Source organism: Triturus cristatus, chromosome 12 (genome assembly GCF_964204655.1).
Source record: "Triturus cristatus chromosome 12, aTriCri1.1, whole genome shotgun sequence".
NCBI classification, from domain to species: Eukaryota; Metazoa; Chordata; class Amphibia; order Caudata; family Salamandridae; genus Triturus; species Triturus cristatus.
The window spans coordinates 579,387,750-579,531,928 of record NC_140595.1 but is presented as its reverse complement, the minus strand read 5'-3'; the positions used below and the strand labels follow the sequence as shown (position 1 = coordinate 579,531,928).

General features: G+C 45.8%; 1 protein-coding gene across 1 annotated transcript; it reads right to left on the bottom strand.

Moving 5' to 3' along the window:
- Window positions 1-58,287: 58,287 nt before the first annotated feature.
- On the bottom strand, window positions 58,288-110,907 carry GABARAPL2 (GABA type A receptor associated protein like 2). Its single transcript, XM_085639723.1, has 4 exons — window positions 110,756-110,907; window positions 90,983-91,038; window positions 67,664-67,836; window positions 58,288-58,884 (listed from the first exon to the last, which is right to left on the bottom strand). The coding sequence occupies exons 1-4, from the start codon at window positions 110,787-110,789 to the stop codon at window positions 58,779-58,781; spliced, it is 369 nt and encodes a 122-aa protein (XP_085495849.1). The 5' UTR covers window positions 110,790-110,907; the 3' UTR covers window positions 58,288-58,778.
- Between the last annotated feature and the right edge of the window lie 33,272 nt (window positions 110,908-144,179).

Below are 144,179 nucleotides of genomic sequence, written 5' to 3'. Positions count from 1 at the left end.
GGACTACCACCCAGTTAAATCTTCAGAGAGCATCTGAGTGTCCAAAGATCGACAACAATAGAAAATGAATTCCAAGCTCAGTGTAAATTACAAGTTCTACAAAACAAATTACATTAAAGTGATTCTTTCTTTGTATATTAGAAAACCCTCTCGAGTGAATGAAATAGGTGTAATTTGTGTCTTTTCAAACTGAATCTTCTCCAGTTGTGGATATTATTAATGGATGTACACAGGATACAGAAAAGATGAAACGGAGATTAACCAGCAGGCCAGATGGGTGACCTACTTTTGGCTGGTCACAGGCCTTGCATACCTTGGCCGAGGGTCTTAGGTTTTTTAGAATCTTGCTCCATTCAATCAGCATTGTGTTACACTAGTAAAAGGTTGAATCAAATGGACACCCTGGAGTACAGTTCTGTATTTTATTGTTGAGGTGCTAGAAGGCTGTCCCATAGATGCATTTGTATGTGAGCCATTGAGTCCTGAACGCGACAGGAAGTCGGGGTAATACTTTAAAGATCAGAGACAGTGAGCCTCAGGGTTTCTTTCTCACTACGTGTCTTTCTGCCCCATTTTAGGCCACAGCCGGTGCAATATCAAGGCAAAACTAGCCAGCGGTCTACAACACCTTCTGCAAGGGGTGCCACATTGCCCCTAAAATCGTCGGGTTTTGTCCTATTCGCAGAACATATGTACGGCATGCCGTTTTATTCCGGGCATCAAAAATCATTTCACCAGCACTTTTCTGGATCAAGAGACATGGGGTTTGAAACCCAGGTTGGTGAACTCTTTAGATCCCATTCTGTTGGTAATTTACAGTAAAAAATTTGCTCAAAGTCTTCTTTTTCACCAACAGCTAAATGTAATAAGGCATACTAGTCATGTTGCTGGAATCTCAGAAACTTCGGCCACATGAGTCTTTGCTATTATTACTAGGATCTTGGAAAACGCATTTTCTCCAACATTTGTTTGTACAGAGGTGTTTTTTTCATTTTGCCTTTTCTCCATTTCTCCAAAATAGAGAACAGGGTTTTGCCAGCCTGAGGTTGTCAGGCTCGTGATCTTCATTTAGGATTTTCTCTGAAATGAAGGATAGCTGGAAGGCATGTGTGCTAGATTTGCCGAGTCCTGCTCTAAGGAGCTTAGTTTAGGAGCTGTAAATCTGTGCACCCAAAACCTGGGAATACCAAAGTCTTGGCGCTCACAGGGTCTATGATGAAAAGTCTTGTATTGATGTAGTCTTGGTTTCTCCAGGTCTTCATCACTCAGAGAGACTTTACAGGCTGTAATCCAGTATTTTCAGACATGCTTTATAGTCACCAGGATTGCAGAAAGACCTGAGATGCAAAGTTGAAGAACCTTTGATGTTACCAGAATTTGACAATAGGCAAAATCTGAAGCAGCAATCAGGCCAGGATGCATGCAGTGAATACTAGTGTTCACTTACTACTCATGGTATACTACAGCTAATGACAACTAACACATTTTGTGAAGAGCAGTCAACCTGCAAAGCTGCAGATTGTTCAAAAAGCTCTCTGATGTTTGTTTTCAGCATGAGTGTTTTATGCAGGCCTGCATCCTTTTTTCGAGATTCCTTGTCATGCTCATCAGTGGTTGGGATAGATGTTTTTCATCATGCGATGCATTTCACCACACAACATGACTACAGTTTTCAGGGTACATAGAAACCCCTGCATTTTCTGTTCTTTTTGGAATGATAAGGGATCAGTCACCGCAACAGGCCAACCTATCTTGGAAATGCCCTGTGACTTTACACTCATAACCCAAGATCAGATCCCGAGTACACCATAGTGGGAAACGCACATTACATATGGCACTCTTCCTCAATACTGTATTTAAGTGTGATATCTGTTTAGGATTGCGCTGACAGACCCTTTATTCAGTGTCAGGAATGCGAAGGCCAGATTCACTGAAAAGAACAGTAGGACACATCTTGGGAGAACACTGCTTATATGAAGAAAGGGGCAGGTCAGACTAGAGTTCCCAGAGGGGTATAATGTTAGATTAAAGTGGTGGAGAAATGGACCATGGAAGTTAGAAGCAAGGTCCAGCTCGCTAATCCGTTCAAGTACTTGTTTCTATGTTGAACGCACCTCTTGCAGGACAGTGTAGGTAGCTGGAGGATTTAAGCTCATAGTTAGCATGCAGAAGCTGCTTGGCAACTTTCTTTATTAGTTATTTGGCTTGCTAATTCGTTTAGTTTGTCAACATTATAGCCCCCAGCGTTTTTTGTTAACTTTCCTCGCTTCCCGGTTCCTTGTGTTTAGCGGGGTTAAGCAGGGTTACTGCAATTTGGTTGTTCTTGTTCCTTCTCTCTTACAGTTTCTGGCTCTCCTGGCATCCTGGGGTTCCTTGCCTGTATCCTGGTTGGTGCGGGGCTCATTGCATAGCATTCTGCCACTGAGTTCGGTAAGCAGCGCTCCAATTTTTTACCATGATTCCTTGTTTTTACTTGGCTATGATATTCATGTTTACACCTCCCACACTCTAAAAACATCTCAGTCCTGAGCCTGCTGCCCCTGTGCTTTATCCAAGAAGTAGACATTTGGCACGTGTGTCTCTTGCTCCCTTCCCCCTTTCACACACTCTGCTTGCTGTGCATATATTGTACCCATCAACAGGGAGAGGGCGGAAGGAGACTGGATTCTCATCGGGACCACAGCTCCTTGCTGAAGCTTGACATTAAATCTAACATGGTCCCTCCTTCTTTTAATAACACAGCTTGTTCTTACGACTGATGGATGTTGTTTGCTCCTTGAAAGTTTCTCTGGTTCAGGTAAAAGCCGTTTGGGGGCTGGGTGATTTGGGAGGCTGACAGACCATTGAATGGACTGCGGAAAAACAGTATTCCTATACATCTCTCAATATATCCTGTACTTACAATCTCAGACTCATCCCAAACCCCATTCTACTACTGTGATCCCCAAAATAATCCTTTCTAGACTCTTCCCTCCTTTACCCCTCCTTGCATCATCTCATACTGTTTTACTATTCAGGTCCCCCAATCAAGCCTTTTTAAACCCTTCCCTTGGACTCTTACTCCATCCACCTCCCCATTACTCATCCCAAACATCCTTCCACTCCTGTGAGCTCCAACAAAACACTTTCCAGATACTTCCCTCTTCTATCCCTCTACTATCCTTTTCAATCCAGCTAACAGACTCACATGTCCACTGCTCAAATTAATTTCATATTTCCCTATACTAATTCCCCACTAATCCTGTTTGGGTTCGAGAATAGCGTACCACCACCTGCCGAAAAGCGCTTCAACACCTCATCAGGGGTAGCAGGTGCTATATAATTGCAAAGCCTTCCCTCCTCTACCTGTCCACTATACTTTTTCAATCCAAATAAAAAACTCACATGTCCACCGCTCAAATTAATCTCACATCTCCCTATATTAATTCACCTCTAATCCTCTTTGGCTTCCGGAGTAGCGTGCTGTACCTTTTCGTTCATGCTTATATGTTTTGTTTTGGTTGCGTTTATCTTAACTTCCTTTCTATGCAATTGGTTTCAGAGCCCTTTACTGCATGATGCATTGACAGCTCTGTGAGAGAGAGGAGCATGGAATCATCTGCAAAGAGCTGTAGTGCAACTTTTCTCTGCCTCCACCTGCGGGGTTTCAAGCTTCATGTCTGATAACCTATGACATTGTTTATTTACAGGTTAAATAAAAGTGGGATTCTGAACACAACTTTGTCGGACACCAGAGTTGTCTTTAGTGAGTTCCTGTCAGGGCCATGGGGCAAGCAGAGGTTACTGGGCCCAACCGTGGTGGTTGTGGCCTTTTACTTCTGCTGTCCTGAGGCCCAACCTTGTATAAGTCCTGAACAGGTAAACCCAGCACTACCCCTTCAGCACTTGACTCTCAGTGGTAGCGCAAGTCAATCAGTTCAAGACTTCTTGGGTGTAGGTAGGTGTAAGATATACATAGCCACAAGACTCAAAGTACGAACAGTAACCCCCATACACTGAAAGTCCAGTCAAATACAGGCTTTTGTGATAAAAGCAGTATTTAAGCATAAAAGATATATGCACAGCACGCTAAATAATATCTACATCCTCCTAAAGTCAGCTCACTAGTGTCGTCCTGGGCAGTAAGATTGAGTCCTCCATTCTATTATAATAATATTTTTGATGATACCAGGGATCAGGCGGTTAGAGCACTATCAAGTGCACTGGATGACATCCTTAAGGATTCCAATGTAATCTTTGATTTGTTCATGGCAGGGGATTTTAACGCCACTACCTGTTACCTCTCAGATGTTAATGTATGTGGTTTGGTGGACTGTCATGGGGATGGAATCCTTCATTTCCAACATAACTACTACGGAGATGCCTTAAACAGTCTCCTTGCCTCACATAATATGTATATCATGGCTAATGAGAAAAACGAACAGGAGGAGATCTGCCCAACCTTTACAGGCCGGGGAGCGAATTCAGTTATTGATTTTATCTGTATCTCCTCGAGTCTAGAGGCTTGGACCACGGCACCTAAAGTTATAGATATCCAGCTTAGTGACCATAACTGCCTGACAGTAGAGGCTATGTTATGGGAAAACAACGGGACCCGTATTCCGGGCTGTATTGTTAACAGCATTGAGGCTGTGCGCCCTAATGGTACCAGACTCAGGTGGAAGGGGGATAAGGCTGAAATTATGTCTGACTCAATCATCACTAGTTGTCTAGCAGGTATTACAGCGATTTTAGAAGATAACCAAGGCACCACTGGCTCTATTGAGTATTTTATTGGTATTAATGCGGTCATCGACTCCAAGCTTACTAGTACATGCAAGTATAAGGAGGATCGTCCGCGGGGGTGGTTTAATTCAGCCTGCACTCTGGCCTTAAAGGAACAGAAATCAGCTTTATCAGTAACACCAAGAGATAAGGGTTTGGTTGTAGACCTAAGAGCCAGATATAAAGAAACCCTTAAACGTAGGAAATCGGAACTCCAGCAGGAGGCGTGGGATAACTTGACCCTGGCTGCTGAACTGAATGATTGTACCCTGTTCTGGAAAACTGTTAATTCCCCATTCCTCAAAGACGACAAAATCCCGGAATTAACTTCCAACGTTATGAAGGAAGAGTGGGTCTCTCATTTTTCTAAAATCTTTGATTCAGATAGTGCATCTAGGGATATAGGGGATAGGTGGCCGCATACGCCACTGAATATCACAGTCCAAGAGGTTTTAGATAGCATAAGGGTCAGCAAAGGGGGAAAAGCACAGGGTCCAGACGGGGTACCAATCGATGTTTATAAATTGGTCCCTGAAGTATGGGGGCCTTTGTTAACTAATATTTTCAACGCAGCTGTCCGTAATGAGGTGCCCCCTACCTGGGAAGAATCCATTCTAATTCCAATTTTTAAGAAAGGAAATCGCGGGGACGTTAAGAACTATCGTCCAATTTCTTTGTTGGATTCTTCCGTAAAAGTAATGAGTAGAGTGCTTTTAGTAAGGTTGGAAGAATGGGCGGAGGAAAATGGCATTCTAGCAGAGAGCCAGTTTGGGTTCAGTAAGGGTCGTGGTACGATCGAGCAGTGTCTTAACTTAGACCTGCTCATCAGTAAATATACCTTGGCAAAGACCGGCACTATTTATCTCTGCTTTGCGGATTTGAGTAGTGCCTTTGACCTGGTGGACCATGGCATTCTCTGGGCAAAGCTAATTGAAATGGGGGCTCCCGAGGGCATTGTGTTCTTTCTAGCACGTCTTTATATCAAATTATGAGCATGTGTCCGTTACGGTCTCAAAGGGGAATGCACAACCAAGTTTAAGATTGGGCGTGGAATTAGACAGGGATGTGTGTTGGCCCCACTGCTTTTTACACTTTTTATTAATGAGATTGATTCTTTTCTCAAATCTCTGGCAGTGGATGCTCCCAAAATTAATAAGGATTACGTCCCTGTGCTACTTTACGCGGATGACGCGGTTCTAATTTCACGCACCCCAAACGGCCTTCAACAGCTGATGGATGGCTTTTTGCAATTTATTAAAAGCAGAAAGTTAGTGTTAAATAAATCTAAAACTTATGTTATGGAATGCGGGCGCAGGAACAGAAAGAACCAGTTCTCATTTTTCATAGAGGGACAAAAGGTCCAGGCTGTTGACAACTTTTCGTACTTGGGGGTCACTTTTTCAAATAAAAACACTTGGGCCAATGAACAAAAGAATGTCCGGGCTCAGATAGCGAGGAGTGCTCACGGAATTTTTACAATGGCTACGAAACTGGGAGACAGGCGGGTCAACGACATGCTGAAAATTTTTCAGTCCCGTTGTGTTTCGATTGCCTTGTACGGAGCCGGCATCTGGGGCTATGCCCCGACAGGGTCTCTTCAGGTTGAGGAGAATGTATTCCTGAAAAGACTTCTGTGCCTGCCAAGCTCTGTTTCTAATGCCTTAGTGCACAACGAATTGGGTATTCACCATCTTGCCGATTTGATTCTCCTTAGGCCATTGATCCTATGGCGCTCCATCTGGATAAAAGAAGAGACCTCTTTGTGCAGAGCTATTATTTCTGATTGTCTCTCTTTGGACCATCATTTAAAGATCCCATGGTTAAAGTATATTGTGGATAATTTTCGGGAGATCTTTAACATTAACATCATTGCGGATCAATATGGGGCTACCGAGCTGTCTAAAATAGATCTTAAGCAGTGTTTTTTACAACAGCTTTCCACTAGAAGGCATCAAAATAGCTCTGATCTTTCATCTTATGTTTTTTATGATGATTTAAATGAATTTGTGGGTTTCCAACCGTATTTGTCAAAAGTGACCTGGAAGGCACATCGGTTTGTGTTGACTAGACTTAGAATGGGAGTAGTCCACAACCTTGTTGCTTTCCCCTCTCTGCACCTACATCCCGCTGGCCCCTGTCCATGTGACAACACTACCTCCCAAAGCACTGTGCACTTTCTTTTGCTTTGTCGGCTGTATAAACACCTGCGGACTGCATATTTGAAACCCCTGTTTGCTAAATTTGGAGTCAGGTCAATACGAGACTGCATGAGTTTGCTTTTTAATTTTCATCACCCTGATGTGTGTTTTTATACGGCTACCTTCCTCCTTAAATCAATTAATGCAAGGAAAAGTATGCTTTTTTAACTGTTTTAAATTGATGTATCTCCTGCTTCTGACTGATGTTTTATACTGTTGTCTTTTTAATGTTGTGCTTTTATGGACTTGTCTTTTGTTCGAATAAAGCCTTATGAAATGAAATGAAATGAGTCCTCCATTCAATGGAGTGGGTTATTTTCCCATTCAACAATGAGCCGACTTTCAGTTGCGGCATCCGCTAGCCAACACGCACCAAAGCACCAACAAGAGCTAAGTTCGTGCAAGTCTCAGGGAGGCCTTGTGACCTAGAAGAAGTCGTATGCGACAAACGGCAGCCAGCGAATTCAGGGAGGAACAGGGAGCCTTTACTCTTGCTTCAGCCTCTCAATGCTGGAGGGTCACTGTGTCTCTCGGTTTCTTCCAATTGACTTGTCGGTGCTGCTGCAGTCTCTGGACAGCCCACGGCGGTGCTGAACATCTCCACTACAGCTTCCTTGGCTTTCAGTAAGTGTTATGATGAGTGGTGATCTTTAGAGAAGGTCCTTACTTGGAGATCTTCAGTCAGCCATCCTCTTGGCACGATGTTCCCGGGCGACAGCCCTAACCTTCGTAGTGGCCCTCACCTGGCATACAGTGGACACCAGCTTACAGCACCAACTTCACAGTGGCACCCACTTGGCACAAGGGGGTCACCAACTTGATGACGAAAGGGACAGATTGATGATGAGAGAAGAGACAGACAGCCCACACTCTCACACAAGTCCTGATTGGAAAGGGCATCGCACATTTTGCTCACCATTATCCACTAAACAGGATTCCTGCTGGTCCTCACTCCCACCAGGCATTCTCCTCTGGCTTCTCCTCACAAAGTACAGTGGTTTTGGCAGGCAGGCAGAAGGCTGGTGCTTCAAGCTCCGGGCAAGTTGTCTTGACTTCGTGGGTGATGGACGCTCACCCAGTAGGAAGACTAGCAGACCTTGGACCCTAGTCCTGATTGCAGCATCTTGAGGTCTTGGTGATCTTCTTTCCACACTGATGAACAGCTTGTGGATTGCATGCTACAACTTTTAAAGTCCACATCCAGACACAGATGTTATTTAGCATCCTGTCCTTTGAAATCATGTTGTGGGTATCTGATAGAGACTTTTAGATGCAGATTCCTTACCTTAGAATTATCCCCAGGTGTCAGACGGGATCCGAAAATATTTTGTGAGCAGTACCCCTTTGCACCGGTAGGTGGTGCAGTTCGGCTCCGCTTGGCGTCGTCCACGCTTGAAGTGACATTCACTGTGCCTAAATAGGTGCTACCTAGGTGTGCTGACAGTTCTTTTCTTTCCGCTCTAGCCAGCGCAGATCCAGGAAGAGCTACTCCTTAGTCATTTTTTACTAGGTTTTTAAAAGTTTTGTTGAAGTCTTTTTTGAGGTCTGCCTCCTGCTGTGGTAGGGATGTCATCTAAGAAGGCCAGCTTCAAGCTCTGCGGCACCAGTCACTGACAGATGTCAGTGACAGACCTGCACCATGTATGCCTTTGGTGCCTCAAGCGGGATCATGACCCAAAGGCCTGCTCTGATTGCCGCACCATGCACTTGAAGGCCTTGAGGGAGCACTCTGCCAAGCTGGGATAGCGAGGGTAGGTTGATCGGCCATTGAGCCACTGCTCAACTGACATTACCTTGTAACGTTCCCTCTGCCAGCATTCGATGCAGCTGGTTAGCCACCACAGATAGGTCGGTATTACCATAATGTACCTTACTGTTAGGTTGTTAGAGTGCTTGGTTTACCCTTAATACTAATGAGGGCGCCAACCACTGTGTAGATAATTACTTGATTTATGGTCCCGATGAATTGCTAATTGATCACTGGTGTGACAAACTAAGCATGAAACATGTTGACCTTTGCTCTTTAGCTACCACTGAACATTATACTGGTGGTGTGCTAACTCAGTTTTTAGCCTTGACAAGTAGACTCACTGATTAAAATAAATTTTGAGTACTACTCCGTCTCCTTTTAACTTCTTTTACGCTTCCCTCACATCCTCTACACTCATCTACACTCCTTGGCCCTACACTCCCACCTCACCTTACGGCTTGGTAAAAAAGATCTCAGACAAAACGCCCCTCATAGGGTGCCCGTCAGGCATTGCAGCGCCGGCCTGACGAGAAGCATGCCCTATGATTAGGCTGTCCGGAATTCGGTTTAAACCGAATCTAACCGACAGTACACCACCGGATGAAAATCAGCTGACCCGGTTTAAACCGAGTGTCACTGATTTTCATAGTTGACGGGGGAGAGGAGCTGTTGTGGTCTGCCGTCTCTCTGACTGCGGCCGCACCCGAGTACTTCACAGGTCTTTAAAAAGACCATTTACATAATGAGGCTTTGTTCTTCTTTCGCCCCTTCTCAGAGCCCCTGGGGGCGAGGCTGCGTGCAGAAACAGTCTTTGAATGAAAACCTATCGTAATGATGTGCACGCGCTGGTGTCGTGATGCTGTGATGGCCCATATGGTGGACGCCACTCGGAGCGTGGGTAAAATGTCAGCAAGGGTCTGTGTGTTTCCTAGATGCACCCCGGCCGATATCGAGGGTCCTCGATGCAAAGACCCGGTTTATCAAGGGAGACTGGAGAAACATATGAAGAGACCATAACAACAAAGCTTTCTTTGATGAAAGTGGAAGATGTCAGGTCAGTAGTACTTCTGAGAGGTTGGGTGGACTCCTCCCCAGCCCAGCGTGCCTTTCAGACCACTGTGTGTCATGAAATCTCAGTTTTGCACGTATGCTAGTCCCCTAACAGGCCAGCCCTCCTCTGCCAATAGCAGAAAGCAGTTCCTGCAATCAAATGAACTTTCAGAAGCACTGATGTCATCGGATCCGCGCCAGCACTAAACACAAACACACGGACATTCTCAATCGGTACGGATCAGGAAAGTATCCCTCACTTGGTAGCGACAATCTCATTATTATCCTAAATTGTTCTCCAGCGGCCGTAGGTGTACTGGCAACTTTTCTCAAGGCACTGATTCTCTTAACTCCACTGCAGTTGCATCTTGGCCTCATCTGCAAACACACACACATGCGCACAGCCACTCCTGCCAACTGCGTGCCTCCTGGACTACCCAGAGCACCTCGGTATCACATCCTCAGTACTGCGGGCATTGTCAGTACTTGTCAGGTCGAGTGGACATTACTGATGCCATTGCGGGTCCAATGGTGCACCCCCGCCCTCCCACGAGAATGAGAAAAAGCAAAAACAGCAGGGAAAGTGGAAGGAATGGACGGGATAAAAGCATCACAGGGCACACGGGGTGGGCATTTAGGGGGGAAACAGAAAACGAGGAAGAAAGCACGAAAATAGATGCACTCTCACGGAGCATTGAAGGATAATGAGGACGTTCTCTGAACGTGAACAGCGGTAGTTCCTCTTTCATCCTTTACTTTTGCTTGCTCAGGACTACATTAGATTACACCTCTCCTGGACATGTTTTTTGTCAAATTCATCCCCAGCTACGGCCTCCGTGTCCTCACCACAGACAAGTGCACCAATCGCCACTTATAAGCGACTGAGTTACATCATTTGATTGTTCTCGCTATGCTTTGTGGGACCTGTAGTTTTGCACTGCCTTGTGCCAGTATTAGTTTTCAAACGCCATCATACTGTCTCTTGATGGCCAGGACTGGCTGCTTGTGTCACACATGGCCTGAGGTACGAATCACATATTATGTCAGCTGTGAAGCTAGCCTCCTTAGCACTTCCCAACGTCTGTTGATTTTGTTTTGCACCTAACTCAAAACTAGAGCCAAATTTCCGGGGGGGGGGGGGGGACTGCGTCTTTAAGCAATAGGCAGAGTGGAGCTTCAGGGGCTCTTAGAAGGGGTGAAACAGCGAGGCCTCATTAACATGCAAATGGTCTTTTAAAGACCGTGAAGTGCTCGGGTGCGGCGTGTCTGCGCCGGGAAGCTATCTCAGCCCGGGCTGACACACACGAAGTGGGGGGTGGGGGCAGAAGCCCTTTGAGTCCAATGGGTGTTGCGCGCCTGCTGTTTGCACATCAAAGGCCAAATGCGGAAAGTAAGCAGTGGCTGGCTGGTTCTTTAGTGAGAAAAGATTTTATCAAGGGCTGTAATGTTGTTTGAGTTGCCACACTGAATGGGTTTTAAGACTGCGAATTGCGGAAGATCACAAAATGTTAGGGTGACACTGAGTTTCAAATGTGTTTCTCTATTTGCAAATGTATCAGCTCTGTCTGTAATGCCACACACTGTTCGATGTTTGTTTCGTATCCATTGAATCGAAACTGTGCCCCACAATGCAGTTACACGCACTGCATTTTAAGAATGAAAAAGCCTGCTAGTAAAATTAACGAACTCCTGCCAGGGAGTGTTGTCAGGCACATGGGGGGGGGTAATCTCACTGACCCCTACTGCTCACACCCCCTCACGCACCAAAGGGCTCCTGACATTTGCGAATAAAGCCCACATTAAAGAGGCCAAGTAACAGTGACTCCCTCCCCTCGGTTGGGGAGCCCGTTTTGTAGCAGTGCAGCTGTTTTAAAAGCACTGCAGAGGTCCTTGTATTCAACAGTTTTCAGGCAACAATAAAAGTGCCAAGAATGGATAACTCTGGTAATTAACATACCTGCAGGAGAGAGACTGTCTGGTGGCAGTGTGGAGTCATCTAAGGTAGCGCGGAGGGTTACTATGTCTGCTGCAAAGACTATGTACTAGGCGGATCACAGAGCAGTATTTTATTTCTAATGCTCAGTGGGTACTGCTTGTGTCATAGAGGTCCGCTTGTGTAGGAATAAAACTTAGATGGTAAGCGCTCCAATATTGATTAATAATTTTATATACAGTCAAATTTATTTGAAGGTATTGCAGCAAGAATATGATTATTTGTGGCACTCCAGGATGTTGTTAGAGAATAAAAATCAACAGCTGAATATAAGTTGCCATGAAGACAATAAAAATTCTAAATTGAATAGATCCGTTGTAAGAATCAACCAAAAATGTAAAAAAAATATTATGGCAATTATTGATTCATTGGACTTTCGTATTTATTGAGCTGGAACTGTGCCCCACAATAGTCACACGGACTGCATATTAAGAATAAAAAAAACATACTGATATAATTAACGCGCTGTAAGATATGAAACAGTTAATTACAAAATAAACACACACACAAACGAAGTGGCACAAACTGCATTTGAAATCAACAGACCTGAAGTACATGATTTCCCATTTTCAAAGTTGGAATCTCTATACCATATCCTTGCAACAAAAGTCCACATAAACAAAAAAAATTATGGGGCGAAGAAACACAGCTACAAAAAAACATGCAGTAACAAGATGTGCCTGCTTCTAAAAATAAGCATTTGCAATGCAATAGGTCTCGCGTTTACGCGAGTTTGAGCTATTGACATTGCAAATAACAATGCCTTTTATTTTTTTATTTTTTTTAAAACATAAATAAAAGGCTTTGTCATTTACAATGTCAATAGCATCAATGTGAAACCATTTGCATTGCAAATGCTTGTTAAACCTGAGCTGCAGAATCAAAGGGCAATGGAAAGTATTTGATGACTGTATTAAGCTTCTGAAATGTAGAGCAGTATACAATTTCTGAAGAAAAATGGAAAAAGCAATAATAAAAACAAAGCGTTCCATAAACACCGGTAAAACACTGTTTCAGTTGGTTTTTATGGCGCGAAAATGAGTAACCACTGAAAAGCACTGTTTTTTTGAAGTATTGAAATCACTGGAAAACACTGAAAAAACACCACCAGAATTTACCAAAAATAGAAACTGAAAACAGGAAAGCCTACCTATGATGAAGCATGACACCCTGCCGGGTGTGTGAGGGCCCTAGTTCCAAAAGTGGGAGACTCCCACTCCTACTTTTGGATATTTATTTTATCGACCAATCCTCCACTCCTCCTTTTTGTCCCCTGTATATTTAAGGGACTACATACCTTTTTGAATTCATTTGAGGGAGTACCCCTCAAGCTTATTGCAGCTCTGTGGAAATGTGCCTTTTAGTGTGCATACCGTTGCAGGGGTCACCCTTCTCTGTCCATGGGTCCATAGACTAACAAAATAGGGATTGGCACTGAAGCTGGAATTCAAATAACAAGTTTATTAATCACTCATGAGTGGGACTACGTCCACACAGCACTCTCAAGTGCTGCCTGAGGTAGTAAATTGAAGTCACAGAACACAGGCCTTATATACAGCTTTTTCTGCACTAGTAAGCATGTGGATACAAATAGAAGGTACAGGCCTACACAGGAATAGTTACCGACAAACATGGGCAGATGGGAGATCACTTAGTCAGCAAAGTGGGAGGGGGAACAGAACTGTTTACAACAGTAGAAAATCATTGACAGTTGAGTCTGACACCAGGTGTTCTGGCAGCTACAAACACTTAGCATGCATATTGCTTTTAGCTGAGTCAGGAAGTCAACTAAAATAGACAGCACAGGCAGAGAAAAAGACGAGCAGCAGAGGATGGGAGAATTACAAAACCAAAAAAATGGATGCCACAACCAAGATGGCTTCAGCTTATGCTAACAGAAATTATTTCAGATTTCCGTAGACGCCCCTTTTAGCATATGCTGAAGACATTTTCTTATGCTTTTGAGGGAATACAAAAAATATTGTTTATATCGATCTGCATCATTTCATATACCCAGCAGTTGGTAACGTTCGTGGCATTGTGTGTATGGTGCAACATCTGAATGAAAGTGTTATTGAGGTAGGATATTCTATGTTTTTGCTCATGATAAGGAAGAGTAAAGTAATGATGTTCAATGGGGACAGGAGTAGTAGCAGTCGGTAGATTTCGGACAGGAGCTACTTCCTCTACAATCCATGTTATTATGGCAACAATAACAACAGTCAAAGTAAGTCCAGTAACAATCATTGTTCTTTTGCTACAAACTTTTACAATAGTCGGTTTCTTCTCCTTAGGCATATTCATTTAGTTGACAAACAACAAAACAGATGGTGCCCTAAGGTCCTGGGCAGGCATTGATTCCTTCACTAACATTGAGACGAATAGTCACTAAAAGGCTACCCCTCTTTGAAGTTCGTCTTTAACCACCCAGGACAGTGGCTCAAACCAGTGCTTAATTTGTAAAATATTAGGTCCAGATGCTCAAATCTTTGTAGGAGGCCACTCCCACTTTCCCCGGCTCCACCCACTTCCTCTATTGGCTCCACCCACATCCTCAACTGGCCCTGCTGAAAGCCAGATGTAATACCCAATCTGAATTTCAGCAAGGAAGCCTTCCTCAAATAAGGTTTTGATAGGAGGTTCCCCTACCCCATGACCATTTTGAAAAATATTAAAACAAACGTGCATTTAAAGCACAATTTTTGAACAAATTGGCTAAAGTGACAATGGCATCACTGAAGTGTTAGGATTGTGAAAAATCCAAGCATCACACAAAGGACAAGCATAGCAAATTAGCCTTGCTCATTCCGGCGGAGGTGGCGAGGGTGTGGTAATGTAAGCAGTGGAGCATTTTGGAAACCACTGTTGCAAACATATTACTAAAGCATTCTGTAGCAGTGCTCTGTCAATTACAGAAAAAGCTCAAAATGCAACCAATGCGATATTAAGTCAAAGCATTTGTTAATGGCAACGCAGTTGCTCCAATCAATTTCAGTACAATAGAAATTTATAGTACTCTTTGAGTGAGAGAGAAAGGGAGAAGTCAGGTAGGTGGTGGTGAATCAGTGAGTGAGGGACAGGGTAAAGGTATGGTGACATAAAAACATCATTGTAGTATAGGGTACAACCTTTACAGCCTCATGTAGGTCAATAGTTCCTAAATATATGCATAGCACAAGTGTACATATTGTTTATCAGAGTCAGTTCTTTGAGCTTGTATAGTGGTTGTATATTGTCGACGTTTCAACCCCTTGAGGTAAAGCGTTAATTTGTGTCCTCACGGTGGGGTCTTCATCAGGACTGAGAAGAGCACCTGTGAACAATCAGAAATGTGTGTAAGATGAGTGACGATGCTGAAACGTGGCTGAATGTTCAGGGAAATAAATTACTTAACCTACTTGTGTTGACACTGTTTAATCCAGGTCAAGAAGAACTCAGATGTAGCTTTGTCATTAACGGCAGCACACAAGGTTGAAGAATCTCTTGTGTGATGGAATCAATCGGTACCCACTCTAAAGGGGAGAGAGAGGGTTCTCAGGGTATGTACAGGGGACTTAGGAGAAGGGGCTTGTTGGAAGCCCACTAAACCAGTGGGGTATTGGGGCTCAGAAAGACCTTATCAGTTCCTGGTCGCGCTAGAGTCACATAATGTGGGTGGGAGGGAGAGAGAGAAGCCCATACGAACTTAAACGTGGGCCTTTGGGTGGCGGTTTGTGGCGAATTAATTCAAGGCCAAGTAATTAGCCAAAAACCGCCACCCAAAGGCCCGCGTTTAAGTATAATAGACTTTAGATGAATAGCGCTGCTATATAATCCACCGTGACTAGGTACTGATAAGGTCTTTCTGAGCCCCAATACCCCACCGGTATAGTGGGCTTCCAACAAACCCCTTCTCCTAAGTCCCCTGTACATAGCCTGACTAACTGTTTTCCCTTTAAGTAGTACCCTGACAACCCCCTCTCTCTCCTTTAGAGTGGGTACTGATTGATTCCATCCCACGAGAGATTCTTCAACCTCGTGTGTTGCCGTTAATGGCAAAGCTACATCTGAGCTCCTCTTGACCTGGATTACACAGTGTCAACACAAGTAGGTTAAGTAATTTATTCCCCTAAACATTCACCTACGTTTCAGCATAGTCACTCATCTTACACACATTCCTGATTGTTCACAGGTGCTCTTCAAATCCTGATGAAGACCCCACCGTGAGGACCCAAATTAACCCTTTACCTCAAGGGGTCGAAACGTCGACAACATACAACCACTATACAGGCTCAAAGGACTGACTCTGATAAACAATATGTACACTTGTGCTATGTATATATTTAGGAACTATTGACCTACATTAGGCTGTAAAGGTTGTACCCTATACTACACTAATTCACCACCACCTATCTGACTTCTCCCTTTCTCTCTCACTCAAAGAGCACTATACATTTCTATCGTACTGAAATTGATTGGAGCAACTGCGTTGCCATTAACAAATGCTGTGACTTAATATCGGATTTGATGTATTTCGAGCTTTTTCTGAATCAGTTTATTAAATATGGTTTAGTAATCACAAGAAGCAATGAGTGGTGAATGTTCTTGTGTAAATTTCGTTATTGATAACTCCTATCATGACCATTTCTTGATTGTACTGTACTAATGACCCAGGTCATAGCCGTTTTATGTGGGTTTCCCCGTTAAAACTCAACACTGTCAATTACAGACAGCACATTTCCATTGAAATTGCCAAAAAATGCCACTGACTTGCAGTTTTACTGATAAAACTATGTGGCAGTCAATTGATTATGAGTGGAAATTGGGCTTCAGAAAATATCTACAATTTGCACATCACCAAGTAAGGTGTCTTTTTTAATTTTGCTCCAAATAAAAGCATTGTTTTCATCACACTTCAGAATTACAAAGTAATGTGCTTCACTTCTTTAAATGCTGATATACTTTTGAAATATGTATGCAGTTTCTTTACTGAGAGTTCGTTTTACAAAAGCCACTAACTTTACAGTCCTAGAAAGAATAAACAGCACTTTGTCAGATAACATAGCCTACCATTTGACCTATCTTTGAATGCACAGAAAATGTGACAAGATGAAAAAAAAAAATGATAAGCATTAGTTTGTCACTCCCCATTTGAACTCTATCCTGATTAATTTGGGGCTGCTGCAGCAGCATCCCCACGCCTATTTCCAGCACCTATGACCCAGGCCATAATGCATGGAAATGACACACACTAAGTTTGGACAATGCAAACTTAGCAGGTTATACCACCAGTCCCCCCTGCGTGTGCTGCCCTCTACCCCCATGGCTCGACGACACAGGAGAAAGCCCCACACAGTCTTGGTCTAAAACTCTAGGTCACTCTGCCTTGGAACAGAAGCACCCAGGGAGCCTTTTGCACGTGTGCAAGGCAAGGGGTAGCCAGCGAGGGATTACATATCAGAAGGGAGGGGATCCTGCATATTTCAGAGAGGAATACTGGGGAGTCCAGGTACGCATTTTCATATTATTTAATGCTTATGCCCTTGCCGCACACAGCATAAGCATCAAATAATATGCAAATGCGTGCCATGGTGGCGACGAGGGCAAAGGCCACGGGCACAAGGCAGACTAACCACACTAGGGCAGTCAAATTTGTAGCACTTTCGGCTACCATATTGAATGACGGTCCTGGGGAGGGGGTGATGTCTATTTTAAAAAGGAAAGAAAAGCAGTGTAGGGTCAGCACGTGTTAAGCTGTATGCATGCTGAGCATGCGCCCTACATTGTGCTTGCTGCTGGCACCGGCTCTGAGGGAGAAGGGGAGGCTGGCAGCATCATGGGCTTGGTGCAGACTGCAGACTGTCACAGTAGCCTTCTTATTTTGTTACTGTGGGCCGATTTTGCTAAAAAATGGGCCTCCAGTAACAAAGCCAACCTCCTGTTTCACAAATGTCCCCATCCCTTCCATCCTCTCAGTGGTCAGCCCAGTATGCAAGAGTGATTGCTTGTCAGTCACAAGTTACAATATCGGCTGCCTCACTAGACGTGCTCACTGGTGCAAGGCCTCCCAGGCGCCTTCCCTCTGCTCTACTGGTTCCTTCCATCTGAACTCTGCATCCAGATGTGGCACACTCCAAATAAATCAACTTCTTTATCAACAGTCTAAACCAGCCCCTGCAATCAGGGGCCAGCTGCTGGCTGAATATTTACAAGGGCTGCGCCACGACCACTCACTTCTGCACTCAAAACGATTTTTAAGACAGCAAAACAACTGTCCAAGCAATTTGCAAAATGTGTAAACTGCCGATCTTTAAGCTTGGGACACAATATCATAAAATGAGAATCTCTAGAGTCTGCTGGCTAGGTTTCATATAAATGTATAGATTGGTAATGATGCTAACAAATTAATTCCTACAGACTTACCTCTCAGTAGCAATTTACCTGCCTCCCACCCGATCACAAATTGATCTCCGATTCAATTTAAAGAGACGCACGGAAAAAATTAAACAAACTGTTTTGCAGGGTCACACAGTAGGAAAGAGTTAAGTCACTATCATAAGATGAAAACCTCATACAAATGTGTTGTAATAAAAAGCATGCACATTAATCTACTGAGCTATCCACTCTATATTAATGTAATGTAATGTTTATTTGCAATACTTGGTTTAGAACATCAGAAGCCAAAACAAGCATACAGAAAAAAAATATTCCTAAGTAGAGCCCAGAAGTGAGGATCAGTTCGAGGGCCGTCTCTAGAGCAGGATAAAACTAGTTATCTCCGAGGAAATCACCCATATTTCAACTTAGCAGCAATGAATGGCGGGGCATCATTCCCAGTAGGAGCGAGTTGGATACAAATAAAGTTACACTTCTCACACCTCATTCCTCTCCCACCCCCTGCTTATGGCGAACCCAGCACCTATGACATGCTCCTAACATTTCGTGTGAGAGGCTCTGTTATAGCAAGTAGCCCTGACCACAGTGCATTTTAATAGCTATACATATTAAACACAGGACTGTTTTTGAATTTAACCTTTGGTAAATAAATGTGCATCTCTATCACTTTCAACAAGTTTACTGGATTATGTGGTGTGCATTGAAATGAAAACTTTAAACTGTAAGGCTGTATTACTGGAGTAATCCCGTTCGACAACGTGGGGTGATATGTGAAAGAACAATGGACAGCGATTTTTCAAGCGTTTCGTTTCTCTCGGAATAGGCCTAGGGCCGCACGGCAGTCAAACTACAGTGGTGGACTTCATCTGACAGGCATAAAACTGCTGGCCGGCAAGCTCAAGAAAAAGCAGCATTACTTACCGCTTTTATTAATCTGATTCCGAGGCCTGCACTGCACGGCATGATGCTGCTTGCTTCAAATTGTCTGACTGAATGGTGCCGGTGCGTCGTACGTGTGTGCGTCATGACAAGGCGGGCAAAGTTGAATTTTTTTAAAGTTACGCTTGCGCTGCAGCTGCTGCACACAGGACCAAATCCAGTCCACTCAGTGGCCCACCCACCGCAACACTGACTGAAGTAATGGATTTATTGAACTGTGTGAAATATCGACTGGCTTTTCACCGGAGACTGCATGAAGTTCCGATAATGTGTGACACACGTTGAGAAAGCTGAGCTGGCGGACTTGGCGCTCAGGTATGTCTAGACCAGGCCCTGATGAATAAGTGCCGGTGCTAAGCACACGCACACCTTCTGGGGAATAATGTATTGTAGCACGAAAATATTTGAGCATATCGATACCCACAATGTTATCCGGCGTGTTAGAGGAAAGCAAAAATGGACATGCCGCAGTGAATTTATCAAGACTTAATGCAAGCGGCTGTGACAGTGGGCTAGATGTAGGTGTCCCATCGAATCCTATCGATGTTATCATTGCGCCAGACAGGGGAGCCCTAGGAACCAATTTTTTAGACGGAGCACTACGAGTAGCTCCTGTATCAACCAGAAACCGATCAGTAGACCCCAAGACATTTGCATCAACATAAGGACCTTTCTGATCTACTGAGACCTCAACCGGTTCCTTACATCTTCCTAGGCATTCCTATGCATAATCAGAATCTGCAAGACCAGTGACCGAATAATCAGACCTTTTATTTTTTTTATAAACTTTAGTTTTCAGTTTACATGTTATAAAAACAAAAAACACACAAGCTGGCATCAGATCATTGTATACAGGCAAATCTATGACATCATTAATGGCACATAGGACTACAGGCAGCATTAGGGAGGGAACGGAACCATGGGGAAAGAAAAAATAATGTGCAAACAGAGCACCGTGAGGAAGGAACCGGGCACAGCACTTTGTCGCACTGCGGACTCTACTGGGGCCGACCCTCTCGCTCCCCGTCGGGCCCAGACCCAATGGGTAGATCCAACCCACTTCCCTCTCTGTCAGTCATATCCTGTGGGGAGGGCTCCCCTTCTGCTAACCCAGAAGTACACATAACCCACCAAGCCATTAGGTCGTCTTGCAGCTTCTCATCCCTTCGAGTGAGTTGCATGTGAGCTTCCTTGGCTAGGGACCACTCACGGACATCTTTAAGCCAGATGGGCACCTCCGGGGCCTTCTGCCCCATCCAAGTTATTGCCACCCTGCGCCTGGCTAGTACCAGCATTAATTGTAGGAGCTTATACGGGAGTTTCTTTTTCTTGGGTTTCCGGACTAATGCAAGCAGACAATACAAGGGTTCGGGCGCCATCTGAAGGCCTGTGGCTGCAACTATACGACCCACCACCCCCACCCAAAACTGCCTAACCAATGGACAGTCCCAAGCCAAGTGTAAAAAGCCCGCTTTCTCAGCGGCACATCTAGGGCATCTATCTCCCCTGTCCCCAGAGATAGGTTTCAGGGATACCGGGGTTAGGTAGGTGCGGTGTAAAAAATTGAAGTGCTTCAGCTTAAACCTGGTGTTGCATGAAACTGTGCGTGCGAGGGAGCCTATGTGTGCCCACTGTTTCTCCTCCAGCGGGGTGGCGAGATCTGTCTCCCAGGCAGCCCGAGACGGCGGTACCGGGGGGGTTAAATCCGGTTTCATGGCTTTGTTCAGTAGAGAGATCAATTTACGACCCTTACCGCATGTAAGTAGGATATCCAGGGTGTGTGTCAGTGGTGGAATGTCCGGGTACTGGGGCCAGGTGACTTTCACCACTTCCTGGAGTCCCCGGAAGTGTAGGAATTGTCCCCGTCCAAGGCCAAAGGTCTCTTCCGCCTGCTATTAAGTAAGGAAGGTCTCGTTGGGATAAAGGTCAGCCAGAAACTTCGCACGCACCCTCCCTCCAAGATTGAAAGGACATATATTGTCCCATGTCGATGAAGGGGGCCAGTATCCAGATCGGAAGCTCCCTTTGAAAGGGTGCCCTCCGTAAGACCTTCTCTACGAACCGCTGCCATATACCGGCCGTGTGTCGCACAATATAGGGAAGGGACGTGTCCGACCCCCTACCCTGCATCAGTGCTACCTACTGCGTCGGGGTGTCCATCTTACCAGAGAGAAGGCGTGTCTCCCAATTGTCTGTATCTGTAAGCCAACGTCCTGCATGTTGTAAATGGGCAGCGTAATAATATAGGTCGAAGCATGGAGCTTCCAGGCCCCCCTCCTCGTAGCTGCGGATAATGGTGTGAAGAGCTACCCTACTGCGCCGGCCCGCCCATAGCAGGGACGTAAGTAACGTGTTTAGAGTTCTGAAAACTCCTGGCGGCAACGGACATAGTGAGTTCTGGAGTACATCTAAAGTCCTAGGGAGCATTACCATTTTAGCACTGGCCAGCCGACCCATCAATGATAGCGGTAGAGAATTCCAAAAGGACACCGACTGCTGTAAGGACGCAATTATGCGATCTTCGTTCTGGGCTAGCACCTGCGTGTCCGTCAGGGCCACCTGTATCCCAAGGTAACGGAACCCTACCTGTTCCCAGCGCAGCCCGAGATCTGGTAGGTCCCCCAGGGGCACCGAATCCAGACCCGCCAGTGGAAAAATCAGTGACTTACCGTAGTTAAGTCATAATCCAGAGACCTCCCCAAACCGGTCTAAGTGGTGCAGCAATACCGGAAGTGCGTCTCGAGGAGAAGCCAAATAAATCAGAGCGTCGTCAGCATACAGGGAGATAACATTGTACGTGTCACCCACCCTGATTCCCCACTGTTCCATGTCGGTCCGAACCCAGACAGCGAAGGGCTCTATGGCTAGGGCAAAGAGTAACGGTGAGAGGGGACACCCCTGGCGTGTACCCCGTCCCAGTTGCCACTCTTCTGAACTCACGCCCCCAAGTTTCACCCTAGCGCGGGGGGCCGAATACAAAATGCAAATCCAGCGACAAAAGTTGGGACCCAACCCCACAGTGCGGAGGACCTCCAGAAGGTAACCCCAATCCACCGTGTCGAACGTCTTGGCGAGGTCAATAGACATCAACACCATCTGCTCATTCCGACCCCGCACCTCATGTAAAATGTGATTCAACTGCCGCAGATTCATAGCCGTGTTGCGTCCCGGTATAAAACCACACTGATCCTCGTGGACCAAGTAAGTCATGTATGGCGCTAAGCGAGAGGCCAAGAGCTTGCACAAGATCTTAACGTCTGTGTTGATCATCGTGATCGGTCGATAAGAGGAAGGCTCGTGGGCATCCCCTCCCGGCTTCAGGATCATGCATATTTCCCCCAGCGTCATGCTCGGTGGGAGAATTCCACGCTCAAATGCCTCGAGATAAACCTGCGACAGGAGTCGGGGAAGCGTACCCTCGAATGCTTGATAAAACTCTGGAGGGAATCCGTCACTACCCGGGGACTTGGCTCTCGGTAAGTGCTGCAGGGCGGATCGTACCTCACCCAGTGTTAGGGATTTGTCAAGGTCCTCCTGTGCCCGCTTGGGGATAGACCGTAGGATCAGATCCTGAAGGTAAGGGAGATAGGACGCCTCGAAAACGGCATGGTCCGTGGTATACACCAGCTGGAGATGAGACTTAAGGACCCGCAGCAGTCCCACCTCAGAGTGGACCAGGCCCCCCGTAGGCTCCCATAAAGCCACAATTACATCTGGGGCTCTTTCCCGCCAGAGAATCCAGGCCAGAAGTTGACCTGATTTATCCCCTTCCCTATGGAGATGTTGCCTTTACTGTGTGAGGGTGTATTTATCGAGCCTATCCAAAATGTCATAGATGCATGTCTGGATGTCATGTTCCCCCTCCCTCTCAGTAGTGTCAGGGGCCTCAGAGGTCTGTACCTCCAAGAGGTGGCGTTCCTCCTCCTGTAGCTCTCGTTGGAGCTGCTACCGGACCCCGTTTGTAAGGCTCATACACGCCCCTCTCACCACCGCCTTCAGGGCGTCCCATTTCGTGGCCAGTGAGAGGTCCGCCCCACCCCAGTTCAGGTCAACGTAGTTAGTTATGGCAGTTTCTAGGTGATGCTTCCCCACCTGGTCCTCGAGAATCTCTGTCGGCAACCTCCAAGTCCGTGGGCGACATATCGGGCCTCCCCAATTCACCACAATTGCCACAGGGGAGTGATCAGATAGGAATCGTGCTTGATGGGTCACCTCAAAGGACATAGTGGCATCCAAATTTGCGAATAAGACCCTATCCAAGCGACTATGCGTATTGTGAGTGGAGGAAAAACAGGTGTACACCTTCTGAGTTGGGTGTCTCTGGCGCCATACATCCTGGGCTCCTATATTCCCCATGACCTCCCGGAATCTTGGCTAAGCAAACAAGAGTGCCGCTTCAGCAGCCTTACCAAACAAGAGTCTCCAACCGCCAATCTCTTGGTCGACCTAATGGTCTCTGCAAAAATAATGCCAAAGGATACCTCAGTTGGGACCGGCCAACACCTGGAGGGTCAAATCGAGAAAACCGGAAAAATCACTTCGGCTGCAAAGACAAGGGTCTCCTCATGCAGGACGTCTCCTCAGCAATATTCCACTATTCCGTCAAGACCACTCCTTCGGACAGCCGCGTCCCCGGTGAGGACCCACAGGTTGGGCTCCAACTGTGGAAATGTGCCTTTTTAGTGTGCACACCGGTGCAGGGGTCACACTTCTTTGTTCACGGGTCCATAGACCAACAAAATAGAGATTGGCACTGAAGCTGGAATTCAAATAACAAGTTTATTAATCACTCATGAGTGGGACTTATGCTAACAGAAATTATTTCAGATTTCCACATCTCGATTTGCAACGCTGCGATGTTCACAGTCACAGTCGGGGGGAAGGTCCCAGGAGTGGTTGTGGAGCCAGAGGTTGTCGGTGCATTCAAAGTTGTCGAGTCGTTCGGGTAACCAAGTCCTAGAAGAAGTCAAAGCATGTTTCGACTTCACCATGTCCGTTGGCCAACGAGAGGAGGGAGATTTGCCACTCATAGCCTGGCTCTGCCTTTGAGCCAGCGCCAGGGTCAGCTCTGCATTTCCCTGAGTTTCTGGGAGCCAGAGGGACCCCTTCCAATTGAGAGAGTTTTATGAGGCCATGCACCTCATCTTTGGGTGTCCCACTCCCTCCAGCGTGCCTTCGAACCCCGTGGGTTCGGGAGGGACCCATACTGAATTCACGCCAGCGGGTCCGGTGCCAGTCAGGCCCCAGGCATCCATGATGGATATGGATCGCCGCCGGTCATACCTTCTCAACCTTCCCCAACACCACTGGAGCCCACCGGCACACCATCCCATTCACATCCATTACTCCAACACAGAGCCAGAGGAACGTAGTTCAACGCCGACTGGAGCCATCCTTCCCAGGCCGGAGCTTGAGCCCTATTCGTATGGGCTAGGACTCAAGGAGGTTTGGGGGGGGGGGGGGGTCGCTGGACCCTGAAGCATACCAGCCTTATGAAGAACAACTGGACTGTGCTGAGGATCTGGGTGAAGCCAGTGGACTGGATACTTCTCCAGGGGAAATATCCTTTACCACGCAACCATTACAACGCGGTATGGTTACATCGTGGTTTTAACAACGCAAGTCGTTACACCGACTTGCACTGGAGGGCGCTGTAGGCTAAGGAATAGTGTGAATTACTATTCCAACACCTTCCCTACTGTACGTAGACTGGAGTTGGAATAGTAATTCACACTATTCCTATGTCCAGCGCCCTCCAACGCAAGTCGATGTAACGACTTGCGTTGTTAAAACCGCGATGTAACATACCGCGTTGTAATGGTACGCGTTGTTACATCATACATCCCTTCTCCAGATACTGCTTTGAGGGGGGAGCTTCTTTCGCATTGATAGTGGGGAGGGCAGCTGAGGTCCTGGACCTTAGCTTGCCCTCGGTGGCAGTCAAGACTAATGTCTTGATGGAAGTATTTCAGCTGGGAGTGTCCCGATATAAACTGCTTCTCCCTTTCAATGAGACTTGATCCGAGCCCAGCACAGGGGCTACTGTTAACAGGACGATTGCCCATCGCCACCACTGCACTCCAGTGGACCTAAATTCCCTACCCAACACCCTACCCCAGAGAGCTTGGTGGTCCAAGCCTCCGCATCCCATGTAAATCCTGGCACACGCCCTACCGCACACCAGGACAGGGAATCCAAGAGGCTGACAATCTTGGAAGGATTATGGTTTTTTTCTGCCAGCCTAGCACTGCGGTCTGTGAAAACTGTTTGCCTTTTGGGCCACTATTGCCACATGCTGTACGAATCGGTTGCACATGTGCTGCCAACAGGTCCAGAGGAGGCCCGGGCCGTGCTCGCCTAGGCTGTTGCGGATGGGAGGGATGCATCGAAGTTCGCCATTCGTTAGGGACTTCACACCACCGACTCACTAGGCAGAGCTGTTTCGTTGATAGTGGCCCTGCAATGCTACCCTTGGTTGAGGACGACTGGCTTTTCTGGGGATGTCCAATCCTCACTCATGGACATGCCCTTTGATGGCTTCTCTCTCTCAGGAGAGAAGGCGGGTTTGGTGCTGGAGTGCTTTAAGGACAATAAGGATACGGCCAGGTCTGTGGGACTTTCTATAGCATATCGTCACCCTTAATCCGCCTTTCACTTCTTTCGTGGCCACGGAAGGGGTGTGCAACCGCGTCTTTACTAGCCCAGCCAACATGACATGCAAGCCGCAGGCCTTATTCCTACCAGGCCTGTGGGTCGGGTTTCCATCGGTCGGGTCAGTCGACCAACCCCCAGAATTTGTAGTAACCAAATCCTCCTAGTTTGCCCACTTATCATGAGCACCCAGTAGGGGGCAGGATTCACTATCACCTGTCCCGCTGGCAGTCCATAACATTGGACAGGCGGGTTTTGCAGATAGTCTGAAGGGACCACTCCCTCCCCTTCGAGACTACCTTTCCCTCCATGTCACCTACTTACGACAGGCTGATGTAGAACCACTTATCTCTTCTCTGCCAGAAAGCGACTGCTGTTTTGGCCAAAGGAGCCATAGAGAGAGTGCTGGTGCCAGAAGTAGGCATGGTTGCTATTCCCGCTACTTTCTGGTGCCCAAGAAAGATGTAGGCCTTCATCCTATCCATGACCTACGCCCCCTCCAATGTCTTCCTCAAGGAGACATTCAAGATACTCACTCTGGCTCAGGCCCTGTCTGCCATAGACCCTGAATGGCAGTGTTGGATTTGCGGGACGCATGCTTTCACATTCCCATCCTGTCTGCGCACAGGCGTTACCTATGGTTCCCGGTGAGCCATAAGCATTTTTAATTTGTGCTCCCTTTTGGCTTCACCAGTGCCCCTTGGGTATTCACCAAAGTGATGGCGGTGGTTGCAGCTCATCTACAGGGATCAGGGTTGCCATCTTCCCCTATCTCAACCACTGGCTGCTGAAGGTGGGCTCATCCCAGGCTGTCATCTCCCACCTCCAGACTATTGCGGACCTCTTGCATTCACTGGGATGCACTATCAACATGCGGAAGTCACACCTGACTCCCTCTCAGACGTTCCCTTTCATTGGAGCTTTTCTGGACATGGTGCAGTTTTGGGCATATCATCCTGAATGGCGAGTCCATAATATTCAGGCTATGATACCGATGTTTCAGCCTCTATCCTGGATTTGGGTGAGACTGACTAAGAGGCTGCTGGGCCTCATGGCCTTCTGCTTGTGACACATGCCAGTTAACATATGCGGGCTCTGCAGTGGGAACTACAGTTCCAGTGGGTGCAGCATCAGTGGGATCTCTCCGGCATCGTCCAGATCTCGAATGGAACTGCAAAGGACCTGCAGTGGTGGTTTACAAACTGCAATTGGGTCAGCGGCAGACCCTCTTCCTTCTGAGGTGGGAATCAGAGGACTCTGGTCTCCTGCAGAATCCAGACTCCGCATTAACCTTTTGGAGCTCTAAACGATCCAATTGGCATTAAAGCCTTTTAACCCTCCAACCAGGGAAGGCTAGTGCAAGTGTTCACAGACAACACCACCGCCAAATGGTATTGCAACAAGCAGGGCGGGTGAACACCACTGCCAAATGGTATTGCAACAAGCAGGGCAGGTGGGGTCGTGGACCCTTTCTCAAGAGACCCTGCGTCTATGGACATGGCTGGAACAGCAGAACATATCCCTGGTGGTTCAACATCTGGCATTTTCTGTGAACGCCAGAGTGGAGGAACTCAGCCAACGATGCCTAGCGGATCAGGTAAAAAGTATCTTACAGCAGGGAGAGATCTGTTCACCACCAACGAGAACGCAAAGTGTTAGCAGTTCTGTACGCTGGAGTTTTCAAGGCTGCTCACGCTCGGAGATGCTTTTCGTCTCAAGTGGAGCTCAGGCTCTTGTATGCCTTTCTGCCCATACCATTCCTGCCCAGAGTTCTCAAGAAGATCAGGAACGACCAGGCCCAAGTCATCCTTGTGGCTCCTGATTAGGCACGGAGAAACTGGTGTCCCGAGCTGTTGAGCATGTCCATCGGTCCTCCGATCAGACTGCCCCTTCCAGAGAATCAGTCGCAGGGGAGGGTTCTCCATGCAATACTAGCAACACTCCGCTTTCTTCCATGGAGTTTGAACGGCGACAGTTGATAGCCTTCGACCTTCCACCCCAAGTCTGTAATGTTATCATGGCAGTCAGGTATCCCTCTGCAAGATGGTTTTTTTCCTGCAGTTAGGCTAAATTGATGGCATGGTGTTCAGCAAGAAACATTTATTCCCTTTCTGCCCTCCTTTCTCAGGTGCTCCTGTTTGTTCTTTCCCTCACCCAACAGGGCTCTGCTCTGGGCACTGTTAAGAGACATCTTTCTGCAATCTCTGCTTTTCTTCTGTTGCCTGATCAACCTTCTTTTTTTCAATCCCCTATCGTACATAGCTTTTTCAAAGGTTAGCAACATATGTTCCCTCCCACGCCTTTCATTATGTCCCAGTGGGATCTCAATCTCATCCTCATCTACCTTGTATGCGCTCACTTTGAGCCACTTCACAATTGTCTGCTCATGTTCCTTACCATCAAGACGGCCTTTCTTGTGGTGATAAAATCTGCCCGGAGAGTCAGTGAGCTTCAGGCCTTATCATCCAAGCCTCCTTATCTAAACAAACTGGTGCTTCGTACGAGGGGTTCCTTTCTTCCAAAAGTGGTCACCATATTTCACATAGGCCAAGCCATCACTCTGCTTCTCCCTTCAAAGAAGAGGAGCGACTCCACTATCTGGACCCAACAAGAGCATTGTCATTCTTCCTTGACTGCATATGAGAGTTCGAGGTAGATGGCAAAGGTTGTACAGACAAGGACCATCTTCCGATTGATCATGCTCTGTATCAAAATCGGCTAAGCATTGGCTAAGGAGCAACCCTCTAAGGGTTTACATGCTCATTCCACTAGAGCAAACAGCTGCTAGCTCTGCGTTAGCATCTGGAGTTCCGGTTCTGCATATCTGCCAAGTAGCAACGTGGGCCTCATTACACACGTTCACCAAACATTACTGTCTGGACAGTCAGGTCCATAGAGATGGGCATTTTAAACTGGTATGTAGACCCACCTCCATGGAGGAATTGCTTGGGTATTTGTTCTAAGGTACGAAATTTGCAGCTAGAAGTCTCTATCAGATGAACAAGTCACTTACACTTACCTTCAGTAACGCCTTAGCTGGTAGAGGCTCTATCTAGCTGCAGATTCCTTACCGAACCACCCATCCTCCCCACTCTGCAAATGGATTTCTAGGGACAGGGCTTTCAGGGTCTAGTTTTCCACATCAGTGGTCTGCAGCAGCAGCTCCTCTGTCATGGTGGAGGAGCGCCACCCCGCCTGCTGTGTGTTTGGCTCACGTTGCTACAGCACGAGGGCAGTGGGTGGGCTGATCAGTGCAAATGCACTATTACGTCAGCCCCCTGCCAGTGCGCATGAAAGATTGGCCGGCTGTGTACATCTGGCCAATCTTTCATACGCACTTCGAAGCCTGCAATCCTATTGCTGAAAAACCAGCGGAGGAATAGCAGCCGCAGGCCCCCAGCCTCAAAATGAGCGCTGGGTTAGCCTGCTCTAACCAGTTGGTTGGATTCACATGGCACAAGGGAGAAGTCCCTCCCTTTCCGCCGAGGTCCGAGAGCGCCAGAAGAAGAGAGAGACATTGACCGGAACCTGTGGCCTCCAGCATACTAATAGTGAGTTTTTTTGGGCATTGCATCCCACCAAATGTTAATGTTGCTGGTCGCTACTGGTTGTTGGTGGACTTCGCGGCTCCGTGCCTCTGGCGTGGAAAGTCGCGAACAGTAACTAATGTCAGCACGCGTAGATGGCTCTTGTATAGGCACCGCAAACGTCACGTCTGGTGCAGACACGTAGCTGAACAGTGCCACCCACTGGCACGCAGGTGTACTGCTCACCAAACATTTCCGGATCCAGACAGACATCTGGGAATAATTCTAAGGTAATGAATCTGCGGGTAGATAGAGTTTCTACCAGATAAGGCAAGTGACTTGTTTGTCAATTCCTTTGACGTGCCATTCCTCTGTCCTTTGTCAGAGGAGCAGTCTGCCACAGTATTAACGTTTAGAGTTCTGATTGACGCACATCACAGGCCATGTGTGTAACCAGAGATCACACCTGGCTGTCAGCCTCCACTGAAATATGCCTCACAAAAGTTCAAAGGGCTAAGACCTCCCCTATATTATGATTAACTGGGTCTACAGTGCTAATCTTATATGATCCACCATCCCTCCTCATAATGAGTCCAGGCCCCACTGACTAGTAACTCCTTCTGAATCAAAGAAACCTTTGATGTGCACAGATGATGCTCTGCTCTTCTCCTCCAGTGTGTGCGTGTTCCCACCCCAGCCACATCTCCAGTCTGGGGTTAAATTCCTCAGCTCCAACTAGCCTTTCCAGGCCCTGGGCTATCAGAATGGAACCCACAGGCCTCCATATTATTTACCAAGCACAGGCACACATCCAACATAACATGCAAGCATCACAAGCTGTATTGCGCTACATATAGTCATCATGTAAGCTACGGGCGAGTTAAGTACACAGCAGCAGAACATTACATGAGTGCGCCGTGTAGGCACCGCTCCAGTGACACAGGTCAAAAGGCCTGTTCACACTATTGATTATTACAAAACACAAAAGGTATTCTTCCTCTTCCTTGCCTATGTCACTTAACTCTCAGCGAGAGCAGGAGCCCTCTACCACAATAGGGGTAGTGCTTTATGCTTCCTTCCCAGTCTAACAATAGCACATTACCTTGAGACAGCACTAGGTCATGGTGCACATGCACGATCAGTGTTTGTCAATGACCAGAAATCAGTACCAGGGTCCAGATATCCATGCAGCTAGGGCGCTCAGGGTAGGGGTGCATGCCCATTACCATGCAGAGGACTTTTCCATCCTAGCAGTTCCCCTTCCCTACCATATCTGGTCCTGGTACTTAATCTGTTCGTGTAGGTGTATCACGGCTTTAAGGCACTGTCCCTGGAAATCCATTTTTTTTAATGCTGTCCATAAGAGGTTCCAAAGGTCTACCCAATTGAAGGCAGTTTCTAACTCGACAAAAGTAAAGTACAGAGGCACTTTCTTGCATTAGGTGTACTTTGTGGATATTAGGTGTATCCTCAATTGCCCTTTATCTTTTATATTTATTTATTTATTCAGAGTTTTCTATAGCGTGAGCTTGACCCGTTGGATATCAGAACGCTGCACAATTAGATGGCATTTACAGTTGCGCAAAACATGGTAAGGAGACAACATAACACAAATAATATGAATGCATTGATAACATGAATACAACAATTCCATCCAAATGTACCATGTGGGCTGATTGAGTATAAGAAGGTCAAGAATAAGTTCACTCCCAAATAATTAGTACGCCGCTATACACAGTAGTGTCGTACTGGGGCCTAAGCATCAGTCTGATCACTTAGTAAATAACTCCATGAGAAGTGGAGAGGACGGTTATAATACATCTTGGGATCATTCTGGAGAGAGCTGATTCCATACCCAGAAGGTCTAAGCAACACATTAGCTAACTGACAGCGATGTATTCGATCTGCAGTTGATTATGGTAGGAATTTGCTCATTAGAGAGATCTTCGAATGTCTGGAGGAAGTGAGTTCAGGATTCTAAGAGCAGCTCCGGAGAATGCTTTGTCATGTTTTCTTCTTCTGAAAGATAGGAGGTTTCAGCACCAGGTCTCTGGTGCTCCAAGAAGATCTGCCTCCTCCAAATATCTGAGCTAGGTACATCGGTATGTTGTAGTGGAGAACTTTGTGTGTAATACATACAAGTTTAAGTTATATTCTGGCTTCATATGGCAGCCAGTTTAGAGCCTTCAAGTGTGGAGAGATTGGTCATGTTTTCTAAACCTGTTATGAGTCTTACGCCGATTTTAGTGGAGCTGTTAGTGTCTCTTTAACCATAGATTTGATGTGGGTTCTGTATATTCAGATTCTTATCAAGCGTAATTCCTAGCGATTTGGTTGAGTCAGCTAGGACCGGGGTGCAATTTAGAGCAGTGATCAGTTTGGTCCATTTCTTAACATCAGATGAGCTTTTGTGGGGGAGATATTAATAGGAATTCTATTTTTTGAATGTTTAGTTTAAGATGATTGCTAGTTAACCATTGTAAGGTCACCTTTAAGGCATTATTCATTCTCTTGATCTCCAACAAAGAAATCTTATTATAGATCTGGGTGTCATCTGCATACATGTGAAAGGAGATGTTAGCGTGCTGTAGAATTTCAGTTAGTGGTTCGACATATAGGTTAAATAGAGATAGAGATAGTGTTGAGCCTTGCGGAACTCCAATCGAATTAGGAGATGGCGATGATAGATCCCGGTTAACCATAAATATTTGTGCTCTGTTCTGAAAGAAGGATTTAAACCATTCTAGCACAATTCCTGATAACCCCATCCTGTTTTCTAGATGGGCTATCAATTTTTCATGATTTACCATGTCAAAAGCAGATGACAGATTAAGCAGAACTGATAGACATGTTTTATTGTGATCCAGTGCCAGTAGAGCATCATCCACTATATGTACTAAATGTAGTACTGCTGTTTATGTACTGTGATCTGGTCTGAACCCAGACTGACAATCGTCTAGTAGATTACATTTAGCATTGTTTTGGCTCAGTTGTTGTTGCACACTTTTTTGTAGCAATTTGGCTAATTAGACAATATTGGTCACCGAACGAACATTATTTGGGTCGGAAGGGTTCCCTGTCGGTTTTTTAATGATGGGGAGGATTTGTCCTGTTTTTAGGCAGTCTGGCAAGGAACCTCGAGACAGAGATGCATTGATTATCGTTGTCCATATGGAGATAACGATTTGATTGACTATCATCAAGCATTTGGAGGGGAAAGGATCATTGCAGTGGTTATATGGTTTTACAGTTAAGAGAGTTTTGGCTACATCATTATAGTCCTATAGCTTGAAGGCAGACCGTTGTGCTTTATTTTTGGGCTTTGTCTGTGAGGTGTGTATGGGTTCATCATTTTGGGAAGGCAATGGGCTACTGAGGTTATATGTGGCTACCCTGAGCTCACTTTCCCCAGAGTTGGCTTTGGAAGTAAAGAAGGCTGATAATTCCTCACAGTTCAGTTGGGATTTTGATTCTTGCAAGGATTTGGCCAATTTATTAGATTGTTGTTTTATCATTTTGCAGAGTGTACGGGGTCTGTTTTTAGCATTATCCAGTTCAGTTCTAAAGAATGCTTTTTTGGATCTGAAAATACTTTTGTCGTAAGCATTTCTAGTCTTTTTAAGGAGTTTTAGCTGCGGGGGAAGATGGGTGCTGTCTCCACTTCCTTTCGGCTAGTCTCAGATTTGGCATTTATTCTTTAGCGACACACTAAACCAAGGTTATTAATCTTTATCTGGTATTCTCTTAAGTTTCTAAGGAGCGATCATATTCGTCATCATTGAATTATAGTGTTCCATAAGTTTGCTACTGTTTACTATGTTATTAGGCGGGTGTAGACCCTTCTCACAACATGCTACTAGTTGCTCATTATTTAAGTCTCTAATGTCTCGTACCCACTGTTTAATTTTGAAGGATTGCGTAGTATTTATCTTTTTTATAACAGATATTTGGAAAGTTATGGCATGGTGATCCGTACAATCGCATGGATCAATTATGTTTATTTTAACAGCCTTGTCTCTAGAAATAATACAGTTTAATGTAGAGCCTTTTAAGTGTGTCAGCACTGTGCAGGCTTGTGTAAGATTCAGGTCTGCTAGGAAATCTTTGAGGACATTGACCTGTTTATCATTAAGATTGTCCCAATGTAAATTAAAGTCACCTAGGAATATATCATTGGAGTGAGAAGAATTTGCAGTAATGATCTCCATTAAGTGGTCTATGAAGGGATATTGACACATGGGGGGTGTAGAATGCATGTAATATGCATTGTTGATTATCTACAGTTCTTATAGAAAGTCTGCGGTATTCATAGGAGTCAAGAGGGTCAGTGTAAAAGTGGGTAACTGTGAGATCAGAATGATGTATGAAAGCGATACCTCCCCCAGCTTGCTTACTCTGTCTTGCCAAACAGTGTTATCGTTGAGAGGAACCAATAGATCCATGCAAGGGGAAGATGATTCGGGAAGCCCAGTTTCAGTTCGAATTGTCACGTCGACTTCATGACTAACGATGAGGGCAGCAAAGTCTGAGGCATGTTTCACTGCTGATCGGCAGTTGAGTAGTAGCCAAAATTGGGGTTTCATTATTTTTCCAGGATTTATGTCTTGAATACTGGAAATTATATGTACTCTTTTCAAATTATTAAGGTTGAGCTTTCTATTATTGGGCAAAGTAGCTCTATTTGCATTCATTAGGAGTCATCTAATTTGATCGTTTCAAGTGATGGGGAGAATAGGTGCAAGGATAGAAGTAAGGCTTGAGTTTCATAATCCGATGGATATTTAAAATGTTTGCGCAGTCGATTTTGTCTATTTGAGGCATGGATATCCGTTTTAGCTTGATTTGGCGATCATGTACTAATTCTTGAATAAGCTTAATTTTAGACAAAGTATTTTCTGTGAAGTGTAAAATTTTATTCATTTCGTGTAGAGTGTTTTGAATGTCCTAAAATACAATGTCGGATTGTAATTCAAGTATTTTGATTTCCCTTTGTGGAGATGGAGATAGACGGGAGGTAAACCCATGGCCTGTGTGTGGTTTGCTTGATAAATCTAGATTCAAGTGATTAGGGCCAGTGTATTTTCTAGAGTTACTTCTTTCCCTATTCAGTAGGGTGATTGAAGATCCCTTGAGGATATGCGTTGAGCTCCAGTTGTCTTGGGAACTAGTTATCGTACTTGCAGGATAAGAATTTTGTATAGGTGCTGATGCTGTTGATAATGCCGTAGTGTGAGGTTCAGATGGAGGGTTAATCCCCTTTTCCCCAAGTAGCTGCTAAGGGATTGCAACTGTGTGGCCTATGAGATGGGAGTGATTGTACCCGGTTGTAAAGGGTTGGACCTTTCCAGTGGGATTAGTTTTGCGTATATTTCACCAACTGCTAAATGTAATAAAGCATTCTGCTTGTGTTTCACCACAGACAGCACATACCTAACAGCCTGCCCGTTTCTTACCATTGGTTTGTTTCATTGTTACTCTTGTTTGCTTGCTTCTAACTTGTTAGCATGTATAGGCTTCACTACCTCTTTTTGGGCTCGTCAGACCATGGATCCATTACTTATGAAGTTCCATTGCTCCCTTTTCGGGCTCTACTTTCTTCTTTTTGTTTTATAACTCTACAAGAGTGTGTGTGTTTGTCTATTGTCTCTCTTGTGTACTTCTTCCTCCACACTTGCTGCCCCCATGCGCCCCCTCTGCCACTGTGTCTTTATCCCACTTCCTACCTTACTTACCTCCACCAGACTTCCCTTCCTGTTCCTTCCCCGCTCCGTGTTACGCCCCCTTCATGCACCTAGTGTTGCTTTGAGCCCCCTTCCTGTGATTCCCCCCGTCCCTGTTGTTCCCCCCCACATTGCTACTACTGATACACAAGTCATGAGTTGTAATGAATGCACAGTGGCAGGAGTTTCGGGACTCGAGAAGTCCTTGGTTTTTTACCATGGCGATCGCCCCCTGCCCAGTAATGGGGAGCGGCGCATTGGCGGATTCAAGACTGGGACTGCTGCACGGTTTTTGCTGATGGAGGAGGGGAGGCGATTGCAGTTGACACCTTTGGAGAGGTGGCCTTGCAGTTCGGTGGAGATTTTTGCTGCCCCAGCCATTTTGCCCCTTCCTTTCCTCTTGAGCTGCATTGGAATCAAAATGGCCGAGAGCTTAGCTAGCTCAGGCTAAAGAAATAGAATGAGGGTAAAACAGCCTGGGAACTGGAAATTAAAAAAGGACTTCCTTGATTAGCTGCCTAGAAAGAGGCAGCCATGTTGGAATGTCTCCAAACTGATCTGGGGTGCCGCTCGTAGGATTGTGGACATTGGTGATTTTACTGCCCGTGCTATCACTGTTGATGCGAACGCCGCCTGGGGCTGTGGACATCGCCTGAACTCACTGGCCGTGCTTTTGCTGCTGTGGTGACGTTTTAACCATACGGGGATTTTTACCTGCAAACTTGTACATACAGGACTGCGAGGTCCAGGCTGCTTTGTGCTTCAGTCATCTCCCGCACCTGGCTCCTCTTCCCGGCTCCGCCCCCAACAAGTATACAACGCCTCGCGGCCCCCGCTACGCGGGAGCCGCTCGTAGGCTTGTGGACATTGGTGATTTTACTGCCCGTGCTATCACTGTTGATGCGAACGCCGCCTGGGGCTGTGGACATCGCCTGAACTCACTGGCCGTGATTTTGCTGCTGTGGTGACGTTTTAACCATACGGGGATTTTTACCTGCAAACTTGTACATACGGGACTGCGAGGTCCAGGCTGCTGTGTGCTTCAGTCATCTCCCGCACCTGGCTCCTCTTCCAGGCTCCGCCCCCCTTGTTTATTTAATCCACACCTCCCCACGTGTTAGCGGGACGCGTGCGGGGCGTATCCCGGGGCGAAGACCGGGCAAAGAGTGGGCCGTTTGAGGCCGTTCGAGAACGGCCGTGGCCCACCTCCATTACATTGTTCTCACTGGTTTATGTTTGTATACAGATAAAACTGCACCTTAAGAATGACTACCAGAGAGACAAGAAGTAAGACATTGATGGTTGATGGGAAGCCCCAAAGCACTTTGGACAACTATTTTGCAAAGGCTGGTTCATTACTCATTGAAGATATTACAACGCTAGAAAGACGTATCTCCCAAGAGATTGAGTGGGTAAGGAGATCGTCTTTGGGCCCCCTTGCAATCGCAATTACCCCTGAGCAAAGACTTGACCCTAGATCATCAGTAGTTGGGAGCAGGGGCCCAGATGATGCGCCCGACGTAGCTGGGCTAAGTAGTTTCACTGCATTTGATGCAGAATGTACAATTTTATCCCCAGTAGACCTAAGTATAATACCTTTACCCAAGCCTCCACAGTTTAAAACTGTCCCAAATACTACTTTGTCTGCTAAGGAGGGAAATATCCCCGGGGCTCATACTCCGGTAATGCATAAGTCGGGGGAGAGAGAGGGAGCCATCCCAAAAAGAAAGAAGAGGGCTCAGAGTCCACGAGGGAAAAAAAGGAAAATTGCTAAAAACCCTATACCACCCGAGGGGGAGAAGGACATAATTAACAAGAGGCAAACCCCATCACAAGATAAAGGGTCTCTACCTTCCCATGTACTAAGCGAGAAACTTCACAATACCACTCCTGTGTTAGGGGAGGAGGATGTCACCCTTGCTGACATTCGCAACTTGTTAAGGATTATGCTTAAACCGTTGGAAGTACGGTTAGGCAAGATTGAAACTTCCTTGCAGACCATGGAAAAGGAATTGGCCTCCTTATCAGCTGTTCATCCCAAACAGAGTAGAATATTAGACATAGGGTTGAGCAGTGAAATGATAAAAACACCTCCCCCAGCTAAAAAGCCGTGTTCTGCTATCGGTCTCACAAAATCCCAACCCCCTTCCCTACAATCTAATTTACCGACTGCAGGCCCGGCACAAAATAGAAGCATGAGGGAGAAGCTGATTGCGCCTAGAAATGAGGGCTCAAACAATGACACTACTAGTAAGCAAAGGACAATCAATCTACCACCTGAGGCCAGTCCATATATAATTATTTTGGCAGGCCTTCCTGAACTAAAAGAACCTAAACAAGAACCGGTGGAAGCCCTCAAAAACAAAGTTATTAATTGGCTTTCCACCAATAGACCGCTCCCTGAAGGAATAAGAAGTGAAGTCTTGATGGTTAGAAGAGTTCCGTGGCTCGGAGGTACAGGGAAATCTATTGATGGAGACTGTGTCCTGGTTAATTTCAGGGACCCCATGACCGTCTCTTATATATTAAACTGGCCAGGGGAACCTCAATTCAAGTCCTAACTTTAGCTTTTTTCTACCCGCCCATATCACAAGAACAGGTTGAGGGCGGGTGGGAACTAGTCCAGAGAAGAGGTAGCAGGTGGGGTTATAGGGAAAGGATAATCCCATGCTCGACTGGAACATCGCACATTGACTACTTTCCCACTCAGAATAGATATAGTAATCTAGACAATGTAGACTGACAGTCTAGGTTGGGTAGCAAAGAGGATGGTGGTGTACCTCCCCCAGATGAGGAGGCTAGTTTGGGGGAGGTTGATACCACTAACAACATGGTTAATTGCTTTGCTCCCACCACTGATTATGCCAGTAAGGTGGCGATCCCCCGAGTCATTAATTCACACATTGGTATACTCCCGGCGTACCAACTGTGTAGGGGTCCCCCCCCGAATGAACCTACTGTTAGTATTAATACCCCCCCACTAAAATTATTATCGTGGAATCTGGCGGGCCTAACTAGTAAGTTGCATTGCCCAGAATGGAACACATATGTCAAGAGCAAAGACATATGTATGTTCCAAGAACCCTGGGCACGTGAAGAGGTGAAACATTTAGGATTCGCCACATTTTCTACACAGGCGAAATGGGGGGGAAAGGGACGCCCCTCGGGTGGTCTTGCAATTTGGGTGGCAGTAGATCTTGGATGCAGTGCTTCTTTATACCCACTCACTAAGGAGGACATTCTCGTTGTATTATTGGAATGGCCAAATTTAAATAAACTCCTCTTGATAAATGTTTATTCCCGCCCAGTTAAAATGGGACACGAATCTCGCACTATAGAAGAACTTGAGGACGTCTTGAGAGAAATTCCTGTAGGCATTCCTTTTATAATCGGAGGAGATTTAAATTGCCACTTTGAGCCACTTCAAGGCTCTCTGGATGAGGTGGCCGATGAGGAGTATGCAATCTGGTCTATACCTCCCTTGGAGGCACCGGGCCGAAGAGCATGGACACCTTTGGCTGTCCAAATTACAACATTAACTCTAAAATTTGCCGTCCGGGCCTGTAACGGCCGGATAAAATCTGATATTCCACCAAAACCCACGCACAATAGAAGTGGAAGGGAATCAAGATTGGATTACATTCTTGTCCCCTTAGCATCGTGGCGCCTCATCAAGGATTTTCGGGTCCTCCCAAGGAAGGATAGTGATCATGATGCTCTTGAAATGGAATACAATCTCCCCTTCCACGAGGTCAGAAGGGAACAGAGGCTGACATCCCAGACGGGCCTAGTCCTCTCGAGTAACAGACGAAGAGTGAGAGGGGAGAGACTAGTCTCCAAACCAGATAATTTACCCAGGCTTTATACCCAGGTTATCCCAGTACTCACAAAAGCGCTTGCAATTATAGAAGATCATAGCACCGCTGATACCACGAAAATGTGAGGTACGTTACATGAAGATCTAATTCTGGCAGTGTCTGACATTCTCTTTCCAACACAACAAGGGACTAAAAGACGCCCTCTCTGTCCCTCCTGGTATAACTCTACATGCCGGAAGGCTAAAACTGACCTTTTGGATGCAATGAAGGAGGGGAAGGGGATCGAGGATATTAGGGCTAGGAGAACGGCCTATAAATACCTGATTGGTCACGCTAAAAAAGAATGGGAGTATGACAAATGGGAGAAACTCAAAATCACTCTGGCACGAGGAGACTCCCGTATATTCTGGTCCCTTGTAAACACAGGAACCGAATCCCAAACTAGCGCAATAGAGCCGAATATTTCAGCTACTGTGTGGCAAAATCATTTTAAATCACTATACAGTGCATCCGATGATGTCAGATCTGACTCAACCACTCCTGCTAGGGTTGAGTTAAAAGGACCTCCATTTACGCTAACTGAGGTTCAGGAGGCAATAGCCAGGCTAGCACCAGGAAAGGCACCCGGTTTAGACGGTTTACCCGGAGATCTATTCAAACAGGAAACCGTTGTTTGGGCTCCATACTTACTGATCTTATTTAATTCCATCCTAGGTGGTATGGAGGTCCCAAGCACATGGTTGGGCGCAGAGATTGTCCCAATATTTAAAAAGGGATCCCCTCTGCTCCCCTCCAATTATAGACCTATCAGTCTAATTGATGTTCCCCAAAAATTGTTTGGCAGACTGATACTAAACCGTCTCCAGGCCTGGATTGTGGAGCGGGAAATATTGAGCCCGTATCAAGCCGGGTTTAGAGAGGGTGTGTCAACCACAGACCAGATCTTCCGTTTTAACCTTTTATATTAGAAGACCGCATTAATTGAGGGCGGTACTCTGTATACGGTCTTCGTGGACTTACGACAAATTATGGATAGTACTAAAAGACTTAGGCGTTCCGGCTGACATCTTATCAATGCTGATGAGACTGCATCAGGGCAATTTCGCCAAGGTCCGATGTGGCAGAGGGGGAGCCCTCTCTGATAGTTTCCCCGTGGACACAGGGGTGAGACAGGGTTGTGTGCTTGCACCGACCCTGTTCTGCCTCTTTGTGGATGGGGTTATACATTTTCTGATAGGGTTAAGTAACACCGATGCTCCGAAGCTGAATGGCAGCAGGGTGCCGGCAATTATGTTTGCTGATGACACCCTGCTGCTTTCTAAATCCCCCATGGGCCTGCAGCGAGTGTTGGACGGGTTTACGAACTTTTGTGAGGGACGTGGACTGGAAATCAATGCGAGTAAAACTAAGTTCATGGTTTTCAACCCACCCCTCTCATCCCGCCCTAACCCCATGATAGGGACCGTTAGATTGGAACGGGTTTCCACTTTTGAATATCTGGGGGTGACCCTTAACCAATCTATGACTTGGGACTCGCAAATGATCAAGGCGAATTTGAAATTAGCCCAGTTAACGGGCGGTATATGCAGGATGATATCCAGGTCGTCTTACAAACCCCTTGGCCCTCCTCTTCCTATTTATAAAACTCAGGCTAGAGGGGCAGTAATATACGGAGGTGAGATATGGGGGCATATAGCAAGTAAGAAATTACAGATAACGGAGAACAAATTTATCAGACAATTGGCTGTTTTACCATCCAGCACCCCACTTCTCCCTTTAAGACTTGACCTCGGCCTAAGACCAATCACAGAGGAGTTAGGACTCAAACCCTTAACTTTTTGGCGCAGAATATGGAGCTTGCAGGACCTATCTAGCTATAGAGCAGAACTTGCAGATATTTTGCGCCTTCCTAAAGTGCTACAAATACCTTGGTTTAAATATATCAAGCACTCTTTCGAAATGATGGGGAGACGCGAAATGTGGTTTGACCCAGAAAATGCCTGTGCTGGTATTTCTCGCAGATCCTTAGCAAGGGCATATTATGAGCACAAGCTGCGGGTCTCAACCGAGCCTTTACGCCAAGGATCTCTATCCAAACACTTCCTTGACATTAAAGATCACTATCATTTGGAACTAGTCTTTGATGATGTAGGACCTCCGATAACAAGAAAGCTGTATATGCAGTGGCGCTATGGGACTCTTCCCTTGAGGGCATACACTGAACACTGGTCTAACATGCACTCTACAGTGAATTGTCAAGTATGCCCACTCTTGTGAGAAGATGACCTACATATTATCTTTTTATGCCCTGCATACAACATACCTAGGAGATACTGGCTTGTCCCACTCCTCAGAAACTTAGGCTTCAGGAAATACTACCCTGCATATAGAATTTTAAAGTCGGACTTATCCGCCCCAATTGTTTTCGCAGTCGCCAAATTTTTAACAGCAATGTGGTTTATCCGTAATCGATTTAATATGTCCAACAACACCATTTGCTAATCATGAAATGCAGTGGTCACTCTCCCCCCTACTACCACTGCACACTCCCCCTCAGATGTCCCACATCCACAGACACAACCGGTCTCCACCGCTTACCTCACTGACAACCCCTGTGACATCCCCATGGCCAACGTCGTCCCCAATCCTACAAACTCGTTCCCCCTATTACCACTACACACTCCCCCTCCGCTGTCGCACACCCACATACACAACCTGCCTCCACCGCTAATCTCATTGACATTCCCCGGAACTCTGACTTCTTACCTAGAATTTCTCTCCCTCCTCACTTGGACAGTAGACCCTCTACTCCTCCTTTGAACTCCTTGAATGGGAGCATTACTAATCCGGCTCCCCGCGTCCAACCTCTCCCCTCTCCTAATCCCACTGATTCCGTCCAATCCCCGACCCCTGTTCACTCTCCCTCCAAAGACCCAAGTCATTCTCGGCCCCTACCTAAAACCTTAAACTTTTTCAGCTCAATAGCACAGCAACTGAACAGACTGGAGCTGAAAATTAACTCCCTTGCTGCTGATTTCCTATACTTACAACAAGATCTTCTCAATAATGAATGTGTTATGGCTTTTTCCACTATTCATTCTATTCTTTTATGTTTAATATTAACTGTATTTACGTCGCTTTCTTTTATGGCCCACAGTGACCGAAATAAAGATTTTGATGATGATGATGATGATCTGATGTAACTGACCTAATCTGATGATTTGCAATCTACCTGGTTGTCCCCCTGGACTGGGCCAAATAATAATGATTACTGTAAACACATGGTTGGTGGGGCCCTAACCTCTTGTGAGTTAGGAGATACACTGCTATAAATGTTTTACACTGCAGTTAATATGGCACTTCAGAGTTTAGTGTATATACTGCATATGATTGTATGATAACTACCATTCCGGACTGTGCCTCAGCATTTCTTCTTCGGCCTGAGTCCTGTTTGTATCTCGGATTTCTACAGTTCAACCATGCGCCCACCTTACCCCACCCGGAACTCGAATCTTGTGCGCTACGGACCCAATCCTGGTCCATTAACTACCCAGACAAAATGACCAGTAATGCAAAAAAGAACTTCAAGCATAGTACTCTAAAACAACACCTGGAAACACTCATTGTAGATAATTACCACACAGCGACCAAGGCAACACGAAAACTAACTTCATTTTCTACACAAATCGCCCGGCTAAATGGAAAACCACCTTCTCTCTTCACCTTCAAGTCGCCAAGTCAGTAATCATTCCCTATGGTGAAAAAATCTCCACTACCATCTCCCCAACCTTCAAAGGGGAACTCACCATCTCCATCTACAGAACTGGAACCATTCTCATACAGGCCACTGACCCTCACCTCACCACTTTTGACCGCCACTTCCCCACACTTCTTTCCTCGTTAACTCAACTGAGCCATCAAACCATATCTCCCCAACCCACCATCACCCTTACTAATAACGTGGAACTGATCCAATCTCCCTGCCCTGAAGAACCTCTCTTCAACTCATGGACATCCACCATCACTCACTATAATCACACTACCCCTATCATTACTCTCCGCCGCCAAACACCCACAACTTTTACATCTACTGAGCACACCAGGAACAACAAACTCACAATTAACAAACACCACAAGACCGATCTAGATCTTGACAGCTCGGACTCTAACCTCTACCCTCCCGCATCCGAAATCCCCACAGGCACTCTCCGCTCGACCCCTGATAATCTGAACCCTCCCTCACAAACTACCTCTTCCTCCAACACAAACCCTTTTCCCCCGACCCTTACTTCCCCCATGTCCAACGTCATCTCCAATGCAGTGGTCACTCTCCCCCCTACTACCACTGCACACTCCCCCTCAGATGTCCCACATCCACAGACACAACCGGTCTCCACCGCTTACCTCACTGACAACCCCTGTGACATCCCCATGGCCAACGTCGTCCCCAATCCTACAAACTCGTTCCCCCTATTACCACTACACACTCCCCCTCCGCTGTCGCACACCCACATACACAACCTGCCTCCACCGCTAATCTCATTGACATTCCCCGGAACTCTGACTTCTTACCTAGAATTTCTCTCCCTCCTCACTTGGACAGTAGACCCTCTACTCCTCCTTTGAACTCCTTGAATGGGAGCATTACTAATCCGGCTCCCCGCGTCCAACCTCTCCCCTCTCCTAATCCCACTGATTCCGTCCAATCCCCGACCCCTGTTCACTCTCCCTCCAAAGACCCAAGTCATTCTCGGCCCCTACCTAAAACCTTAAACTTTTTCAGCTCAATAGCACAGCAACTGAACAGACTGGAGCTGAAAATTAACTCCCTTGCTGCTGATTTCCTATACTTACAACAAGATCTTCTCAACAGGACCAAGCCGCGTGCTCCCTCTTCCCGGGTAGATTTCCTCCCACCCCACGCAATACCGCTTTCTTGGCCCCACAGTGCACCCCTCGTCCCTCCAGTCCGTCAGCGAGTCAGGCACTTCGACCCAACCGGGATCGCCAACCCTTTTCGATACCGAAACCTGATGAGATCAAAGACTCTTACCTCGCTTTGAGCCAGAAGTCAGCCCCTTTCCCCATCCCTGTTATTATCGGCACTAACAGAATCCCTAAAAATGTCCACTCGCCTAGACCTCCTGCTCAATACTTCTCTTTCCACCTTACTCCCCCCATCATCGAGGCTCCCCGTCTTCTCTCTTGCATGCTCCTCAACTGCAGATCAGCAGTACAACACGCCACAGACATTTCTGAAGCTCTACTCGCTGAAGAAATTGACATCGCTTTCCACACGGAATCCTGGCTCAATGTCCACTCCACCCCCATTCTTGACATTCTCACCCCTCCAGGGTACACCATTATCAGACAAGACAGACCGATCAAAACTGGGGGAGGACTAGCCATCATCCACAAGGCAGGAATACAGATTACCAAACTTAAACCTGCAGAATACCTATCGTTTGAATACCTGGGTATCGAACTCACTGCCAAGGGCACCTCACTCATCAAATTCCACACCATCTACCATCCTCCTGGAGAGCGTAGCCTTTTCCCCGAAGAACTAACAGACCTAATATCACGGTTCCCCATGACAGACACTAAAGACTTGTTCCTGGGTGACCTCAATATCCACTGGAACGACCCAGAAGACTCCACTGCCCAGAACCTATCCAACCTACTTGAAATATATAACCTGAAACAACTGCAATAAACCAACTTACATCAAAGGTGCAACACTGGATGCGATCATTACCAACAATGATCTGGTCTCTCTGAGAGCGATTTCTCCCATTGACTGGTCCGACCACCACCTCATTCTGTTCAAGATTGATGCACTTGTCTTCCACCAACCTATCCGTGATGACAAACCTAAACACTGGACCAGAAATATCAAAGAAATCCCTTTATCCGAACTTGAATCCAGGATTCATGCCCATCTTCAACCCCAACCCTCATCATTAACGGCTGATGACTACACTACACACTGTAACTCAAAATTGACAGAGGTTCTAGACCAAGTAGCTCCTCTCAAACTCAAACAATTGAGGCGAACCAAATCTAAACCCTGGTTTAATGTGGATCTGAATGAGGAAAGGCGTCTACTCAGACAAACGAGGTCTTGGAGACTAAACCCCTCGACCTTACACCTAGCACAAATTAGATCTGCTCGGCAAGCATACAAAAAACAAATTTTCAGTGAAAAGGCGTCTTTCTTCCGCAGTCAACTAGATCTGGCGAAAAACAGACCGAGAGAAGTCTTCAACATTGTCAAAAGCCAAACTATCTGCACTTCCTCTCAAGAAATCAAAGCCGAGGGGGCGTGGCTTGCAATCACCGAAGATGGCCGCGCGCTAGTGGAGCTGCGCTAGCGGTCAGTAAAACATAGCCCAAATCCGGCATTATCCTGAGCAAGCACAGTACCTGACGGTGTCGGCGACTGCCGAGAGACGGGGTGGACCGCCGGAGCCTAGGAGCTTTCTCCCCGGAGCACTCCCAGGTCCCAGTCTGCAGGTCCGGTCAGGCCGGTAGGCCTCACAACATGGCGCCTTCCTCTTAGGTGGCTGCTGACAGTGGAGCCCGGGCCCGGATTGGGCTGCAGATCCGAAGAGCAGCGCTTCCTTCTGGCCTCCGGGTGAGGTGACAGCGGCATTGCGGGCAGGGCGCCCTTCCATGACCGGTGTTTCGTGGAGGTGCGCTGGCTGCGGAGCATTCACCCGCCCGGGGGTGTGCCCCCGCAGGCGGGGTCCGAGAGTGGCACCCTTTCTAGCGCGAGCACCGTGACCGTGACCGTTGGGAGAGTACACGAGTGCTGTTTGCATACACAGCAACAGGAGTGCTGTTTCAGATCAGCAACAGATTGCAGGGAGGGGCGACCTGCCTCGTGGGATACACACGCCCAGCAGTACTGGCGGAGGCGCTGTGGATTGGGCGCCTTCAGAGGGCCGCCATTGGACAGCGGTGAGGAGGCCTGAGAGCGCCGGCTGGGCAGCTAGGGTGTGTGAGAACGAACTACCTAACGCAGGCACACCATCGCGCCTGGGAGGAGTGAGGGGCCCACGAGCTACAGTGTGCAGGGCAAAGGAGGTGACCCCCAGAGTAGCCGGAGGGACCAGCCCTGACCGGCAAGGACGAACAATTTCCCGAGCCTGCTGGATACTGTAGTCGGTGGTGGTGGTGGTGTCTTCCGGAGGCAGGTGCGCTTAGCCATACCAGGGTCTGCCCAGTCAGACATGGGTCGCAACAAACCGCTGGGCCAGGGCCAATCCAATCACATTGAGAAGTACACAGTGGCCATGGGGAGGAATGATGGCCGTCCGGGTGGAAGCCAGCAGGAGGAGCCATTGGATAATGACCCAGACCCGTCGCTCAAGGACATCATGGTGGCCATTTGGGAGTTGTGAGGTACCCTGGAGCCCAAATTGGACTCCGTGACTGAGGAAGTCAACCTCTTACACGCTGACTTCCGGAAGATGTCTGAGAAGGTGGCGGTGGCGGAGACGGGGATTGGCAGTCTCCAATCCAAGACGAAAAGGCTGGAGGAGCAGGTAGCCGCCCTGACGAAGAACCAAGCTGCTATTCATGTCCACCTTGAGGATCAGGAGGGAAGGGTGGGCACAATAATAGCCATAGTGGGGGTCCCGGAGGGCAAAGAAGGGCCGTCCATGGACTGGTTTGTGGAGGACCTCATCCTCAACCATCTGAAGCCGAAGCAGCTGTCCATTTTCTTCTCGGTTGAATGGGCCTCGCATCCTTGCTCGAGGAATCTCAGACCACTCCCCAGTTGGGGGGAAACCTAAGCTGGGAGCCCCTCCACGCACTATCATCGCCCGGATCTTGAACTACCGCGACCGGGATGCTATACTGCAGGGGTCAAGAGTGGCCGGAGATCTCCAGCTTGACAATGCCACCATCCGGTTCTTCCCGGACTTCACCCTGCATGTCCAGCGACAGCAGCGATCCTTTGAAGGAGTGAAAAGGGCACTTCACGAACAGGGGGTGAAGTACATGATGCTCTTTCCGGCCCGCCTAAAAATCCTGGATGGTAGCAAGACCTACTTCTTTGAGACTCTGGAGGAAGCCAGCGACTGGCTGGAGTGGTGGCGGATGGTGGGCAGAGCTGGAGGGCTGCGCCGAGCAGCGCCCACCGGGGCGAGAAGAGGCAGGGATGGACAGACAAGCTGCCGACAGCCAGGGAAGTGTTCAGAATGGGTCCAGGTAGTGTGAGTGGTCAAAGTGCAATGGGGGACTGATGCCCTACGTCTTGTACTGCCTTGTGGGGGCCCTACGCCTGGCGACCGCATGGGAGCGCCCTTCGGATGTTACGAGACATTGGACATAGGGGTCTCTGCTTAGTTATGTTTGGTCTCTTGGCCGTGACTTCTCTGGGGCCGATTTGCTGCGGATTGAGGGAAGGGCCGGGGAGTTGTCTAGGGCTTGCTCACATATTTTCCTATTGAATGGGTCAGAACTCCGGCAGTTGTTGTATGGCGTCTTTTGCTGACTGCGAGCTCACGCTTCCCTTTCAGGTTGATCTGGGGTGGATGGGTCGACAGGCACTCTGCATGTTTGGAAGGTGGGAGGTTGGGGTCCCACTGAGCAGGGCGGCAGGGAGGGGGGTGTTGGCTGGGGGGTGAGGGGGTTGGGTACCTTATGCTCATTCTCACTACGATATTCTTGTTGGGTGGGGTTGCTCGTTCTGTATAAAACAGGTAATTTCTTCTTCGGGGAGGGAGAGGTCAAGAGTCCAGTATGAAGGATCAGACACGCATTAACATTTGGACTTGGAATGTGAACGGGCTGGGTCACAAGATTAAGCGAATGTTGGTGCTACAATATTTGAAACGACATTCCCCGGATGTGGTCCTGCTGCAGGAGACGCACCTGCGGGGGAACAGATGCAGGGCCCTTGATAGATTTGGATACAAAATGGTGGCTCATTTGGGTTTTACGTCAGGTTCGCAAGGTGTGGGCATTCTCATTCGCAATACCCTGCCATTTGTAGTGTCTGACACGTGGACTGACGACACTGGGTGCATGGTAGCGACAGCTGGTAGATGGGAGGGGCGGACTATAGTTATGGGTTCTTGCTACATCCCACCTGGTCTTCATTCTTCAACGCATTCACGCCTGGGCTCCTTCTTGACTGATCTTCCCGGGGGTACCCTCCTGCTGGGCGGCAACGTCAACGCCGTAATGGACGCGGACTGGGACCGGTCGGGTGGGGGGGGCAGGGTTCCAGGGGGGAATATGGACTGAAGGACTTTGTCTCTGCCCTGGGGCTTTGGGACATTTGGCGCACACATCACCCCACGCAACGGCAATATACATTCTATTCGGCTAGGCACGGGTCCTTCTCCCGGCTTGACCATTTTTTTCTCGCGTGTTGACCAGTTGGGCGCCTTCACAGAGCCTCGCATCCTTGCTCGAGGAATCTCAGACCACTCCCCAGTTGGGGTTGCGCTTAGGGGTCCAGTGTTGAATGGGGCCTCATTTCCGAGGATTGATCCATGGCGCCTCCGGAATGACACTATTAGCGACAAGATCCGAGAGGGCTCCCAGTTGTATTTTGAAGAGAATACAGGCTCAGTGGAATCCAGAGTCACGCTATGGGAGGCTTTTAAAACCGTTCTGAGGGGGCAGGCCCAGGCCCTGATTGAGGCCCAGAAGAAAGAAGAGTCGCTCCGAATCAGTCAGATGGAGGGGGAGATAGAGAGACTAGAATGGGAAGTGGGTGCAACACCGACAGACGATCCCCGCCATACCCTGGCACTTAAACAGCGGGAACTACGGGAACTACGGGCACTCGCAGAAAGTGAGGCACGCGCCTATTCCATTGCCACCCAGTATCGCGTTTATGATGTGGGGGATAAAGCCCTTAAGCTACTTGCATGGCTTGAGCGCCGTAACAGGGAGCGGTCATGGGTGACTGAGATTTGTGACCGAGCTGGCTCGGCCTCCAACAGCGCGGACATAGCGGAAGCCTTCGCATCCTACTATGAGGGGGTCTACTCCCCAGTCTGTACTCGGTCTGAGCAGGACTGCGCAGAGTTTCTGCGCAATTTTGCGCTGCCCACCTTAACCCAAGAGCAAAGAGACTGTCTGGAGGGGGACCTCACCGGGGAGGAAATAGGTGAGGCTCTCAACTCCCTCCAATCGGCAAAGGTGCAGGGCCCGAACGGGCTCCTGGTAGAGCTCTACAAGAGGCAGGCTAATATCATAGTCGGTCCTCTTCTTCAGATGTATCTTGAGGTCAGAGATGGGGGCTGCCTACCGCCTCACCAAAGGGAAGCCACGATAGTGGTGATCCATAAACCGGGGAGGCCGGCGGACCAGTGTTCATCCTATCGTCCGATCTCACTTATCAATGTGGAGGCGAAGGTTTTGGCTATGGCCCTGGCGGATAGGTTGTTATCGGTGCTACCAGACCTGGTACATGTAGACCATTCCAGGTTTATGCCACGCAGGAGCACCCGTCATAATTTACACCGCTTATACGGGGTGCTGTATATCTCGGACGATGTGGGGACCTCCCAAACTGCCTTGGTGGCGCTAGACGCCTCCATGGCTTTCGATAGTATCGAGTGGCCCTATTTATTTATGGTACTCTAGCGCCTGGGGTTCGGCCCCACGTTTTGCAGCTGGGTGCGCCTTCTATACGAGAAGCCGGTGGCAAGGGTAAAAGTTAATGGCGCTATGTCCCGAGTCTTACCGTTGCGGCGGGGCACGAGACAGGGATGCCCCGTGTCCCCCCTCCGATTCGCATTGGCTTTGGAGCCACTGACCCATTGGATAAGGAGGGATAAGGCGTTCTGGGGTCTGGCGGTAAATGACGACTGGGAGGAGTATATTTCCCTATACGCTGATGACATCATGCGCTACATGGCCAGGCCATACCACTCGATTGCACAGGCCCTGCATCTGTTCGAACTCTTTGGCAGCTACTCCGGCTACACCATTAACTGGGCGAAATCGGTGATTTTTCCACTCTCCGGTCCTCCCCCGCGGATTCCAGCTCGATGCTCGGCTTCCGTTGCCCTAGATGGCTTCAAATATCTGGGGGTCTACATCACGAGAGATAGGGCGGAGTTCTCTGCCAGGAACCTGGAAGCCCAATTGGCTCACCTACGGACTAACGTGCGCCATTGGAGATCGCTGCCTCTCTCCTTGATGGGTAGAGTGGCTATGTTCAAGATGCTAGCGCTGCCACGGCTGTTATATATTATGCAAAATACGCCATATCCAATCCCACATGGGATATTTACACGTATAGCGCAAGCACAGCAGACACTCCTGTGGGACGGGGGCAACCCTAAGATAGCATTACATAAGCTGACGAGGGGAGTGTACGACGGAGGGCTGGCCCTCCCCGACATCAGGCTTTACTATTGGGCTTCCCAATTACAGGTAGTGAACGACTGGGTCTATACGAATTGGTCGGAACCGGCCTATAGAGTGGACCGCCTGCTTATGCCTAGTGGGAATTGTGAGCCGCTGCTCTACGCGCGGAGGCCAGGAAAGGACTGGCCGCCTCATACGAGTGTGGTAGTCCAATGTTGGCGGGAGGCGAATACGTTTTTGGGCTGGGAGGGCACACTGACTGGCAGAACCCCCCTGTGGCATGGAGACTGCTTACCAGAAGTGACTAAATTGACGGGGTTCCGAGGGTGGAAACTCATAGGCGTAGAATATTTAGGAGATGTCTGGAAGGGGGATGTCCCAAGATCCTTTGCCTTTCTCCAAAAGGAATATAATATGTATGGCTCCCAATATTATCATTACTTGCGCCTCTCCCACGCCTTGCATGTCCACGTTAAAAGTGGCACGTCCATACCGGAGTATTTCCCTATGGAGGATAGGCTACTCATAGACCCAATCGCGGAGAAACCCACTGCCACGATATATCAAAAACTCATAAACAATATGCCAGACCCACTGACGACACTGGGGGCATGGTGGGTGGTGGACATCGGCAAGCTCAAGGACGACGAGTGGCAGGATGCCCTACAAAGCCCAAGGGAGATAGCAATCCGTTGTAGGTTCCGCCTAGTGCAACTGAAAATCCTACACCGGGTATACTATCCCCGCACCCATTTATATGCATGGGGGAGGAGTCAGTCGGCCATGTGTACATGGGGATGCCAGGGGGAGGGCACTTTTTACCATATATTATGGGAATGTCCGATGATAGTGACCTTTCGGTCGAGAGTGGCGGAGACGATGTTGGCTGTGGTGGGCTAGCCGGTCCCAATGGAGCCCCGGTGGCTGCTTCTCATGATTAAGCAGGACTCGGATTGGATGAGGCACAAAGAAATCTGGCTGGCGCTGGCGGCAGGGGTGGCAAAAAGGAACATAGCGAGCGGCTGGGGATCACGGTCACCGCCACAGTGGGACCAATGGGCGCGTGACTTGGACTGGTGTCAGAGAGCGGAGGAAACTATTTATAAAAGCAGGGGCTGCACTAAGAAATGGCGAAAAATATGTGGACCATGGATTAAATACAGGGAAACAAGGGGAGGAGTGGGATAGTGAGGCCAGCTGCAAGGTGCCCGACCTGTGTCAGTGGTGTTCCCTTGATGTACTTTCAATCGTATTTCCACCAAATGAACCATGTTGATTGTCCTGCATTGTATGTTGAGATGAGCACTGTTAATAAAAAGATTCCAAAAAAAAAAAAAGAAATCAAAGCCACCAAAAAGAGTGATGTGAAGAAATTGCCACCTTCTTCACTAATAAAGTCTCAAAAATTGATCAATCCGTCATCCAAACCTCTAACCCTCCTTCCCTCTTAACCTGCCCCACTCTAACCACCCCTGATCATTCAGAAAGAGTTCTTACCAAGGACAATCAGGTCTGCCTACAGCTAAAAAACTATGCGCATTGGTCCGACTTTGAGCTAATGTCGGAAAATGAGGTCTTCAGTTAATTTCTAACCTAAAACCTTCCTCCCACACTATGGACCCCATCCCATCCACAATCATAAAAGAACTCAACCACACCATTTCCCCTTTCTGGACAAAAATCATCAAAGCCTCTCTCACCTCAGGCTGTGTCCCAGACTCCCTTCAACTTGAACAAATCACACCCATTCTCAAAAAATCAGGTGCCGACCCTAATGATCCCAACAACCTCAGACCTATCTCCATCCTCCCATTCCTTGCAAAAACATTGGAGAAATGTGTTCTCCACCAACTCAACAAACACATTGATGAGTTCAGCCTCCTCGACACCTTCCAACCAGGATTCAGGAAAGGCTATAGCACGAAAACAGCTATGTTCAACGTCTCTGACGATATTCACAAGGCTTTAGATGAAGGTGATGCCTGCCTACTCATCCTTATTGACCTATCTGCGGCATTCGACACAGTAGATCATCCAGCACTTCTGGAGACCTTGTCGAAGCGCTCCGGCATCAATGGCACAGTACTAAAATGGTTCACCTCCTTCCTTCAACACCGCTCGCAACAAATTAAAATCAACTCCTGTCTCTCAAAGCCAACAAAAGTCACACTTGGGGTCCCGCAAGGCTCGATCCTCTTCCCGGCCCTCTTCAATCTTTTCATGGAGCCCCTCACAATCATCTTGACAAAAGCTGGAGTGAATTACCACCTTTATGCTGATGACACCCAAATCTATTTCAAAATCAAGTCTCCCAGCGACATCCAACACCTCAATGCCACTCTAACCGAGATCCAAACTTGGTTCAACGCTAACCACTTAAAGCTCAACCCAGATAAAACAGAACTAATCCTATTCTCTCCAAAAAGCAACCATCCTCTAATCCAAGAGTGGCTCAAGAATCTGGTCGCCCTAAACTGCCCCATCGTCCTATCCGACTCAGTTAAGTCTCTAGGCATCACCCTTGACAAGAACTTATCTATGGAGGCCCACATCAAAAGCTCTGCAAAAAGTGCTCTTTTCTCTCTAAAACACCTCAAGAAATTGAACCCTTTTCTTCCCCATGATGACCTCAAGACAGGAGTCCAATCCCTAATTCTCTCTAAAATCGACTACAGGAACGCTATCCTAACAGGGACTCCAAAAGCTCACCTAGGCCCTTTAAGGGCAGTGTTAAACATGGCCGCTCGACTCGTATCTGGAGTAAAAAGATTTGAACACATCACTCCAGCTCTCAACTCCCTCAACTGGCTTCCCATGGAAGGGAGGTGTATTTACAAACTGGCCTGCATCACACACAAAACCCTTCACTCTCCGGCCCCTAACTACCTGAACAACAAACTGGTAAGAGCAGGTCAATCCAGAATGCTTAGAAGCTCCAACTCACTCCTCCTTATTCCTCCAAAACTGAAAAAGAAAACCACACAATACCGATCGTTCTCTGGCAACGCTCCCAGGATGTGGAACGCTCTCCCTAGAGTCCTCAGATGTGACCCCTCCTTCTCCTGTTTCAAAAGGGACCTGAAAATCCATCTCCATAACAAATACTTTCCTGACCAACGTCAACTAACCTAGACTTCAATATCCGAGTTTACTCTTCTCTCTTGACATTCAAGGATAGTTGGTGACCGGACTGTGTTAACCACCTTATCTTCCATGCTGTATTTTTTTTATCCCTGGTTTGCTTCCTTACTGCCTGCCTACTATGTAATGCAATTTCCGTCTGTTTTTTTTCTTTACAGTATGTATGTAAAGCGCTCTGATACCTACGGGTCAAGCTAGCACTATATAAAACTTTGGAAATGAAAAATAAAATAGGATAAAACATGGGCATAAAAACATTATACAACTTGCTACAACTGCATTATTGTTTTCGTAGATGCTCTATGCGGATATTACACTTGATGAATAAGTAAAAATAATAAAAATGCTTAGAGAAAAAAAAGACTGCTCAAGGGACAAAAGTCAGCCAACAAAGTATAACTGGTAATAAATTAGAGTATTTAATTTGGAGTCAAAAAAGTATTCCCCAAAAGTGTAAAGTTTTCAACATGCAATAATTGCAAATTTACTTCATCATGCATTCAGCCAATCCTGGGCATTGCTCCCAAAAAAAGTGTTCGCCAAATAAGTGGGTGTTTACATTGGCCGCTTTACTGCAGACCATTTGATTCCTTGATTGTCCACATCATACCTTTATGCAGGGGGGGGGGCTCCTGGCCACATCTGCATGCATTAATAGGTACAGGGCAGAGGCAAAGAGTTTCCCACTACAGTCAGGGCGACAAAAGAAATCTCGAGGAGGAACATCCACTTCACGTCCTCATCAGATGCTCACAGCGTCACAACAGTGTCTACAAAAAGATGCCATTGTATTCTTGTTTACTGTGACTGGATCAGGTTTCTAGAACATGCGCGCTATTTTAAAACAAAGTAAGATGGATTGCTCAAGGCGAGCAGGATGTCCACCGAGCTATTAGCATCTGCTGGAGTTCAGGAAAAGTATCGTTAATAGATAATGAGGCCAGTAATGAGGATTACACTATTGATCTCATCTCTTAAGGGAGATCATTCCGGGCTCTCTTCTACTCACAGCCTTTTCACATTGCTTTTAGAATCCATGACAGGACTTAAGGAGTTTATTGTACCGGATCAAAACTGCACAAACACTGGAGGGGGAGTTTGCGATGCTATGGCGATGCTGCGTAACGTGGAATGAAGATATCCTACAGCTGGACCAGTAAATTTGTAGTGGGCTGGCCCCATGTGTTCAGGTGATGAAGTAGACGTACAAAATTCCAATGGGTTTATCCTTCGAGTCTTAATTGTGCAGGGATTCTCTCTTTCTAAAGGCGGGAAAGACTGGGGTCTACAGGGAGGCACACTGCCCTTGAATGATCCCAGTCACAGATATACTATACATGTATGCTGTGTGTCAGTGTTGGGACAAAGTGCCTCTCAGTCTTGTCCACTTTACCTAATCAGTTCTCTTTTTCCTCCAGTGAATTGTACAATCTTAGAGGCCACTGCAGACGCTCCACATTCCTGCCATACTGATCGTAGCCAGGAATGGGCTCCAGTGCAAGGAGTCACCTAAAGTGAATCCCCATTCCATAATATAAGTAATGTGCCTTGTGGCAGCATAATTATTGTTCAGGTCTACAAGTCTTATTACCTGTGGTTCTACGAAGGTCCATCTAGTCCCATACAGCTGGGTTCCATCGACAATCCTATATGGATTGTGCATGATTCACTGTGGTTAAATGAATGATTGTGGTAATTTGGGACACCATGTGCATGGATGCACAAGATGGTGGCGTCCCAGCAGGTTGCCTTTGACCATTGTTGACCTGCCCGCATGTGTATACTTTAACCCAGGACCACTCCCCATCTGAAACCATTGTTACCCTTTGGGCGACAGAAGGGCTTCCTATCCCTTTCTTCTGCTAGAATGAAACTCGTCCTCCCACACTTCGCGGATTAACAGCTGTCGCTTAGCACCCATAGCCTCCTTTTGGGGCACTGTCTGGCTCGGCTCAACAGAACACATTGGCCATTGCCTCCGATCTTGAACTCTCAGCTCCAACCTCTGATCTTGAACTCCCAGCTCCAATAAAGTGAAAAAACTGCAAATGCTCTTCCCCCGGGTTGGGAAATGACTTTCAACAAAAATACCCTTGGTTTACTTCAGGTAACCCACTCTGGCCAACAGAGGAGGATTCAACCAATACTAGACTACATTGTCTTGGCTGCAAGATGTTCTATGCATCAGCCCGTAGCAGATGCATTGGCAAAAATAGGACCTCTGCTGGGTTTCTGTCTTCCCTTTCTGAAAATCCTTGTTGCTATAATATAGAGAACATAAAAAGTGAACTGCCCCGCAAAGAGATATGTCCGACCATGGAAAATATAACCAAGTCCCTTCCGACTATCTGATGAACCTATTAGTAAACGTTAAAAAATCAAAAAGTACCCAGAGCCCCGAATTGATAGGACACCATTGGCCCGGATGCTGAAGTATGCCTGTCACACAAACAGCATACAAACATTTGGTATCATATATCAGCAACAGAACGAGGTAGCACTTTGTCTTTTTTGTGTATGATATCGTTAATAGTTTTTTTTTCCTTTTTAAATCTGCCTGTAAATAAAAGCCGTATTCTACTTTTAAGTTATAGCACTGGCTGTACACAGTTTCAGAGCTATTTACTTTGTCATACTGCATTTCAATTTTAATCCCTACCAATCTCCTATGGTAGACCTTGACTACTCAACATCGCGGATAGTCCATAAACTAAGAGTAACTTGAATTCCAGTTAGAGTGCAAAACTAATGGTGACCCAGTGGTAAACCACAATCCCCACACAGCATACTGCTCAGGAACCACTGGTGCCCATGTACCCACTCCTACTTATGTACTACAAAGAACACTGTGAATTTTAGGGCGCTTGAAATTAATGAAGCCCAATGTGTATCTACACTCAACCTCATGCAATGTAGCAAGGCCTGACCTTAGACAGCACATGCAATTCAGGGGGAATGAGTGGATTCCTATTCAGAGAAGAACCCACCCACCTCGTAATGCAAAGGGGTGGTCCCTGCCACCAACACCACCAAATACAACTTTTAAGCAAGGCTTCTAACTCATAGGCAAGGTTTAATTTCTGTTCCCGTCACTTCTTGGAGAATAACACAGACCTCTCTAGCTCAGAGAATGTCAAATGTCAAACAATGTACTGTAGACCTTCCTCTGGCAGGTTGCAGCTGACCAAAGGCAGTAAGAAGTCCAAGGTAAAATATACTCCATAAAAATCAAGCTTACATTGTACAAGAGGAGACTGGGCAAGAGTTAGCAATCGATGATACATTACTTCATTTGTAAGCAAACAGGCACATATGTATAAGCTTATCTATCGTATAGGCAGGAAAACCACTCCAATATACAGTATTCATAGTAATCCAACTGATAATTCGTCCTTTAACGACTGTGGTCCAAATTAGAAACAAGGTGTTCGGCACACAATCACTCTTGATTCAAAAGAAGATTTATTATTTCAATAATCCAATGGATAAAATTCAGCCAGCCAAAGCTTTTCGTTCCGGAGAACGTTTTCAAGGCATCATGTTAACACGTCAGTATCTTCGAATGTGCTAACAATAGGTCTTTTCATTATTGATCTTCAAGTATAGGCGTTTAGCCACAATGTATCAATTGTATTATTTAAATAAAGGTTCTTCTGAAACAAAAGCAATCATGTGGCGAACATCTTGTTTCGACTAGGAACTTCAGTCGTTAAAGGGAGAATTAACAGTTGGACTTTGATGTGGATTACTATGAATCCTGTACCTTGAAGTGCTTACGCGATAATGTTCGCGGTTTTGCTTGGCAAAAACCGGGGGTTGTAGACCGCTAAACCCCAGAAATATAGCGACAACGCTCTATGGAGGTTGTGGCACTAATATGGGTAGTGCGGAGGTTCTGTGCTTCAGCTGTGCTTTGTAAATCATTACATATGTAAAAGTGCACTGATGCTGTTTGTCATGCATTCTGTTTAATGTTAAGTTTCCATAAACCTAAAGTACTTTGGGCATAAGAGATAGGAACCAAATGCGCTATACACCCACATTTTTTCTAACCGTTCTAATAAAACGTAGAGGGCTCCAAGGTCGGTCACCATGTTAAGAGCTACCGTTATTACTAAAGGCTTCACCCACCATGAGGCGGGAGGCTTCATCCCATGGCTCCTCCTTGCATTGGTGGTCATTTACTCCCAGTGCGGGCTTCAAACAAATAGCAGATCTCTTTCTGACCCCGATAGGGATCAACTGCAGACAGAAGTTGAGAAAAACAGGATCAAATTAACTACTACTTGACAAAACGATGTATTTCTATCACTAGCTTTAGGATTAAAAAATGTAAATGCAGGGGAATGATTTCGCCCTTTAAAGAAGTCAACATGTTTCAGCCTGCATAAAAATGTCCAGGACTGGGCTAAGCAGCTTTCTTCAAGGCTAAACCCCTTTCTTTTAATATCGGTCTCTCTCCACTGTCTGAGGTTAGACATTTTTAATTTATGAAAGAGAACGGATAACCGGTGAAGGTCACTGCGATGGAGTGAATTATCGGTATATTGAACTAGTATTCTATTTCAAGCAAGGAAATGCCTAAGCAAAGTCTTTTATGCAGTGTGGCATGCTGTCCCTGTGCAGTCTATCTCAGAGCGCTGCGCAGACGTCCAGCCACTACGATGAGGAGTGTTTATGTGTACCACTCAGTACTGGAATCTAAGTTCAGTGCTTGCCTCTATCTGAAACAATACATATAGAAACCCAAAAGATTTACATTCACCAGTAAAGCATGTTAAAAGTAACCATGTGCATGAGTGGAGCAAGGGACACCTGAATGTGACTGGCACAGGCATACTCAAAGATTCGGATCGGCCCTTCAGAAATAAAAAACATTCTAGAATATGTAGAAATAGTAATTCTCCTGTAAGTCTCTCACTCCTGAAAGAGGTTAGAGGCTAGACGCTTCTAGAAATGCGTAACTGCACTAAAAAAGAGAATTGGGCCCGACAAAAAAAAAAATCACGCCAAACACATCACAGGAGGGTTTTTATTTAAATATTTTTGTTTTTCATCTTAAAATTGTGGATGAGTAATGAATTAACAGAGTGCAAGATGGGCAGTGTTCTTCCGCACCACGTGATCCAAGGATCCCCGAGTGACAATCAGCAGTTATTTATACCTTCGGCGGCTATTACCTGAAAACATTATCCTGAATGAGGGCTTATGATAAGCGTGTTTAGTTGTCCAACCACCTCACTTCAATGTTCAACAACTTCATTAAATACATACTTCAGAATAGCAAAGCATCCGAGACGAACAGGTTGAAAACATACACCAGAGAAGAAAAACTAAAATTCTATAAGATATTTTATCAGTCTAATAAAACAGGACATTCCAATAAATTTGTATATAAATAGTTATAAATGAATGGATACGTTAGAGACAATGCAGGACCAGGAGAAAAAAGGACAATCTATTTACAAGCCACAAAAACGATCTTGAAGTATACTGTGCAAGAGCAAGTTCAAGGCGTCAGTTGGGTAAGGCCGAATGTGTTCTCTCCGCTGTATGCCACATACAAAAACCCATCTTCGTCGCGTTCCTTCTCGTACAACTGTCCCATGGTTAAGCTTGGGAAATGCAAAAAGAAAATCAGTTACAATTACAAAAAAGGCTGGCTCACTGGATATGGTTACGGGTAAAGAACATGAGGATCGGTTTCAGAAATAATGTAGGCTTTGAAGCATAATTGTGAGATTAGGTTGAGCTTATTGAGAATATTCCAGAATCTAGACTCCATCTCTTTTCATACATCTCCTGCCACATGAGCACAAAGTGGTCAAAGTACTGGTAAACTAAGTAACCAACTGTAGACTAAAGGCCTAAAACACTAGTGTATTATAAATTAATATATCAGCACACTGGTGGCTCATGAACCAGATGGTCATGATGAGCACAGGCTGAGCATAAGTCACATGGACCGCGTCTGATTGTAGGTGATCTTGCTCAGGCTGAGAGTAAATACGTTGGCATTGTTTGTGGGTAATAAAACAACTCTAACATTTGGACCCGCCCAGGAACACCCACAAACTCGAACTTTATGCGGTATGTGCAAATATCGAAATTCCACTGTATTATACATTTCCATATGAGAAAATTACAAGGGGAAATATCTGCAGTTGTCAATCTGTGTTTTTGCCTACTGAAGTTGAACTATGGCGCACAAAAACCTTAAAGAATGGTGCAACCATGTACTGGTGAGTATAACCGCTGTGGCCAGGGCATTGGGCGATAGTAAATAAAGTGAGCAGAGCATTGAATTAGAGTAAAAAACGTTATCAGGATTTGGGTAAGAAGAGGTTCCACTGTATTTTACAAATATAAAAAACAAGCAGTCATGCTACTGAACAAGTGGTAACAGGGACAGGAGTAAATTAATTTGGCGTATGATTGGGACACAGAAACAAAAATAGTTAGATAAGTCAGATTGTGTAAAGGCTCTAGGAGTATATAAATTAAGGATAGAGAACATTTTGCAAATGTAAACAAAGAGGAAGAACACTGGTTCAATATATACGAATGGCTAGCATTTGAGGGCACAACAGAGATAGTGGCTAACGCATGGGAAAACTGTCAGCGAACAGGACAAGGTACTGGATCACTTTACACATAGTTACAAATGTACAGTCAGTGCCGTGGTCAGTCACTGCCAATCTCAAGGTAGCGTTTCTTCTGGGTGTGCCCCACCTGAGAGTCTTTCTGTCACTGATGACTGGAAAAGTTCGAATAATTCTCCGCTGTGAGCATGGACCGCGGAGCACTTTTCGTAAATGTATTGTTCATTGAAATGTAACAAAGAGCGTCATTGTCCATCTGTTCTTTTGATGAATAACAGCCCGTAACAGCCTAACATAGGCTAATTGTTTCCAGGAAATAAACTGATGAACCCTAACAAGCAGTTTCAGTCTGCAATGCGGCATCTGATGTGTAGGTCAGGTGTGAAAGTGTATGGGAAAAAAAAGAAGAAAACAAAAAAAAAAAAAGGAAAAAATGCAGCCTAATAGGCTTATTTTGAAAGATAAGTGAAAGTGTGCTATCTCCTTCAGAGTCCTGGAGCTTGCCCTACCCATGACGCACTCTAGTAGCAGTTGCCCCACAGAGTCTGTTATTTTTTCTGGGCCCAGTGAGTAGAATCTTACAGCACGTAAGGTTTCACACCTATTCTTTTTTTTTTAATAAATCTTTTTATTAAACATTGAGCTCCCGTACAATACCCACATACAAATGACATTTTAGGAGAGACATCTGAGACAAGTTTCACAGTTCTTAAAATGTACCCCGTCGGCAATTCCTGCTATGAAATACCCACATTCTCTCGCCGTAGAGCATAGCCTCATGTCTCCCACATCAGCACATAACATTTCACAGGGCCTGTATTAAAAGGTCTCTAAACTCGGCCCAGGCACTCCATATCTTTTCCCCTTTACGTGGGCAGCCCCGGCTCTGGTATCTAGCCCACTCCGCCCCATAGCACCAGTCCAGGTCTTTCTTGAAGGCTGTAAGTGTGGGGGCTGCCCCTGCTCCCCATGCTCGGGCAATGTTTCTCTTGGCCACCCCACCTGCAAGGGCCAGCCAAGTCTTGGCCCATTGCGGCCACGTCGTTTCTCCAGTCACTCCCAGGATGAGCCACCTAGGGTCAAGCGGGACACTCTCACCCACCACCTGTGCCATCACACTAGTTATACCTGCCCAGTACGATTGAATCCTGGGGCATGACCAAAATATGTGGAAGAAGGACCCTGCCTCGCCACACCCCCGTACGCATTCATCGGTTTCACAGGTGCCCATTCGAACATAAGCTATTCGGGAAGCATAGGATCTATGAAGGATACGGAGCTGAATCAGTCGGAACCGTGCTCTTATGGCTATTTCCCAGGGTGTCTGTAGTGCTTAAGCCCAGTCATTGTCCTCTAAGAGGCCCACATCCGACTCCCAGGCCTCCCTCAGTGGGCCCAAACAGTCTGGGGTGGTGTTAATACATTTCCGATAAGTCAGAGAGATGGCCTTATCGATCATGGGATCCAGGAGCAGGCGGTCCTTGAGTGACGAATATTCTGGTAATGGGGAACCCTCTTTCAAATGACAATGGAGCGCATGGTGCATGTCGGTATCGTAGATACTCACCCCTTCCCATTTGGAACTGTCTCTGCAGTGTGTCGAAGTCCAACATTTCCCATTCTTCCAGACATCCCTCAAGTAGTCAATCCCTATAAGGCTCCATTTCCGGAAGCCCGCTAGCCACGTCAACACTCCCAATTGGCCACCCACCCAGAGAGGAGTTTGTGCTGTAAGTTTGTTTGCCCACCCGGTAATTTTGGTTGCTCTATGCCAGACGTCAGTAACCGTTCGGGTATGTACCGGGAGGAGCGAGTTACCTCTCCCCCTCCGATATAGTTCCGTGAGGTAACTGTTGTTGCCGAAGGCTAAACGATCCACCCTATACGCCGGTTCCTCTAATGGGGAAAAAGCCCACCCATTAATGTTCACGAACTGAGATGCCCAGTAGTACTTCCTAATGTCAGGAACAGCGAGGCCCCCGTCATACACGCCTTTCAGGAGGGCTACCGCCCCCCCCCCCCCCAAAGCAATAGACGCTGCTCGGACTCAATGGATCGAAAAAACGACTCCGGGATCTGGTACGGAGTATTCTGGACTACGTACAATAGCCGTGGGAGGGCCATCATTTTAAAAAGGACCACCCTACCCATCAAGGAGACTGGGAGCCGTCTCCAATGCGCAACGTTTTCTCTCAAGCGTACCAATTGTGCCTGTACATTGAGCCGCATAAAATCATCCTCACTCTTGGTAATCCAGAGACCCAAGTACTTAAACGTTTCCCTAGGAACCAACTCTGAACAGGCCGATGTTAAGGGCGGCAGCACTCCCGTCAATGAGAACACCAGGGAATTATCCCAGATAACGCAATATCCTGAGTAGGTACCAAAGGACTGTATCATATGGATGAGACGATGAAACGTTTGTCTTGGGTTGTGGGCATACAGCAAAATGTCATCTGCGTATAAAGAAATAAGTTCATCCCAACCGCCCCCTAGATCGATACCTCTCACTACTGGGTCCCCCCGTATCCAAACAGCCAATGGTTCCAGCGCCAGGGCGAACAGCATTGGCGATAGAGGACATCCCTGCCGAGTGCCCCTGTGAAGCGTGAAGGCTCTAGAAATATTGCCATTAACACTAACTCGCGCCACCGGGTAGGTATACAAGAGTCGTATCCATTGTTTTCACACCTATTCTTTGACTGAAAATGTATAGCTTTGCTTTTTCACTTTCGCTTGACATCTTTAACAGATTTCGACCTCAGAAACGTCTTCTCTTTGAGAAGTGTCCCTCCTATGGGAGGAAGAAGGCCGTCTCTACTGATCTCACATTCAGGCAAAGACTGTGACACCTGAAAAAAAGGCCTGAAAGAACTTTGAAAGACCTAGAGGGCATCAGACTCAGAGGAATAATGCAGGGCATTGGAGTGGAGGAAGAAAGGAAGAAGAAAAAAAGGTTGGAAAGTGATCCTCTCATGCTTCCACATGAAAAACAGCCGGCTCCTGAAAAGGACTCCCAACAGAGGGAGAGCCAGAGAAAGGAGATCTTGAATGACATTGAGAATGACTTTGTCATTGTTTTCTCGAAGATCAGGCTCTAACGTATTGGCCTTGATGCCGGCAGCAACGCCTCAGACCTCTACATCGAAGGCGTGTTCAACAACTACCTCATCGATCTCATGAAGAATAAGTCAAACATTTGCAACCTGAAAGACTTTTGATATGAAGGAAACCCCATCATTTGACTTCAACAAAATGGCGGGCAATAGTGACACCTAAACAGGCTTTAACAGTGACGTCAGCAGAATCCCCAGCACCGATGTCAAAGACTGATCACCAAACCGTATCACACGCCTCAAAGTCAAAAAAGCGATACAATAGAACTCCCCATCACCATCGAAAAGAACAAGTCTGTTGCCATCACGTAGGATATTGATACCTGATGGCTACTCTGTCACTATCAATTATGCCTTTTGCCTCAATGTCGCCACTACATTCCCATTAAGGTGTGCCATGACACCATATTTTTACACCTTGTCACCAACTCCAAAAAAGAGAGCAGGGTGCCTATTTGAGTCTCCTCAAGCTATGCATCGTTCTAATACACTGAATCCTTATCCACTTCCTTTCATAACACCAAGGCCAATAATCCCTTTTGAGGGCCCAGTTCAGATTCCTTTACGGCTGTTGACTTCCGTAATGGTATTGAGGTCAACATCAATATCTAGGCTAGGGAAAAGGAGACCAACTCCAAGGCCTACTCACACACCTAATTATGTTCTGGAGAGGACTTGTAATGGATGTACGATGCTAGAGACTCAGGGGCCTAAAGGTGTTTTTTTACTCATCCGGCATGGGAGTGTATTAATATTTGATTGAGGTTTTTGAAAAACATAGCGATATAGCTAGTAAAAGGCTGGGCTTGACACTACCTTTAGCGCTGTTAGGCTATGTACAGGACATTTCTAATACAAATAGGAAGCTCACGGCATTAGCACTATTGATAGTGAAATGAAGAGTGGTGCTATGCTGGGTTAAAGGCATGATCTGATTTGGGGCAATATACAGTCGCAGACCTAAAATATGCAACTGGCGCACCAATTTGGGCCTAAGTACATCTGGGACCCCTTGAGGCAACAATAACTGTTAATGAGAGAAGGGAGCTCGAATACTGATAGTGAATAATTGCCAATATGCAAACCAGAGTTGTTCCGTAAAACATTGACCCTATGGAGTCCTCATGTATAGCTGCATGATACAATAGGTTTCTAGATATGCTGCATGCCACTGACTTTCACTCGTAACCACTCTGTTAATGCTGCCACTTATGATTGTACACTTGGCTGAACGTGACCGATATAAAGTGTTGTTTCTGAATATATGATTTTACATCGCAATCAAGTAGCACGCATGGCATTACCACGCAAATTTTACATCGCAAGTGGCATTACCACGCAGCTTTTCACTTCGGGGCATTCTACCACGCATTCAATATGTCACCACTTCCCTTCGTTTTTACATTTTCTTTTTTTTGACCCCCCCCAAGCCCCCTTTTCTTTTCCGCATGCATATTTTTAAATTGTATTTATATTCAATATTCACCTGCACGCCTTCCACCAGCAGCCTTTACTTCCACCAACCACTAAAACAAGCGTGAAAGCACACCTAAGACGACAGTAAAAATCAAAAAAGGACTACTAAATGACGTACGCGCAGGACGTAGGAACGAAGAAGACGATGAAGATGGATGAAGATACTTGCGTGGTAAAGACGATCGTGGAAAGAGAACGCGTGATGAAGACGTTTACGTGGTAAGTGTACCGTAGTAAACGTACCGCGTGGTAAAGCCTTCATGCTAAAGGATGTTTCCCGTTGTTTCTACTGTAGGGCCCAAAAAGCAGAAAAAAAGGTAAAAAAATAAAATATTATAAGAGTCCTTCACTTCTACCTAGACAAAACAGAGAACCTTAGAAGAACGAGGCAGCTGTTTGTTAATTATAGCCAAAGCAAGCAGGCAGGATCTAGCCACATCCAAGCAATCTATTGCTAGATGGAGAGTAGCCTGTTTAACGTTATGCTACCAACTAGCGAACAAACCTCCGACAGGGAAGGCTCACTCTACCAGAAGAAAAGCAGTTACGACAGCTTGGACTAGGAATATACCAATTGCTGACATTGGCAAGGCTGCAACATGGAAATCGACCCACACATCCAAAAGACACTATTGTTTAGATTTAGACACTCAGGCTGATGTCAGAATCGTCGAGGAAACCCTAAGATATCAAATATATTTGTCAATCTATACTCTGTACAGTTAGGACTGGTGTTCTTTCTATTTTATTCCTACTGCCCAACAGCCAACTTCTGGTGGATAAGACAAGCTTGCTACTCTATTCTAATATTTATGGCTATCAATGAAGATCCTATGATGCAGAAGAAATGGTTACTTACTTGTAACCCCAGTTCTGCATCATACAAATCTTTATTGTACTCCTAAACAACCCACCCACCTCTCAGGCTGATTACGGTTGGGGACTGGAAATCAAATCTATCACTGATTTCACCACACAAAAGAACTGACTGTGAGGCACCTGCCAATGGCATCATGGGTACAGGAATGCCTGGATTCTTAAAGAGACAGGGCACTTTTTCTCACATTTTTAATGTAAGCCTATTGTGCTGCATTCTTTCCTTCTCATACACTTTCACACCGTCTTGCACAACCGATGCTGCAATGCAGCCTGAACCTTCTCATCAGAGTTCATCAGTTTATTTCCAGCAAAACTATTTAGCCTCTGATAAGCTATTGCAAGTTGCTGCTCATCATAAGGACAGATAAAGACGGACACTCTGCGTCATATTTCAACAGACTAGGATCTATGAAAGGTGCTCTGGGAATTCATGGAGGCCACAAGAATGTATTCTAATGTGTATTATTACTTCAGTGACGATTCCTCTGATACAGAACTAGAACTACAGGTAAGTACCCTTTTCTTTTTCACCTTTTCTCTCCCCCTCATGCTGTGTTGACATCTTCCTTGATCTCTCCACTATAGGTTGACTCTTTAGGTTTCACTATTGACAAGCCGCAATATTCAAAGCTCACACCAGTAAAGCAGCCTCCTCACGTTATTTCCAACTATTTCTGCAGCAGTGAACCCTGCCTCTGCCATCCTCTGCTGATGTTTGCACAACCACCCAAACCCATGTTCTCGAATCACTGACAGGGGCAGTGCTATTCTTTCTAGTAGAGTCTCTTTGCCCTCTCCATTCTGTGGCCACGTTATCCCCAGTGTTCCCAAATCCGATACAATTATCTTCATTCCATTTGTACTGGCCACCTCTACACTGTAGATGATTTTATAACTCGGCTGCACTAAGTAAGAGGGACTTGCCCATGGGGCAACCTTTTTACCCGGCCGTTGAACTGCCAGTTGTGAGACTAGAATTAAGGCTTCACTAAGCGTGGACATTCCCACGATTCTTGCTATGTAGGCCTTTCCCGGAGCCTGCGATTAGACTTTCCTAACCCAGCACAGTTCCAAAAGGGGATACAATCCTTCCCTTTTAAGCAAGCCTATACTAGTTCTGCTGATCTGTTCTTTCGTGTCTGTCTCATTTTATTCTGCCTGCTTTTTACTTTTTCAGATCGGTTGTTTCTTTATGGAGCACTGCTTTCTTCATTTGAATAATATTTATTTTTGCTAGGCTGATTTTGATTTGGTGTGTGGAAGGTCAACAGCCTGCACTATATATATTTTGTGAATAATGAAAAACAAATGCATTTAATTTATATATTATTATAAAGCACGCTCCACCGAGGGCATCAGCGCACCATACACGTGAACATCGGAAGACAGACATTCAACATAACAGGGAAAGTAAAAACATACACAACACGTGAGCCACCCAACAGCAAACATTCCTTTGTAATGCAGGTGTTGTTCATCAAGTGGCAAGGAGGTAGAGGATGGGTGAGGGCGGCGTAGAAGAGCAAAGGATAGAAGGGTGGAAGAGGCAGAACAGAGAAGAAGGAGAAGGACGGGATTAGAAGAGAACCCGCAAGGCAAGGTGAGCCAAAAGAAACCTCTGAGGGGCCAGGGTAGAAGAGACCGGATGGTCAATCGAGGATAAAATGTATTTTCAGATATAATCAACAAAGGTGTCAACCAGATGATAGAAGGGAAACGTCGACAAGATAAATAGCACGCGTTGGTTCCATTTTTTCTTGAGTTAAGTTTGGAGTGGTTAATGTAGGAGCCATATTTTTTTCTAATGGTCTCTGTGCATATTTTGGGTAATTCTGAGGTTAACTTTGGATTTTTCTTTAATCATGTTATTTATTTTGATTGAAAATTATTTATGTGTGAATGACAGAGGTCCAAATGTACATCTTTCCTTTAACTCATTTATAATCTCCCTTTAATAATAATAATACTGTTTCCGTTTTTTAATCTAATTCCTTACTTTTTTTACAACATCCCTACGTTTTTGATATTTTACCCTTTCCAATATCTTAACACTTACCTGTGGTCTTTTTTATTTTTTTTGCTCACCATGTTTTTATTTGTCCAAGTTAATCACTCTGAATTTTTTGTATTCCCAGGTAATTTAGCACCGAAAAGAAGTCAAACATTTATTTTCACATGCTTGCAAAGAAATACAGTCGAATTACTCACATCTAAATAATAAAAATAGAGGAAGTAACAGCCAGTGTCAAATGCCATGCAAGTTAAAGGCCAAGGACGATTACAGTCATTACTAGCGAAGAAACAAGATTAAAACTCCTCACCTAGACTGTGGGACAGTCTTGTCCACGAAGAGGAAGATCGCTTTCTCTGAAGGCAGCTGGATCCGTTTCCTGATAATCCACATAAACTGTGCCACAGTAATATCAGAGGGAACCAGATACTTTCGCTTATCAATGTCTACAATCTGTGAGCCAGAGACCTTCTCTACTATCACCTGTAAATTGAAAAAACACGCTCTATTTATTAGAGTAGAGGTGGGTAAATTCCACAAGTGGGAGTCACAGTTGCAGATCCACGTCAGTGCACTCACTGTCAGCCATGCGTGACTCTCCAGTTTTAAAACAAGGAAAGGTGAAAGCAGTTCTGTTGCGCAGCCTCAATTAGCCTGCTTTTTTGTTACACCGTCAGCTTAGCACATTTCTCCTCTACTAAGTGGCGAGCCGTTCCTCCATTGTGGCCTGCTCATTGTTCCCTTTCCCAGTTCACCACCCGGGCGCCTGTCTCCACTTTCCAACTCAGCCCCTTCCTGTACTTCAATACCGCCCATAGTTTTTTTTTTTTTAACATCAGCCCCAGTTTTTGTTAGTAGTTCAAAAGGTACGGTCACAGTGGAAAACAGTCACAATAAATAACAAACACAACAAATGATCTGTGTATTCAATCAAAGTCACACACCACCATTAACTCATTGCACCAATGATTGTGATTTTATTTCATCACATTATTGAGATAAATCAAATTATACGGTACAATGTATTACACATTTAAATTATTAAAAGGCAGGTGCACACAGGGTGAAGAGACGAGTGCATAGGAGGGATTTGTGGAAAGTGATGTGAAAGAGGGACGGTAGTGCGCATATATACATCAGCAATCAGTAATAACAGCCTATCCAGCCAGATGTCTGGCATATACATAAATGATAAATCGTAACACAATTGGGTAGATGCAGATACACACGCTCTGTCATCTGGGTTTGACAATAAAACAAAAAAATGTTGACGTTTCGACCCCATGTAAAACAGCAAACTTTGCGCGTTGGGGGTGGGGTCTTCATCAGGACTGAGGTGAGGAAAGGTAGTGGGCACCAAAAGCAAGCAGCGAGAAAACTTCAGGCTGGGGATTTTAAAGCTGGGCCTTGTGTGCTCTCAGAATTTTCACAAATGGTCGTAGTCCGAAAAATACAGGCCAAGGTTGATTAGTAACCTATGGCTGTGGGCTGCCGGAGACAATGGACAAACAGCTAGTTTTTGTTAGGTTTCACCTGCACAGCGCTTGAGCTGTGGTTGTGAAATCTGTTGTATTTAATATTTCTTCGAAAGGGCCTCTTATCAGTCCCCATAGCCGAATTACTGTGTTAATTTGCTTTTGTGTGGAACCTTTTTTTTGTTAACTTCCCCAGGCTGCACGCATTTACGAAACTTCTACTAAAGCTGTCCACACTGTTTAAGCCCCATTTACTGTCAAGATAAGATCTCTTCCCATGGAAAAGGCAAACAGCTTCTAACAGTATGCTGTAATGCTTGCTTTTTTAGGTCTCGCCTGAGCCAGCGCGCATGCGCTGCTCTGCGAGGCTTTTAGTAAGGACATTAAACTCTGAACACACGCTTGTGCGTGTGTTTCTTTTTTGGCTCACCCGCTATTGGCCTTTGCATGCGTCTTTCTAAGAAAGACAGCACGCTATTGGGCAAAGGCGGGTGCATGTCCCACCTTCTCTCTCCCCAGGCTTAGGGAGCTCAGGAGCGAGCATCAGCTCCATCTGTTTCCAATTATCTCGCCCGCGTCAATTGGAAACAGATGGCGCTGGTCAGAAGACTAGCTTTAGTAAATGAGGGCTGCAGTCAGTGTCACACCCTCTTCAATACAATCGTGGACATCAGCGCTTGTTTTTCCCCTTCTCCGACACTCTTATTCGCTCTCTTACATGACCGTGTGAATGAGTGCCCTTTGTTGTCTGCCAGAGCGTGCTGGTACATCATTCCTCTCTGCAGCAGAAAAGTCACTGGCGCTATCTTTTGAATTGCTTTGTGCTTTGCTCTTGCTTGGGGTCATTGATGTCCCGTTTTTAGGTCTCGCCTAGCTATTGTGTAGCAATCGCTATGCGAGACTCTAGTAAGGGGCTCCCAAAAGTGCTCCCAAAAGTGGATTGCATGGCGAGCATGCGCACAATCACGTGCATCGTGCCGCCATGCAAACCACTTTTGGGAAGCGCTTCAGCCCACTGGTGCGTGCACCTACTTCAAAGGGTCCGCTCCCCCGCCTGGAATGCGCTCCCCCGCCCCTTGCCGCTTCAAAACCCGCGTTTAGCAAGATTAAAGTGACACTTCAATCTGGGCGCGAGACTGACGTACAGCAGCGCACGGGGAGCTTGAGCCCACGGGAAGACACACGCTACTTTTGTCTTCCTTGTTTGTTTAGACAGTTATACAGACGCTGGCTTTTCACTGATGAGACCACTCGATTGTGCCTGATTTCAAACATATGTCCCCTTTAATAGTCCCTTCCGGTTCATTTTGGGTAAGGGTGGCCTACAGTTTATTTAAACGAGCCTTTCGAAGTTTTAGAGCTGTTCTCTCATTCGAGTATTTTCACCGGTTCCAGCTCCCTTTCACCAAGATCACTTATGGCTTTTCTTCTTCACGCTGTATGTCGGCAGAGCGCTCCTGCGTCTCATCAAGGGCAGAAAGCGCTACCTAAATGTTAAGCTAATACAATACACCGCACTCTCTTCCCACACAGCTGCTGCTCGCTACTCTCGTGGTGACGCGGTTTTCGCTTATCTATTTGTTGTGGAGAATCTAAATTATATAGATCAATTTGTACTCATAGGGGTGGTTAGTCACTACAACTCCCAAAATTCATTCAGGTGTTAAATGAAAACTAACGTGGAACATGGTATCTCGGCTGTCGTTTTTTATATTACCTGCAGTTAAAATGTCTCATTCTTTTCTGGTGGCATGTACACGTTCCATTGTCGAGATTGCCACAATGGGTTAGGTTTTTGGCAACTCTCATATCAAGATTGGGGGACTTAACGTGGGTACTTGATGTAGATGCACAGCTGCTCAAGTGGCTGCTTGTCATGTGTACCGCTTTCATCCAGCCATGACTATTTAGTGAACAGCACTTTGCATTCTGGGACTTGTAGTTTATATTTTACAAGCTTGGGCCTTTGCTTTAAGAGGCACAGCATGTAATATGCTGCTGCCTGTCTAAGATGTATAAAATGGCATGCAGCCCCTTTTGCCTTTGTGGACCTTATGCCCTTGCTACCTGGGCAATAAATACACTCTTGACGTGCCCGACACCCTCGCTCTTATGATGAAATAAGTGTATGTTGAAAGGCGGTTAGGAAAGAAACATTCCCACAGCGCCCTCTCATTTTCATCCTATCTCTTCGTTTCCTGTTCTTCTTCTTGCCTTGGGCTATCGGAGATTTTGACAGATCCAATGTGTCTGCTTGGATTGTTTGCTTCTGTTAGACTTTCCTGGAAGCGCGCGCTGGGTCCCAGGCCTGTTCCTGTTTTTGAAGCTGCGTGCTTTTACTTCTGGTAATATCGTTCCGCGGATTGAGGCGAGAGCGATTCTCTCGATGGAGGTCGCTCGCAGGAGCCTTTCTCATGTGACAGGGCGCAGGCTGGGCATAGTGAGAGGAAAGCAAACATTACATCTATCACTCTCTGCTGGTTCACTGCCAAGGGTGGCTTTCAAACGTCTGCCACACACACCACCACACACACAACCACACAAACAACCACACACACTGCCACTACCACACACACACAACCACACACACAACCACACACACACAACCACACACACACAACCACACACAATCACACACACACACAATCACACCCACACACAACCACACATACAACCACACACACACAACCACACACACACAACCCCACACACACAACCACACACAACCACCCACACCACACAACCACACACACACAACCACACACCCAACCACAAAACCACACACACAAACACACACCCAACCACAAAACCACACACACAACCACACACCAGCAGCCACACACCAGCAGCCACACACACACACACAACCACACATGCAACCACACACACAACTAAACACACAACCACACATCCTCACAACCACACATCCACACACATAACCACACCCACAAACACACACACACAACCACACACACACAACTACCCACACACAACCACACACACACAACTACCCACACACAACCACACACACACAACTACCCACACACAACCACACACACCACACACACATAACCACACAACCACACACACGCCCACGACCGCACCCACGACCGCACCCACAACCACACACACAACCACACACACAACCACACACACACAAACACACAACCACACACACACACACACACAACCACACCAGGCATTGGCATAGCCAATAGGTCTCGCCTTTGGGACCATATAAGTGCTTAGCCACACAACAGTTGATGTGGTTGCACCAAGGATATTGTGCTGCATAACTAAATACTTAGAAGGTCCCAAAAGCGAGACCTATTGGCTATGCCAATGCTTGTTGTTTCAGCCTACATTCATTACACATAAGAACGTCACACGATTGGAGAATAGCTGCTTTGATGTGTGTATATATATATATATATATATATATATATATATAGGAGGGGTTTTCGGTTCCTCTGTGTGTCATTTTAAGTTCGTGTCATGCGAATCTCTTATTTCGTCTGTGTGCGCTGATTGCTATTGACTGGAAAGGACTAAAGACAGCTAAGTGGCCAGAGCAGCCTTTACAGTGCGCGCACACAGAATAAATATTAACCCCTTCAGTGCCCTGCCCTTTCCCCCTCCTGTGCCGGGCATTGTATTAGCGGGCGGGGTCCATGACGAGATAGTCTCGTCATGGGCACAGCGCAACCGCGCTCCATGACGAGACTATCTCGTCATGGGCATAGAAGAGGTTAAAGCGTGGATGAGGAAAGTGAGATGTGGCCACGTCCTAGCTCTTTTTTCCCTATATTTATTTAACTGCCGGGGTGCAGGAGAAGGGCTTCCCGGCCCCTGCCTACTACCAGCAGACGGCCAGCGCAGCCTACAGACAGTCTGCCTGCGAGTACCGGGCGGCCGGCTTCTACCGTGACAAGGAGCACCCCTTCTCGCTGCCCAGCCTGGTTTTGTGTATGCAGCGAATAGCAAACATACTTGGCAAGAGCAAATAAAGGCGAGCCTGTGGTTCCCACTGCCCTCTCTCGTGGACAGATTGTATCTTGGAAATATTGCACTTGACTGCGGCTGGCGGGCACTGGCTTTCATGCTGTTTGTGGACATACTCGCAGTTTGAGAACATCATAAGCACAGGCTCGCGCCACACCTGGCGGCATCCATTGTGAGAGTGTCCAGGGCGGGGAGGGGGCTGGAGCTGCCATTCTGACCCCTAGCGTTTACCCGGTATGCTGCAAGCTAGGAGGCTGCTTTCAGACCAGGGTGGGATGCCGTGACCCAGACATACTCCTAGTCTAGCCCCTCAATCCTGCAATTGCCCGTCTTTGACCATTTATAGTGCTGCAATGCCTTTTGGCTTGCTTGGTTCGTGCTACACAAATACCATACATTGACGTGGCATGCGTTTGAACATTTTTGATTCCACTCAGGACCTCGCTGTGGTGCCTTTTGCTGCAAACCTTGAATAGTAACCCCATTACTAGCTGTAGGCTGGGCTCCACGGAGTAGCTTGCTAACCTTTTGCAAAGCGATTCGACGCCTCCTCGTGACACACTGCTCCTGAAGAGAAGTGACTGATGGCGGTAAACCACACTTTACACTGCGGAAAACTAGCTGGCAGATAATGCCACGTCACGAGGGAGGCTGACAGCCAGTCCATGCTCCTCAGGGAACAGCTCTAAGTGTTCTGATGTTACATAAAGGACCATATCATAACGTGAAAGGAAAACTGCGTCTGTGTGCGCTGACTGCTATTGGCTGGAAAGGACTAAAGACAGCTAAGTGGCCAGAGAAGCCTTTACAGTGCGCACATACAGAATAAATATTAAAGCGTGGATGAGGAAAGTGAGATGTGTAAACAAATTACTGTCAGTTATTCAGGGACGTGGGATTCGCAAATCTCCCGCTGAACACAGATCTGACCTGGCAGCTCAGAGCATATTTGGGTAATTACATTTTGGGGAACAAAGCATCAGATTTTGAGTCTGAGAAACAGCCAGGGCATCGCACACTCGTAGCTTGTACATCGGCCCACAGTCTGCAAAGACATAGTTCTGCTTTGCAACCCTGCCTTCTTCCGATTTAGGCATTGGGTGATCTGAGCAGGTGTTTGCCAGGGCTCTGCACCAGAACTACTAAAAGTACCAGAACTGAGATGCATGTGTTTATGATTGCTGGGCTGTGTAATGGCTAAGCAGTTAGACATTTTGGAAGAAAGAACTCTTGCAGCTGCAACATCTTACTTTGTAAACAAAAACAACAAGGATTGGCATAGCCAATAGGTCTCGCCTTTGGGACCTTATAAGTATTTAGTTATGCAGCAGGTCCCAAAGGAGAGACCTATTGGCTATGCCAATGCTTGTATTACTTAGTTGCGTTAAGCAGATGTGGTAGCCTTAGAACGTTTGTGGCATTTCCTATTCATGCCTCAGCACCATTCTTTGCACTTTTTAGGCATTGTCGGATTGATTTTTTCAACTTAATCTATTTGGTCACTATGATCAAATTACAAATGCTGTAATAAACACTGAATGTTAAAAATAAAGTTAATATACAAGAACTATGCTATATTTACTACTAAACAGGAAGCCACAAGTTCAGTTACCTTGCAGACAGGGCCATGATTTCAATGGTGCAGCAAGTGCAGTGACACCAGGACCAAATTCTCTGGGCACCCCACTAAACTCAGCTTATTGCAATATTTTACAACTAAACAGGCAGTCACAAGTGCAGTTACTTTGCAAACAACAGAATACTGTTTTAAATGGTGCCGCAGGTGGAATGGCACAGGGCCCAAAAGTTGTCACAACGCCACTAAACACCAAATATTGCTATATGTTACTACAAAATAGGCAGTCACAAGTGCAGTTATCTTGCAAGCAACAGGGTCATCATTTAAATGGTGCAGCAGGGCCCAAAAGGTGTCAGAACTCCTCTAAAAAACAAAAATTGCTATATTTTACAACTAAACAGACTGTCACAATTGCAGTTACCTTGCAGTTGAAAGGAACTTGATTTAAATGGTGCAGCAGGTTCAGTGGCACCAGGACCAAAATCTCTAGGCGCCCTACTAAACACCTAATATTGCTATATTTTACTATTAAGCAGGCAGTCGACAAGTGCAGTTACCTTGCAAACAACAGGGTCATAATTTGAATGGTGCAGCAGGTGCAGTGACACCGGGCCCAAAAGATGTCAGAATGCCTCTAAACACCCAATATTGCTATATTTTACTACTATACAGGCATACACAATTGCAGTTATCTTGCAGTTAAAAGGGGCCTGATTTTAATGGTGTAGCGGGTGCGTGGCACTGGGGCCAAAAGCTCTTGGGACCCCACTAAATGCAGAATATTGCTAAATTCTACTACTAAACAGGCAGTCACAAAAGTGCAAATATCTAGCAGGCACTATGGTGCAGCAGGTTCAGTAGCACTAGGAACAAAAGCTCTAAGAACCCCTCTAAACACCAAAAATCGCTACATTTAACTACTGTGAAAGCACTCCCAAAGGTCATGATTTTAATGGTGCAGCGACACTGGGCCCAAAGCTCTAGGAACCCCTCTAAACACCACATATTGCAATATTTTACTACTAAACAGACTGTCACAAGTGCAGTTACCTTACAGGCAATAGGGTCATGATTTAATGATGCAGAGGCACCGGGCCCAAAAGTTGTCAGAACGCCTCTGAACACATACTATTGCTATCACATCAATTTATTGTATTATTTCCCTCATTCATTTTCCACAATTTTGCTATTACCCGCACTATACCACTAGTAACAGCACAATATATTGCCTTTTTTATGTAAACAAGCCATAAAACTTTAACAGACTCTCTGTAACTTATATTGTACACCTACTCAGCAAGCTACAACTAACAACACAAACAGCTTATTATTAATCACACAGGGCAAACCTAATGCATTGATCAATGCTTGTTTTTCTAGTTGGAGGGTAGTGGCGAGTAGCCCCTGATTCTGCCTTATCCACTGTCTTCAAGCGAGGTAGAGGTACTACGCTTATATTGGGGAAAATCAGACGGGGAAAGGCTGCATTTGTGTTACTAGTATGGAGAGGGAAATACCCAAAAAACAATACTCGCATTTCAACTACTAAAAAGAAAGAACTGTTAGCATTTGTTTTAAGAACTTACTGTATGTTTTAAAGAAAACTTAGAAATTCAATGGAAATAAAAACCACAAAGTGCATTTAAGGTTACAAAACAAAAATTAAATTCCACTCAAGAGAGTTATAGTTACTTTAGGCCACAAGTTATAGTTACTAGAGATAACTATAACTTGTGGAATTCAGTGTTTTTTTCCATTTAAAACGGTATGATTTAACTGACATTTTCAGCTAACTATAACGTTCCTTCAACCTTTGTTTTTTTCAATGAATTTTAAGGGTTTTCTTTAATGCAAAGTAATATATTAATACCATACCAAACTACAACATAAAGTAATATTTCATTACCATATGTAACATCAACACCACACTGCACAGAGTTTCAGCTGTGCGCGGCATTAGGTCGGACACAGGGCCTGGCCAACACTCCACGGGCAGCCAACCCCATGCAGCACACAGCCTTTGGCCATGCAAGGTGTGGGGTTGCCCGCAGGCTTGGCCTCTGGTGAAGAGTTAGAGGATGGGCGCAGGGCCTGGAGCCCAAACCCCTGCGGTGGGTGCGCACAGCTGACTATGTGTTGTTACAAGAACTGAGTAACAAGGGCTGCTCAGGCCAAAGAAGAAAGGCCGAAAGACCAACAAGTAAACATTTAATAGCAACCTCAGCAAAGTTTTGCCAGAGCAAAGCTAACACAAGCAAAAGGACATCAGACATCTTAGCCTGCAGAGAGTAAACCTGCTTTTCTAGTACAAGGCAAATAAATTAGGCATGAGTAGAACTGACTTTGTGGAAGGGAAGCAATCAGGGAATGAGTCTTCCACCAATACCGATGGAAACTCAGCTGGTTTCTCTCAATCTCCATTCATAGGGGTGTAGATTGCAGAGATGTAGATGCAATATGCTGCCCTACTGCTGCCCTACTGCTGACACAACAGATCATCCTGAAAAGAAAGCCGAAGAGGAGGGCAGGTGTTGGGTTTCAGCAGTTCTGAGAACCAGACCCTTCTGGCTCAATCCAGGGCCCTGAGAATCAGCTGTGCTTGGTGCTGCCTGATTTTCTTCAGGACCGACGAGCTCAGTGCTAGTCGCAGATTTGCATACAGGTGACCTGAATCCACACAAAGGCGTAAACTTGTCCTCTAGAGACTCTTGAGGAGGAAAGTCTATAAACAAAAGGCAGGACTCTTGAGTGTATTCAGAGGTAAAAGATACAGGGCAGGCACACCCCATCTGACAACATATCCTGTGCCACTTCCTGAAGCCACTTTAAATCTGCCTGATGACACCTGCTGAGCTCATCTGCCCTGACGCAGAGATACCTTGATGGTGACTTACTGTCAGAGAGAGCTTGTGAAGGTCCAACCACCGCCATAGCTTCCAGACGGAGGGCATGGGACTCCACTGCTTGTGGCAGTACCACATGGCGGTTGTATTGCTCTCAGGACCTGGATCGACCTCACCTTGGTGGAAGGTGGCCATTGTAGTACTGCTCCATAGGAGACAGATCTCCAAATCGTCCAGGTGACCACCACAACCTAAAGTAGATGCATCCATAATCAACACTATCTCCAGAGGAAGAAGGGAGAATGGTTTGCCACATGTCAGTTGGCATCCAACAACTGAAGGTCCAGAGCCACCTTACCGAAGATCTGAAGCCTGTCACACCTGGCATTCTCAGCATTGGGGTCACTAGAGGTATAAATGGTTTTGAAGGACCGATTTTGAGCGAGGGGCACCAGAAGAATGCAAGATGCTAGCTAGGAGAGAAGCAGTCTCAGAATCCTCCAGGCTGGAACAGTAACTCTTGCCTGAAACATTGCGATATTAGCCCAAATGTCCTGGACTCTCCGAGGTGATGGATATGCCCTCACAGCAACTGTATGCAGGATGGCTGTAATAAATGAAAACTTCTGAGTAGATGGAAGATTAGACTTCGGCTCGGTGATGGAAAACTCCAGATTAAATAGTAACAACGTCACTGTCTGAAGGTATTTTGAGACTAGCTAAGGCAAACCCACCTTCAACAGCCAATTGTTGAGGACCAGGAATACATGTATTCCCGACCTGCGACGTTCGGTAGCCATTACTGAAATGACCTTTATAAATATTCGAGGTGCTGATGTCAGGCCAAAGGCTAGAATAGCACATTTAAAGTGGTCCTACCAATTATAGCAGAGGTAATTTCTGTGGGCCTGCCGGATCGACACATGGCAGTATACATTCTGCAGGTCTAAGGACGCCATCTACTCCTCAGGATCCAAAGCCAACAAAAAAAGTGAGCGTTGTCCTTTTAAAATGTTCCTTTTTGAGGAATGAGTTTAAGAACCTGAGGTCCAAGATCAGTCTCAAGTCCTTATCCGTCTTGGGGACCAGAAAGCACCTGTAATAGCAACCCAGATCCCTCTTCACCTGAGATGTAATTTCGAGTGCTCCCTTAGTAGGCAACATAATCACCTCTTCGGAAAGAATATCAGCATGATCTGGGTTGATGTTTAAGCAAACCTGGAGGAACAAAAAGGTGCACAGAAAGGGAAAGGCATAGTCTTGTCAAACTATTTGAAGGATCTACTCCTCTGCCACTTTATTGCATCAGGCTGGTCTGACGTAATAAAGTCGCAGAGGGGTAGATAGCGCTGGGTGTGGTATTCTACCAGCTAAATTAGCTGATGGAGGGGAAACTAAAGTAACTTGGTGGCAGCAGCTCTGGGCAAGAAGGAGCAAGAGGACTTCTGCTGCTGTTGGTGACCTCTTCCCCTACAACTATCTGTGGAGTCCCTAAAAGGCTGAACGGGTTGCAAAGGCTTCCTCGATGATAGGATATTCAAAAGGCTTTGCCTGTGAACTTCAGATACTGTTGGTGGAACTGGTAGGAGGGAGGAAGCAAGCACAAGGTATGAACCATAGCTTTACTATCCTTAAAATATTCCAGGGCAGAATCTGCCTTCTCAGTAAGCAATGGAGGCCCATCAAAAGGCATGCCCATGAAGCTTGGACATCCTCAGATAACCTGGTTCCATGCATCCAGGCATGGTATCTAATGCCAATACCGGTGCCCATAGCCCAAACAATAGGATGGGTGGTTTCTAGACCGGACCTCAAACTAAAAACGTTGCAGCATCCTAGACATCTACTACTGTCTGTGCAAAGGAATTTCGGAAGTCCTTACACAGGCCAAATCTCACTCGCTACGTTCCAGAAGGCATCGGTGTAGTAACTCAAGAAAGAGACAAACTCACTAAAAAATCAGAGCGCTAGCCTAGCCAATGAAAAAACTCTTTACCCACAGTGTATTTTTTCTTAGATTCTATGTCTGGTGGAGTACTGGGGAAAAAATTAAAGGTTTTGGACTAACTTTGCTCATAGAGGCCTCTAGGAATAAGATGCTTGTTTACCTAAATATCTTATCTGTTGCTTTCAGATTGTACAATGTGCAGCTGCCACATCTGTTACTTAATCTACCTTCGATTTTCTGTTAAACCCAATTTGTAATTCTTCCACGGGTTACCAGTGAAAACATGGACCCTCTCTATGATGACTGCATGGTGCACATGGCACTTGCTGCCACTTGTTTTGAGTATCTCAGCATCAGTCCTAGTTATTTCTCACGTTTCATTCCTCCTCTCATACAGTAGTGGTTGTGCTTATGTCCCATTGCACAAGAGCAGGCAGATGCTCTTCTTTGTTTTCCCTCCTATTCCCAGCCTACCAGGAGTTAAACGACTCAGCCCATGAGTGCAAGTTGAGTGTTGTGCCTGTGACAATGCAGATATTAGATTTAAATGAATATTGAAGCCAGACATATTGACATTGCTTGTTGTTTAATGAAGGGGTGAATTCTTCAACTGTCCCCCCTCCATAGATAAACAAATCATTCCAAAGAAAACTGCAAGGTCTTCCTCTTTTTTTATACAGAGAAAATGTAAAAAGATACAACTAGTATCAACTCATGTTCAGATTCTCTCTGTATCAGTTCAGAAACATAGGTTTTCTTGGTCACCATAAAACAGAGTGTAATATGACTGAGAATCTATATCGTAGTCTCATCTCATAAACCCAATCCCTTCTACTATTCTCAAAGAGATATGTTCTACTGTGCCACTCAATTGGATGAACCGTATCAATATAAATATATATATATTTTTTTAACATGGGCCGTTACTGTCAGAAAATAGGTCAGGTGTCTCCTCTTCCTTTATACAAAAAATAAAACAGGAGCATTTCCTGGCGAGTTTAAATTACAATCATAGATTATTTCACAACGCTGAAAGAATGTATGGATATGAATGGCATAGCCCTTTGCTGGTTCCCCTAATAACCAGAAAGCCAATATCAATGTTCACAAATGGCCGATTCTCTCTTCAACGTCTCCATGCTCCAGTAATGCTTTTCCTAAGGCTCCATTCTCTAGCCTACTCCCTTCAATATGTGCATGGAACATCACCAGTGCTTAATATGTAAAAGAATAAGTGCTGGGGCCGATGGTCTTCCTCAGAAGCCTGCCGTCTGTGCTGCTGACGGTCAGGGTAGCAGATTATCAGGGAGACCTTGTCTTTATTCCACCTAATGCCTCTTACATCCACCAGCATACCCTCCTTGCCCCTTTTATCTCGCTATTTCATTCCTTTTTTCTCTCTTTGTCACAGTTTTCCTGCCCGACTCAAATTAAGCACAGAACTTCTTCATGCTTTCATTTTCAAAAACTCCAACATCTTCGAAGACATTTAGAAGGATAATATGCATCTTTGGATGAAAGTCGTGCCCCCCTCCCCCATGACAGAATTTTCCAACCAAGTTCCCAGCAATATTCAATCTTGGATGACACGCAACCATCTCAAGCTAAGCACATCCAACACAAAGGTTGTCTTTATTTCCCCATGAAACGGATCAAAGCATGTTTCATCTTGGCTTAGTGCACTTACTCTATAAGACTTGTCTTAATGCACTTATGGTGTGAGAATGAACCCTTCATTATGGGATCATCTTGGACAAGAATTTTTACCTACAAGCATACAAAAACTAGATGGCCAAAGATGCGCTGTACCAGTGTGTACTTTTAAAAGAATTTAAAACCTTCATCACAGAAAAGGACTTCAAACTAGTGCCTGAATCTTTCATGATTCTGAGGTTCGATTTGAGAAATGTCCCACTCAAAGGAATTCCGAAGTTACGGCTAGTCACTCTCTAACCCGCCAATGCATTCAAGTTGCAAGGCAAGCCACAGGATTGAGACAATGTGATCACATTATCTCTTTGCGGATTACCTTGATATGGCTTCCTATTGAAAAAAGTGATTCCTGAAATTTCTCTGTATTACCTCTAAGACTTTATAGTTCCCAACTATCTTTCTCTGAAACTGGCCAATCACAGTGGTCAAAAGCAACTTCAAAGTGTCTAATTCTTGAAACTCCACCCTTTCGGAAGACAAAAACACTACAGCATGCCTTCTTTGGGAGTTCGCCCAGGTTTTGGAACTCCATTCCATCCATATCAGTGTTGTAACAGTCGATAGTTTCAATGGACCTATTTTATTTTCCAGCACATTTTTTTCATCACATTTGTATTCAGTTTAAAGACGGATTTTTGCAGATGCCTTGTTTGTCAGAAATACTCAATGTTCCCACATCAACAGAATGAAATCTTATTCCTACCCATTAAATTGTAGGCGTGATTTATTCTTACCAGAGGACAGCCAAGAATGAATGAATCCTCCACCATGAAATAACTATCCCAAAACCCACTTGTTACCAAGTTACTTGAATTATCGGCTTACAACTATCTCTGCTTTTGTTTTTACCACCATTTTTATTATTCTACACTTTGATGTTTTCTATAAAATTACACTAAACACTATTTTGAACATATATCTTGCACTAGACAGTGAATGACGTTTCTTGTGGTATTACTTTTATTTAATGTGTTATCACACAGAATCTAACCTCCAAAGCCTTAATTTACCAGGAATATGCATTTTCTATCTGAGTACCCCAATTGGTATAATTGGTACCCAACAAGCAAGTCTCTGGGGCACCAGTGGTAAATGACAATTACTCACCAGAGAAGTGTCCAGTAACTGCGGACACTGGATATTGCGAAAAGGCCCGATAGGGAGTCTCAAACATAATTTGTTTTGAGTATCCCATGGTTCCCGGGGCATCACTTCTATTTTTACTTCTGTATCATATAGCTGTTTAAACTTCATGTGATATAAACGTTTACAAAGTTCACTTGCAAATTCAAGTTTGATTTGAAGGAGTTTACATGAAATATTATGTAAGGGGCAAAGTGTAATTTCTGGAAGCATCTTGACAGTTACTGAGTTGAAAATGTGCATATATTACAAATGAAGAGCACGAGTGTGTGTTGCTTTTGGTTATGAATCTGCCCACATCTGTGATTCATGGTTATACATAACTGACTGAGCTTTTAAAAAGTGTTTGCATGAGTAGACCTGTGTTACAAAAGAATGATTCTCGCAATCGGTTAACATTTTGTAGCAATCCCTTTATTCCCTCAGGAGTAACCCTCTCTGTGATAAGTTAATTAGACAGCAGGCTGGAAGCACGGTCAGAACACTGAGATCACATCAGAAAAGCCAGGAGAGCTTAGACAAATTCTGTCAGGTGCTTCATCTCTGAATTAACATTATGGATTTATCTGTGGAGAATAAAGATCCTGTGGCAGGGGCCTTCAGCTTCACAGTGTACAAACCAGTAAATAAAAGGCAAGTCGTGGTCCATAAATGCACTTCAAGAAGAAAGATGATAGAAAAAAATCAAAGCAGTCAAGTTAGGCCAACATGGTGATCATTCCAACGAAATATGTGGTTGTTTGTTCCCACTGTCACTAAATAGGTTAGAGGAAGGGTCTGCAATCTTTTCTGTAATTAGAGCTACTTATGTCCAATGAAAATCACCCGAAGCTACTATTATTATTAGTGTAGTGATAGTGAGCACAGCACACAAGATTACATCAGTGGCCACCCTATGCAAGACTACTAGCAGTGATCACCACAGCCATAGTTGCTAGCAGGAATGCCTCTACATGGCTAATACATGGTACCACAATCTGCCATGCCCCTGGTAACATTAGAAAAGAAAAGGCACTCCAACGACACGATTTATCACTCAGGCTTAAAAATACATCAGAAATTCAAATATTTATCTCCAAACATCAGCTGATGAGCTCTGAAAATAAACACATTAGTGTCTAAAATACAAGCTTTTCAATTTTGGGATACATATATTAGTTAAACAACGCAAAGGTTTCTGATTTGGTAGGTGAGCTGTACACTGGAAAGCTACTTATAAGTAGCTGGAGAGCTACCAGTATCTCATGAACCTATCGGTGGCCAGGCCTGGGATAGAGACTACTAAGAAATGCAACAAGGATTGTGCTCGGACATCTGGGTCCAGTGCGGTGCCTAGGTTATCTTCGGTTTCTGAGTTAAGGAAGTCTTTACTGCTTTTCAGTGAATGCAGTTAGGTTGGGGATTACAACTATGTGTTAATTACCGCTTAGTCAAACGTAAGAGGTTTCACCTCAACATGAGACCTTATGTGTAAGAATATAATAAATATTAAAAGACTTGTTTTGCTGTCAAATGGAAAGTAGGTGCTTGAATAACATGAGATGTCTACTTTCTGCTCACAGTGCACTTTTACGGAAATATGAAGCACAATATAATTATGGTCATTAAATCTGATCTACGTCATTAGCTGCCCTATAGTTCACTCTTGGCATTAGAAAGGCAAACTATACCTTTCAAGATTAACCTTCAAAACCCCTTCACCTCTGTGTAATATACCCCTAGCCCCAAATAAACTGCAAACCACAGCAATTTTGATGGAAGGTAACAGTAATGATCATCTAACCTAACCTTTCTGTCAAATAAAGCGTCATCCATACTTCTCTCGTTTTAGCCTTACGTTCTCATTGCTGATTACTCCCATGTCCCTATGTTAGTCCTTTCTCTAAATAAGCTCAGCTTTTACCCTTTAAGGCTATGTAGTCCGCTGCGGTTGATAGACACAGCGACTTTCCCCTCGTGGCTGATCGTTAATGAAACAAAGCAAACACAAGGAGATGATGGACGGAGCGCTGAAACTTTTCAGACACTCACCCTCAGTCACAGATCTGGGTTGAATCCATCATCGTTCTTTAGCTCATTTCGCCACCCAGCTTCAGACACAGCTATATGCAAATCAGTCTTGACCCTGTGCCTCATGGGAACAGTCCAGCCCGAACTGCCAAGCCATGTCTTTCCTGGACTGGAAACAAGCATCCTGGGACCGGCTTCGGGCTAACAGCCCTCATCGCTATAGGCTAGCTTGAATCAGCTGTTCTGCTCCGGGGATACATGTTGCCTGTTTGTCCAGCTTTGTGGTCATGTGATCCATCCTCAGCGTCAAAGTATCCTGTTTGTCGTCTGTAGATTGTAGGCTCCAGCTCAGAGTCCGATTGCTATGTTACAATCTAGGAGCATGTTTGAATTCAAATGTGAGTCAGGACTGTTGCTTATCTGTTTTACCCGTATTTGTTGATGCACGAAGCGCCACGCCAATGCTGGCGGGGGTAAAAAAAAGGCGCAGATCTATGTGTGCACTCGACGTTCCAGTCTGTATTGCTGGACTATTAGGGCTTTAGTGTTAGACCAAGATATCCACCTATAGCGTGGACCCAGGCAGTCTAAGGCCTTGATCAACAGTTGCAGAGCAGTTGTAATGTGGGGCAGCATGCTGTCTCAGAGTGCTGTGTGATGCTGTTCAATCCTGGGTGCCCAGGCTTCAGGCCATCAGTCTCTTCGAGCATGCCCCCTTATCGCATCTCACTGCATCCCCCTTCCCTTAACACAAGACAGCCATCCCGTTATCAGTTGTTTACATGTAGCAACCACACTTGGGGGACAGGTTGCTCTTGTCAAGAAGTGCCTCACTTTTCGATTGGGGCTGGTGGGCTGTTAATTTCTTGCAGCCCCAATACCTTTATTATAACCTTCAAGCCTCTCTCATGGACACGTAGTAGTCTGTTGGTTGCCGAGTGCCACAGGGATCTGGGGTATAGAATTTCATTTATGACTGACAGGGGGCTCACCGATGTTCCGATGCGGCCCCTCCATGCAAGACAGCGTGCGTAGTGTGAAGGTTGCCTTCCGCCCAGGCCTAGTCTGGCTTCGGCTCTTGTGCAGTGCGGGATGTCAGTAGGGCCGCGCACGTCGCTTCAGTCGCAGAATGGAGGCTTGCTCCCAATCTGACTCCCAGTAATCAGGGACTCCACCCAGCCCTCGCCGCAGAGCCCAGCCCACACAGTTGTCCGTCCACCAGCTTTCTCGGGCACTGCCAGGCAGGTGAAGGCCGCCAGGTAGTTCGCAGCGGGCTCAGGCGGGGCTGCAGCCCACTCTAGAACACACTGCAGGCCACCAACACCACCTGCCACGCTCGACGCAGTGCCCGATGGTTGAGCTCTCCTCCAGTGCACTTTGTGATTTGTGCTGGGGGGCAGTAGTTGTTGGGCAACTTTAGCCAGTAGGGTCCTACAAGACAGGGGTTCCCTACTCGTTCCGGTGGTGCAGCTCGTCTCCTCAAAGGCCGGAATGCCTTGCCATTTTCTTGCGGGCCTGTCGCTGGCATTCAGTAGTTTCTATAAGGCGGGCAGTCGTGCTTGACCCAATTTTCACCACGGTCACAGTCCGGAAAGTCTCCTCATAGCATACCCCTAAGTGGAGTGGGCGGATAGTAGTCCGTTACTCATATATAAGACGGATATATGTCTCCAGCCGACAGAGCTGTACTAATGTGCGGCCATCTTGCTGTGGGCTCTCTAGCCCCCCCCCCCCATAGCTGATACATGTTGACCTTGGGATACTAGGGGTAATATTATTCCCATAGAGTGTCCCCACCTGTTTTTAACCATGTCAAAGTGTTCTTTTTAATAAAACAATCTTTGGGCGCATCATAGCCAATTTTAATTTTAGGCTCCCCAAAAACAATTAAAAAGCTCCCTTGGTTACACAAGGTTAAGCCCGTCCAGATTCACTAGGTATCTGGACAAGGACTCTATTATTAAGCATGCCACTAGGAATCCTAGTGGGTGAGAGTCCTAATACCCTAGGGTAGTTCCCTTTGGATTGATGTAGAGGGATAGGAAAAGCACTGAGGGGTTCCCTCCTGTTGTTTTTGTTGCTTAATTTTGAGAAGGTGAACGAACTCAGAGACTACTTCTCACTCCACCTTTGGAATAGGTTTTGAGAGATGGTCTTTCCATTATAGTGGTGTTAATACATTGGACTAAGCCAATATACTAACCTAATGTCTTAGAAGTCTTATTCAGCAGACAGTACTTAATGTTTTAGGGCAGAGCATTGCATTAGCTTGAGAGGGAGGGCACACGTCTTCTTTAGACACTTTTCAATCTCCTTTCTGCTGGTTTGTAAGGTATTCTTGGTTTGAACCGCTCCAGAATTGGCATAAAAACTATGCTGATAAGGCGTTTCAGAGAAACTGGATTAACTCTGCATCAGTCTAGATTCTCCCAGTAACATAAAAGGAAGCTATAGCTAATGGAATACTGTACTATTCTAACCTACCGGAATATATGTGTTCTTGAGCTCAAAGGATCAAAGACCCCTGGTCTACTCTCGGTCACACCATTAAACATATTTAGTCTTGCCCTTGCACCGTACACTGGCACCTACCAAGTGACTTGTCTACAGCGGCTAAGGAGTTGTGCTATAGGCTGGGGTGGTAAGGATGTCCTTACAACACTTTTGCGTTGCACACTTACAAGTATGCAGAGACTCTGAACAAGCCAGAGCAAATGCGTCCTGAGCCAATATGCTTCTGCTTAATTTCTATTTAACTTCTCCACTGTTCATGCAGTTTTCTCTCTTCCCATTGTCCATTCAATCAACTCCTCCAAACACACTGCCTGGTTTTGTGGTATGGAGGCACACAAAACATCTGGGAGAGAAGGCAGGTTATGTCAGTGCTGAAGATACCATAACAAATAGCCAAGGGGAAGGTCGGGGATTTCAACTTTATTATAAAATAGCATTGTCAGATCCAGTAGAGAGCTATTGGCTTAGTACATTTTTTAGCCACGCTGTACAGCAATCAGGCAGATGTGCAGCATGGCTAAAAGTTAAAAAAAAGAAATGCAGCCAACACTGACCGACTCATCAAGCTTTTTAGGTCTCGCCTGACCCAGCGCATGCGCTGGTCTTGCGAGACTTATTGAGAGGGCTCCAAAAAGTGCTAACAGGCCAGCCTAGAGCTACAGTGCATGTGCGAGGGCGCGCGCGCCGCGCTTTACCGCGATTACTTTAACTTTGGCGGCCGCTTTGATGTTTGATCGTGATCACGATCACTTTCGCTGCAGTATGGCCACTTTGCATAGCCAATAGGTCTCGCTTTTGGGGCCTTATAAGTATTTAGTTATGCAACTGTTGCATAGCTAAACACTTATAAGGTCCAAAACGCGAGACCTATTGGCTATGCCAATGCTTGTTTTTGTTGACTTTCAGTCATGCATTGTGGGCGAGACTTATTGGCTTTGCCAATGCTTGTTTCATTAACTTAGAGAAAAGTGGGTAGGGTGTGCGAGGCATTGCTGTTCTTTCCTCCATGCCAGCGCCACTTCCTCGCCAGCAGCGATGGCAGATTTATATTTACACAATGTCTGTCAGAGCTCGCATTTGAACTTGCAGCCAAAAGCACTATGATGCGGCAAGTGCTGGCTGCTTCATACCGCGCTTTTTTTATTATGAGCAGTGGGGGTGGGCGTGGGCCAGCACAAACAGCAGGAAGAGGGCGGGAAGGGGCAAGCAACCCATGGACAGCAAGAGGGGTCAAACAACATGACAGACCGCGAGGGGGGAAGCAACACAACAGACAGAGGGAGGATGGGAGGAGGTGGCAAGCAACACAACAGAAACAGGAGGAGGAGGGAAAAGGGCAAGCAACAAGGTGGATAATGCAAACACAAGCATTATTATGGAGTGCTTCCACACAACAACAAAAGTAGCTCTGGAAGAGCAAGCAGTGGAAGGAAATTGGATAAGGAAGCAAGACTTGGGTCATGCTCCAATGGAGGACCAAACAAGAAGAGAAGCTGGCCCACACTGACCAAAGAGAAATAAGCAAATGAGACTGACGATGAAGCCAACTAATGGTGAGCAATAGACGAGCTATAGCCCCCTCCAAGTAAACAAAAAGTCTGGCAAACGACATGTGCTGTCTCAGGCGAGACCTATAAAAGGGATGTCTGCTGTCCAGCCAGAGATCTGGAAGACTCCTAATGTCAGTGTGGGCTAAAAGATGGTCAGTACATCAGCCTGAGGCACGAATCGCCAACTGTGTTGATAGATAGGCAGGTTCAGCCGCTTAGTGGAACTTGTGGAGCGTATTTAAATGAATGCTGCCACAACCACCGCAGTACTTTCCTGGCTCAACAGCCGGGGATTACAAAATCCAAGGATATGCGGTTATGGAACCACAATTCTGCAACTATGAGCTGATGGATTCCATGTAAATGCATCTGGCGAAGGAGTAACATAAGGATCTTGACATGACAGCCCACATTGGGAGTTATTTGTAGGGAAGGACTGCATGATTTCGGCTGGCATGCAGATAACATCAGCAAGTATTACGTTTTCAACATACGTCAAGGTTGTGTAATTTGGTATATACGTTTGTTATCATCTACAAAACGCTAATACTGCCATTTAGCTGAATGAGACATTTGACATGCTAATATTGTGGGTGAAGATCAAGTAATTTACTTGGATGGTGCAACCCTTCCTCTGTGCCTCTTATTAATATGCGTTGTATATTATAGTAACACATCTTTCCCTCGATCCAGCTGATTCATTGGATCTAGATCGTTGCATTTGCATTTGGTTCATTAAACCACAATCCCCAGAATTCCAGGTTTCTCCCAGAATTCCATTTAGAATCTACACGGAAGTGCAAGCTCAGAAGCAATGGATTCTTGTTTTGTTGGATGCAACGCGCTTTCCGCCACAAATTAGGTAAATGCAGCCTGCACGGGACATCGACCCGTTTGCACTCCTTGGGGTGGTTTAAACTCTTCGATATCCTTATTCATTCACGGCTCATTGGTTTTTAGATTCGCTGGTTCCGGCTCAGAAAATTCCCAGCCAGCCGAGATATCGCCGGTTGAAGCACCCGTAAGGTATGCTCCTGCTCCCCCTTTAGACTATTTATTCATAATTATTGCCGTCTCCTTCCCATCCTCTTAAAGAATCCTCCGTTTGTCTTACAGCGCGGAGCGATCCGCTCCCACTAAATTACGTGGCATGAAAACGAACCAACAGAGACAGTTACTTAATTTCCCCAAATTGGGATTTTCATCACTGCAGTAAGTGGACTAACACTACATAATGCCTTGACTGATTCTTTTACTTTTTATTTTCCGTTCATGATTGTGATTCAGTTCCTTTCCTATTTTTATAGTTTCGTCTACTTATGAATAAAGAAAGGGCATCCATAAACGCGCTGCCACTTTGGTAAGATTTGTGATATCAAGACGGAGATGAGCGTTTTTGCACTCTTGGGTCATTGTATATTCATTATTTGTAGTTACATTTTTCCTTTCTCCTTTTATTTTTTAGTGTCTTGGTCCTGAGGAGAACCCCTCCGTTTAAACAAATAGCTGTTCGAAACGCGTCGACCCTTTTCTGTTGTGATACCAAACACTGGTGTAATTAGATCTTTTTGGTTCAGCCCAAGAATTATTTTGCTTAATTGTAAAACGATGACTTTAATAATAGGTTATATGCACATTTAAATTGTTTCGATCAAGAGTTTACTAGGTTTGGATAGTCCTTTGGTTCATTCAAAATTGTGGTCAGTAGGTAACCAAAGGCAGTTTTGTTTGAATGAGTGTTTTTTGATGTATGAGGAGTGGTGTATGAATGTGTTTGTAAGTTAGTATATCTGCCAAATCGGCAGCACAGTCATTTGTGTCAATTGTATCCTTTTTATATGTTTCTTTGTCAAAAATTGTTGCTGTGCTTCAGCTTTGTATTCAAAAAAATTTTTTATACAAGATTTATTTGAATAATATATAAAAAAAAGAGGTCATTGAAATAAATACTATTAATTAGTACAGACGTGGTTGTTTGAAATTTTCTTCCGCGATCTACTCACTCTTTGAATTGGTTATCAGCATTGGCATTCTCTTTTGTTTCACATGTGTTTGGGCTCAGCCTTGCTGATTCGAGCCACACCCATTCTTGTTCCCAAATTGCCCAATAGGAGCACAGCATGCCAGATTTAAATGACATGATTTGAATTGTGTGTTTTTAAAGAAGCAAGCACTGAGAAAGGAAACTTGCCTGAAACACGTTTGCTTGCACGACAAATAGATTCTTTATACCTGACCCAGTGAGTGCCTGCAGTTCTATTTGGAGGGGGGATATATGGATATATAACATCCCTCTTCATCCACTGATCTGTTGTAGTGTCATACACCATTTTCTTCCACCCACCACACCTTGGGCCAGTCTGTGGGGGACAGCCCTCTGGGTTTTTTTCACAAGGAGCACATAATCATAAAAGTAGTTCCCTTCAGGGCCAGTCACTACTATCCAACTGAGTTTTCTGAGATCAAAACATTGTTTTGCTTTTAGCCAAAAATTGTTTCTTTTATACTTGGCAGCTCCTCCAACAATAGAGCTTTACACAAACCATCACAAAACAAGCATTGATAAACCCCCAAAAAACTGACAGCCAATTCCAGACCTGTTGAAATGACAATGATTGTTGTTAGCGTGTTGAGGCCATTCACATTTTTGAAAGAGAGCGCCTAAGAGGGAGGCAGTGCAAAAATGCTTTCATGTCCTGTTACTGACAACTGCAGAGGACCATCATTTTACATTCACAAACATACACTCATGCACATTTATAGCTATCTCAAACTTAATGTTGCAATGTGCAATTTCGCGATTTCAATAGTTTAAATTGAAAACAAAATTGGAAGTGACTGTTTCAACTCACCGGAACTCGGTCTGGATACTTCGCTCTAATTTTTGCAGATTCTACACATCTGTGTTCTGTAATGAAATGCAATCACATTTATAAAAAAAAATAACTGCACATCCCAGCTGCACTGATACATTGTCAACTGTGCATTTATCATCTGCGGTATAATCTGCGGACAGATGGTGAGCAACAAGTTAGGCTTTGCATTTCAATGATTTATTATGCAATGATTAAGATCTGCATTGTTGAAGAAGTTATACAAGGGCTTAGCGCACTCAACACATAGACAACGATGCAGGCTTCCCAACAGTTCTATATTTTGCATAGGTGCTCAGACTCTTGCAGTTTATCTGAGTGAATATATGTACCTAAGCGTGCAAAAAGGGCCTATATACCCTCTGGAGCCTAGCTCCTACAAATCTGCATAATGTGCTATGTCTCTAAAGATGATACTTTTAAGTGACATTCTCCTCACCTCTTCAAGAATTATCCATGTTCGATGTTTCTATTAAGCACACCCTACAAAATGTTATACAAGGCGTTGTCTAGAATTGCTTTGGTGCTGCATCGGCCCTTTAAAGAGTGAATACTCTTGCTGGGTCAATTCGGGCATACCGAGACCTAGGCACAAGAAAATGTATCACTATATGCTCACACGTGGGTTCGGCTGTAGGTGGAGATTTTAAAATGAGGGTTGTGGCACTATTGGTTGCTTGAGGATTCTGGGTGTTTAAAGCTGTGACCCAGTGCAATTGGAATGGGTATCATTTGATGAGGCAGGTTATTTATAGGTGTTCGTGTCTGGGATGCTGGCTACTTAAAGTGAGCCCTGCAGAAAGCAAGATGGAGTGTGGAGTATCTTTGGTGATTTATAGGCTTCCATACATAGCTCCTTCGTCACAACTTATTCTTGGCAGGTAGTCATATCGGGAGAAGATGTGGCCCAAAGGCTAGAGCTGCCGACTTCGCAACTGCAGAGCCAGGTTCAAGTCTTGTGATTCTGGGCAAATCACTTTATCTCCCCGAGCCTAAAAAAACCTTAATCTGATCTTCTGTAAAGTGCTCTAATGCCCTTGGGCCACTTTAGCTCTAAAATATATATACATAGATGCTAGATCGATAAAAGCATGTACAATTGTGCACTGGGTATTAGCTCTTGATAGGGTTTTGATTAAGGATAAATTCAATCTTTTATGTTGGGAAAGTTGGAGAGTAAAATAATTTATTGGGGAGTAAAAAAATGAATTTTCATTCCCTATAGCAGAAAAAATGTTTTTTTTTTTAATTTTAAACATGGATATTTAATTTGCGATACCCACACTTGTCGCTGGGAATTAAATCAAATGAGAAAATAGATGTAATCTTAAATCTGATCTTCAAATCAGGCAGCAACAATAGAGTGTCTTCATACTGTATGTAGCCATTGAAGTGACAGAACAGAACTGTACAGCTTCGCAGGTGATACATTTGGTAGAGGTCTGTGATGTGTTACTGTCTATTTTTTTCCATTCGAAGTATTTACTCAAATACGGGGCCTACAGTAGGCAAATAGGTTGCGTTATAGTTGCGGTTAGGTCCTAATACTAATGCAAAACTTCTGCGATATGCCTAGGCTTTTAAAAAGCAAGACAATGATGGGTGGAATGCTAGCATTCATCTCAGCCACTGAGAGTTACGCGGCCCGCATGTCATTCTATTGTTTTTGCTACTCCATTGACGGCCCATATGCAAAAGGGGCCTGGTTCAGCTCCAATAGGAACAGTCTTACCCAAACTGCCATGCCAGGTGCCCGGTACATGGGAACATAAGCAATTTCAGAGGTAGAAGATGAATGACAGCCACCGGTAAATGCACGAGGTATGGACAGCGGAGACAGTTTGTTACCAGAATACTGTTGTCAGCATATAGCCTGATACAATTATTCTCTCTTAAATATTATTTAAAAACATTATAGCACCCTGAAGTTAATAAAAACTCTACACTCAATGGCATAGTTTTGTAGGTAATATCAGGACACAAAATTTAGGTTAGGTGATATTTCTGACCAGTGGTGGCCGACACAATTAAGAGGTGGTAGGGCAGGTGGATGGGGTGCGGGGGAGGGAGAGAGATAATAATTTAAAAAAGAAAACAAAAACACTTATCTTAACTTGCCACCTGCATCCAGCGTTGCATCGTACCTCGGTGAACTTCCTTGTCCCAGCAGGCACTGGGGCAGCGTCACAGACTCCCTGTGCAATCCCCGCACTGATCTTCCATGAGAGCAGCATGGGGATTGGCTTGAGTAGGCTGAAAAGACGCTCCGCTCAAGCCTGGGAGTCTGTGGGGTTTCTCCAACCTGGCTGCTCAATGCCGACTGGTTTGAGAAATCTAAGTGAGCATGTGTGTTTGGCCGTGCACATCGCCCTCCTCCTCCCTCTTCCCATACCTTGGCCCCGCCCCTCCCTGCATACACTGGCTCAGAGCTGGTAAGTGAAAAATAAAACTATATTAAAATATTGTTTTATTTTTCACTTGCTGGCTCTAAGCCAGTGGGGCGACACTCCCCGCCATTGCAGAGGAGTCGCCCCTGTTTCTAACACAAAATTGAGGAGACATGACCAGGCAGTTCCAGCTGGGCTGTTCTTCATGGCAGAGTCAGGGCTAGGATGATTTGCATGTGATTGCTCCGTCTGGTGTGGCATAGTGAGCAAAAACAATATCCTGGAATGCAGCTTAGAGTACAGTATTCCACCGATCACTTTTTTGTTCTTATCAGTTGGATTTTGGGAGGGAGTTGGGACAGAAAAGTCCTCTGCATGATAAAGACGTGTACCCCTGCTGAGTGCCCAACTGTATTGTCTTGATCCATATTGCTGATTTTGTTTTCATAGGCAAACACGGATCATTTGTGTGCGCCATGACATAGGCCTGTCTCATGGACTGTGGTCTTGTTGCACCAGGAAGGGTGCCCAAAGCTCTACCCTCATATCAGTGGAAGGCTACTGCCTTCACAAGGCGTTAAACAGCACCAGTGTGGTGGTGACAGCATACCGTGTGATGATTAGAAGTAGTGGCCAGATTATTTTTACCCTGTGTCGTTGAAGTGAGCCCTACCGACTCACTCACCTTTTTTAAAACTTCAGCTGCTATGTTTTTAACTCACCCTTGGCCTACACCAGGAGGATGTAGAAGTGAGTGAGAAGTGAAATTGTGCTGAGTGTATGTGAGCATGCAGGATATACACTACACAGAGAGTGTAGTGCGCAACAGTGGGCAAATGGTAAATGTGTGTGCGCTGGCAGATGGTGTATAAATTGACACTATGGTGCAGTACAGAAAGACTGAAGTATTGGATAGAGTGCGCAAACTGAGTATGTGCTGCATGTGGAAATGCTGGTGGTAGCATAGGAGTTGGGCACAGCAAAACTAAACAGTGGAGTGTGCTGTGAATGTATACTGAGTGCAGAAATGCCTGCACTGGTACATTGCAAGGAGGGCCTTGGGTTCCATTTTGGGAAGCCCAGGCTTGCCTGGTGAAAACATGACGAATAGAGGAATCCCCCCCAGACAGAATTGTATATTGCTGAATTTCTGTAAGCTGGGTGAAAAACACTGGATGAGGGGGAGCTAGGCTCTCCCTATGCATGTCAAATGGCTCTTTGATTGAGTGACAGATCACAAGGAGAGGGCCCTGGACACATCTCGGGAAGAGGGAGATGAGGCGGGAATCATAAAAGGTAGGGCTGAGGTCCCGGGATTAACCTTTGATGCACAGGTCACTGTGGCTGATATCCAGGTGCGAACTCTGGTCACTCCCATGAATCCTTTTCTGGGTTCATCAGCCTTGGAGTCATACCTGCTGTGACAGACATCTTTCAGAGGGAAGGATGAAAGGAAGTGATGTCTATGTCAAAGAAGCAGAGTCCCAACATTAAACTTCAAAGGGTCAGACCCTAAATCACAGTTGGTATCTGGAAAAGAACTATAAGTAGGGGAGTCTGGGACCCCATACTTTGTCTTCTGGCGAGCAGCTAGCCGAGCTGCATGTGGAAGGGAAACTCTGCAAGACTTCTGCTTTTGATCAGGACAAGAGGCCTAGTCTCTCTACTAGGTGAGGAGTCATCACCCACTGGAACCAACATAATTTGCCCTGGAATCTGGACTACCAGTGCCTGCCTGCTCGCCAAGACAGGTGTGCCCGTGAGGGAGAGGAGCGTGTTGGAGGGAGCAAGATCCAGAGAGGAGCCAGACATGTGGGAATCCTGAGCGAGGTGTGAGGAACTGTGCCGCACTGATCAGCTGTTGCCCGTGTGCTGCTTTGTGAACTTCGATGACCCAATATGCTAGGAGGGGCTGCCATACACCAAGAACTGTGCTGCACAATTCGGGCCGTTGCACGTGTGCTGCGCTTTAAACTTTAGCGACCACATATGCCAGGTGGAGCCTTCAGTCAAAAAGGACAGTGATGCCTCGATGTGTGCCAACAAACTGTATTGCATCGATCGGGCCATCGCCCGAGTTTGGGATGTTGCTGTGACCACATGTGCCAGGAGGGGCCGCAGAGGAGGCAACCTGAGGCCAGCATGACCAGACAGTGAGGTTTGTGGGAGAGACACCGTATGCCTGGGTGAGGGTGGAGGTGACTCGAAACACTGGCCGGAGGTCTGGGCTGTTGCTTGTGACCCTAAATTGCAGCTACAACCAAGATGAGGGAGGCTTCGTGTCTGAGGAGACACGGTCAGAACCCCACCAGAACAAGGAGACAGCCATCCTCCCCAAGGAAGGAAGAATAAGACTTACTGCATGAAGCTGGAGCCAGAGCAACTCCGATCGTCAGGACGCTGGTAAGCATGGCTCAGGAGAGAAAGAGAAAGCCGGCATCTGAACACGTGTGCAGCCAGACTTTGCCGATCTGGACCAGGACTGCACTGTACCACAGCCAGGGTTCTCACCGCCGGAACGGGTCAGCAGAGAACTGGGCCTTCCAGGCCCCGGGGAACATACTGCCTTTGGTTATTGCAACCCTACTTGACTCTAAGTGACTCCATTGTATTGATTGATTCCAAGAGGGGGAAGCCCCGCTAACTTGCTCAGTAGTTTACATTGCCTGGATGTTCCCGCACGTGAGTGGGACATAACAGCACACCAATTAAATGTGAACTTAGTACCTCGGTGAGTGGCCTGACAACTACTAGGGTGCCTACCTCAAAGGGGCTTGTGTTATTGAAAGTCGTAACTATGCATGTGTAGAATTGGAATTTAAATACTTATTTATACAAAATAAGTATTCGACTGGACATTGATTTATTGCGGGCACTAAGTGCATGTTGAGTTATGTGCCGTGGTCACAAATCTGTATCTACACTTCCTTTCGAGTGAGCCTTGAGCTCGTGCTACGTTACCAATCAAGAATCAGGTGCCGAAGGAGGTTCTTGACCCAATTGAAAGGGATCCATAGTAGGGTGGGCCCTGGGAAAGCAGGAGTAAATGGGCCCACCAACCCCTGCTTGCACCATGGCCCGCTGAACAGGGTCCTTGACAGAGAGCAAAGTACTTTACGTTTTTTGATGCTTCTGTAGTTATACCCTGTAAGAGCAAAACCATCTGTTGTGAAAAACTACAGCAAATTATTAACACTGTACTAAAAAGGACAGGGTACTGTGAACTGCATTGGAATTTACGGAAGATTGATGTATTGTACATTAGAGCACCAAGTTGCCTGTGGGTTCCAATAATTATGTCTGTACTGTTGTGACATGGGTATACATAAGTGTATATGCTTTATGGACTTAATAACGGATAACATCAATAGGTAAGATGTTGTGTGGTTCCCTTCCTTCTCATGCTGGTACATGATTTCTAAATAATATGAGAAACGCTAAACAGCACATTGGCAAACACGTGAATCAACAACTTCTACCAATAAATTACTTAACTAATGCAGAGGTGGGCAGAATGCCCACTGATCTAGTGTGAGCCCATTTTGCAAGCCATTGAAAAAGTATCTGCATAAACCTGCATCAGTACATCCTAGTACGAGAGGGGGTACCTATAGGGGATCATGAGTCTGAAGTTTAGTTTCAATATGTGCAGCTCCATGTCTGAACTAATGCAATCATGGTATCAAAGTGTCATTGACATTCATATACTAGTCTACATTTGAGTAAAACTCTACACAGTTTTTGCCTGAACTTTTTCTTGCAATCCCAGAGTGCCAGACTACCGTCCCATCTCGCTGCTGCCTTATTTCGGGAAGGTGCTTGAATCCCTGGTAAATAAACAACTTACCGCCTATTTGGAAAATCACGGACTTCTTGATCCATCGCAATCAGGGTTTCGGTCGGCACATAGTACCGAAACGGCAGTAGTGAAAGAGATTCTCCCGGTCCTGTGGTCGGATCATTGGCTTGCCAAATTTGTAATCAGTGGCAAGCTTAGGGCGTCGAACCTTGCCTCACAGCAGAGGGGACGAGCCTGTAGAGCATTTAGCAGGGTGACCCCTGAGATGCTGGCCCAGGCTGCTGCGACTCACCCTTGCCCTCTGTCTGGCGAGTTAGAAAGCGACTTGGAGGCCCTGCAAAAGTGGCTGACGGAGAGGCTGAACGACCTGGCCCCTGTTTTGCCCCCCCGCCCGACATCTAAGCGGGTCTCGGCCCCTTGGTTTACCACGGCTCTGTGGGCTACGCGGCAGCAGTGCATGGTAGCCGAAAGGGCCTGGCGGGCACATTATGACAGCAAGGACAGGTCTGCCTACAAGGCTGTGGTTAAAGCTTACCACCGTGATATCCGCCTCGAAAAGAAAGCCTATTTTGCGGGGAGAATCGAAGCAGCTTCGAACTCCAGTAAGGAGATTTTTACTATCGTTCGAGAATTCATCTCACCTCGGACTACCGCCTCGGAAGAGGGCCCTGTAGAATCCTGGGCAGCAGATCTGGCGTGCTTTTTTGCAGGCAAGATCAAACTCATCCAGGACTCCTTTCCTTCGAGTGGACCGGTCACGTTGCCGGTGCCTGAGGTGGGCATGCCCCCCCCAGTCATGCAGGGCGCCATATTGGCTGAGTTTCCATCTCTGCCAGCCTCCGCCTCCCTCGCGCTCATGGGCAATTTAAAATCTGGGTCTCCGCTTGACCCCTGCCCAGCTAAGCTTCTGGGTAAATTGGCGGAGGTGGTTAATCCGCTGGCTCACCCTCTTCTCAACTTGTCGTTGAGTTCGGGAGAGGTGCCGCCATCATGGAAGCAGGCAATGGTCATCCCGCTGCTTAAAAAGCCGGGACTTGACCCGAAAGCCCCAGCCAATTACAGGCCTATTTCGCTGCTGCCGGCTTTTGTAAAAATCTTGGAAAAGCACGTTCAGTCGGTGCTCTCCAATTTTTTGGAGTCTCATGAGATCTTGCACGACTCCCAGTCAGGCTTCCGCTCAAACCGCAGCACCGAGACCGCGCTCCTTGAGGTCTCGGAAACCATTAAAGGGGTGCTGGATTCCGGGGGCAAAGTCATGCTGGTGTTGTTGGACCTGTCGGCGGCCTTTGACACCGTCCCCCATGAGGGCCTGCTCGCAAGACTCTTTGAGATTGGCCTGCGGGGGACGGTGCTCAAATGGTTTTCCTCCTTCTTGGCCGGCCGCCGGCAAACGATCTGGACATCATCGGACACCGCTGTAATGCCGCCTTTGGGAGTCGGGGTCCCTCAGGGCTCTATATTGAGCCCGACCCTCTTTAATATCTATATGACCCCTTTGGCGGCGGTGGCGGAGTCTTTTGGTGCCCGGATCGTGTCGTATGCCGACGACACTCAGCTCCTCTTCTCATGTGAGAGGGGTGCTGACTTTGACGGGGAGAGTATCCAGAATTGCCTTGGGGCTGTGTTCGCATGGTTCCAACTGCACAGCCTCAAGTGCAATTCCGATAAATCGGAGGTACTCTTCTTCGGGTGCGATTCGAAGCCTAGCTGGCAGGCCTGGTGGCCCATCGACATGTTCCCTCCGTCCGGCTCTTCTCCCATGGCTAAAAACCTGGGGGTTAAGATGGACAAGGGGCTGACGATGAAAGCCCAGATTCTGGGGGTAACCGGTACCTGTTTCGGCCTGCTAAAAATGTTGCGGAAGTTTCTGCCTCTCTTGTCTGAGGAGCACAAGAGGCTGACGGTGCAGGCCTTGATAGGCTCCAGATTGGATTATGCCAACAGCCTGTACCTGGGCCTGCCTGAGTATTTGCTGCAGAGGCTTCAAGTGGCACAGAACGCGGCGGCCAGGGCCATCTTTGGCCTAAGTAGACGCACCAGCGCCTCTGGATTGTTGGTGACGCTACACTGGCTACCTATCCGTAAACGGATTGCCTTTAAGGTTCTGACCTTGGCCTATAAAGCTCTCCATGCGGTGGGAGCTAAACATCTTCAAAAGAGACTCACTTTTTACCATCCTACTCGCGCGTTGAGGTCGGAATCTTTACTTCTTGCGGCTGTTCCGCGTGTGAAGAGGGCTCGCCTAGGGGGCCGCTCTTTCAGTCTGCTGGCCCCACAGATGTGGAATTCCTTACCGCTCCCTTTGCGAGGGGCGACTACTCTTCTTGATTTTAGGAAAGGCCTCAAAACCTGGCTGTTTTCTCAATAGGTTTGCCTGTAGCCCCGTTTCTTTTGTGGACTTCTGAACTGTTTTCTCTGTGTTGTGTTATTTTGAAACCTGTTCACCTTACCTAAAGCGCCGGGATTCTCTTTTTGAGTAACCGTTGCGCTATACAAAAAAATAAATAACATAACATAACATAGTAAAGATGGTTGATAATATCAGGCTGGCCCTGGATAAATGAGAATCAGCTATGCTGGTTCTTCTGGACCTGTCAGCCGCCTTCGACACCATCTCCCACTGCATATTAGAACAGCGGCTCTGGGAGGTGGGAGTCAGGGGGAAAGCCCTAGACGGGTTCAGAAATTACCTAAGGAACCTTTCAACCACCGTACATATAGATTCCTTGGCCTCATGTAGTAGGCCAGTAAGCATAGGAGTTCCCCAGGGATCTATCCTGAGCCCTATGCTTTTAAACCTCTATGTAACACCTTTGGCCAGGGTAATCAGGTCCTATGGTTTTGAGGCCATGTCATACGCCGATGACACTCAGCTGTTGATTACGTTTGGTCCCGACCCTACAGACACAATGATCCGGTTTAAAAACTGTATGCTCCATATTAACAACTGGATGGGCAATAGCAAACTACAGCTCAACGGTAGCAAGACAGAGATCATATTGTTTGGCAGGGCTGAAGAGTATAGGTCTAACAATTGGTGGCCCCAGGCACTGGGCCTATGCCCATCCCCTAAACAAGCAGTGTGTAATCTTGGAATAACTATTGATAACAAACTGTCCATGAAAAATCATGTCAATCTTGTGTTGGGCACTTGCTATGGGATCCTGCGGAAACTATGTAAAATCTTCAAATGGTTACTGATTGAATCCAGGAAACCCCTGGTGCAGGGTCTAATTGTAAGCCGTTTGGACTATGGGAACGCCTTATTAGCTTCCCTAAATGAAGATCTTTTTTCCAAACTGCAGATCCTGCAGAACACTGCTGCCAGACTTATCCTAAATCTTCCACCAAGATCCCCCTCAGCCCCCATTCTGAGGTCCCTCCATTGGCTTCCAGTAAGAAAGAGAGGCCATTTTAAAATCCTATGCCTCACCCATAAGATCATATATGGAACAGGGCCCTGTTATTTAGCGAAAAAGCTCAACAGGTACCAGCCAGGAAGAATGTTACGATCCAGTTCAAAATCTCTTCTTACCCCACTAAGAGTTTGCACTGTACGAAGTGGGGGATGATCCTTCTCCTTTCTTGCCCCCCACCTCTGGAATAAGATTCTGTCTCATCTCCTCTCCATCGCCGATCACAAGCGTTTTCAAAAGGAATTAAAAACGTGGCTATTTGATCAGAAATAACGCTGTCTAGATCTGACCGCCAGTCTACTGGAGTTCCGCAAGCGCCATGAGACCTTTTTGGTGATTTGTGCGCTCAATAAGGTCCTCTGCCTTTGAATAGCGAGCTAAAGCGTATGAGAGCTCATTAGCACATCATAAAAACCCCCATTAAAGGGACTGCTGGGCCACTGTATCTGAAGAGCAGAATCTGTGAGTGGTAGGAAGTGTGAAAGGTACGTGAGTTACAGGTTGAGCAGCTGTAGGGAAGGCAGGGAATGAGGATGCTGACAGAGGCAAGCAAGGCTGCAGCTAGCAGTATAAGGAAAGCATCCTTTAAATTGGTCTAGTAACTGGATGGTTTCACAGTGCCACGTGTTTATTGAGGACTAAAGTCTCATTTTCTGAAGCCAAATAGCATGTGTGCCATGGTAATCAAAAGAACCCAGAGAAAGTATATGACGGATCTATAGACTAGATGTTCTGTGGCAAACAACCTTCCTTACTCAAAGAGGTCATTTACATGTAAAAATAAAAACGAACTTCCATGCTGCAAACCCTGATTTCCAGAGCAAAAGATGTCTTCAGCACATCCACTATCAATGAGGCATCAACATTAGAGCATTATTCAAAGCTGTCAAACATTGCATCAACAAGCCCCTTAACCCACAATACATTAACTACTATTACACTAACAAATGCAACACAATAAAAAATGTATCAAAAGATTGACAAAGCCAGAAATCAGATTTAAAAAAAAGATTTTCACCCAAAAAGAATTCTCATCATCATTACAAACAGAACCAAATAACCTCTCTCGTGACTAGTTTGCCCTAATGAAACTGAGAAGTTTCTAACTACCACTTATGGAAAATTCCTGCAGGTTTACCAGTGACAACAGCATTTTCCTTCATAATACAGGGCTTCCAAGAAAAAAACAGAAGGCATCGCACTAAGTTTCCTACTCCACAAAGTGAAGCCACACTTTCCAGAAGCAGACTTCAGATCAACCACCAGGCCTTGTTCCTCTCTCACTTAAATGGTGACAACACCCTCCTTCCAACACTCATCTGACACTAGTGAGAAGGGTACCAAGTGCCAGAGCCGGACTCAAAATAATGAAAGAGTATGACAGCAACATATCACTTTCTGAGAACTTCACAACTTTCCCAACCTGCACCACGTTCAACACCAGGTACATAACTTATAGACTAACATATAGCACACAATCTGCCAGAAGAAAAAAAAATCAAAATCTTTTGTGGCATGGGCAATGAGTACGCGCCAAAAAGAGAGAAAAAGCATTGAAAATGCAATAGGTCTCACCTTTGATTAAGTTAAAGCCATTTGCTTTGCTAATGGTATTCTATAGCAAAGCAAATGGCTTTAACTTAATCAAAGGCGAGACCTATTGCATTTTTAATGCTTGTTGGTAGGGAGATTAAGTGATTTGCCCAGAATCACGGGATGTTGAGCCAATGCCGATACTCGATCCTTGTTTCCCAACTCTGGCCGTTAGGCCACATCCTCAAATTCTGGGAGTTCAGACTAGATTAATTTCAGCAGAAACAAATCGGAATCCTAAAACAATGTAAGAGTGGGGAACATGAAGTTATCCGGTGACCTTAAATACAAAGTGCCCCGTTTTGGCCGCCCAGCCTTAGATTGTCTCAAGCGCATATTTAGATTTACCGCTGCCTTCGATTGACTCTGACCGGCAGGCATTACTAATCAATCAATAAGGACTGTGGTAATCTAACTAATACAAGAAACAAACCAGCAAACGCTCGCCTCTGTTGTTGGCCGGAGGGGACACCTCATCCTCCGAGGGAACACTTCTTACAACGTTGGGGGTGGCCATGCTGCACTATGAGAACCATGCACTACTCGAAAGAGCCAGCCAGCTGGAAAGGCCATGTCACCCGCAGGGGGGTGTTTACAGAAGACAGCCCCTTGATGTTTCCCCCACTGTCCGGGAAGAAAAGTCTTTTTTCAGTGGCCATTTGGCCCCTCAGGCTAGCCGCAGTCAGCGCAAGATCTCTTACCCCATACCCCCAGAGCGATATCTAGTCCTGGATAAAGTTGGGTATTCACGAGGGCTCACTCGCCTGGTCATCCTTGGTTTCTGGCTAGTTTTCATTCCACCTCGTATCTATTTTTCTAAACACCGTACACTTTAAGTGGCCTTTGCTCACTCACTCTAGAAGTTCTAGAGAAAAGCACTTTCCCCAACGACAAATTATTTGTTAAAGAGTCATAGAGCCGCACATCCCAGCCATGATACCCTGCGTTGCCCGTAATTTTGGTACATAATGCCCCCACCTGAAGCTGCACTCCGTGTCTTGACGTTTGTGCAGGCACAGGCCCCCGACTCGACACTGCACAGTGCGCTGACCGTCACTTAGTTTACAGGCTGTTCTTGTCTGTGTTAAATAGTTAACACGGTCACTGTCTATCCATCTACGTAAAACACTCCAAAGTAAGAAAAAAAAAAAACAAAGGTGTTTGGGGACGGCCCTTTGGCTTTGTTTTCAAAAGTATGTATTTGTTTAGGCCTAAATTGCTCCCCAGAGCAGATGTGTAATGCGATCTGAACTCTGTTCCTAGATGCGTGTCCTCTGTCGAAATCCACGCTTAAGATTCTCTGTGGCTAAAAATACACAGTTATGACTGTTTACTCGTTTAATTGATTGCTTTTAGTATAAAATTATAGTATTGCTTTCTATAACTTACTACAAAGTCCATTTTGAATTCACAATCCTTTCGGACTCTGGTGTAAGAACTGTGAATACCACGTGACTCAATGGCGTCAGTGTTTTCAGGTCTTCGGTTCCCATTCAGCAGCCCAGTGCCTTTTTTTGTTGTTGCATATTTATATAGCGCAAACTCGACCCGGAGGTATTGGAACGCTTTACATGAGCACCAGTTGCATTACACAAGGACACACTCCTTTTTGGTAGGGAGATTAAGTGATTTGCCCAGAATCACTGGACGTCGAGCCAACGCTGAGGCTCGATCCTTGTTCCCCACTCTGGCCATTAGGCCACATCCTCCAATTCTGGGAGTTCAGACTAGATTCATTTCAGCTGAAACAAATCGGCATCTTAAAACAATGTAAGAGTGGGGAACATAAAGTTATCCGGTGACCTTAAATACAAAGTGCCCCGTTTTGGCCGACCAGCCTTAGATTGTCTCAGGCGCATATTTAGCTTTACCGTTGCCTTCGATTGACTCTGACCGGAAGGCCTTACTAATCAATCAAACGCTCGATAAGGACTGTGGTAATCTAACTAATACAAGAAACAAACCAGCAAACGCTTGCCTCTGTTGTTGGTCGGAGGGGACACCTCGTCCTCCGAGGGAGCACTTCTTACAACGTCGGGGGTGGCCATGCTGCACTATGAGAACCAAGCGGTACAAAAGGGGGTGGTGATGGACGGAGCATCAGAACCAATCAAACACTCACACCCAGTCAACAGATCTGGGTTTGATCCATCACCGTTCTTTAGCCCACTCTGCCACCTCAGTTCAGACATGGCCATATGCAAATCAGTCTGACCCTGTGCATCAGGGAACAGTCCAGCCCGAACTGCCAAGCCATGCCTTCCCTGGAACGGAAACAAGCTTCCTAGGACCGGTTTCTGGCATTTCAGCCGTCTTCAGCCAGGCTTGCGTGAATCCAGTGGCAAAGTGAGCAAGGGACTCACGTCTGAGCATACCCTGCCAACTTATGGCAAACAAAGCGGTATGAGAACCATGCACTACTCGAAAGAGCCAGCCAGCTGGAAAGGCCACGTCACCCGCAGGGGGGTGTTTACAGAAGACAGCCCCTTAATGTTTCCCCCACTGTCCGGGAAGAAAAGTCTTTTTTCAGGTAGGGTAACAATTTCCTAAAATGTTATCACACCTTTATCCTTTCCCTTAATCCGCTGGGAAAGTTACTTTGTTTAATTAAAAAAAGGGGGAGCTACGTCCCCACCCCTACAAACCAGGCTAAACGGTCCCTTGATCATTATTCCTGGGTCAGGCTTTAGCGGGGCATTACGGCCCGCCGGAGTGTGTGGTATTCGCTTTGAGTTTTCGGGCTGTATGTTTTTTGCTGCTTGGTTTGTTTGGGGGGCTACTTTGAGATTCCAATGAAGGGCGTTGAAGCGCCCCTGGACAGGGGTGAACAGCAGCTCGGCCTGGGAGAGGGCCGTTTGTGTGTTGTTTTCACCCTCTTTCCTCCCTTTGTTTGGGCCTGCGTCTGCCCAGCCGCCTCGGAGCAGCTGTTTCAGCACATGGCTTAGGTCCCCCATGGGCTGGTGCCCTCTCCGGAGCCTTTGAAGGGCCTGCCAGGCTTGTGCTGGGGTGCTGTGGTCGAGGGAGGGGGAGACGTGGGGGTTTAATTGTGAAGCTCAAGCCGCAAAACGCCGCGCCAGAGAAATTAAAGTTTCTCTTGCAGGACACCGCGATCATTTATTTTCTAACTTTAACACTGAGTGGGGGGGTGGGAAGGGGGGGGGGGGGACTCCATCATACGGGAAGGCACCTTTACATCTCATTCCTTATTTCAGTTTGGAAAGGAAACGTTACAGAGATATGACTTTTGCAGAATCTATGAGTGAGAACCAAATGCACAAAAAAGAAAAAGTGAAGCCATGGGCTTTCGCGCCTCACTGCACCGCAATTTCCGAATGACCGGGGTGAAAGTCGACGAGACGCCCAGGATGGAGTTTGCTGCGCGTGCCTGTCCTCGACAGAGACTTTTCTCTTTTGGAGCCGTCCCACTTGGACGGACTGCCCTGCTGGCGTAAAAGGTTTATTATCTTCTTTATGGGGCCATCTGTTTCGCCCCATAAAGAAGATAAGAATCCTTTTACGCCAGCAGGAAGTCAGACGAGCCAGTCCAAGTGGGACGGCTCTAAAAGAGAAAAGTGTACGTCACTGGAAGCTATTTTCCAATGGCTGGCCACCCTTTAGTATAAACGGTGACGCCAGCCAATGGAAAAGAGGGGCGGGGCTTAAACCCCGCTACTGAAAGCTACCCAAAAACATAAAATCTCGCCAGCGAGACTGCGCATGTGCGCAGCCTACGCTAGCCGAGACCTAAAAAAAAGCATTCTCGGCCTGCACACGTTGAATAGCTTTGCAGGACTGACCCACCCCATGACTCGTTCACTTCATAGAAGAGCTGTAAGCCCACCTTTTCAAGAGACACCTTGTCCAACATCAGCTGACCCACCTGGAGCCCACTTAGACTGCTCCTGAAGAGATCCCTCAGCGTTATCGTTTTGTTAACCTCATACAGTTCTCACCAACCTGTGCAACGCTCCAATGCTCTCCAGCAAGGTTTGCCAAATAAAAATACACAGCTTTACTAATAGAGAAGCGGTTCCCAATGAAGCACTAAACAAGGAAACATGTTGAACTATATTCAGTGCTGGGTCCCGATAAGTCAACTTTAGAGGTGTAGTTAATAAATGTATCTTCAGCATTTTGAATGCCCTGAGAAAGTTAGCGTGTCAATCACTAGCCTGCAAAACAGAGCTCAAAGTTTCCCTGGTGCAGGCATGTCTTAATAGCTCATCCAGCCCAGGCTCTTTATTTGCATTCTGGGACTTGTAGTTGTGATTTTATAATGGGATAACAGAACAAATCCCAGGATGCAAAGAAAATATACCAGTACCAGATAAGCTACCCACGCATGGAACTGGCAAACTTCAGTACGCTAGAAAAACGTATCTGTAATGATGCTGTACAGGACTTCATATGTTACTGAGAGACTGTTTTGTAGCTCTCAATAGAGTAAGGGTAGATTTTCTGTGATCGTGTATGGCCTTTATCAGAGACTGGAGTTGTAAAGCAGAGCTCCGATTCTTGATGACAGTTAATTTACAATCTGATACACTACATGCCCCTCTTTTAATAATGCCATCAGAATAATGTGGAATTCTTCTTTACACTTTACCAACTGTAAGAGTGTAGATATGTGAATTCTATTTATTTAACACAGTGTAACCCTTCCTGGTTTGCGCATTCTAAACTGACCTCCTCCAATTATTTTCTTATATCCATTACGGCTAATGATTTCAACATCCCCATCCACTGTCATTTAAGTTTCTCTTCAATTGGATACTTCCGCACAACACAAATTAGATATGAAGTCCACACAAGATTCTGAGCTAGCCACTAACCTTGACAGTGGGACTTTAACCCCATGCAAATAATCAGATCGACAAGGAAATATTACTGGTAGTAAAATTCTTGAAACCAGGCCTCGTTTCTCTAAACTTGAATGCCTATTTCCAATCAAATGAAGGGCATCACAGCTCTATTATGAGATGACCTGTTAAGGAAGGAGTGTATTTTCATATTTGGATTGCATTCTGGATAGATGTCCTTTGTATGGCGGAAGTTTATCTCGAAATATTCTGGAGTGTGAAATATGAACAGGGCTATCCATTTATAGGCAGTGAAAGGTCATATGATCCAAGGTGACATTATATAGCGCCTCACTTCTTCTGAGACGGTTCTGGCACAACATTCGCTGGGGGCCATCTGTATTTCGTGGAGGAGGTTGAGGACCCTGCTATTTGATCTCCTGACTGATCTTCTCTAGCTACGATTTGCTACACTGCAATATGATAAGAAATGGAGACGGTGTCAAATTTATCCTATACATTGGCCCTAAACCTGGCTCTTGTGAAGTGTGAACAATGTATTTTTGTAATCAATCACTGACGTTGCCCCCTGTTAAGATACTGGCTGAGGAAATCCTGTCAATGACAGAATACAAAAAAGACTTAAGTAAATAAATATTTACATATTTTAGATTATGGGCATGGATTATATGTTAGGTAAAAGATTCTATACCCTAAACTCGAACAAACTTTTGTCTCTCAAGCTTATCATGTAGAGGAATTTTATTAGGACTTAAAAAGACTTTTTATAATAATCCGATCGGAGGCACCTCTGGTTTTAGACACTAGCAAGTAAAAGGGTTCTTTTGAAGGTGGACACATTTGTAGACTGTGTACCTTGAAGGGTGAATCTGTTGAGCACGCTTTGTTCTTTGATATTTTCATCAGGTATAGACTATGTATATATATGGCCACTGATGTAGAATGTCAAAACGTCAATAAGGTGAGGGTTTGTTGTAGTTTAAGCTAGCAAACTTGTGGAAGTATATTTTGTTGTTGCATCATTCTTAGAAAGAGTGAACGGTTGTAAATATGTTTCTGGTTTCATGGTAATATTTTAAACCTTGCAAACTAGATTTCCCAATTCTAAATCAATGCAGCCAGCACCAAATTATGTTAGCCTCTGTCGCACCAGAGTAAGGGCCTCATTTGTTTATTGACAGACTGAGTTTGAATTACTCCGTTGCATTGATGGAGTTCTCGTCTGCCAAATTTAGAAATGGCCACCAAGCCAGCAGTCATTTTAAAGCATTGGCAAGAGCTGCCATCACAATGGTCCCTGTTAATGCTGATGTAAGTTTGACGCACAACTCTGTCAACATGACAGAGGCGTCTGTCAAACCAATTTTTTTTCCTTTTCAAAAAACAAAACAGTGAAGTGAGATTTTCTTTTTGAAAGAAAAAATAATGCCCGCCCCCCTTGCCATGGGAGTTATCTCCCATGGCGAAGGGGCATTACACAGTTTTCACTGCCCCTTACCGCCAGGGTTTTCCTAGCAGTGCCGGGCAGTTAAAACTAACCTGTATGCCTGCCCATCTAAATTACATGAGTGGACATATAGGTAAGCCTCCGAAGGCGATTACCCTGTCAGGCCATCGGATGGGTGTAACCAGTAACCATGGTGGAGTTGGAGTAGGCTTCACCATGGTTATACCTATGGTCCGCCCGCATTTAAATCGGACAGGCGCACCATTATCTTGGTGGTAAGGATACTCCCTCACAGTTCTAACTGAATATCCCTACCGCCCAAATATAAATCAATTTATGTCCTGAAAGCCACAAACAACCCTTCTCATAACTCTCCTTCTATAAGCTCTCCTAGTTCCCTTTAGTAATACTTAATGCATGTCATTCATTTGATCCCATCACTAGAAGCCAGTCAGGCCCCTTCAGGTGGGTTTGTCAGTCCTCCTCTGAACCGCTATGGACCAGTATGTCACCACCACAGATGAATCTTAGCATTACCCCACCCCACCTTCAGTATACCACAGTCAATTATCTAGATGAGCCTGTAGTGGAATATATACAATGTCTGTACAGATTTGACGTGCCCATAAAAACGTATTAAAAAAACAAATATCTAGATGAACCTGTCAACTCTATCACCCTGTGGAACCCCCGCTGTCCATCAGACACGTATTATACTTTAAGAACACGTATTTGTTCATCCCTGCCAAGTATAACGAATCTCGGGTAAGACTAGCAGATGTTCAATGAATATCATCATCGCTGTGAGTCTGACATTTATCACGCAAATCGAACTCGGCGCCATATAGGCAGACAGTATGTACGGTGGCCTTAAGGGGCAGGGAGATTCGATCAGTGGCGTGGCCAGGCAGGACATAACTTATTCATGTCAGCAGCTAATGTATTTCCTCTAAACCACCCCCACTTAGTTCTGTCTGTTTTAGGGTCAGTACTCTGTCAAATGCAATAATCCCCCGTCCGAATACTGATGAGCCCTCTGCATACACCACTTTTCATCAGGCTGCAGGCCCGTGGGTCTTAAGACATTCTGTGACATTGTACTGAACCCCAGTGCCATTCACACTTCAATCCTATAACAGTGGTATCGGTAATGGTATGACTACTCCAGGGGCCAAGCGTCTTCCATGGAATGCGCTCCTGTAAACCGAGGGCCTGTATGTCAAGATTGACTGCGACTTAAGAGTTCAGCATAACTATGGGAAAGGCAGCGACTGAAGGAGTGGAAATATAAGCTTCAGCCTGCATTGCAAGAAATGTTTGTTTACTGCAGTGACTGTGCAAGAAGAAAGTAGAGAGGGACTTCACTTGCTTACATGCTCCTGGTGGGCAGCGTTGGTGGCATTACTATCCCTAAAAAGACCCTGGCCACAGGACAGACATTTGAGTTCACGTAGGTCTATTTCGAATGGTGCTGTTGTGACACTATCAACTGACTCTGACTTGTTAGTCAGCCTACTGCAAGCTGCTCTCAAGCACCAGAAGGTCAATATACCCAATCAAGGTTTTTATCTTTGCATTCTTTTACTTGTAGTTCAACGTGCCCCGTTATAAATCCAGAACTACAAATACACCGATACAAAGGCTCTGCTAATTTCTGTGTGTGTGACTTGAGGAATGTCTGTGCTTGTTTGCGATGTCGGAGCCTGCAAGTGATCTGTGCAGTAACTCTGTTGTATTGTCCGACCCTGTTTGTTCTTTGCCTCCCGAGAGACAGTTCTGTCACCTATAGGCAGAGCCGGTGATAACCCAAGGTGTCTACCAAGCCCTTCACATGGATATCAGATCCGCTCCGAGTGGGCACTTTTTCAAATAAGCGTTTTGCCCGCTCCCCAAATGGGCCTGGTAAACAAGTGCCTGTCCTAGAGCTAATTCACAAGAGAATCCGGCAAACATCCCTGACGGCCCCACAGATGCGCCTGTCACCTTCTCATCTGACCCAAGTAAGCCTCTCTAACCCCACACTCGCCAATCTGTCAGACTCCCGGGCTGACTGTCACCACAATGGTCATCTGTCAGTACCAAATATCAGCCGAAGTTAAGCATTCGTAATGTGGTCCACCCGAACAAAAGCCTCGGCCACTCGAACCTCCCGACGTCGGACTGCCCCAGGTGATCGACAATTTCTCTATTGCTTCCTATACGTCCCTGACCCCAGACACCTGTCAGTACAGCAGCCTTACCCTCCCTCGCCCCCTCTCGGGCACTGTCTCGTCATGCCCTCGCGTCTCACCGAGAGAGTGGTCCTCCTTAAACATCCACTTCATGGTGCGGGTGGGACAGCGAGACCGCAGCTGTTCTGGCTCTGACAGCGACAACAACAACAACACCGATGGGCCCAGCTTCCTCTGACGTAAGCTGAAGCGGAGGGGCGGGCTTCCGCCGCGTCACTACCAGCAGCAGCCAGCCGGGGCGGTGCCTCGCCTGTCCAAACGCTACCCACTGCGCCAGTGGGTGCAGCTTAGGTGGAGTGGGCGTGGCCACGAAAATAGAAAGCACAAGGATGGAAAAGCGAATGCAGGGACGGATGAGGGCGTGGTCAGCAGGGGCCGAGCCAAAAAGTAGTAGACTACGGCAATCTTTTAATTTGATTTTAGTTTGGTAGTAATCACGAAGGGGATGGGGCAAGAACTGAATAGGTTTTTAGCATAGATTTCTGAAGGCCGATGGTGTTGTTAAAATAGACTAACACAAGCCCTGGTTTATTGTACATGTCAAATTCTATGGTAGGCTCAGTATATATATATATATATATATATATATATATATATATATATATATATATATATATATATTCACTGAAAAAACCATAGGTTTCACACACGTTATAGTTAGGAATTAGCATTTAAAATACCTTGCAAATTCACTTAAAAAACCATAGATTTCACACATGTTATAGTTAGCTGGACATTTCACTTGTGAAAAACCATTGAAATTCCCCCGTTATAGTTAGTGCAGGCAACTATAACTCACACGACCGCAATCCTCTGCTGATGATGTCAGATATTACATCACTGATGACATATGTGTCTTTCTGAAAAAAAAATATTTGTAATATATGTATAGCTAAAAATTAATGGAAGAAGACATGGGTAAATAAGTGTCTAAATACAGTGATGTAATATCTGACATCATCAGCAGAGGATTGCGGTCGCGTGAGTTATAGTTGCCTGCACTAACTATAACGGGGGAATTTCAATGGTTTTTCACGAGTGAAATGTCCAGCTAACTATAACATGTGTGAAACCTATGGTTTTTTAAGTGAATTTGCAAGGTTTTTTAAATGCTAATTCCTAACTATAACGTGTGTGAAACCTATGGTTTTTTCAGTGAATTTGTACGTTTTTTTAAATGCTAAGTTATGTTTTTTTTTTTTTTTAACGTTTTTTCACCGTGCGCGTACCGTACGCGCACGGTGCGCTTCGCGTACCGTACGCGCACGGTGCGCTTCGCGTACCGTACGCGCACGGTGCGCTTCGCGCACCGTGCGCCCATGATGCTTTGTTCGTGCCGTGCGCGTACGGTGCGCGCACCCCGCGATTTTTCGCAAAACAAAAAAATTGATTTTTTTACCCTTGGGGGTCCTTCAGTGACCCCCTGACAAAGGCTACGGGGTCAGGACCTGTCCATCCTGCCCCCTTCTCATGTTTTCCCCCTTTGTTTTTCATTGCCTCAGACTGCGAGAGACAAAATAGCGGCCGACACTTCCTGATTTCGACCGATTCGAATGTTTACTGACATCTAACAACCAATCAGAATTGCGCTCTGCAGGGTCGGGGGCCCCCGGTAAATGGAGCCTTTCTGAAAACATTTAATGGAGGGGGCATGACCTGCTTGGACTGCACCAGCCAAATGGATTTCCACGGGTATTTGGTGAGCAGTAACGAGAAAGGGAGGTGAGGAAGATAACTTCTTTCTCGCACAACACCGCATTTCAAGAAAATAATATAGCGCTGCAGCATCACAAAGGCACTTTGCATTGTAAATAACAATTTTTAACAGTGTGCACAAATATGAATGACATTACTTTCGTGACTATGGCAAGTGAAAAAACGCTATTAAGCAAAATTGAATCATGCAGTAAATCACGATATGAGGAATATGTACGAGTTGCACCCTGGGGCCTGTAGTTCACTTTGCAGGCCACATGACCACTGGGAGGATACATAACCGCTCACCTGTGACCAAGGCGGTAAAATGCTGAAACGCGTAAGGAGCGAGAGTGGTTAAAATGCTGCAGCACTGACGAAATAAATGTCTGAACTTGGAAATAAGTCGGAGTTGGGCTCTTATTTTCCTTGAATAACTCCGAATACAAGCTTCTCCATTCCTGCGCAAAGAGCCCGCCCTGCAGGGTCGGGGGCCCCCGGTAAATGGAGCCTTTCTGAAAACATTTAATGGAGGGGGCATGACCTGCTTGGACTGCACCAGCCAAATGGATTTCCACGGGTATTTGGTGAGCAGTAACGAGAAAGGGAGGTGAGGAAGATAACTTCTTTCTCGCACAACACCGCATTTCAAGAAAATAATATAGCGCTGCAGCATCACAAAGGCACTTTGCATTGTAAATAACAATTTTTAACAGTGTGCACAAATATGAATGATATATATATATATATATATATATATATATATATTCCGACAACGCTGTAATTCCTCCTTTCCTGAATCCCCAGCAACCACGGACACCAATTGAGCTTCAATCCGGTCTTTTTAATGAGAGCAAATAGGCAAACAATACTCTACGCGTTTCGGGATCACACTCCCTTGATCACGAGTAAGGCAAAGTAAACCAGGAAGTGCAATAAATAGTCATGTGATTCTTTTGATAAACAAAGAAAACAGACTTGTTACTTCACGAGGCCATTTTTTTCTTTGAAAGCAACTTTAACAAAGTTCCGACAAAATTGCATTTCGTGGGACTGAGTAACACGTTTGATGTGATCTGAACATTCATTGCATTATATACTAATAAGTGACTATTCCCGTTCATTTAAATCATAAATATATGCATTTCATCAAATTCCGATTCACTCGTAATTATTTCAAAACCATTGTCCACTCCAGCCCAAGTGGGCATTGTATACAATGTCCAAATTAATTATTTGAACGAAAATTATTTTTACTTGACATTTAAATCGCATATATGCATCTTCAGTCAACACTTCTTGCCCCAGTGGGCTTATCAGAGATACTCAATCTTCCATATGTCACCAGAATAGATCAAATTTTGCATCTACAAGAAAAAACATATAAATCAATCACCAATTGATCAAAACAAATGAAGTAAGACTATACTTCCTGAAACTTTGCAATTTAAAATTCATAAAAACATTTTTTGCAATAGCATTTATACACGAGTTGCTGACTCTCGTTTCAAAAATGCTGGCCTGTTTTTAAAAATAAGATAGTTAAGTGGGTGAGGTACATCGACGACATCCTGTGTATCTGGAATGGCAGTGAGACCGAAGCAAATCTGTTTGTAGAAAGCCTTAATGACAACATCTACAATCTTCAGTTCACAAGCCAATGGTCACAGAGTACCATTGAGTTTCTTGATCTTTCCCTTACTATCCAAAATGACAAATTAAAAAGCTGCCTTTTTAGGAAGAAAACTGCTGGAAACAGCCTTTTGCACGCACGCAGCTGTCACCCAAAACCTCTGCTAAACAGTATCCCTTTGGGAGAACTCTTGCGAGCCAAGCGCAATTGTAGCTCCCCGGAGGATTACGAAAATGAAGAAGGAGTGATGACTCTGAGATTTCTGGAAAGAGGTTACTCAAAGACTGTTGTGAACAGGGCAAAGATAGAAGTAGCTAAAAGATCAAGGGAATCATTACTAACTGAAAAAGAAATAAAAGATGATGAGACAGAGAAAATAAGGTTCATTACCTCCTTTAATAATCAAGCCAGTGATTTGCGCAAGAGCCTCAACACTTTTTGGCCAGTGTTACACACTGACAGTGACCTTTCAAAAAGCGTGGAATTGTTTCCACAAGTCACATATAGAAAGGCAAAATCATTAAAGGACACACTGTGCAGAACTATCGAACCTACACAGACCAACATCCTAGGAGTACAAGGCTTTTACACATGCAGAAAGTGTAAGGCGTGCAAACATAGCAAAAACTGCAAGGAATGCATCCTTTCTCCAAACAACAAGCCCCACAAGATTTTAAAACATACATCATGCAACACAGATTATGCCGTCTATGCCCTGTTTTGTCCTTGTAAAGAAGCCTATATCGGCAGCACCATACATAAGGCTAAAATTAGAATTTTAGAACACCTTCGCGCCATCAAGCATGGCGATAAACAATACCCTGTTGCACGACACTTCCTGAGTCATCATAATCAAAACAGTGATTTACTGAGTTTTTGTGTCCTTGACACAATAAAGATGAATGAGAGAGGAGGAAATAGAGTACAGGACCTCAGACGGTTGGAGTCAAAACTAATAATCCAGTATGGTACTTTGGCCCCGATAGGTCATAACTGTGACGAAGAGTTAGCGGTGCACTTAGGATGAATTTGAACATGTTTATGTTGAATCTTCACAGGCCAGCATTTTTGAAACGAGAGTCAGCAACTCGTGTATAAATGCTATTGCAAAAAATGTTTTTATGAATTTTAAATTGCAAAGTTTCAGGAAGTATAGTCTTACTTCATTTGTTTTGATCAATTGGTGATTGATTTATTTGTTTTTTCTTGTAGATGCAAAATTTGATCTATTCTGGTGACATATGGAAGATTGAGTATCTCTGATAAGCCCACTGGGGCAAGAAGTGTTGACTGAAGATGCATATATGCGATTTAAATGTCAAGTAAAAATAATTTTCGTTCAAATAATTAATTTGGACATTGTATACAATGCCCACTTGGGCTGGAGTGGACAATGGTTTTGAAATAATTACGAGTGAATCGGAATTTGATGAAATGCATATATTTATGATTTAAATGAACGGGAATAGTCACTTATTAGTATATAATGCAATGAATGTTCAGATCACATCAAACGTGTTACTCAGTCCCACGAAATGCAATTTTGTCGGAACTTTGTTAAAGTTGCTTTCAAAGAAAAAAATGGCCTCGTGAAGTAACGAGTCTGTTTTCTTTGTTTATCAAAAGAATCACATGACTATTTATTGCACTTCCTGGTTTACTTTGCCTTACTCGTCATCAAGGGAGTGTGATCCCGAAACGCGTAGAGTATTGTTTGCCTATTTGCTCTCATTAAAAAGACCGGATTGAAGCTCAATTGGTGTCCGTGGTTGCTGGGGATTCAGGAAAGGAGGAATTACAGCGTTGTCGGAATACGTAGAGGTTTGCCACCTCGCTGCGGACCACCATCACAAGTGAGTAGGGGGAGGGCTAACGGTAGCGGTTTGCTACCATTGCGGTTTTTGATATATATATATATATATATATATATATTATTTTTTTCATTATTTTTTTGGGCAGTTTTATTAGCACAAACTCGACCTGAAAGTATCGAAGCGCATTACATGAGCACCAGATACATTACACAAGGACGCATTCATCTAAAAGAAATTGTAGGCAGGTAAGTCATTTGCCCAGAATCACAGTATGATGAGCCAACGCCGAAACGCGAACCTGATGCTATGGCAGGACTTGAGGCTCCAATTATGCTTCCCAATCTTTTCTACTCCCAAAATTGCAGCCAATGAAAAAACAGTATAAACATTACAACACTACATAGCCCATGAGGCTTTGAACCATGCCTCCTCTTAACCCACCAATAGTCTCTTGGCATCATGGACAAAATAGGGAGGCACCATCTTCCTGCCTCTTTCTTTGCTGCTCTGCAGTCAAGATAAGAGCCTATTTTGTTTCACGTGCGCATCTTCTTATGTAGTTTATGGTTTAATTTTATATTTATTGTGTGTGTGCTGTTTGAGCTGCTTACTGCTTTGCTTGATTTGTCATTCCTTTACAGGATTTGTTTTGGCACTCCGAGCCCAAGCAGCTAACACAACCGATTTGCAGTCCGCTCGCTCCCCTTCATTGTTGGTTCGTGTTGCACCTGATTTCAAATCATCCCCTTTTTAGGTCGAGACTAGAGCAGCGCATGCGCTGCTTGCTCGACTTTTAGTAAAGGGGTAAATAAAAGTGCTACCAGATGCTACCATGGCCGGCCTAGAGCTTGAGTGCATGTGCGCGGGCGCGTGCTTTGCGTGCCTCTCTCCACTTTTCAATTCCCTCCCCCACCACAGATCTCCACTTTAGCACGCGCGCGTGCACTCCTGTTCGCGGCTGCACGTCTTGTTTTTATCTACTTTTGCACATGCACCAAGATTGCATCAGTGCATGTGTCTGCAGTCTCCTTCAGCCCTGCACTGGTCTCCAAGTCTGCGTTGTTTTGATTCACGCCGATCCTTCTCCTGCTGTCTATTGCATTTTGACCCACACTCAACAGCGGCCCCCTTCGCCCCCCCCTTTCTTCTTCAAAATCTGTCTGTCCTCTGACCTTGATTACTATCTGCTTTCCATTTCATCCGTCTCTCCCCGCTGCCTCACTGCTTCCTCCATCCTGCCCTCCCACACTCCTCACTACTCAGTCAGGCTCTTTTAATCCTTGTGCCTTACTCCCAGCCCTCCTTCTGGATATTGCTGTTGTGATCTTCTTTGGTTAATTTGCTGCTGCAAGACTCATTTGCTATTTCTTGTTTCCGTCAGACGGCATCATAGCCCTTTTTTTGCACTCTATGGTTATGCATATTTTCTAGAAGGTTATCCAAGTTGCCTCTGACTTTGTTTTCTACGGTTTATTGCAAATATCTGCTTGGTGGTGAGCTTGTTTACAGTTTATTTATAGCGCGAGCCTAGGGCACTGGAACGTTTTACAATAGAACCGGTATACGTTAACATTATTTTCTGGGCACAAAGAGAATACGTGTTTTGCCCAAAATCACATGCTGCTGAGCTGAAGTCGGGATTCGAACCTTTGTGCGCCAGTGATTCAAGGTCGGCAGCTACAGTCACTAGATTTACTGGCCCACACTGGTGTGGGAAGTGTGTCCCCCTTTCTTGAACTATGGCTGCTCTCCTATTGGGGAGGAAAAAAAATCCCGACTTCCGTCTCCAAAGGTTTTTGAAGGGCAGCATCGTAACAGGCAGTGTTTTATTCTCGGCTGCCCCTTTAGAGTTCCCTTGACATTTTAGCTCCTGTGGTTTGCTGGAGGTTTCTGATCCTTGCATCTGCATCTCCAGCAGGTCACACGGGTACTGTTCAGACGAGTTCATTGCTCCAGCCCACCCCGAATGAGGCCAGGCTGCGGTAGACTATTGCAAGCCGACTCAGCAGATGAACGCTGTGGTGAAGGTGAAAGGACGCCGAGACATAAAACTTTGGAAGTGCAATAGGATTAGCAAAGTGAGCAGAAATTAATTTACAGTGGGGCTGGGATTCTAATAACACTGATCACGCACAGGGGATTACGAGGTTTATTGAAAACCCGATACTGAATTTCAGCTCATTAAGGCTAACTGAGTTTTAATCAGCGGTGGAAGAAACCAAAGTATGGGACCTGTGATACTCGGTGCAAAGGGGACAGTGTTAGATATATGGCTGAAAGCAACAACATCTTCTGTAACTTCTTTTGTTAGCCTTTCACCTACAAGTAACTGATATGAAATATAATGCACACATCTTAAATGAACAAGCATTGGCATAGCCAATAGGTCTCACCTTTGGGACTTTATAAGTGTTTAGCCATGCAACAGTTGATGTTGTTGCACCAAGGATATTGTGCTGGATAACCAAACACTTCTAAGGTCCCAAAGGCTAGACCTATTGCTTATGCCAATGTTTGTTTCACTATGGCCCTTCTTTTTCTTAGCGCCCATCTTTGTCACTGTGCCCTTCTTTATGTCTGTGACCCGTCTCACGTTTTATACCCCTTCTGTTTCTCATTGTCTTTTCTTTTGTTCTGTGCCTCTTCCTTCACCTTGTTTTGTAAGCCAATGTGCTGTCAGCGCTAATGCATGCCCTCCTCCCGTGTCACAGTCCGTGTATGCTATTTGCGTTTTTATTTTCTGAATGTCTGTATCCCGACACCCTGCTCCTAGGGTGCACAGAAACACACAGGGTCGTCTAAGGACAGAGCGGGGCTGGATGCTCCCTTTCATCTAGATGAATTTAAGGGATCTTTGGGTGGTCTGCCTTCGGGAAAAGCTGCTGGGCCAGACCAAATCCCGGTCGAATTCTACAAACTGTTCCAGGATATCATAGCGGTAGATATGCTCAACGTCATGCTACATACGCAGCGGGGGGGGCCTCCTCCAGAGTCCTGGGGAATGGCAGATATTATAGTTATTCCTAAAAAGGGTAAACCCCCAACACTTCCCGGATCATATAGACCCATTACCCTTATGAATTCTGACATAAAAATTTACTCAAAAATGCTTGCTATGAGGCTTGGAGGTAACATAGAGCAGCTCGTTAGTCCTTCACAGCATGGTTTTATACCAGGCAAGGGAACCACTCAGCATGTCAGGACGGTCATTACAATGTTTGATGCCGCAGAGTCCCTGGGAGACCCTATCGCTGCACTGTTTCTAGATGCTGAAAAGGCCTTCGATAGGGTCGCCTGGGGGTTTCTTTGGGCAGTTCTGAGATGGTGCGGTATTGGAGAAGGCTTTATAACTGCTATCCAAGCTCTATACGCAGGACCATCAGCCAGAATCAGAGTAAACAGAGGTCACTCAGATATAGTGGCAATCTCTAGGGGAACGAGACAGGGCTGTCCCGCATCTCCCCTGCTTTTTGCACTGTTTCTTGAGCCTTTTTTACGTAGGTTGGAGAGAAACAATGAAATCTCCCCAATGGTCTTAAATGGCCGCGTAATTAAAATCTTGGCGTACGCAGACGACGTCGCCATACTAACCCCGAATCCGGATTTAGCTATCGGGGAGGTTGAAAGGGAAGCTAGCATATTTGGGCAATTTTCGGGCTATAGATTGAACAAGTTTAAGACCCAGATAGTAAAGAATAAACATAGTTCGTGTACGGACACTAGGGTCGCCCTCTCCGCTATATATCTTGGTATAGTAATAGCTGCAAATTTGGACACTCTCGTTGAGGTAAATATAATCCCTCTGGTTGATAAAGTAAAAATAGACTTAGAGAGAATTAATAACCTACATCTCTCGCTAGTTGGATGTACCAACGTACTAAAAATGAGCATTCTACCAAAGTTTCTCTATCTGTTCAGAGCAATTCCGTTAATTTTTTAAGCAAAGTGGTTTAATATCTTGGAAAGCATCTTTAATAAATGTATATGGGCCCACGGGAAAACTCGTAGGGCTTATAGATTTATGACTCTACCGAGAGACAGAGGTGGATGGGGAGCCCCGGATTTCAGACTATATTATTTAGCATCTGCTCTTCAATATATGCAGGGTTTAATCGGAGGAGGGGGACAGCTTCAGAAAATCACTTCCTCATCTACAGATGTCTACGCAATTCTACTAGGTCAGGAGACAGAAAATTGTTTTTTATATTATACTGACCTTGGGCATTTAAGAGGGAAGCAGTCTAGGACCCTTAACGCGGCCATACATATCTGGAAGGCTTTTCAGAAGCGGATGGGACTTGGCCGATTTAATAGATATGTCAGACTATATAATAATAAGCGGTTTCCCTCTGAAATTTTTTCAGACTTAGTTATGGCCGCATGGAATCAAAAAGGAATTACACAAATTGGGGATTTAAGAGACTCTGAGGGGATGGTACAGTTTGATGCTCTTGTAAATAAGTATGACTTAACTAGAAAAGATTTTTTTAAATACCTACAGGTCAGAAGCTTTCTTGGGGATAAGCGTGGCGGCACAGCAGGATATAAGATTAATGACTTTATGGAGACTTTAATTAACGGTGGTCTACATACTATTAGGACAGCGTATGCATTATTAGCTAAAACTAAAGTAGATGACTTGGACAAACACAGACATAAGTGGGCTGAGAAACTTGGAGGAGTAACTGAGGATTTTCAGGAGTCGCTTGAATTGGGTTGTAACATCTTACGGTCTGCTCCTTTACAATCCCAACATTATAAAACCTTATTTTCGCTATATCATACACCTGCTAGAATCGCCAAATGGGGGGGGGGTAGAGCAGGGATAAACTGCCCTCGTTGTAACACACCTGAGGCTGATATAGTACATATGTTTGCCACTTGCCCTCAACTACACACTCTTCTCAGGGATATAGAGGAATTTTTGGGCAGAGCTCTGGGGATACAGATATCCCTCTCCCCCTCTTGGATTTTGCTTGGAATAGGTCATGATGGAATTAGTAATGATGTTAAGGAGTTTGTCTTTATGACAATGGCGGTATTCAGATTAATCACAGCTAGGGCTTGGTTAGACAAAACTCCTCCGTCAATGCAAGTATGGTTAGCAAATCTCATTGCGACATTTAATCTGGAAAAACCTATATACGCAAAAAAGGGTAGAGTAGGGAGGGCTCTGGGTAAAAGAATTTGGGAGCCGTTAGCGAGATGGAGAGAGGGGATAGGGTAAGTCGGTAGTATTTAAAAGTTTTACCCGGTTTGATTTGTTCAGATGGATTATATTTTGTATAAAATGTATAAAAAGTATAAAAGGTTTATGCTGTACTAATGTTTAATTGCATGTAATAAATGTGCACTGTTAACTGAGAAAATAATAAAAAGAATAAAAAAAAAAAACACAGGGCCGGAGCAGCACACATGGGCGTCCCTCTCCCTTATAGCAGGACTTCCCTCCCCTCCCTAAATAGCTCGAGCTTGGCTCACGCATCCAGTCTTCCTTCCAACAGTAAGTTTTAGAAATCCCCATGTGTTTCCTCTCTTGCACACATTTACACAGACATTCTTTCTCTCAAACACTGTCACAAAGATTTTCTTAAACTGTGACACACTCTGACACTAATTCTCTCACACATGGTTCTCTCGGGCACGAGCTCACACACACACACACTCTCACACACACATACACACATTCTCTCTCACACACTGACACTGTCTCACTCACACACTCTCTCACACACACACTCTCTCCCACACACACACACACTCTCACACTCTCTTTCGCACACACACACACTCTCTCTCACACACATTCTAAATCTGTCTCTTGTCCACAGGTTCAGAGCCCCATCCCTGTGAGTGCACAACCCCACTAGCCCTTGCCGCGTTGCCAATTCGGCTGCACATGCAGTGACTGCACAGGTTGCCGCATCCTGACTGACTTCTTGAGTCTATGCACCCGCCGGTCCCTCGCAACCATATGTCCCCATTTCCAGTGGTAATTACTTTCAAGACAAATGCCATCGCAATTTACTTTTCTTCATCTGGCCATTATCTGAGTTGACACCTCCATCCTATCAGCAGGACGAAACGCCGGCACAGAAGGTGCAGAGATCCGATTTCTACATTTAAACACCTCCACCCAATTTCTCACTGACATGCAGTTTTCCTGATAAAACTAAATAGTGTACAAACAATAATGTTTGGAAATAGAGTTTCTGCACATATGTTTCATTTGCACTTCACCAAGTAAAGTTTTCTGATTTGTTTTACTTCTGTTTAACTCTTTGCATCACACTCCTTAATTACAAAACAAATGTGCTTTTATAATTCCTGAGATATTTTGTATTATTTGTAATATTTATATACAAGCTATTTACTTACGTGTAATGTGTTAGAAAAAACTGGCATCTTCAGACAGCTCACTTGACAAAAACCTTTAACTGTAGTAAGAGAAAGGAAAATAAACTAAATTTTCAAAGCAGTAATTAGTAAACAAGCATTGGCATAGCCAATAGGTCTCGCCTTTGGGACCTTAAAAGTGTTTAGCCATGCAACACTTGATGTTGTTGCACCGAGGATATTGTGCTGCATAACTAAATACTTATAAGGTCCCAAAAGCGAGACCTATTGGCTATGCCAATGCTTGTTTCCTTTTTCTTAAGTTTATCCTATTTGTTCTTTCCCTTCCAGCGTGTTCGCGCAGCTGCATTGTAGGTGGCAAACCTTCCCGGGAGCGATGTCGCGTGTGTAGCCCAATTGGGCTACACACGCATGCCTCTGGGAAAGCTTGCTGGGGTGTTTCTCTCTATCACGCTCGGCAGCTTCCCGATTTCATCGCTGGAGCCGCCTCTCCCCAAGCTGCAATAATTAGGGATTTGGCAGGCTCTTTATATTAAATGGGGCTAATTATTTTCATTCATTCAAGGCACTGCAGTGGTTTTTCTCCCTGTTTCAAGTTTTTTGAAGTCATAGACTGTGTGGTAACTTGTTTGTTAAGAGTCCTGCTGCCAGCTTATTAACCCCATTGACTTCCCGATCCTGAGCTGGACAAGGCTGTGATAATAATAATTGCATTCAGGATCTTTCCTGTCCCTCCCCTTATTTATATATATATATTTTGGAAGACCCTTGCTTCCCTCTGGGGATTCTGTGTGTGAGGTGTTTTTCCCTCTTATGAGCATGTCTGATTAAGAGACATTCAACCAGGGCCTTGAAGCCCTTGGCCCTAATGAGGACGAAGATTATTACTATGAGGAGGGCATAGAAGAAACGATTGACAAATCTGTCCAAAAATCTCTTGAGGAAGCCCTCAGCTCAGCACTTCAGCCCATTTCTAAGCGTTTAGACAAACTTGCAGAGCACTCTTCAACCCCTCCACCCCTCTGAAGGTCCCCCGCTTCTTCTCCCTCCGCTCCTACATGGCCGCATATGGATGTAATTTCTAAAGTGACTCGGGAAGCCTTAACTGACCATACCTATAGTGCAAGGATGATTCCAGTCCTCCTCCCATCCTGTACCTTCCCAGGCTACCGATACAGGTTCTTCTTCCTCACAGAAGTCACACGCAGGGCCGGCTTTAGCACTGGTGGTGCCCAGTGCGACAATGCTTTTTGGCGCCCCCAACGACCACCTCAGTCACGGATACCCTCACTACCACGCTTTAACAGTCTCCTTAACCTCTCTCTCAAATGCATTTAATAAATTTTATAGCGTCAGTCAAAAAAGTGAAGGGTGTCAGAGCACTTTAGATAACACATGCATTACACAGAGACAATCAATCATAGGTGTGTAAATAAGTGTAGAGTAAATGTTGCATAAGGCACAGGACAACAAGGGGTGGAGTCACATGTCATCCATACAGGTAGAGGTTATCGTATAGACTTGCCCCATACCCCATTCAACCATCCCTTCCCTATCCTCTCCTTTTTTCCCAACTAGACATGTCTTTTATAGACTCTGAAATTCTAGAGCTTTTGTCAAAACAGGCTATTGCGCCAACATCCCCTCATCCACAGGGCTTCTGCAGCAATGTGTTTTTAGTACAGAAGACGGGTGGAGGTCAGAGATTAGTTCTGAACCTTAGACAATTAAACCCTTTTGTGATTTATCAACATTTCAAGATGGAAGGCATCCATCTGCTCTGGGATCTACTTCAAGAAAGAGATTGGATGGTTCGTCTTGATCTCAAAGATGCCTATCTGTCAGTCCTCATTTGTCCCTCTCACAGATGGTACTTTCAGTTCCACTGTAGAGGTCAGTGGTACAAGTACCGATCTCTCTCGTTCGTTCTCTTGTAAACCCTCTGGATGTTCAGCAAACATCTTAAACCAGTAGGTGTCACTCTACGGGAGAATGGGGTCCGCATGACCTTCTATCTAGATGACTTGCTCATCTTAGTTCAGGACCAGCCTCAACTTCTGACGCATTTGTCTTGGACAATATCTCTTCTACAAGAGCTGGGGTTTGTAATCAATACCAAACAATCCATGATAACTCCCTTTTAACAAGTAGAATTATTGGGGTTTCAGGTGGATTCTGTCAAGGCTCAATTGCTGCTTCCTCAACTGGAAGTAAAATCCATCAAATGAGAATTAAGGTCTACTCTCCAATGGTGTCTTTAAAATCCCTGGCTCGGATTGTGGGGTTTCTAGCGTCATTGATTCAAGCAGTGTTCCCAGGTCCGTTACACTACATGGCTCTTCAACGCCTGAAGACTCAGTACCTACAACAGGGTTTCACTTACGATCACCTGGTTCCATTGCCCCCGACGCCCAAGAAGCGTTAAGTGGTGGTTCCTTCATTTGGATGCGTGGAACGGCAAGGCCATTTTCAGGGCTTTCCCTGACATGGTCATCGAATCTGATGCAAGTCGCTGGGGCTGGGGAGCCCAATGCAACCGGCTGTCGCTGGTCGTCCAAAGAATTGCAACTCCACATCAACTGCCAGGAACTCTTGGCAGGTTCCTTTGCCATAAAGTTACTTTCTCCAGTCAAAAGCAACTGCTGCATACTCCTGTGGATAGACAATGTTTTGGTGGTTCTTTACATCAACCGCTTGGGGGGAAAGAGATCACGCCTTCTGGCGAATATTGCCCAGGATTTCTGGCACTTCTGCCTGTCCCAGAAGATAACTGTTCTAGGGAATTTCTTCCAGGCTAGAACAACCTCATGGCGGATTGAAATTCCAGGTTCCTGGTGGATTACAGCGATTGGAAACTCCATCCTAACATCTTCCAGAAGATTGTGTTTTCCCTAAGACCGTGTCAAGTGGACCTTTATGTTTCCCATGTGGATGCTCAACTGAAACTGTTTTACAGCTGGTGACTGGACCCAATGGCCATGGGGGTGGATGCGTTTTTACAGACATGGACAGGTTCGGAGAGTTATGCATTCCCACCTTTTGTCATGATTCCGAGGGTTGCGGCTCAGGTCAGGCATCAATCGGCAATCCTTGTTCTGATTACCCCACTGTGTAAAACAAAGTCTTGGTTTCTGACGCTTCTGGAACTGTCAATAGCCCTTCCCATTCTTCTGCCTGTCTTCCCGCAGCTTCTGCTGGACCCAGTGGGATCCCCACATCCTCTGATTCTTCAAAATTAGCTGACTCTCATGGCCTTGAAGATATTGGGAGACCTAGCCAAATTGCAGATCTTTAGTCGGTAGTTGCTGATTTTATACACCAAGCTTGGGCTCCTTCCAATATTCTTCTACATGGAAGTGATGGGTGGGTTGGTGCCTTCAACAGGAGGAGATATTTTGAATTTCCTTTCTGAATGTGCTGAATCAGGATAATGTTACAGGTCAGTAAATAACTTCAGGTCAGCTTTGTCCACTGGGCACAATCACATTGATAGTAAGCCGCTAGGCATTCATCCTCTGGTATGTAAGTTATTTTTAGGTATTAGGGTGGCTCTCCCTCCGAAACCTAGAAACTCTCAGTTATGGGATGTGACAAATGTTTTGTCATAGTTGGAGTCATGGCCTGATAATTCTGATTTATCATTGAAGCAACTTTCTGCCTAGCTAGCTATGCTTTTATGTTTGATTTCATGCTGACGAGTGTCGGATGTGTGAGCTCTGGACCTTGCAGGTAGGTTATTTTCTCCTGAAGGTATTTTATTTCTTATTTCAAGAAGGACAACGGCTATGTCCCGGTCAATTGATTATCCTGCTTATCCCCACAATGCAAAGTTATGTGTTGTAAAATGACTGAAAGTTTACAAAGAATGCACTTTCGCACATAGGGCTGACCCTCTAGGTCCTTTGTTGTTTGCTATTCAAAAATGTTTCCTTCCAGTTTCAGCAGCAACCTTGGCCTGTTGGGTCCGACGGGTCATATCGGAAACTGGGATTGACATTTCCATGTACGGTGCTCATTCAGCTAGAGGAGCTATGGCATCTAAAGCTTTTGCTCTTGGGTCTAGATTAGAAGATATTCTTCGTGCTGCTGATTGGTAATCTGATTCTATGTTTAAGAATTTTTATTATAAGCTTATTGTGCATGTTTCTTCTGTTGTGGTTGGTGAGCTTTGAACCAGCAAAATAGGATCCTTCGGTCCTGCCATAGAATAAAAAACATTCGAGCATTTGCAACAAGAATTTTAGATTCTTTTAAGGACACAGAGACAAGGATTATTATCCCTCCTGTTGGGTCAGGTAAGATTTATGGTATAATTGTTATCCAAGTATCTGTTATGTACAGACTGTTTCTTTTGGCCCGCCCTTGTGATTAGACTTATGTCGAGATGGGATTCATATTCTTTTTCTTTTCAGGTTCGGAATCGAAACAGAACTGAAGCCCCTGTGCAAGGCTATTTCCGATGGTCTGTTTTCTCAACTCTAGTTGCTGTATTTGAATTTTTCTTCCACTGGAATGTAACATATGGACTTTGATAACTCTCTGTTGAGTCTTTGTCAATGTTTTTTTCTTTCATTTTATGGACCTGCATCTTATTCGTTGGACTGCGTGTTTGCAAAGAAAGAGGCAGGAAGATGGTGCCTCTCTATTTTGTACATTATGCCAAGAGACTATTGGTGGGTTAAGAGGAGGCGTGGGTCAAAGCCTCATAGGCTATGAAGTGTTCTAATATTTTTACTGTTTTTCCATTGGCTGCTTTTTTGGGAGTAGTAAAGATTGGGAAGCGTAATCCTCGCCTCCGTGATCTCAATAGAATCTAAAGTTCTTTTTGCAAATTCTAGAACATTTTATATTGACCAGTTTCATAGTAGCTCTGACCATTAGGCCACATCCTCTCCCAGTTACGTGTCACTTTCTTTACTGCCAGCCATAAACAACAACCAATCACAAAGTAAAAACATTGCAAACTACATATCCCATTAACAGTTATAGCACAACACAAGTCCATCCATCAATCCCTGTGGACCTTCTTTCTCAAAAATGAGAGCCACCATCTTTCCTGCCTCTTTCTTTGCTGCTCACACAGTCAAGATAAAAGTCTCTCAAGTTAATTTCTTACATTGTGTCAAAATACTGTAATTTACTGATGTTATTGAAGGTACTTTTTCTGTGCACCCCACGGCCACTTAAGTAACAGGGTCTCTGATATTGGGGTGACAGTGCACCATTTTTATTTCCTATCAGTTGATATTACCTAAGATTTAGCGTAGTAATATTTTATTTGGCATGTGATGCATGCCACATGGTGCAGTGGTATAAATTGGGATCAATGGTGTGCACCCGGAGCCCAATTCTATGTTAAGACTGGAGGCTCTAATTATGCTTATCAATCTTTACTACACAAAATACAGCAGCCATTTAAAACACAGTAAACTTAAAACTACATTTCCCTTGAACATCCCGTACATGGCAACCATCACATGCTCCAGTCACCATGAAGCTAGCTCCTTAAGTAGTAGAACCACCATCTTGATTCTTCTTTCTACCTATTGGTTTTTCTTACATTATTTTTATGGTATTTATGTGTATATTAAGTGGTTTGTGGTCTTGTCACTAGTATTGGCGTCGCCCTTGGCAGAAGTTATAGCTGTTACTCCTCTTTGGAGTATCAGTGTTTGGGGGAGATATTGCGCACTGAGGGGATATTTCTTTCCTTGTTAAACTTAGGAGCACATATTTCTGCCTCCCAGCTCTTGCCAGTTGCTCGACACCAACTGTGATATTCTGGTGAAGTGGGTAGTGGACCCAGCGGATCCTTTGAGAAGGGCACAGTCATATTAAAGTGTTTCTGGACCCGGTGCACATGCACGCTCAGTATCGTGGTCTTCAAACAGCAGCACAAAGCCAACACCACTACTCACAGTAGTACTGATGGCCCTCTTAGCTGCATTGAGGCTCTGGTCCTGCCTGCAACTCCCCTTTATGTTGTGGTGTAAAAAAGTGCCCTTTTTGACATGGTCATCCACACTTTTTGCCCTAGTACTGATGCTTTTTGACTGAAAGTGCACTGACACCCTGCTAACTAGGCCCCCAGTGCCAGTGCTCTTTCCTTTAAAACAAGGAAAATGTCTAATTGTAACCCAATTGGCAAGGACTTTAGCACCCATGTAAATTCCTAGTAAATGGTACCCCTAGCACCCAGGGCATGGGTACCAAAGTGGGTTCCTACGGGCTGCAGTATGTATTGTGCCAACCAAAGAGACCCACACAAAAACTACATGCAGACTGCCATTGCAGGATGTGTAAAATGGTGCAAATCATTTTGAAGTCATGACATGGCATGCTCCCCATGTGCAATGCCAAGGTACACTGCATATACTATACGTAAGTCACCCCTACAGCAGACCTTAGAGCCCTGATGGCAAGGCACATTATATTATAAGCAAGGGCTCATCTGCATGAACAGATAGCCCCCTGTGATGTCTAGTTCCATTACTAGATATTGCAAGTGATCAGGCAGCTATTGGAAGGACATGCACTAAACACTGGTCATTGCGAGTTACCAAGCTACATGATGGTGCACTGAAACCAAAGTTGTTTCGTATCAAACACATTGTCTTAATAGATCTGTACTGAGGCCAGTACTAGATTTATTATGATATGCATTCAGAGGGCACCTTAGAGGTGCCCCCTGAAAACCTACTAGTCTTGTAGTGTGCTAGCTGACTGGTATCACCCAGCCTGCCACCATAGACGAGTTTCTGGGCCCCTGTAGGTGAGAACCCATGCTCTCAGACATCAGAAACAATGCCTGCTCCGTTGGAAGGTGACAACATCTCCTCCAGCAGGATGGCTAGAAAATGATTATGTCAACTACAGAGACTTCAAAGCCTCTGCTGCCTTTAATATGCGACCATGGGGGGGCATGGCTTGACACCAACGGAGGATGGCAGCGCCTTCGTGAGGCTCCCGGAATGACACGGACGGACCAGGCTTTCAGAAGATTTGCCGATCCATGGTGAGGCGTTCTGACAAGCGGAAGATGAGCTGACTCCCTGGGCTCACTTTCGGAGCTCTATTGGAAACGTGTCTTTATTTCCTTCATGACCCATCTTCTTGCTGAGCCGTGTTGACCACGACCGCTATTTTGGGTGCACCGTCTTCGTTTCAGCTGCCTGCTTGGTGATAGGTGTTTGCTGTTCCATGCTCTATGGACGCTCTCAGGTTAAATTGCCTCTACAATTAATATTTACACTAACGGGAGAGGCTTTTTCTGACTGTAGAGGTTTACTTAATATGCATTTTTATAGCAAAGTGTTGCTTTGCCAGCCATTTTGTCTTGACTGGATTTGTGTGCATGCTGCCCCTTCATGACTTATTTTACTCTCCTGTACCAAGTCAAGTGTCAGAATCCTCCTCATAATATCTCTCTGGGAGCAACCTGGCATCTTTTCCTATTTTATGAAGGGCAGTTATGTTTTTCCTGTCATTTTGCTGGTAGTGTTTTCCTTTTGACGTTGCACTTACTGATGAGCATGTATGTTCTCCATCTTATTTGAGACATATTAATACATCATTTTGAACCTCTTATGGAAAGACTGAAAAAACTGGTCCCTCCTGCGTCACGATCTTCGCAGTCTTTTATTAAAATTTAAATGTTATTCACTGAACTCTCAAAAATGGAAGACTCATTGGTTTCCATTGCTAAGACCTCGTCTTCATCGGGCACTAGTGCTCCTGCAACAGGGAAAAACACCACCAAACGCCTGAAGAAGGACCCACCTTCCCCATTAAAGCCTTCTCCTGTTTCTCTTGACATGTTACTGGAAGAGATACGTGCTTTCCGTCCCTTCATGGAGGAAACTACAACCAAATTGCAATTTCTAATCTTCAATATCAAGTTTCCTCACTCCAGAAGCAGGTCGAGGATTTTGAGAATAGAAATAGAAGAAATAATCTTCGAACTTATGGCCTACCGGAGGGTTCAGAGAGCTCAGACCCCATCTCTTTCTTTAAATCCTTCCTTCCTAAACTGCTGCATTTACTAGAAGGATCATCGCTTAACATTCAACGTGCCCACAGACTTGGTCACCAACGCGCAGGGGTAACCACTTCTCAGAGACCAAGAGGTGTCATCATGTACTTTCTCATATATACTGACTTATTCAAAGTACTTTGAGCAGTCAAATCTATTCAACGTGTTTCATGGTCAGGTTTCACTCTATTCTTTGCTCAGGACTCCGCAAAAACCACTTCAAATAGACGCAAAGAATTTCTCAATATGAGACCTGACTTACGAGCCATAGGTGCTCACTACGGACTTTTCCAGCCGTGCCTCTTCAAGGTTACTTATAAGAACAAAACTACGACTTATGAGCATCCTATCTAATTGCAGAGCTTTCTCAATTCCTGTAGATCAGAGTCCATGGAATTTTCTGGGGCTTCGTCATCTAGTAACTGTTTTGATTGAGCCTATCAGATAATACAGAATCTTCCACACGGTATCCCAGCACCTCGCCCAGCCAAGACTTTAACACAGCACCTTTAGAAAAGGGTTTTATTTTACAAAATGCAAGGACTCTCTCTCTTTAGAATAAGGCTTGGGGTTTTAATTTACACAATGCTCTCTAACAGAAAGGCTTTCCAAGATGTCAAATGCACAAGATTCAAATACACAAAGATATATATATGTTTATATACAAGCAATAATAAGCTAAATGCATGAATAATACTGATTAATAAACAAGCAGCAAATAATATGAGATAAGACACAAGCAAATGTACTGGACGTCCTGCAAGAGATCAGAAAACCTTGACTCACTCACACATCACAAAGAAAACACGCTCACTCACACATCAAATGATCACAGCCACTGGCTCACATCACAATGGCAATAACCAAAACTCAATACATCACCTGGTGCAAAAACACTGCATATCAGACTGGGGAAGTAAACAGCCGTGATTGAGAGCCTCAGCAACCAGGGTTCACTCTGAGGTGGACGCGTCCACCCACACTCAGATTCCAAACTCCCAGTTTCTAAGTCCACAACCCTCAGCTTTAACCTCTTGAGTGCCCATGACGAGATGGTCTCGTCATGGGCCGCGGTTGCGCTGTGCCCATGACGAGACTATCTCGTCATGAGCCCCGCCCGCTAATGAAACGCCCGGCACAGGGCGTGGAAAGGGCGGGGCACTCAAGGGGTTAAACACACTAGAAGGTTCGAGAAAGACCTCCCCCCGGGCCAGAGGAATCTTACCAGAACTGGCCAGGTTCCAAGCAAGCATTCCCACGACATGAAGGAGCTCTCACGTCCCCTTCTCTGAATCTCACATGTTCCAGCCTTTATCTTGACGAAGCTCACAAAAGCCTTTTAGATTACATAATCCCTCACAAAAACAGAAAGACCTTGAACGTGAATTACCCAAGCAACTTGCAAGCGCTGCTGTGCAGGCAGAAAAGCTGTAGCAAGGCAAAGCCAGGAAAAAGGATGACATTAGGCCATGTCAAAGCCAACAGTACGCACTTCATAATTCTCATTAATGTATAACACAATGCACAACTGTGCATCACTGCCCACACACTGCACTTCGAGACCAAAAAGTACATTCCACAACTCTCTCTCTCCCTTTCACGCTTTCAAATGCACAACCCACACGTTCTATTCTTGGCAAGGTTGTTCTACTCCGTGACAGCTCCCACTGAAAGACAGCAAGATTACAAGAAAGAAGAGAAGCAGGCATATGCAGGACCGTCTCGTACATCCAGGCTTGGATGAAATAACACACTAAAGTCAGTTAAAATAATGGTAGTCCAAGGTCATCACTGGGTGTCAAGCCACATGAGTGCCTCTAGCACTACAGTAACGTGTGACGTTGTCTTCATAATAAGTAGCAATAATCTCTTCTTGTTCTAACGTTTTAGGTTTTAACATACGGTTACAAGTTTAATGAGGTTTACTATTTGATCATTTCATCTTTTTTTTAATCTATTTCTTATGATAACTGTTATCTTTTTCTTGTCTCCTTTTTCCCAGGTTTGTTTATGTTTGTACATATCATACTCCCTTACCGTTTATGAAGTGATGTTGTCCTTCCTCGTGCTATGTCCCATCGAGTCTGGGCGTGTCATCGACTCCATGTGGTTTCACCCCCCCATCTTCTTAGGATGTACTTAGGTGTGGGTCTGTTGTATCCTTTTTGTTGCTGTTTCCTTTTTCCCATTTCTCTTCTTATATCCATGTTTTATTCCACCCTCTATTCCATGTCTCTTCTCTTCTTTTCTTTTTGGTTCTTCATCCCACGCTCTTATCTGTATTCATCTCTCTTAAATATTCTAGATTGTCTTTATTTATGCCTACATGGTTGGTTTGTTATATTTTTCAACTTTTTTTCTTCGATGGTCTGTCTTGACACTTATCTTCTAGTTATCCCCTGTTGTCTTTATGTCTCTTAAGATTATATCGTGGAATGTCAGAGATCTGAATTCTCCCATTAAACGTCAATGTGTCTTATCACATCTATCCAAATTGGGGGCTGATATTGTTCTTTTACAAGAATCTCATTTATCTGCAACGGAATCTTTGAAATTGAAGAAGGGTTGGGTGGGAGAAGTCTTTTTCTCACCAGGTGATGGTAAACGCAATGGTGTAATAACTCTTTCTCACAAATCGATTGATGCAAAGTTGCTTTCTCAAGTTTCTGATGAAGGGGGTAGATGGTTATATACCAAATTACAAATTGAATGTGCTCCGGTCTCTTTTTTAATATTTACACTCCCACGAACGGCAACCCCACGTTTTGGTCTGCTCTATCCCAACAACTTTCATCTTGTATTGATGATAATTTCATCCATGCAGGTGATTGCAACCAAATATTTGATCCCTTTATAGATTGCAACTCATCGGTTTCTTTTAAACCGCATAAAGCACATAAATGATTTATTCAGACCATTCAGCTATATAAACTTATAGATGCCTGGAGAATTTGCAATCCTACCACGAGGGAATATACATTTTACTCTCCGGCTCATCAAACCCAATCACAAATTGATTATTTTTTCATCTCACATAACATCTCCCAATCTTTAAGAAATGCTGATATTGGTTTTAATAACTGTTAGACCTGTCAGCCCTTTGGGTGGTCCCTCCTCATCATTATTTATTTTGTCCCACTTTTGCCTCAACCCCTGTTTGAATTTTTCCTTTTTGGGAACCACCAGACTTTTTCGTGTTGCTGCAGATTCAGGGAGCCATTTTAGCTACCCCTGAAACTTCTGTCTGAGGGCCTGGAGCACAAGATGGTGGCCACCTGTGACATCACCAGCATCCACTGGAACCTACCAGCACCTTCCAGAACATTCCAGGAGCTTCCAGAACCCTGTGACCGTTGGAGGCGGTTTAGAATGTTGGGAGGATAAGAGAGGCAGTTGGCAGTTGGAGCTGGCAGTTGGCACCTGACTGGTGAAGAGAGAGGAGCACAACAGTGAAGGAGGAAGGAGTGAAGCAGCAGGGGTGGAAACTTGTGCCTGGAGTGGGGTCCATAAACCCACCCTTGATACTTGTCCCTACTGATGGATCCCAGCCTATAGCCCTGTGTGGGAAGAAGACAGAAGAAACTTATCCTAAGGACCTGGACAGCAGGAACAGGCCTTAGAACCAAGAAAACAGCAAGATTCTGACCTGAGAACTGGTTTCCCTGGAGTCCGGCGTCGAGTAGCCTGAGACCTGGAGCCCGAGGTGGAGAAGCGGCGCTGACTGAAGTAGCAGACGTCGTACCCAGAGCCGCCTGAGGTCGTGAGAGGGCGCCGACGGGGGTCGAGAGGAATACCAGAGGTCGAGGAGGAAGTGAACCGAGGTCGAGCGAGCGGCGTCATCGGAGGAGTGAAGTCCGCCCTCCGGAGTTGTCGGAGACCGAGGTAGAGGTGAACCGGAGGTCGGGAGTGAGGATCGCACTCCGGAGTCGCCCGGAACCTGAGAGGAGGAGCACCGGAGGTCGGGGGTGAGGATCGCACCCCGGAGTCGCCGGAAGTCGACATCGAGGCCAGGCCGGCCGACGTCATCGGAGTCGAGAGCGCCATCGGACCGGAGCCGCCCGAAGTCGACATCGTGAAGAGACTGCCCGACGTCGTCGAATCGGAGGTAGAGATCGAACCGAGGCCGCCGACATCGGACCGGAACCGCCTACCGGCGTCGTCAAAGAACTGACATTGTGCCGAGGCCGCCGAGACCGAACCGGAACCGCCTCACGGCGTCGACACGACTCCAGCGGCGTCGGAACATCAGAAAAAGGGCAGTAAGTGGAGTAGAGGGCGCCTAAGGCCCTGTGGAGACCTGAGAGACTACTCTAAGGGGCTAGGGAGGTGCTGAAACCCACCTGACTGTGCCTGGGGTGAACTGGGACTAACCTAGAGAGGTTGTGTGGAGAGAGAAAGCCAGGGCACTGGTATACCCCCCTTGGATCTACCTCAGATTAGGCCTCAGCCTTGTCCCAGCCAGGGAGTAGCCCCCCTCAAGCCTTCCACAACCCTACAAGCTGTGCCTGGGCCAAATCAGCCCTTAAGAAGTGAAGTGTCATCTGATTATATGAGGGGTGCTGTATACTTGTAATTATTTATTGGGGATACTGTATTTATTGAATTTTTATCTATTTATTGCTGCACTATATTTATAGGTCCACAGGACTTGTTGGTGTACAATATTTATTGGTACAGTATTTATTGCCTCAAAGTATTTAATTGTCTGTATATATTGCACTTGTATTTATGCCCTGTTATTTATGATCACCCCTATTTATTTCATCAAACAGCCGATATTTATTTGACCTGCACTAATTGAAACTTGTATATTGTGATTGTCTTATTTATTTTTCCAATCAGCAACTAAGAGAAAAAGATAAAGAAAGAATATTTTCATAATTTTTACGGTGTAGAGTCGTTTTTGGAACGGATGCACGCATGGTTATTGTATGGGTATATTGTATGCTTAGCACTGCGCCTGTTTCCTGACCACTCGAGCCAAGCTACCACAGTGTGTCCGGAAGACCACCACCACCCTTTCTAGTGTGGGAGTGGTTTTCCAACATAAATTGGTGTTCAGTGGTGGGATAGAGCTGTGCCTACATATACTCAACAATAACTGTGGGTAGTCCATAGGCCTACACCGGGAGTTTTCTCACAGCGGCCTTCCTAATTGTGGGTTTTTGTTTTTTCCAAATTTACTCTGGTGGTGGGAGGAGGTATTACTAAAGGTACCCCCCTACATTGCTACTGCACAAAACCTGTCCTCTAACCTGAGTGGGCAAGATGGAGTTTGTACTGGAAGATTTAGAAACGTACACTGTGGCCCAACTCAGGGAGTTTTGCCAGCGGGAGGGGGTGTACTGTCCCCCAGGAGCAAAGAAGGGTGCACTCCAAACCAGCTTAAGGGCTTGGGGGGAGGCACGCCGAGAAAGCAAGGCTGAGGAGGAAGACAGGGATGGAGAGCCTAACCCCGAGGGGGCTGAGATGTACCAACCTGAGGTGGGGAACCTGTCAGCAGGGCCCAGGACACTTTCTAGGAAGGGCAGCACTGTCTCTAGCGGGGGCTTATCCAGCGTGGAGTTAGCAGATCGGAGAGAGAAAAGACAGCTCACATGGGATTTAGCCAAGCTGGAGAAGGAGAAGGAGGAACAGAGGTTGGCTCATGAGACGGAGAAAGAGAGGATGGCTCATGAGATAAGACTGAAAGAGATAGAGCTTCAGATCCTAAGAATAGGGGCACAACCTGTTCCTAATGGTGGCAGCCAAAACCAAGAGGTCACCAGGGAATCCAAACCTTACCTGCCAAAGGACATAGTAGCTAGCTATGGGGCGGGTGACGACATCGCCAAGTGGCTAGCAGCCTATGAGGTCTCGTTGAGGGCCCATGGGGTTCCAGTGAAGTACTGGGGAGGGGGATTGTATAAGTACATGCCTCCAGCTGGTAGGGATGCTTTATTGGCCCTCGAAGAGGATGAGCAGACCCATTACCCCACCATGAAACTGGCGCTCATCAGAAAGTTTGGACTAACACCTGAAAAGTACAGACAGAAGTTCAGGGGTAGTCACAAGCTGGGCACACAGAATTGGGTGGACTTCCTGGACTATGCAAAGAAGGCACTGGAAGGTTGGATTCAGGGCAGTGAAGTAAGGAACTACGAGGAGCTGTTTGACCTAGTACTGAAGGAACACCTACTCGAGAAATGTTTCCCTGAACTGCGGCAACACCTGGTGGATAGCAAGCTGACCAGCCCCCGGAAGCTTGCTGAGGAGGCGGACATTTGGGCTAGTACCCGGGTGTCCACAAGGGGGACTGGAGGGGATACTCAAAAGGCCGGACAGGGCGCCCCCCAGAAGAAAGAAGGAGGGGAAAAGAAAAAGGAGTTCTCCAAAGGCCCCCAAAATAACTTCCAAGGGAAGGGAACAGGATTCACCTCTAAGGCTAACCCACCCAGAAACCCTAATCCTGGCCAGAGTCAGCAGCCAAGGGTTGTCCATTGCTACGAGTGCGGTGGCGTTGGACACTATAAAGGAGATCCGAAGTGTCAGAAACGATCACCCCCTCCCACTGGAGGAAAGCCCCCCGGAGTAGCTAGTGTAGTGCTCAGGGAGGAGATGCCCTTAACTAAGGGAAGGGAGTGGGCGGGTGTCACTTTAGTGTCCCTGGGAGAACGGGAGATGGTTCCTAAGATCCAGGTGCCCGCAAATACCGCAAAGTATGGGCAGTGGATCACCATCAACGGCCAAAGAGGGGAGGCTCTGAGAGACACAGGAGCCAGTATGACTATGGTGCGTAGCCAGCTGGTGTCTCCAGAGCAGGTAATTCCCGATGTACTCCACCCAGCCGCGATGGCTGACGGCAGAACAGGTCACTATCCAGTGGCCGAGGTTCCCTTTGAATGGGGGGGGGTTGCAGGTTCACTTCGAGTTGCCGTAAGCCCTGCCGTGCCAGTCGATTGTCTGCTGGGCAATGACATGGAGCACAACGCTTGGAAGGAGGTGGAATACCGGACTCACACCGAGATGCTGGGTACACCTGACTGGGCCTGTGTTAGCACAAGGTCCGTGACTACCCGAAGAGGGAGTTCATTCCGGCTGGAGCCTGGAACAAAGGCCCAGCCAGCTGCCAGTCAAGGGAAGAACCGAGGACAGGAGGAGCCTGCCTCGGCGTCTCCACCCCGTAGGACGGATAGGCCACCGGAGGTGGTGGACCAGGAGTCTGCGGAGGGGGACGTTACCAACCTGGAGGACCTACCCATCCCGGCCGAGTGGCACGTGGAGGGAGGCCCGTCCAGGGAGGAATTCTGCCAGGGCCAGAGGGAGTGCCCTACCCTTGAGGGGCTGAGGCGACAGGCCGAAGCCCAGGCAGCAGGGAACGTTGAAGGGAACTACAGTGTTTACTGGGAGGATGGCCTCCTCTACAGTGAACCCAAGGCACCCCTACATGGATCGTCACGAGCCTTGGTAGTTCCTCAACGTTATCGAGCCTTCCTTTTAGAGTTGGCTCACGAGATACCATTGGCAGGACACCTGGGGCAAGACAAGACCTTCGCCCGTCTTGTCCCACACTTTTATTGGCCTCAGATGAAAGTGTCGTCCGATACCTACTGCCGGACATGTGTGTCTTGCCAAGCCAGTGGGAAAACAGGGGTGAAGCTGAAAGCTCCCCTGGAACCACTTCCTGTCGTTAGCACCCCCTTTGAAAGGGTGGGCATCGACATTGTGGGTCCATTAGATCCACCAACTACAGCTGGTCACAGGTTTATCCTGGTTCTGGTGGATCATGCCACACGGTACCCAGAGGCAATACCTCTGAGGACCATAACAGCACCTGTTGTGGCTAGGGCCCTGATGGGAATCTTTACCCGAGTGGGTTTTCCCAAGGAAGTTGTGTCCGACAGGGGGACCAACTTCATGTCAGCATATATGCGGGCAATGTGGAAGGAGTGTGGAGTGACCTACCGGTTCACAACTCCTTACCACCCCCAGACCAATGGTCTGGTGGAAAGGTTTAACAAAACCTTAAAAGGCATGATCAGAAGTCTGCCTGAAAGCCTGCGGAGGAAATGGGACGTCCTCCTACCCTGTTTACTTTTTTCATACAGGGAAGTGCCACAGAAGGGAGTGGGCTTCAGCCCCTTCGAGCTTCTGTATGGGCACCCTGTACGTGGACCTCTTAACCTGGTGAGAGACGGATGGGAAAGAACTCCCAGAAAGCTCCCCCAGGATGTGGTGAGCTACATGCTGGCCTTCCGGAGCCAAATGGCTAAGTTGTGGAAGCAAGCTTCTGACAACTTGGAAGCCAGCCAAGCAGTAATGAAGGCGTGGTATGACCACAACGCTCACCCGGTGGAGTTGGAGCCTGGCCAGAAGGTGTGGGTGATCGAACCAGGAGAGCTTAGTGCCCTCCAGGATCGCTGGTCAGGACCCTTTGAGGTGTTGGAGAAGAAGGGTAAGGCTACCTACTTGGTGGACCTGAAGACCCCTCGTCAGCCCCTGCGGGTGCTGCATGCCAACCGCCTCAAACCCCACCACGAGAGGCCCGAAGTCATCTTGATGATGGTGACTGACGGAGGAGAGGACGTGGAAAGCGAGCCTCTCCCTGATCTGTTTGCGTCTCAAGAAAAGGATGGGTCGGTGGAGGGAGTGATTCTCTCCCCATCTCTAACTCCTGAACAGCAGGAGGACTGTCGCCAGGTCCTGGGGCAGTACTCTTCGTTGTTCTCCCTTGTCCCGGGTAGGACTCACCTGTGCGTCCATGACGTGGACACAGGAGACAGCCCACCTGTGAAGTCCAAGATCTACCGGATGTCAGACAAGGTGAAGGCCAGCATTCATAGTGAGGTCACTAAGATGCTGGAGCTAGGAGTGATTGAACCTTCTAGCAGCCCCTGGTCCAGTCCGGTGGTGTTAGTACCGAAAGCTGCACCACCGGGTGCCCAACCAGAACTGAGGTTCTGTGTGGACTATCGGGGACTGAATTCAGTGACAAAAACTGATGCTCATCCGATCCCTAGGGCGGATGAATTGATTGACCGGCTGGGAGCTGCCCAATATCTAAGTACCTTTGACCTTACTTCGGGGTACTGGCAGATCTCTTTGACTGATGGAGCAAGGGAAAGGTCAGCCTTCTCCACGCCCAATGGCCACTACCAGTTCTGTGTGATGCCCTTTGGGCTCAAGAACGCACCTGCCACGTTTCAGCGCCTGGTAAACCAGATCCTCACCGGAATGGAGAGTTTCTCTGCTGCTTATCTGGATGACATAGCCGTCTTCAGTAACAGCTGGGAGGATCACTTGCGTCACCTGCAAGCTGTTCTCCAGGCCCTGAGACAAGCTGGATTGACGATCAAGGCCAGTAAGTGCCAGATCGGGCAGGGGTCGGTAGTGTACCTTGGACACTTGGTGGGTAGGGGAACGGTGCAACCCCTCCAGGCGAAGATCGAGGCCATCATGGCCTGGGAACCCCCCAAGACACAGACTGAGGTCCGAGCATTTTTGGGCCTCACGGGATACTATCGCCGCTTCGTGAAGGGGTACGGTACCATCGTAGCCCCTCTCACGGAGCTCACGTCCAAGAAACAACCTCGACGGGTAGTCTGGACGGAGGCTTGTCAGCAAGCCTTTGAGAAATTGAAGAAAGCCATGTGCGAGGCCCCGGTCTTAAGGGCCCCAGACTTTTCCAAGAAGTTCATTGTCCAGACAGATGCATCAGAACATGGCATTGGGGCAGTGTTATCGCAACTCAACGAAGAGGGTCTGGATCAACCCGTGGTCTTCCTATCCAGGAGACTACTTCCCAGGGAACAGAAGTGGAGTGCAATAGAGCGTGAAGCCTTTGCAGTGGTATGGGCTCTGAAGAAGTTGCGGCCATACCTGTTTGGCTCGCACTTCCTGGTTCAGACCGACCACAGACCCCTTCGCTGGCTGATGCAAATGAAGGGGGAGAATCCCAAGTTGTTGAGGTGGTCTATTTCCCTACAGGGGATGGACTTTCAGGTGGAACATCGGCCTGGAGTGGACCACGCCAATGCAGACGGTCTCTCAAGGTATTTCCGCCTTAGTGATGAGAACTCCCAAGGGGTTGGGTAGCTCTCCCCACTTTCAGCTGGGGGGGACGCGTGTTAGACCTGTCAGCCCTTTGGGTGGTCCCTCCTCATCATTATTTATTTTGTCCCACTTTTGCCTCAACCCCTGTTTGAATTTTTCCTTTTTGGGAACCACCAGACTTTTTTGTGTTGCTGCAGATTCAGGGAGCCATTTTAGCTACCCCTGAAACTTCTGTCTGAGGGCCTGGAGCACAAGATGGTGGCCACCTGTGACATCACCAGCATCCACTGGAACCTACCAGCACCTTCCAGAACATTCCAGGAGCTTCCAGAACCCTGTGACCGTTGGAGGCGGTTTAGAATGTTGGGAGGATAAGAGAGGCAGTTGGCAGTTGGAGCTGGCAGTTGGCACCTGACTGGTGAAGAGAGAGGAGCACAACAGTGAAGGAGGAAGGAGTGAAGCAGCAGGGGTGGAAACTTGTGCCTGGAGTGGGGTCCATAAACCCACCCTTGATACTTGTCCCTACTGATGGATCCCAGCCTATAGCCCTGTGTGGGAAGAAGACAGAAGAAACTTATCCTAAGGACCTGGACAGCAGGAACAGGCCTTAGAACCAAGAAAACAGCAAGATTCTGACCTGAGAACTGGTTTCCCTGGAGTCCGGCGTCGAGTAGCCTGAGACCTGGAGCCCGAGGTGGAGAAGCGGCGCTGACTGAAGTAGCAGACGTCGTACCCGGAGCCGCCTGAGGTCGTGAGAGGGCGCCGACGGGGGTCGAGAGGAATACCAGAGGTCGAGGAGGAAGTGAACCGAGGTCGAGCGAGCGGCGTCATCGGAGGAGTGAAGTCCGCCCTCCGGAGTTGTCGGAGACCGAGGTAGAGGTGAACCGGAGGTCGGGAGTGAGGATCGCACTCCGGAGTCGCCCGGAACCTGAGAGGAGGAGCACCGGAGGTCGGGGGTGAGGATCGCACCCCGGAGTCGCCGGAAGTCGACATCGAGGCCAGGCCGGCCGACGTCATCGGAGTCGAGAGCGCCATCGGACCGGAGCCGCCCGAAGTCGACATCGTGAAGAGACTGCCCGACGTCGTCGAATCGGAGGTAGAGATCGAACCGAGGCCGCCGACATCGGACCGGAACCGCCTACCGGCGTCGTCAAAGAACTGACATTGTGCCGAGGCCGCCGAGACCGAACCGGAACCGCCTCACGGCGTCGACACGACTCCAGCGGCGTCGGAACATCAGAAAAAGGGCAGTAAGTGGAGTAGAGGGCGCCTAAGGCCCTGTGGAGACCTGAGAGACTACTCTAAGGGGCTAGGGAGGTGCTGAAACCCACCTGACTGTGCCTGGGGTGAACTGGGACTAACCTAGAGAGGTTGTGTGGAGAGAGAAAGCCAGGGCACTGGTATACCCCCCTTGGATCTACCTCAGATTAGGCCTCAGCCTTGTCCCAGCCAGGGAGTAGCCCCCCTCAAGCCTTCCACAACCCTACAAGCTGTGCCTGGGCCAAATCAGCCCTTAAGAAGTGAAGTGTCATCTGATTATATGAGGGGTGCTGTATACTTGTAATTATTTATTGGGGATACTGTATTTATTGAATTTTTATCTATTTATTGCTGCACTATATTTATAGGTCCACAGGACTTGTTGGTGTACAATATTTATTGGTACAGTATTTATTGCCTCAAAGTATTTAATTGTCTGTATATATTGCACTTGTATTTATGCCCTGTTATTTATGATCACCCCTATTTATTTCATCAAACAGCCGATATTTATTTGACCTGCACTAATTGAAACTTGTATATTGTGATTGTCTTATTTATTTTTCCAATCAGCAACTAAGAGAAAAAGATAAAGAAAGAATATTTTCATAATTTTTACGGTGTAGAGTCGTTTTTGGAACGGATGCACGCATGGTTATTGTATGGGTATATTGTATGCTTAGCACTGCGCCTGTTTCCTGACCACTCGAGCCAAGCTACCACAGTGTGTCCGGAAGACCACCACCACCCTTTCTAGTGTGGGAGTGGTTTTCCAACAATAACTCACTCCTTTAAGACCCCAGTTTTAACTCCTCTTTTGTTTCTTTCTTCAACGGTTATTTCTCCCATAAACCAGACTGATACCATATCCTTCTCTGTAATTTGGGCTGCATTCAAAGCATCCGCCAGAGATTTTATTATTGGCTATGTCTCCAGAAAAGGAAAAAATGCACGTAAAGTAACTAAAGATCTTTTGGCCGAGCTAAAGAGGCTGGAGCACTCTTATTATTCTTCAAAGTCCAAAGATTGTCTATCTCAACTTGTTAAAGCAAAATTTAAATTCAATAAGGAATCTACTGAAAATGCCTCACTTGTTTTGCTAAATTCTAGTGCAAAGTTGTATGGTGGTCAGAATAAAGCCTGCAAACTTTTAGCGAACTACTTAAAAATTAAACTTAATAAGTTTGACATTGAATCTATCATGGATGAACAAAACTCATTATGGTTCAAAGATTCAGAGATTTTAAATGAATTTCTTTTGTTCTACAAAACATTATACACACCCAAAATTGTACCCTCAGAATCGAAGATCTCACAGTTTCTCTCAGGTATTCATAAATCCTCTATTGCTCAACCTGATTTTGTTTCTTTAGAATCTGATATCTCACAACAAGAACTTCTCATTGCTCTACAATTTATTAAGAAAGATAAAGCTCCAGGGCCAGATGGCTTCACACTGGAATTTTTTACACATTTTGCTCCACTTCTTCCCAAATTAATCACTCTCTTAAACCTTTTTTGACACTCGGAGGGAATCTACTGGGTCCTTTTTGGAAGCTTTAATCTGCTTAATCCCTAAGGATGGTAACGATTTGAAATACTGTAAGAATTACAGACCTATTTCACTTGTCAACATTGACTACAAAATTTTCTCCAAGGCTTTGGCCCTTCATCTAGAAACTTTCCTTCCTCAATTATTGGGTGCGGAAAAATCTGGTTTTGTTAAAGGTCGCCTTATTTCGGATAATACTCGTTTATTTTTTGATATTTTATCCAAATCTCCTCATTTATCCCATTCATTAGCTGCTGTGGATTTAGACACCGAGAAAGCGTTTGATCGTGTCAATTGGACTTAACTCTTTCAAACAATCAAATGGTTTGGTTTTGGCCCAAAGATCATCTTCCTGATTTTGATCCTTTATTCTAATCCGCGAGCAGCTGTCATTATTATTGGCAACTCATCCCCCTATTTTGACCTGAGAAGAGGAGTTCGCCAGTGTTGCCCTTTATCTCCATTCTTTTTCAATCTAGCTTTGGAACCGTTTTTGTCCAGAATTCATCAAAATTAAGATATACAGGGATTCCAAGCTAATGACAAACAAATCAAACTGACGGCATACGCCGATGATGTATTGTCATTTATTTCCAACCCGCACTCTTCTGTTCCTGCCTTTCTTCTAGAAGTTGAACTTTTTGCTTCCGTTTCGGGTTATAAACTGAATAAAGACAAATGTGAGATTTTGCCTTTGACCAAACATACTTTTAAAGAGGATTTTAGTTATTCAAATTTTATCTGGAATTCTCATCATATTAAATATTTAGAGCTTTATTTCACCCCTTCAATTACAACAACACTTTCCTTATGTTTGGAGAAATGTATACAAACAATCTCTACCTTAACAACTAAATGGCACCCCTTATATCTCTGATGGTTGAGGTGTCTAGACACCATTAAAATGATGCTCATCACAATAATTTGATACACTGTCTCCAATAATCCTATACCTAAATAAAAATCAATTCCATATTATTATAATCTCTATGGAATGGTAAAAAATCGGGTATACTATACTATCACAAAAGGCAACTGCTGTTTTCTGTTCACCCCAAAGGGATATACAGATTTTCGGGCTCAGTTTTTTGCTAAGGGATCCCTGAAC

Coding starts and splice junctions, on each gene's coding strand:
- GABARAPL2 (XM_085639723.1), bottom strand. CDS start 110,789: ATGAAGTGGATGTTTAAGGAGGACCACTCTCTCG. Junction 91,039..110,755: donor TAAGGAGGACCACTCTCTCG/GTGAGACGCGAG, acceptor ATTTCATTACAG/AACACAGATGTGTAGAATCT. Junction 67,837..90,982: donor AGTATCCAGACCGAGTTCCG/GTGAGTTGAAAC, acceptor TTCAATTTACAG/GTGATAGTAGAGAAGGTCTC.